The 144,179-nt window shown below is 42.8% G+C and overlaps 3 protein-coding genes, 1 long non-coding RNA gene and 1 pseudogene across 5 annotated transcripts; 3 read left to right on the top strand and 2 right to left on the bottom strand.

Moving 5' to 3' along the window:
* Positions 1-23,786: 23,786 nt before the first annotated feature.
* Positions 23,787-26,841, bottom strand: SAT1 (spermidine/spermine N1-acetyltransferase 1). The gene is made up of 6 exons (XM_055121486.1): positions 26,568-26,841; positions 26,322-26,373; positions 26,126-26,209; positions 24,560-24,664; positions 24,427-24,467; positions 23,787-24,307 (listed from the first exon to the last, which is right to left on the bottom strand). The coding sequence occupies exons 1-6, from the start codon at positions 26,631-26,633 to the stop codon at positions 24,137-24,139; spliced, it is 519 nt and encodes a 172-aa protein (XP_054977461.1). The 5' UTR covers positions 26,634-26,841; the 3' UTR covers positions 23,787-24,136.
* Positions 26,842-26,974: 133 nt separating this feature from the next.
* Positions 26,975-39,254, top strand: LOC129400099 (uncharacterized). Of its 2 annotated transcripts, XR_008627429.1 has the most exons (6): positions 26,975-27,401; positions 28,126-28,316; positions 30,039-33,187; positions 34,270-34,407; positions 35,623-35,817; positions 37,001-39,254. It is a non-coding gene; the product is annotated as an uncharacterized LOC129400099 (long non-coding RNA). The 2 variants fall into 2 exon arrangements; XR_008627428.1 differs by lacking the exon at positions 28,126-28,316 and having other exon boundaries at positions 37,001-39,253.
* A 15,317-nt stretch (positions 39,255-54,571) lies between these two features.
* On the top strand, positions 54,572-93,978 carry LOC101537123 (acyl-coenzyme A thioesterase 9, mitochondrial). The gene is made up of 16 exons (XM_004612279.3): positions 54,572-54,728; positions 56,767-56,864; positions 58,858-58,884; positions 60,169-60,214; positions 62,350-62,520; positions 62,756-62,793; positions 67,071-67,154; positions 67,613-67,716; positions 72,354-72,427; positions 82,651-82,718; positions 89,295-89,406; positions 89,748-89,838; positions 90,163-90,248; positions 90,688-90,775; positions 90,925-91,075; positions 91,562-93,978. The coding sequence occupies exons 1-16, from the start codon at positions 54,709-54,711 to the stop codon at positions 91,648-91,650; spliced, it is 1,347 nt and encodes a 448-aa protein (XP_004612336.2). The 5' UTR covers positions 54,572-54,708; the 3' UTR covers positions 91,651-93,978.
* Positions 69,561-71,723, bottom strand: LOC105943143 (histone H3-like; annotated as a pseudogene).
* A 13,757-nt stretch (positions 93,979-107,735) lies between the features above and the next one.
* On the top strand, positions 107,736-140,004 carry LOC101536861 (acyl-coenzyme A thioesterase 9, mitochondrial). The gene is made up of 17 exons (XM_004612278.2): positions 107,736-107,755; positions 109,827-109,924; positions 111,893-111,938; positions 114,728-114,898; positions 115,492-115,529; positions 120,584-120,667; positions 121,377-121,480; positions 126,962-127,035; positions 132,328-132,395; positions 132,913-133,024; positions 134,355-134,445; positions 134,621-134,706; positions 135,146-135,233; positions 135,861-136,011; positions 137,023-137,089; positions 139,401-139,453; positions 139,895-140,004. Exons 1-17 carry the CDS (start codon positions 107,736-107,738, stop codon positions 140,002-140,004), a joined length of 1,461 nt encoding a protein of 486 aa, XP_004612335.2.
* The last annotated feature ends 4,175 nt before the right edge of the window (positions 140,005-144,179 follow it).

Below are 144,179 nucleotides of genomic sequence, written 5' to 3'. Positions count from 1 at the left end.
AGTAATATCTCCATTGTGATACTCGTTACTGTTTTTGGCATATCAAATACGCCACGGGTAGCTTGCCAGGCTCTGCTCTGTGGGTGGGATACTCTCGGTAGCTTGCCAGGCTCTCTGAGAGGGACGGAGGAATTGAACCCGGGTCGGCCTTGTGCAAGGCGAATGCCCTACCTGCTGCACTATCGCTCCAGCCCATAATATATAATATACACTAATAATATATTTCATATATGATGTTAATAACATAATAATATATGACATTAAGAATACATTAATATATTGTACCATGTACATATCATATTACAATATATAATAAAAGGCTTATATTTTATGTTATACTTATGTATTACATAAATATATGTTATATATTATGAATATATTATATACAATAATTTCCTTATATTTATATGTTATATATAATGAACATCATTTTAAAAAAGAAGTTGTGGTATATATACACAGTGGAATACCATGCAGCTCTAAGAAAGAACAAAGGCATAAGATTTGCAGCACCATGGATGGAACTTGAGGATATCACACTGAGGGAAATCAGTCATAAGGAAAGGGACAGATACAGAATATTCTTTTTCCTATGTGGGACTTAACGATACACAGTAAGATAGTATCGAAGGTCCAAAGGCTAGATAATGGAAGAAATGATCCACACCATTGAGCTGCAGAGATAAGAGAGAAGGGTATTGGGTTCTTGGGGGAGGGAGATGGGTACACTGCTGATGGGTGTGGTATTGAAATTATGTCCACGAGAAACCATTATTAATAGTACTGTAAACAAAATAAAAGCAGTAGAAAGATTTAATTCTTTACAAAATAAAAAGGAGAAAGGAAGTTCTTTCTCTGAGCAGCTGCCCAGCTTTCTAAGCAACCCTGAAGACAGTGGTTCTTGTCATTCACCACACAGTCAAGCCAAACATGCAGAGTGACCAGGGGACAGCCTGTGCTCTCACGATGAGCTACACTCTGATCTATGGGGTGATTTGAAATTTCCTTGTCCAGACTGCACACTCAGACCATTAATATCAGGATCTCTTGGCATTGAACCTAGTCCCTAGTATATGTTTTGTTTCTTTCTGTTTTCATTTTGGTCACACCTGGTAGTTTTCCAGGGCTTAATTCCAGGAGTAGCACCCAGCAGTGGTTGGGGCACCATAAGGTGCTGGAAATCAATAACGTACAAGGCAATCGCTCTAGGCACTGGAGTGATAGTACTGCATGTAGTGTGCTACCCTTGCTTATGGCCAACCTGGGTTCAATCCTTGGCATCCCATATGGTTCCGTGGGCACTACCAGGAGTAATTACTAAGTGCAGAGCCAGGAGTAACCCCTGAGCATCGCCAAGTGTGGCCCCAAAACAAACTAAGCCAAACCAAAACAAAACAAAACAAATGGATGAAATATATATATTCTGGCATCAGAGAAAGGGTACAGGGATTTAAGCACTTGCTTTGCATATGCAGGATCCTGATTCAATCCCTGGCACCAATATATGGTCCTCTGAGATCTGTCAGATATGCAGATGTGATTCTCCCTCTGTATATATATGTCTTATATGTATTCTCTGTATATACAATAAATTGATAAATCTATCCGCAATTAATTTCTCTTAAAAATACTTTTTGCATCTTATGAGTATTTGCCTATAGTATGCCTTGTAATTCTTACATTTGTATGGAACTTTACACTATTTCTTTTTTAATTGTTTATTTTATAAGGTAGTTTACAATATTTGATTACATTTAATATTCAAATACCAATCCCACCATTACACCTTCCCACCACTGTATTTGGGATTTTTTCATCCCAAGCCCCAATCCTTGTCTCAAAGCACAACCAAAATAATATATTTTGTATTGTTTGTTATGAAAAACTGCTGAAAATGCTACAAAAAAGTATCCATAGAGGAAACAGTGTGATGATTGTTCTATTTTGGCAGGGGCCATTAAGACCTTTTTTAGGATATCACTAACATGTTGTTAAAGGTTGAGTGATATAAACTTTACTATATATATCTGAAAATATATACATATGCATACATATTTCCCTCTATGATTGGTTGCCTACTATTTGAACCCCATCAAATGTGGTGTGGTACTCTTGGAGAATGGGCAGGGAGTGTCTTATGATGTGTCAGGTGGCTGCAAATGTGGCCACGCAGTCCAGGAATATGTTCACTCGTGCATTAGGCTCAGCTCAAGTATGTGGGGAGCGGCCTTGAGTGTGGCAGCAGTTGGTTTGTGGAAGTTTTCAACTGCCGGGGCTGGGTCCCTTGGGGCGGGAAGGGCTCTCACCCACCCCTCTCTGGGCCCCCCCATGTGAAACAGCCTGGCGTGGAGTCTGGTGGTATGACTATGGCGGGCGTCACGTTGCTCCCTTATAGGAGAGAAAGCCGTGCTATCTGGATGGTGGCTGCTGATGAGATTTTCTGGCACCTGCAAGAGGTGGCTTATGGGCATGACTTCTGGGTCACCCGAGACAGGGGGAAATGGACAGAGGATCTCTGCTTCCAGTCCCGTTGAACCCAGAGTCCCGAGTCACAAAGTTCCATGAACTTTACATTATTTCAATGAACAACAGGTCTTGGGCTATCCACGTATGAGTTCCCACACAACCATTTATTTGCTTCTTCTGGTTCTACTGAGTACTGAAGGCTTATGACTCATTGGAATGTTTACCCTTTTCATTCTTTTTCACAGCCATCCTCCTAGTTTCCTTCTACCTTTGATGTTAACTGGCTAATACTGTGGTTCATTTCCTATTATTTGAAGCTTTGGAATTAAATAAATACATAAATGAAATCAGAGAAAACGAGAAGCCTCTGTCAGCTGCAGCTATGGTTCTGGACGGCCTCAGCCCAACGACTAGCTTGTCACGCTCTCCCCCATCTCCCACGTGGAGGCCTCTGCGTAAGCAGTTATTTTTGTTGGCCAAAGGCTTTCTCAACAAATGTGTTATCTGTGTGAGTGGTTAGTTTTTTACTATGCTGAATCACACATGTTGTTGCTTGGGAAATGGTTTTGATGGAACTCAAAGGGACTCATTTGGGCCCACTTATTTCACACGTAACACTTTCTCCTGGAATGCCCTTTAGCCCTGAGGCATCTGGATTAATGATATGTTACAAGTTTGCCTGTTGGTGGCAGTGGGTAAAGTGGAGGTGTTCTGGGTAGGATCTTTTGGGGGGCAAGGGTGGGGGGACTTGAGCCACACCCGGCCATACTCAGGGGCTATTCCTGGTGTTTCCAGTTGCTAAACCTTTGGGTGGGGTTTGTGGGGGTGGGGAATTTGAGCTACACCCAGCAGCAATTCTGGGGGCTTCTCCCAGCTCTGTGCTTAGGGGTTTCGCCTGGCAATGCTCGGGTTCTGTGCCAGGGATCAAACCAGGGTTGGTTGCATGCAAGACAAGCTACTAATCCCGTCTGCTATCTCTCTGGCTACTTTATTTGAACATAATTTGGAGCAACAGTTACTTATTTTCTTTGCAATTCATAATTCCAAACACCTAAGGCCTTTTTTCTTATTTATATTTGTTTTTTACAGAGCTGGTGCTTGAACTCAGAACTTTACACATATAAGCCAAGCACCCTACAACTGAGCTACAGCCCTGGCCCTCATAACTCCAAGGTCTTAAACTTTACTATTTAACGTCACAGGTCCGTTGTGTAGATCAAACAAGTGTAGTGTATTTCTTAAGCAGTCATTTGGTGGGATCGGTGGGATCGCTTTTAAAAAAAATCTAGTTTTAGTATACTTTCTGTCAGAAAGGCATTCTATGTCACAAGTCTTGAATGGAGAGGTAGTACAGGGGCTCAGACGCTCACCTTGTTACGAAAGACTTTAGTTTGACCCCAGCAGCACATCTGGTCCCTCGAGCCCTACCAGGAACTGATCCCTGAGCACAAAATCAGGAGTAACCCCTGAGCACTGCTGGCTGTGGCTGCCACACCAAGTCAACAAATTCCACCAGTCTTAGCTGTCACCCTCCCGGAATGCTTGTGCTATACACAATGGGAGACAGAAAAAATAAACCTCATGTGACCTACAGTTTAGGACCTAGGTAGGGAGAAGAGTCCCGGGGTGATAGACTGTGAGAGGATGGTGTCGCTGGGGGGACGCTGAAGTTCAGCATGAGACTGATCCCCACTGGACAAAGAAGTAGGAACCCCAGGAAGGAGGCATGTCTCAAAGGGATGTGCCAAAGCCATTTGCTCAGTCCTTGGAGCTGGCTCCCACGGGCTCCATTTCATTTGCAGCAGGTGCGCTCCCGAGGGCAGGACGAAGGCCACGAGCAGCCCGAGGCTGAAGCCTCCTGTGTGTGAACTCTGGAAACAGCGGGAACCGCAGAGCCCAGGTGCACTCCGCTCCGGGCAACTCTTCCTCACTAATGATCCCATCGGTACACTGGGCCCATGCCAATGGAAGCCAAGTTCTGAAACTGCACGAAAGAGGGGAGGAGGGGGAGTGTCCTGGGCCAGGACTAGAGAACACCACAGGTCACAAGAGGTGGAATTCTGATTTGATTTTATTTATTAGGGTTTAGGAGGTTGGGTGGTTTTCTGTGTTTGTTTTGTTTTTGCTCACACTCTCTGTGTTCAGGGCTTTCTCCTGGCGCTGCGCTCAGGGATGGCTCCTGGCAGGCCCAACGGGACCATGTGGGATGCCAGGGATTGAGTCCGGGTCAGCTGGGTGCAAGGGAAGCGCCCTATCACTGTACACTGCTTCTGCATCGATAGAGTCTAAGAAGTGATAATAGTATTAAACTTTATGGGATTGCTATACAAATTTGCTGCCCCCCACCCCCAACCAAAGTGCCCACAGCTTTCCATCACTATCCCAATGTCTCTTCCAGTCTCGTCTCCTCTCCGCCCACTGTGTGGTAATTAGTTCTGTATGGAATTCTGTTCTTTGTTTCAAATTTCCATGCAGAAAACTAAAAATCTGGGCTGTTTCTTAAAAATCCCAGCAATCACACACGCCAATGGTTGGTCCCTTGCTGCATAATGCTACATGCAGGTCATTGTACTGATTCCCGTAAAGACATTTAAACAAAGAAGGAGCTCACGTCTCTTCCATGTCACTCAGCACATTTTCTCTGTGATTTATCGCAAGGCCTCTCCCATCTTGCTCTTTACCTGCAAATCATGGGATTTTGTTCTGGCGAGTCCTCGCTAGTAGTGCTTGGGGGAGTGGTCACTCCAGGCAATACAAGGCTCAGAATTGTAGGCCCGACAGTGTGGTATTTAGGCCTGATGGTGCTGGGGGCCTTCAGGCCTTCACCAGGGGGTGCTCAGGGCTCATGCAGTGCTGGGGATCGAACTTGGAGCCTCAGGCTTACAGGAATGAGCTCCAGCTCTTTGAGCTGAGTCTCCAGCTCATGGGTTCTATTTTTAAGTGTTTTTTCTTTATTCTTTATCTTCCTTATTCTTTAGAATTTTTAACATGTCCTTTCTTGTACTTTTTTTATAAAACAGAACAGTAGGGGGCTGGAGTGATAGTACAGCGGGCAGGGCGTTTGCCTTGCATGCAACCAACCTGGGTTCGATCCCCAGCATCCCATATGGTTCCCCGAGCACTGCCAGGAGTAATTCCTGAGTGTAGAGCCAGGAGTAACACCTGTGCATCCCCAAAAAGAAAAAAAACAACCATAACAGTAATACCAAGGCCTGGGAGAGCTCAGTGCTCAGTGGTAGAACACATGCTATTTATTAGTACGTCCACCCACAGAAAAGCACTAATCATGAAAACATTTCCTAAATGTTGTTAACATGTTGTATACAAGATGATTTTGGGACATTTTTCCCAAAAAGAGTTTGGCACAAATTGAACAGCATTAGCCAAGGTCAACTTCAGAAATTTATCTATATAAATATTCATATTTAGAGATCTTTAATTTCTAAACAATCCATATTGAAACTTTAGGTAGTCCTGAAACATAGTTGATATGCTATTCCGCAAGTCTGAATTAAACGTGCTTTTAAGTTTTCTTTTTGGTATTCAGCTAAGAAAGGCAAAGATTTATATGAGTTATGGAAATACTGTTAGCAGGAAACGAAACTGCCAATGTTCCACAAAACAGAAAAAGTACCTCATTTGATGAAGAAACCATGCTGACTCACCAGAAGAAAATGGTCTTAAATGTAATCAACCTAACGTTTGTGTGAGTTTTTAAATTAAGCTGCCTTCAGGAGAGCTGGTCAATGGTTGGAAGCTTGCCACAAGAGTGTCTGGGAAGGTGGAGGGGTGAAGGGCAGTTAGGATCGAGAAGGAACCAATATGCAATATGACAATAATAGCTGGAAATGATCACTGCGGACAGGAACTGAGTGTTAAAAGTAAAGGGATATACCTGATAACTTTTAAATATCTGTATTGTAAATCATCAGGCCCAAAGAGGGGTAGGGAGAGAAAAAAAGAGGGGGGAAGGAGAATTGGAAAGAGGGGAGAGAACAGAGACAAGTGCTTGCCATAGAGACAGGTGTGGGTGGTGGGGGTGGGAGGTAAACTGGGGACATTGGTGGTGGGAAATGTACACTGGTGAAGGGATGGGTACCCAAAAGTCCATGGCTTTCATATATACAAACAATGAGAGAAGAAAGTGACATGAAAAAAGCAATCCCGTTCACAATCATGCCTCAGAAAATCAAGTACCTCGGAATCAGCTTAACTAAGATGGTAAAGGACTTGTACAAAGAAAACTACAAAACGCTACTTCACAAAATAAAAGAGGACATGAGGAAATGGAAACATATCCCCTGCTTATGGATTGGGAGATTTAGCATGGTCAAAATGGCAATACCCCGCCAAAGCATTATACAGATTCTATGTGATCCCTATAAGGATCATCATCATCATCATCATCATCATCATCATCATCATCATCATCATCATCCCATTGATCATCGAATTTCTCAAGCGGTCTCAGTAACATCTCCATTTGTCCAAGCCCTGAGATTTTAGGAGCCTCTCTCTACTCGTCCTTCTAATGATGCCATACTGGAGGCTCTTTAGGGTCAGAGGGATGAGACCCAGCTTGTTACTGGTTCTGGCATATTAATACACCATGGGGACCTTGCCAGGCTCTCCCATGTGGGCAGGAAACTCCCAGTTGTTTACTAGGTTCTTCCAAAGGTAGAAGTAGGCTATAAGATAGCACCTTCTCGCCTGCCCTGTTCCGGGAGCTGGCTTTTAAGTCTCTGGATGCTGGCCGTTGACAGGATTACATGGGCCAGGGGCAGTCCCTGGGTGTGACCGCCTAGCTACTGGGAAATGGGAAATCTGGGCGGAGGAGGCCCAGTCTCGATCTGAACAGACTTGGAGGTCTCATTACCGGGTCCCACACACCTGGGTTCCTCTGCTGGCTCCTTCATGCATGAGGCTCATCCGAACGTGTGGAGAGTGGCCTTGAGCATGGCTGTGGCTAGGCTCCGGAGGTCTTCGGAGCTCTGCTCGGGGTGGGGAGGGAAGCTGGAGCCCATCCCCTCCGAGGAGGCCCCGGGGAAGACAGCCAGGTGCGCGGGCAAGAGACTCCCTGCTATCCCTATAAGGATACCCATGACATTCTTCAAAGAAATTGATCAAACACTCCTGAAATTCATATGGAATAACAAACTTCCATGAATAGCTAAAGCAGTTCTGGGGAAAAAGAAGATGGGAGGCGTCACCTTCCCCAACCTCAAACTCTACTACAAAGTGGTTATAATTAAAGCGGCATGGTACTGGAACAAAGACAGAGCCACAGACCAATGGAACAGGGTTGAATATCCTGACACACACCCTCAAATATATGACCATCTAATCTTTGATAAGGGAGCAAGAAATGTGAGGTGTAGCAAGGAAAGACTCTTTAACAAATGGCACTGGCAAAACTGGACAGCTACATGCAAAAAATGGGCTCAGACCTCTACCTAACACCATGCACAAATGTCAGATCAAGATGGGTTAAAGACCACAACATCAGACCAGAATCCATCAGGCACATTGAAGACAAGGTTGGCAAAACTCTCCAGAACATTATATGACTGAAACCCAATCATGACAACCTTGTAACCATGTATATCAAGGTGATTCAATTAAAAAATAATAATAATTAAAAAAACTAAGCTGCCTTAAAAAGCAAATTGTTTTATAAACAAGGCTATGTCATGGTAGAATAGACAACTAAAATGTACTTTAACAATTTCTGACTTTCGGGGCTGGAGAGATGATTTAAGGACTGGAGCATATGGTTTGCATATGGGAATATCAGGATTTGATCCCCAGAACCAGTTGATCCCCAAACAATGCTGGACCTTCCCGCCCCCTCCCTACATCAAGAATTTCTGACTTATGTGCCCATTAGCCAGCATTAAATTCCCAACTATCTAACAGTTTGGAACTGGGTATTTGGAGTTAGAAATTGAAAGAGAAGTCAGTGGAAATTTTTACCAAAATGCCAAGGTCAGGTGATATATCCTACTAATTTTGTTTTGGGCAGTGCATAGGGGTTAATTCTGACTCTGTGCCCAGAAATGAGCCCTGACAGTGCTGCCAGGGACTCGAGGCAGAGTTAGAGCCAACACAGTAACATGCAGGCAAGTGCTTTACCTCCGGTACCGTCTGCACCATACTTTTTCTTTTATGAGAATCATCATTTTTTTTTTTTTGCTTTTTGGGTCACACCTGGCGATGCACAGGGGTTACTCCTGGCTCTGCACTCAGGAATTACCCCTGGCAGTGCTCAGGGGACCATATGGTATGCTGGGATTTGAACCCGGGTCGGCTGCGTGCAAGGCAAGCGCCCTACCCGCTGTGCTATCTCTCCAGCCCCAAGAATCATCATTTTTAAAATATATTTTGACTGTTTATGTTTTGGCTCTAACCCAGTGGGAAAGTTGTACAGTCTCTTTTTTTTTTTTTTTTTTTTGGGTCACACCCGGCGATGCACAGGGGTTGCTCCTGGCTCTGCACTCAGGAATTACTCCTGGCGGTGCTCAGGGGACCATATGGGATGCTGGGAATTGAACCCGGGTCAGCCACGTGCAAGGCAAACGCCCTACCTGCTGTTCTATCTCTCCAGCCCCAAAAGTTGTACAGTCTCAATAGTGTCAACATTTTATTATTATCATTATATATTTTATTTTTCAGTGACACCAGTAGGTATTCAGGGGCTACTCCCAGGTTCGTACTTGAAGCTCACTCCTAGGAGCTCTTGAGGGACCGTGCAGTGTGCCAGGGATCCAACTCAGGCCTCTGGCATGCAAAGCATGCACTTCAACATATTGAGCTCTCTCTCTCCCCCTCTTTCTGTCTCCTTTTTGTCTTTTAAAAATAGCTATTGGTGGATGATTTCCTTTACCTCGTGGTTTTCCAAATTACTTTTAAAACTGTTATCTGGGAATTCTATTTATTTGCTGGTCTTTATTTTTGGTCTCCCACACAGTGCTCAGGAAACTCAGGGGCCCTTCCCAGCCATTCCTGGTCAACTACCAGCAGTTTAATGAAAGGGCTCAAGGATGCGGTGATGCTGGGCCCTCCTAGCTATGCGTAAGGTGCATCCAAGGACATCTCCAGTGTTGTGTAGAGGACCGTGTGCTAGGAATCAAATCTGGGCTGACTGCATTCAATATATGTGCTTTAATCCCTGAACTATCTTTTTAGCCTCTTCTTTGTTGTAATTCTTTGGGGTATTTTTTTTGGGGGGGTGCTCAGGGCTTACCGCTAGTTTTAGGCTCAGGGATCACTTCTGATGGAGTTTACTACCATCATGGTAGCGCAAAGCATTACTGGAAAATGCCATTCGTGGAAAAGCTCAGCTTGCTGGGAGTTGAATGCTCCTTCTATTGTTTCCATTCATCCAGCATGGCCTTAATTCCTCCAGTGGAGCTGGAAGAGCCCCCCTTATCTATTCTATTTGCTTATCTTTATATTTGGTCCCACACACAGTGCTCGGGAAGCTCAGGGGCCCTTCCCAGCCATTCTTGGCCACCTACCAGCAGTTTAATAGATGGTCTTGAGGATGTGGTGCTGCTGGGCCCTCCTAGTGGTAGGGGACCATATGTGGTGCCAGAGATAGAACCTAGGTCAGCAGCATGCAAGGCAAGTGCCCTACCTGTTACTATTGCTCCGGGCCTAACATAATTCTCGCAGTATGTGGCTTATCAGCTTGCTCATCCCTGTCTTTCTGCACTAGAGTGCAATAAAGCTCCTGGACTCTGATACTGCTGTGCTGTGAGTTACCACTGCCAATAAATTCCAGCCAATGAAGTGGACTTGGGTGAGACTTTCTTCAAAATTAAAAACAAAGCCAAGCTGTATGAGGGCACATTGTGTATCTTACCCTCTACCTACCCCTTTCCTCTGTGTAGAAAATGCACACATGGCTTAAAGGTTCTGAAAGCGTCATTTCAGCTGATTTCTGAGGGAGTGGGAGTTAATTAAGTAAAGGGGAATGGAGATCTTCAAAGAAGGAAGGAGGTCAGGCCAAGAAATTACATTTAATAAAGAATGACTGAAGGCCTGGATATCTGATGTATCTCTCTTGGAGTCAGCAAAAGTGAGCTCAATGGATAAGGGGGGCTCCAATAATGCTTTGATTTACCATATAGATGGTAATTTCCCTTTCACTGTATATGGCCTGGAAGATGCTGGCTTCTGTATTTCATATTTCAAATGGATATATTTGCAAAAGTATAGACTCAGCTGTTACAAGAAATACTTTCTAATTTTTGTACATTGTGCACATACTTTGGAGGAAGTAGGTTGGGGCCACACCTGATGATGCTCAAATGCTACTCCTAGCAGATTATGCATTTTTTTGGTTTGGGGATCACACCTAGAGGTGCTTGTGGACTAAACTCAGGTTAGTGCTTGAGAGTCATTCCTGGCAATATTCAGGGGACTGTTATGCACATACTTTAAATTTATTTTAATTGGTTCAAAATCTTAGTGCAGTTCATTTAGCTCATTCATTCAATGAAAGTGCTTACTGCATAACCAAATACAAAGCTAGCCCTCACTAACAAGCCTATGAGCAAAATTAAACTAATTTTGTTTTTGTTTTTATTTTTGTAGTATCAGGCATAGGACCCAGGACCTTACATATATGAGGCATATGTTCTATCACTGAGCCACATCCATGACCCCATATTTTAAAATAATTGTACAAAATATTCTCTCGCTCTCTGTCTACTAGAAAAATGAAGAGCCTAAAACTTACAGTTCTTGTTTGCTTGGGGCTTGTGCTCTAATGGGAACAACACATCTTGAAATAAGAATTTAACAAATGAACAGCATATAAAAAACTGGGAAGGACGCAATGAAGGGGGTGTTTGTGGAATGCATAATTAGAGGTGGATGGTGGTCTGGGAGGGTTTCCCTGAGAAAGTGACATTTAAGTTGAACGCCAAGGAAGAGTAAGAATTAATTAGTCCCACATATGAGAGAGATCATTATCACCTTCCTTCTGACTGACTTCACTTAGCATGATATCCTCTATGTTTCATTCCTGTCATGACAAACTGCATGGTAGCAACAAAGAGCCAAAAGCAACACAACAAAAGAACTGACCTACGAACAGTTTATAGGGGTGGGGGTGAAAGACCGGTGCATTAGGATCCTTGGGTGAGGGAAATGGGTACACGGGTGATGGGTGTTGGTGTTGGAATATGTATATGAGAAACCATCTTTAACAATACTGTAAATCACAGTATTTCAATCAACAAGAAAAAATAAAAAACTAACCAGTTCAAGATAATTCTTAAGCCCAAATGACATACTTAGGGTGCCATGTTCTTCTACTTGACCAATTACTCAGGTTACTTAGAAGCACAACCAATGTTTGATTTCCCCAAGAAAGAGGTGTCTGAGGTCCTATCTTGTAGAGAAGTAAAGGAGCACAAAAAAGAAACCATTGGTTAAAGAGGGTCAGCATTCAGTTGGGAGAAGGGGAGGTGCTGGTGGTGACTAGAACTCCCCACAAAATGATAGCTAAATTTTTTTTTATCAGAGTTGTTGATGATCTGCCTGAAGAGATTGCAAATTACACAAGACATGAAAGTTCTGTAGCACTGTAGCACTGTCGTCCCCTTGTTCATCAATATGCTCGAGCGGGCACCAGTAACATCTTCATTGTGAGACTTGTTGTTATTGTTTTTAGCATATCGAATACTCCACGGGTAGCTTGCGAGGCTCTGCTGTGCGGGCAGGATACTCTCGGTAGCTTGCCGAGCTCTCCAAGAGGGACGGAGGAATCGAACCCAGGTCGGCCGCGTGCAAGGCAAATGCTCTACCTGCTGTGCTCTACAAAATTTGGGACAACCTTCTTTATTTTGATAAGATGGCTAGGTACATAGACAGGTAGATAGACAAATAGACAGCCAGGTAGATATAGGTATGGCAACTTTTTTTCTGATGACAAACTACTTATCCAGGCATTAGAAGTAGAAGTGACATAATACGTGACATATAGTTGCATTAGAGATGGTCAGATTTTCTCTGAAGAATTCCATTCCCTTGGTTACTCTTGCTCTTCCTCAGCTTTCAGCTTAAATGTCACTTTCTCAGGGAAATCCTCCCAGATCACCATCCACCTCCTGTTATGCATTCCACTAACACCCCCTTCACTGCCTCCTTCCCAGTTTTTATATGTTTTTATTTGTTAAATTCTTTTATCATGATTTGCTGCTCCCATTAGATCACAAGTTCCATGAAAACAAGAATCATAAGTTTTAGTCCCTCTATTTTTTTCTAGTAGGCAGAGAGAGAATATTTTGTACAATTGTTTAAAAATATGGGGTTAGGGATGTGGCTTAGTGGTAGAGCATATTGCCTCATATATGTAAGGTCCTGGGTCCTATGCCTGATACCACAAAAATAAAAATTGCATGAATTTTTAACTGGTTAGTTTGAAGGACCAGCAGACACAGAAGAAGCTCTTGAGACAGTAGAATTTACCCTTTTTCGGGGGGTTAAGCAACATTTTCATTTATAAGAGAACTCTCCATTTGGAGGAATGTCTCCCTGTCTGTACCAGGAAGCAGAGGATGACTAAATCTCCAAAGACTCTTAAAATGGAGAAAGCTGGGACTCAAATCTGCAAAAACACCTATACCCTTGCTTACCATGCTTGCCTGGTCATTCCCACAACTGGCTTCACACTAGCTTCTTCTGTCTCTAGCTGGAGATGGAATTGAAGGCGGTGGCTTATACCATTTGAAGAAATGCCTTCACTTTTCTGGCTTTATCCTGTGTACCTAGGAGGTATATGTGTTCTTAAGCTTCTGGTCTTTCCCCTCCCCCTGTCAATCTTTTATCACAGAGTTTTCAGCTAAAAGCCTATAAGGGTAGAAGGAAAATTATTTGTCATCCTCCATACTAGCTTAACTCTCAAGAACACTTTCCTTTGGAGCTGTAGGTTACTGAACGTTTTTTTGGCTTGGTCTCCAGAGGTTTTTACTTTTGAGGTAACACATTCTGCTACAACTTGGGGTGGATGAAGGTTATCCCTTTTTGTTTTAGTCAAACGGAGAAAGGGTCATTATGAAAGGGGAAGCCAGTCTGACCTTCTCACGTCAGGAGCGTTGTCAGGCAGATTCTTACGGGAAAGAATATATGTGGAATTTGAGATTAGAAATGAGTCCTAAAACTCAGTTCCTTGGAAAATTCTCATGTACTCAAGTCACAGGTGTTTTCCAGTTTGAAGGCCTTGAACTAGATGGTTTCTGTGTGCTTACATCAGACTGTCAGGAGGGATGTAGCAAAGGTCACGACAGGGGATTATTCTGAGGGCTCTGGGATTAATGCGCTTGATAAACCGTCCTAAATCTTTTCAAGTTTTCTCAAAACCCACTCCTCTTGGTGGTTCCTTTATCTTTCTTTTGCTTTTTTTTTGGCTTTTTGGGTCACACCTGACTATGCACAGGGATTACTCTTGGCTCTGCACTCAGGAATTATTCCTGGTGGTGCTCAGGGGGCATATGGGATGCTGGGAATCAAACCCTGGTCAGCCACGTGCAAGGCAAACACCCTACCTGCTATGCTATCACTCCAGCCCCTCTTGGTGGTTCCTTTAAGGATAGAGTGACTATTGTCCAGTATTACTGTTGCAGAAAGATCATGTGATACTTTGGTCTTTGTTGGCCCAAATGAAGTAGACTAGAAAGAAATTATTCTGAATTTGTCCCTTAGGAGTTGGAGCGTACGAAATCTATGGGTTTGTTTTAAAAGCAAAGTCTCAGTTTGTGTATTGTAAGACTGTATATGTTTCATTGTAAGAAAGGCATATTTAAAATGGCACTTTTGTTTTTATCACTACTGATGAACATCCACTTTAGACTTTTACTTCCTTTCTCAGTCCAAATGTCACGAAGATATCATTCTTTCCTATAAGTCATTACCAGGAAATAGCTGGGCTTGAAAATGGACACTTTGCTTTTTTTTCCCCCACGAATTGTATTTTGAAGAGAATGAATCCATTTCATGAAATCTAAACTTAGGACAATACACCCGGAAAAATTCTAACACAATAACCTGGGTTGCAAAACTTGTTTAGCCAGTTTCAGCTGGAAGTTAATTAAAACCTGCTTGGAAAGCTTTTAAAACACAGATTGGAATGTGAACCACACGCACCACCAACCTAGATCCTTCCCTCAGGAGCTTGCTGGGATTTCTGTGGGAACTTTTCCCCCAGAATTCCATCTGGTCTGGCCTGAGACCACAGTGCCACCACCTTTCCGTCCCGTCCTGGGGAGGATCAATAAGACACCCTCCCTAGCAGCTCTGACACTTCACCCCAGACTCCTTAATCACTTTCCCTCTTCTGGGAGGTGGGGTGGGGTTAGGGTGGGGAGTACTGCAGGCTGGTAAGAATTTCCCACAGTAGGTTAGTGTTTTAAGCCCATATCTTTGAAGATACACAAGCGTTAAATGGCATTGTTGTGGATAAGACGGTGAGAGCACAGAGGGAGATCAGAGGCCGAACAGGAAGGTTAGGAATGCTAGCTGACAGTGGACTTGCCCGTATGAGAGCACGTTGCTCTGGCTTCACATTCTGGGAATGTTTGCTCTGACTTCTTTCAGAAGTTCCTCAGGATTACCGCTATTATTTCTTTTGTCCAGACTTGTTTAGTGTGATTGTCAGCTAACACCCTGTTGGTGGATAAGCATCTGCGAGATGTGCAGGAAACAAGGCCGGGGTATAATTATAACATAATGCTTTAACAATATTGCACAAGACTGCCTCAGTACTATATGCCAGAGTACATAGCGACCGTCTCTCTGACAGGCCTTTGGATGGTGATGAGTGTTGGATCACGTCCTGGAATCAGGCTCGAAGCCAGAGAAACTGGAAAATGATTTGTTTCTCAAGTCCTTGGAGGGCCGTGTGGAAAATTTAGGAGAGTGAAATTTTTTCTTGTTGAATTATTTTTGTTGTTTCTAGTAACAGAACTCGAATATAATTCAAGGAAGAGAAAGCGAAGTGGGATGGTTCCCGAAGTACTGGCCTGGCCTTGAAAATGGTGTTATGTGGCGAAGGGGCATTTTCTCACAGAGCTGGCTCTGAGCAGTGAGGAGATGGGGAGCATCTAGGTGCGAGGTAGCCCACATCATCATCCCTGGTCCCTCCACAGCTCATCTATTGTTGGGGAGGAAAAAGTCCTCCTCTACCCTTCAGGGTTCTTTTGGCCGTTAAATTGACATAAGACAGATTAACAGTCAAAAACAAAATGGGATCTAGTACATAGGGGCACCTCATAGACCTGAGACATCCAAAGACAGGTAAAATGAGGTCTTAAAGGAGAAGGCAGTTGGGATAGAGAAGGGACTACTATGACAAAGATAGTTGGAAATGATCACTGAGTAAGAACTGCGTGCTGAGAATAGGTAAAGGAACAAACAGGTTAACCTCTCAGTATATATACTTCGAACCATAATGCCCAGAAGGAGGGATGGATAGGGAGAGAGAGAGAAGAAAGAGAGAAAGGGAGGGAGAGAGGGATGGAGGGAGGGAGAGAGAGAGAGAAGGAAAGGAAAGTGCCTGCCATAGAGATAGGCTTGAGGGGGAGGGAAACTAGGGATATTGGTAATGGGAAATGTGCGCTAGTGAAGGGATGGATGTTGGAACACTGTATGACTGAAACTCAGCCATGAACAGCTTTCTAACTCTGTATCTCACAGTGACTCAATAAAAAATTTTAAAAAATAAATCAAGGGGTGGGGGTGAGGGAGAAGAGAACGGGAAATAAAGGGTGAACAGGCATCAGGACTTCAGACATACGCATGATCTGAGTGGAGGGTACAGCCATGTACCCAAAACACAGACTCAACAACACTGAAAACATGAGATCTAAGCTGCAACCACTGAAACTTTGTAATATGCCTGTCAAGTTGATAGGCAGGGATGGGGTAGGGGTTGGAGTGGGGAAGGAATGTGGGAAAACTGGTGGAGGGAAATTGACACCGGTAGTGGAATTGGTGTTGAAATATTATATGCCTAAAATGTAACTATCAATAACTTTGTAAATCAATTCTTTTAATTTTTGAAAATTTTTAGAGGGGATATTGGTGGTGGGGAATGTGCACTGGTAGAGGGATGGGTGTTTGATCATCACTGTGTGCCACGTGTGGAACAAGGCTCTGAGGATATGAACTGGCATCCATTGGAAAGAGAAAAAAAGATGAGAGAAAACTAATCGTTGTGGAGCTCTGGCTACGTCCCACATAGTACATGCGGATTATGTCATTTAATTCTTTTTTTTTTCGTGTGATTGTAACCCAAACATGAAAGTTTGTAACTATCTCATGGTGATTCAATAACATTAAAAAAAAAGAATTAAATGACATAATCCGCATGTAATATGTGGGAGGTAGACAGTGCTTGACAATGATTAGTTTTCCCTCATCTTTTTTTCTCTTTCCAATGGATGCCAATTCATATCCTCGGAGCCTTGTTCCACACGTGGCACACAGTGGACACTTATAAAATGTTCATTAAATAAATGAAATAAACCAGCCCCAGTTTTAGGGGGAAAACAAGTCCATTCTAATGTTAGTTATTTGGAACAGGCATCCACTATTATTACAAATATGAGAAAAATAGGGGCTGGGGAGATAGCTCTGAGGTAGCAGGCATGAATTCTCCCTATGCATGAGACCGTGGATTTGATCCCTGCACACAAAAATAAGGATAAATAAAACAGCAAAATTATAGCACCTGACACCTAGTAGGTGCTCAACAGAGGTTTCCTGTGATACAAAATGATTTTTAGTGTCCGTTTTGCATATCCTGACTCATCATCACCTTTATTCCTCATTGCAACATTAAGCTGTTTTATTTTTAATCCCTTAAGTGAAGTTGATTTTTATTCCACAGATGAAGTACCAAGACCTAACATTTGCTTGGAGTTCCAGCTCTTTCTCCCAGACACAAACTGCCTTTTGACCATGCTTTTATAAACTAGAATCATAATTATTGTGGACAGAGCTGCTTTGGATCCACTTTTGCTGTTGATTTATTCACTGGATGAAAGAAGGCAGTGTAAGGGGGAGAGATAGTACAGGGTTAATGGTACTTGCCTTGCATGCAGCTAGCCCTCCCCCCACCCCATTAAGTCTTCTGCATCGCATACACAGTCAGGGGTGACTCCTCCTGAGCTTCATGAATAGCTCCTGAGCACCACTGGGTATGGACCAAAAACAAACAACTGAAAAAGAGTCTGCCCACAGCTGGTGGAAACTTCTGTGACCTAAGCCTGGAAGCATGGGCCACTGTTCTCTCTCTTTATTTTATGTAGGAGAACTGCTATTTATTCAGCCATTGATTAAGCTGATTGAATTGGGCATGAACTCCACATTAATTTTTAAAAATTTAATTGGATATCCATGAGATAGAACATTACAAAGCTGTTCATAATTGGGTTTCAGTCATACAGTGATCTAGCACCCATCCATCCACCAGTGCACATCTCCCACCACCAGTGTACCTTGTTTCCCCACACCATCCCTCAACCATCCACCCCCTACCCTAGCCTCCCTCTATGTGAGGCACTTTCCTTCTTGCTCTCTCTCTGTCCTTTTCCTTTTACGCATTATCGTTTGCAATACAGGTGATAAGAGGTCATGGTGTTTGTTCAGGGCATTGGGTATTTTTATCGGGACGGTAAGGCTGGAGTAGCTTTTCAACTGGATGTGACTGCCAAGTCTTCCAGAGGTATAGGGAGGTGGGGGGAGGTAGCCCATCCTGGCTCTGAGAAAGCCTGGAGATTTTGGTCACAAAACCCACATGCCAGAATTTTCAACAGATTATATCTTGGTGATGTCCATCCTAAAACGGTGGAGTCAGGCCAAGGGTATCGTGTGTTTGCCCTCTTTAAAGCTGTTCTTTGGATATGGGCACTGGTGAAGGGATGATTTTTTCAGCATTGTATGACTAAGACTTAAGCCTAAATGCATTGTAATTTTCCACATGGTGATTTAATAAAACAAAATTTAAAAAAATAAAGCTGTTCTTTGCTGTACTGTTATTATCTGAGAGACAGCAAGCACCACTTTTCCCCCAGTAAGTGTTGCTGTCTTGGAACTTCTGAAGCTCAGAGTTACCCAGTCAAGGTTGTCAGATTCATAGGAGAAAATGACCGTAGGACGTCTTAAAGGAGAAGAAGCTAATATGGCCCTTGCTGGTGAATTATACTTCAGACTAATTAAGTACAAGAGAGGGGAAGTTTTCTTTAGAAAAGTACTTTTGCAAGCAAATGAAGAAGGAATAATAGAAATTGACTATTACCATTTTGCAATTCTTAACAAATCAGTGGACCAGGGTGTTGAAACGTGTGTATGTTGTGTGTGTGGTTGGAGATTAAAGCCTCAGACCGGCGAGCCAAGTGTTCTACCTGAGCTACATCCCTGTCCCTAGATATTGATATCAATGGCTCGTCTATCACACACAAAAATATAAGATCGGATATTATGTGAATCAATGAAAAATGTCATCTATGAAAATATTCCTGCTGAAAATCAAACTTGAATCTGATCAAGTTAAGGCCCCACTGTAAAGTCTCAGCTCAGATGCCTTTGGCCCTTTCTATGAACCAAACAGAAGGAGTCAGTACTGTATTATGACAATGTCAGTATCCCTCAAGCTTAAGTAACATGTACTCCCTTTATTTATTTAATTTTTATTATTATTTCTTTTTATTGTGGAGGGAGTGGGCCATCCCCAGCCATGCTCAGGTGTTATTTCCGGCTCTGTGCTCAGGAGTGATCTGTGGCAGTACTCAGGGGACCACATGTGATACTGGGGATTTGAATCCCCGTCAGCAGCATATAACTGCACTCCAGTGCTATCTTTCTGGCTGTGAACGATTGAAATTATTCTTAGGGTCTGGAGATATAGCGTGGGAGATAGGGGGCTTGCCTAGTGCGTGGTCAATCTGGGTTTGATCCTCAGCATTCCATATGGTCTCCCCATCCCTGCTGGAATTGATTCCTGAGTGTAGAGCCAGGAGTAACCCCTGAGCATCATTGGGTGTGGCCTCAAAACAAAAACTAATTAAAAATTAAATATATAGGGGCTGGAGTGATAGCACAGCGGGTAGGGCATTTGCCTTGCACGCGGCCAACCCGAGTTCGATTCCCAGCATCCGATAGGGTCCCCTGAGCACCGCCAGGGATAATTCCTGAGTGCAGAGCCAGGAGTGACCCCTGTGCATCACCGGGTGTGACCCAAAAAGCAAAAAAAAAAAAGATAAAGTTACAGTTTTTAGAAAAATATTTTTAGCTCACTACTGATTTACAATTTTGTGAAATTTCAGGAATTTCGCTTTCATCGTTCATATATGTGAGGTGTCATCACCTCCACAATAAATAAGAAATGAAAGATCTCTCTCCTATGTGGGATAGAAAAAAACATAATAAGGGAGCAACGATGGCCAAAGTCATTAGAACTGGAGATATTTTTCTATGAAACTGAGCTGACCTGGGTTGGGGGTGGGGACTGGAGGGTGGCTGGCCTGGAGTGCTCCTTGGCACACTGGCAGAGGGAAGAGGGCACTCTGGGGTGGGTGGTGTTGGAATGATGTATGTTTGCAAAGTACAATTAACAGTATTGTAGATATCAGCACCTGAATAAAAATGGTAAAGCAAAAAAGGAAAAGAGAACTACTGATTTTGATGATCTGGGAAATAATTATCTGCCACTGTCATTGTCGTCCTGTGCTCTGTCATCGATGTGCTCAAGCGGGCACCAGGAACGTCTCCATTGTGAGACTTGTTGTTACTGTTTTTGGCATATTGAATACGTCACGGGGAGCTTGCCAGGCTCTGCTGTGCGGGTGGGAGACTCTCGGTAGCTTGCTGGGCTCTCTGAGAGGGATGGAGGAATCGAACCCGTGTCAGCCGCGTGCAAAGCAAATGCCCTACCCGCTGTGCTGTCCTGATTATTATTTAGTGTGGCCAAAAAATAAATAGCAACTTCAATCATTCTTACAGAGAATATAAAGTTCCCCTGAAATACAGTGATGAATGTTTAGGGGTTTTACAAATTTGGAGTTTGATTCTGGTCCTATCTCCAAAAAGTTTGGAGTTTTGATTCGTGTGGACTTAGCAGCTTAGCTTTTCTGAGCTATAGTTTCTCATTGTAAAAATATGCTAATAGGGAGCCAGAGCAATAGTACAGTGGGCAGAGTTTGCCTTTCATGGGTCCGGCACAGTTTCAATCACTGGTACCCCATATGGTCCCTTGAACACCACCAGGAGCAATCCATGAGTGCAAAGCCAGGAGTAAGCCTAAAATACAACAACAACAAAACAAACTAATAGTAGTATACCCCTATATGGTGTTCATGAGAATTAGATGAGATAACAATATATACAAAGTGCTGAACACGGCTAAAGAGATAAAACGGGAGGGAAGGCACTTGCTTTGCATGCAGTTAATCTTGGTTCCATCTCTGGCACCACATACATTCCCCTGAATACCCTCACGGGTCAACCTGAGCACAGAACCGGGAGTACCCTATGAACAACACTGGTTGTATAGCCCAGCATCCCCAAACAAAATCAAAGTGCTGAGTAAATGGAGAGAACAAGGTTCAGTAAGGGTGTGGGGCTGCTGGTGTGTGCTGTGTGGTAACAGCTGACTGGTTTGAAGCCTAAACTGGCAGCACAAAGAAGAGGAATGAAAATGCAGCATAGAGTTAGCCTAAGGTGTCAGTTCATCCACAGGGGAAAAAATGATGAAGCAGGTATACAAAGATGAAGCCAGTCAAGCAAACAGAATTCTAGGAACAGACATGGCCACCTGTGGGCGGCTGTTCCTGTGTGTGTGTTCCATGGCCACCTGTGAGAGGCTCAGCCTGCCAGTCAGGCAGAAGGTAAAGTTTTGTTGGGCATGGCCTGCTCTGTCAGTTGCTGGAGAACAGCCACTTGGCTCAGGGAGCCATCATAAGTTTCATCCATTCTAGGTCCGGTTGGAGACCCAGTAGGCAGGAGACTCACAGGAAGGGGTAGAGTGGCAATAAAGTAGTAATCACCAGGTCTCAATTGTTTCTGCACAGAAAGGTCCTGCTTGTCCTAGAAAAGGCCACCCCATGGAATCAAAGAAGCTGATGGTCTTCAGCTCTGGTTCGGACACTGCTGGACCAAGACTGTAGCATGAATCGTGTAAAAGATTGGAGACAGGATGTCCTAACCCTACGCTTTAGGGAGAAACCTAGGCATTTTCTATTTTAATAGTATCAAAATGTTTTGATTGTCTTTCAAGGGATGTAATAAACCTAGCAAGAAAATTGTAGTTAATAGGGGCCATCCCAAGCAGTGATGAGAGACCCAGGGGCCACTCTCATGCTTGGCTTGGTGTGTGTGAGGGCCACCAAGGTTATATCCAGTGGCGCTGGGACAGGGGGTGGCTTTTGAGCCAGGCACTGAACCCAGGGCCTGGTAAGGCATTGCTCTACGACTTGAGCTGTCTCCCATATGGGGGGACCTCCCAGATATCTTTACTTAGAAATAACCAGCAGGCGTGAAATACTGTTCTTCACAAATGTGTTAACCGTATGTGATATTTAGTAAACTACTTTTAATGATATCCTTCTAGAGGTGTTGATTACACCAACTTTTTCTTCTAGGTTGATCATTTTCTTCGTATAAGAATGCTTTCCTGCCTGGTGATTTCAGGTTTTACAGATCCGTTTCATAATAGTTTCTACAGAGCTGTCTTTGTAATTGAGTTAAAGATTTAGTGGGCTGATGCTGTGGTGTTTTCAGCTTTCACAAGTTAAATGTAAGGGCTTTCTTTAAAGTGGATAGAAAAACTTCATAAATGCTTTGCTGCTGGTTAACAATAGGTCTTTTGGGGTGAGCTCTGGGAGCAGTAGAAAACAAAGAGTTATATTGTAACTTGCTTGGTTAATCTAATTTATTCAAATATTTAACCAGAGTCAGCATGTAGTTGTTTTCCTCAGGGGCCCACTTTCCAAAACACAGCTTTCAAAATGTCTTCTTTTCCCACAAGGCTCCTGTGTTTAGTTTAACCCCCTTTTTCATTTCTTTTGTAGTTGTTTGTCATTCTAGCTGGACCCCAGTTGAGAATGGACTCTATTAGCCCGTTTTTTTTGGCATGTTCTCTGAACCATCAATAATCCCAAAGCTCTCGTCTATTATGTACAATTCAGTCTCGCACTTGTTCATATGCTTTCTTCTAACGTAAGAAGCCATAACAAGCATTTTGAAACAGAGGAATTCAGGGCAAAATCCTCTTCAAACCAAATTCCAAAGAACCCAGAATTTATTTCCTTTTGAAAAACGTTTAGCTTGAAAATTGGTACACTGGTTCTTAAAAACTATGATTTTCATTTTCTAGGGAATTAGTGGATTTAGGAAATTAGGTTAATGTAATAAGGAAAAAAGCTGTTTAAATATTTTTCTTTCTCATGCCTCTTTGGAGTTTCATTTCCTGTGCAGGAGAAACCTTTAGTTTATGTCTCCCACTCTCCCAGTTTAAGCACCCGTACTGTTGCTTATAGAAGCCCATATGTTAACCCAGACCATCAAGTTCCCTCCGAATGCAGGGATGCTGCTTTCCGGAATTGATACCCAGTCCAACTCCAGCCTATTTACACATTGCCTATAAAGATGTGTGACTTTTTGCTCCTGTCCAATTCGCAAAGTGCTTCACCCTCCTTATCCGAGTACTGTTCTGAGCAGAATAGGCTGTTGTGGACATAGTGTTTATTCCTGAATTTTCAGTGTCCCAGCATACCACATCTTGTACTTGGTAAAAACTGGACGTGGTTATTGTAGGCCTTGATTTATAAGCCTTTGAACATTTGTTCAGGATCTGGGAGATGACTCAAATGCCTCTCGTCAGAGATCCCGGGGGGGGGGTGGGGGAGTCCCAGCACCACACGGTGCCCTGAGCACTGCCTTGCTGGCCCTAGTGGCTCCCCACATGTCTGGATCTGAGCAGTGATGGGCATAATACCATTTGAAGTAGCCCCCCGGGCCCCACTTGAAAGACATCCCCCCAAACTCTATAGATGTAGTATACTGTTTCAGCAGTATAAAGTTATATTTTATATGTGGCTTCATATAAAACCTTGAAAAATTAACTAGCTTTTTTCCAGACTTTGGCAATACTAGTCCAGCACATCAGAGCAACATGAGCAACTTGAAATTGGGTTAAAAAGTGATTTTAAACTTGTGTGTTTAAATTGTGACGTTACTGTTATGTTTCTTGGCCATTTTAATTACGCACTCAACAGAAAGAAAAGCATGTAAGATCAGTAAAATGCTTATACCAATTAAATCAAAGGGTAGTTTATTAAAAAAGAATCAAAACAGAAACTCTAAGTACCAGTGTGTACATTGTACACATTTAAATGACTCACAAGAATGAAGTTTTTTTCATATATATTAAGATCACACCACCTTATTTATCAAAAGATGTTCAAGGAGAAATCTGACTCCAAACTGCATACGAGATTGCCACCTTAACAGATCACATTTCAAACATGCAACAACGCCACTGGTAATAAAGCTTTGGAATGGGTGCTCATTCTATTATTTCACTACAAATAGGATAGAAAGCAAGATAAGCTGAGAATTTATTCTAAAATAGAATGGAAGTTGTCATTGTCTACACCAGCACTCCTCACTCCTCTGTTGCCATTTTTAGCAAGTACTCCTTGTCGATCTTGAAGAGTCTCCATCCCTCTTCACTGGACAGGTCGGAAGCCCCTCTTCGTTTATAGAAGTTGATAGATGACTCATTCCATTCTGCTACCAAGAAGTGCATGCTGCTGCATCGACACTTCATGGCAACCTGTTACAAGGGAGAGAAAGCACACAATGGCTTTTCACCAGCTTTCTAACACCCAATTCTGATTTACTCATCCAAGTCAGCAGCCCTTACAAATTCAGAAACCCTAAACCAAGACATACCTGGCTTAGGTTCTTCAGAATTTCTGATCCTATGCCAAAACCTATAAGAAAAAAACATTTTTTTAAAAAGTCACTTTGGGGACTTCGACTTCTGATTTGTCTTTTGAGATGCCCCACCTGAATTCAAACATACCTCTATAATCGCTCATCACGAAGAAGTCCTCAAGATACAAGAGTTTACCAATCCATGGGTCATAGGTAAAATAGTACATGGCAAAACCAACAATGCTGTGTTCTCCTGCAATAAGAGTATCACATGAGCTCTAGGTAAAAAACAGTCCATAAAAGCTGTAGCTGTAAGATCAGAAGCCTCTCTTAAGTTTTATAAAATGTACATGCATGTATTACACAAATAAGTAGCCACTTAACTGGACCAGCTCCAGATTTTTATGCTACTACAGTCCAGGCCACTGCTGGATCTTACGGTTCTCAGAACAAGTATTTGCAAAAAGCATACATTAGAGCTAGCTGAAGCCAGGCTAAAATTGTGGACCGGCCACTCTACAAATCTACTGGATCTCACATTCAGAAAGTGCAAATGCTTTCATTATTTGTCAGAGCAAAACTGCTATGGTCTTACACTAAGCACACGCATTATTCACATCCTATTGATATACTGGTATGTTGACGGGAATAAGTCAGGTTTACACGGCAGTTCAGAAAAGTAGTATTTGTAGTTTAGAAACTGCTTCCTGAAGGTCAGAACATTAGGCCAAAAGTATATCGTTTAATTTCAGAACTTGCCTTCCAATTTACATATTTTCAATTTGCTCTCCCCAGTTTTTAAGCCAGAAGATATGAAAGTACCCAAAATGGGTATTATGTAACACCCACAAATCTCTAAAAATATATAGCTCATCTCTTCTGGTTTTGGCTCAATTCTAGCTTGGTGAACAAATATCACTTTAAAAAAAAGTACCATCCAAACAACTTCCCCTTTTAGCTCTGTCTTCTGACCAGTCAACGGGAAGAGCAAAAAAGAAAGGAATAAGCATGTGACTCCCTCCTATGGGGTGTCTATAATTCTAAATGGAGGCAAAGGTTTCAAATTAAACTTTATAGCCATTTTCTATTCCTTTGCAAAGAGACGGGAAGCAAATATAGTGAGGTTTCTGATCTACCGTGTTTTAAGTGTGCGATAATAGGACCTTACCTCATTTATCATGATCATCTACTTTATTGTGTAAAGGATCTTTTAGTTACCTCCCCGCCCATCCATGTACACGGAAGGGCCATGTACATGGCGAAGCTAGAGACTGTAACCTGAAGATTGGGACAAATTAAAGAAAAAAATGTGATTTAACAAAATTACAGAAAAAAAAAGTTACGTTAGGGTCAAACAAGAACCTAGTTACGTTAGGGTCAAACAAACAAGAATTTATGAAACGGAATTACAATACGTCACATTAATACCTAACTCTTCCGGGTGTCCACAGCACTCTGCTACTTACTGGTAACCACTCGGTCTTCCGGGTGTGTCCACAGCACTGATACTTAAATAGCTCTTTGAGCCTACCCTAGTAAGTGGGGCACAGGCTTGGGGTGGGGGTTCCCTCCGTAGTTCGAACACTGGCTGCCTAATAGGTCTGGCCAACTCCTCAGTAAGCTGGGCCTGCGTGGTCGGTGGCTCTACAAACACAGCAGGCGCTACCTCTTACTCAACACTTAGCGTCCGGTTTCTAGCAGGGGGGGCAGTTACCTTCCGGAGTCCGGTGCTCTTTGGGCACTTCCGCAACCAGGCAGTGGTAGAAGGGGTGCTCTCCAAATCCATCCTCTAGGAGATCTGCAAGGGGGGGCCGCAAGGACAGAGTTGGCCTCGGGCAAGGGGCCCAGCGGACTCTCTCGCAGTAGACCCCCCCCCCAGCCCTCATCCCCGCCCCCCGCTGCTGCGTTACCTTTTTCGGTTAATATTACTTGCTCTTCCATATATTCATATTTAGCCAGTTCCTGGGGCCAGGTGCATAGAGGGAAAAGGGCGAGAAGAAGAAACCTATCAAGTCCCCCGGGCAGTTTAGGGGGACCGGGGGGCGCGGTGGTTAAGGGTTCCCAGGCCGGGCCGGGTGGGGTCGGGCGCCGGTAACGGGACTGTCCCATCGCCCCACCCCCGCCCGCCGCCCCGGAAGAGCCCGAGCGTCAGCTACCTTGATCAGCCTCAGGATATCGCAGCAGTCGGCGGCGGTGGCCGGACGGATCACGAATTTAGCCATTTTCGTCTTTTGCTTTTCTTCCCTTTGCGCACCAGGCCCCTGTACTTGAACAACAGGAGGAGGTGGTTCCTCATTCGTCTCCCGGGAGCGTCCTTTTCTCAGTCAGGCTGGCACCATGACCCGGCGACCCTCGGTTGTGCGACTGAAACGCTTCAGCTGACTCGAGGACAACTGCGCGATCCCTCCGCCGCTTCCTGGGCTTTTTAGCGCCGCGAAGCCCCGCCCCGGCCCCCGAGGTGGACGCCCCTCGCCCAATGAGCTCGCCGCGCCTCGCCCACTTCCGGGCGCCGCCCTTTTCCGGGCGGCCGTGTGAACCGGGCGCGCGGGGGCGGCGGGGCGGGGCGCGCGGCGCGGCTCTCCCGCGGCGACCTCTGGCGGCCGCGCCGGGCCGTGGGCGCGGGAGCCACGACGTGCTCGGGCCCCCGTCGCCTTCGGAAAAGGCCGAGAGGCGTTGCGGTTGGCGCCGCCGCCTCGAGACCTGGTGGGTTCCTGGCCCGTCAGGGCATGAGACTCGGGCAGCGCCGGCGCCTGACTGACCCTGAGGGCTGGGGGTGTTCGCGCGGGGCTGCCGGACGCGGGCTCCCCGGGGGCCCGGGGTAACGCTCAGCATCTGCCCCGGCGTCTGTGGCAACGCTAGTTTGGCAGCAGCCGGCAGCCGTCGTTGGTCTTTCTCACTCGCTGGAATTTTCCAGAGGCGACTAGATGGGCAGTGAAGTCATCACTGATGACTCGCGGAAGGGCTGCCCGTGTTTGCTCCAATTTCCCGAGGTAGGTGATTGGAATTCCTGGATAACAGCAAATCGCCCTCGCCCCGAACTTTTAGACGTAGCAGCACGTTTCCTTGTGTGCTTTCTTTCCGCCGTTCTTTTGAACATGTGGTTTGTATTTCAGTCATGCTAATGAAACCTTGCTTGTAACATTTGTTTTAAAAAATACGTATAGGGGCTGGAGCGATAGCACAGCGGGAAGGGCGTTTGCCTTGCACGCGGCCGACCCGGGTTCGATCCCCCGCATCCCATATGGTCCCCCAAGCACCGCCAGGAGTAATTCCTGAGTGCAGAGCCAGGAGTAACCCCTGAGCATCCGCTGGGTGTGACCCAAAAAGCAAAAAAAAAAAATACATATAGGGGCTGGAGCAATAGCACAGCGGGTAGGGCATTTGCCTTGCACGTGGCCGACCCAGGTTCGATTCCCAGCATCCCATAGGGTCCCCTGAGCACCGCCAGGAGTAACCCCTGTGCATCACCAGGTGTGACCCCAAAATAAAAAAAAATTAAAAATACATATATAGGCTCTCTCCACCCTGGGAGAAGCCCGTGTTCTCTCTTGAACGCGTTACTCTCTCCCCCCTCACTCTTTCCCCTTGACACCTTCAAAAAGCCCTCCAAATAAAATCTGTTTTACTTCAAAACCAAACCAAACCATATATATAACTCTTCCTCTTTTCTTCTCTCTCTTTTTTTTTTTTTGCTTTTTGGGTCACACCCGACAGTGCTCAGGGGTTCCTCCTGACTCTGCACTCAGGAATTACTCCTGGCGGTGCTTGAGGGACCATATAGGATGCTGGGAATCGAACCCCGGTCGGCTGCATGAGGGGAAACGCCCTCCCCGCTGTACCATCGCTCCGGCCCCTTTCCTCTTTTCTTAAGCCTTCCTTGTGGGAACACTTCGTTTCTGCCTGAGGTAAATGTCCTAATTTCCTTTAGTAAAAGTCGGCTTGTCAGCTTTCTCCAGTTTTTCTTGTTTAATATCTCTCTAAATTATCTGGAAAAAAATGGGGGGGTGCGGGGGGCCACACCCATCGGTGCTCCCGCTTAATCCCGGGGTTGTGATCGGGAATGACCCCCGAGTGGTGCTCTGGGACCGTGTGAGGTAACGGGATGTGCTTGCAAGGCAAGTGCCTGAACCTCTCTATGCTCTCCTCAGCCCTTACAATTAGATATTTTTTTCAAGAGTGATTTTTTAGTCCTTGGGAGATGGCACAAAGCGCGAGAGTGCATGCTTCAGAGACGGAAGCGTTGACTCCCATTCCTGACACCCAGGTTTCCCTAAGCATTGAGCTGGAAGTGCACAGTCCCAGAGTGAATGAATTTTTATAGTTTGTTTTTATGTATCTTGCTGATACCAAGATATTTCCAATGAGCCAATTCCTACAGCAGTCAAAGAAGATTGTTAGGATTAAATCCTGTAACTGTATATTCTTATAAAAATATTTCCTAAATGTGTTTTTTTTTACTAAAAATTTTATTTTATTGAATCACCATGTGGAAAATTACAATGCTTTCAGGCTTAAGTCTCAGTTATACAATGCTGAAACAACCATCCCTTCACCAGTGCCCATATTCCACCACCAAAAAAAAACCCCAAAAACAGTACACCTCCCATCCCCCCTCCCCCCCAACTGATTAATTTCACTTTACTTTCTCTTTACTTTGGTTACATTCAATATTTCAACAAAAACCTCACTATTATAGTTAGGAGTTCCCCACTAGAGTCAGACTTGTTGTGAAGAGAAAGGCGTGGTGACCGCCATGTTATGACGACCACAGATGAGAGTTTGCAATGATCCAATACCTGGAAGAAATCTCCCTGGACATAGTTGCTAAAGTACAGAAATCCAAAACCGCGCGGCCGCGGTATCTCTTCTTCTTCTCTTTTTTTTAAGAGTCCTTATATCTCTTCACAACAAGTCTGACTCTCTAAATGTGTGTTTTTTTTAATGTTTGGTAGTACTTGGGACTTACTCCTGACTCTGCAACCAGGGATCACTTCTGGTCAGCTCAGGGGACCATATGTAGTGCCAGAGAACCTTGGTTAGACAGCACAAGACACTTCCCTACCCACTGTGCTCTCTCTGGCCCCTGAATGTGTATGTGTGTGTGTGTGTGTTCGTGTGTGTGTGTGTGTGTGTGTGTGTGTGTGTGTGTGTGTTTAAAACATGCTCCTATATGAAGCAACTTAGATGAATCTCCTGAATTCTAGAGGCAAAAACTTTGATGAATCTCCTGAGTTCTAGAGGTTTAGTTGTGTCTGTGAAAGCTCAATTTAAGTCATCTGAAAATTTTTTTTATTTGGTTTTGGGATGGTGGGGATGAAACCAGGGCCTCGTGTTCAAGGCCTGAGTTTTACTACTGAGCCTTGTGTGGGTCCCAAATTCTTGAAGGTTTATTTCACTGCTTCAGAGCACTGAAGATTAGAAGTTATTTTCAGCTTACTAATATCTGTCTTCTGGGTTCTATTGTTGAAAGTTTTGCTCCCTCCATTCTCTGTACCTCCCCTCCCTTTTATTTTGAAATGACTATAAATGTACAGTATTGTGTTGCCATTATTGCTCTGGTGACTAAAGCAACGCTCTGGTGTGTTATTATGCTTTCTGAACTTTTTTCTTTTCTTTTTTGTTTTTAGGCCACATCTTGGGGTACTCAGGGATTACTGCTAGTGATGTTTTGGGGACCTTATATGGTGCTGTGCTGGAAATCAAACCAGTGTCATCCATGTGAAAGTACATTCTTACAGTGGGAGTCTCTCTACAGCCACTGGAATTTTCAAAGCTGTTTGGATTCTTCAGTCCTTTTTGAAAACCTGAAAGCAAAATGTTTGAGACTACTTGGCATTTAGTATTGCTTTTCCTTGTTTATAGTTGCTGGAACAATTATTCAACCTTTTGCAGGTAGAAATTTTCTTTTTCAGTCTCCTTTCCCAAACCTTAATGGGGGTCCTGCTTTGGCTGTAGCTGCTCTGCCTGGGTTCTAGGATGTGTCATAAAGCAAGTGTAAGAGCTAGTACAGTGGGTAAGGTATCTGACTTGCACGAGGCTGACCCAGGTTTGCTCTTTAGGTTTGATCCCCTCCCTGAGTGTAAAAAACTAAAGAGCGCCGAGGGGCGCGTGTACTCGCGGGCTCTCCGGGCGGCTCTGTCTCACCGCCCGCATCCGGTGCCCCAGAACCGCAGTGTGTGCCGTCGGTCGAGGGCAGGCGACGGAAGGAAGAAGGAAGAAGGCCAAACTGGTTGCTCGATCCGTTTATTTCATTCTCTCTCTCCGCTTCTCTCCCGCTCTCCTGGATCTCTCCCCGTGGATCTGCCCCGTGGATCTGCCTCGTGGATCTGGCCCCCCAACCCACTCTCACAGCCTAGTTAAATCTCCACAGCATGAGGGGGTTGGGGCATACACTTAGGTGTGGTCACCATCTATAGGGTAAGGTTCCTTTTCCTTAGGGGATGCTTCTCCTAGGACTTAATTCTCTTTCAGCAAGAGGATCCACCCAAGGGTGGAGTCCCATGAATGTGTTTCTCTTCTCCTCAGCCAGCAAACATATAAGAATTCATAATATTAATTATTTTGTATGGACACAATAAGAGATGCATTAAAGCTTATAGAATTGCTCTCCTGGGGCCATCTCAATCTCAGACTACAGTGCTCAGCCAGATCAGTCTTTCCTATCCCTGGCAGGGTCCCAGTCTCATAATTACTATTGGATCATGACAGCATTTGTCTATGATCAAGCTCTTAACTTATAGTTAAGAATTAGGCACTTTGGCCAAGCCCATCTCGATGCCAGGGTAGCACATAACTCACCGCTTGCCCTGGATCCTTCCTGTCCCACGTCGGGGACCCTACTTTGGGGTGCTAGGAACTGAGGGCAACTGAGGCTTAAGTGGAGAAAGCAGAGGCCCGGGAGGGAATATTCGAGGCCAATTAATTCCCAAGTTATAAAAACATAATATTGTCTTCTTGTGTCTATACAAAACAGTCATAGCTTTAAAGTAAATTATTCAAAAGGCACAAGAAGAGGAGAAAGGCAATATTAACTTATATAATATAAATTCAGTATCCTAGGAAGGTCTGACCTTGCAAATTAGCAGAGTCAGATTAAGGGAAAGCCGAGGATTAACTCTTTTGGGGAAGAGAGCATGGAGAAGTGATTATAGCTAAACAAAGGGATGGGAGAGATTCGGGAACACCTTGATGGGTGTGACTGGGGTAAGCCTAAACTCTGGGTAAAACCGGGACAAGCTACTTGTGGCAAGGAGGGAAAGGGCAAAGTAATGTCATCCTACACCTGAGCACCACCAGGAGTGATCCCTAAGCATAGAGCTGAGAGTAATCCCTGAACACTGTGGCTCAAACATATGAGAGAGACAGTAGTCTATAGAATGAGAGGTTAGACTTTTCACCAAATACCTGCACCCTAACGTTCAACAGATGATTTTAATGCCTTTACTAATAATGTCCTCTGTGTAGAAGAGGAAGCAAAAGTAGATTCTCTGTTGCCCTTTCCATCCTCGGGCATAGGGAATATCATGCACAATGAGTCACCATGGGAGTTTATACGCTACCATTCTCAAAGATATTTTAAAATAGCTTCCACTCTCTCCTGCCTAATGTACTGCAAGGTAATGTCTTTCTGACAACATGATACACGTAGGTTTCTCCTTCTAACATGTGGAAGAAAGCTTGTTAAAAATTTACAAGCAGGGCCTCTCCGCAGCTGCACAAGCGTGAATCCAGACCCAGCAAAACCTCTTTCGGCGTGGGCAACTCCTCGCAGAATGTCTCCAGCCTGAGAACTAAGCCTCGGCCCCGTGCCCGCCCAGGAGGGGAAAGGTATTTCTCTCTCTCTCTCGCCTCTTTCTCTCCGGGGATGAAGGGCGCGGTGGCCGCCATGTTAAGACGACCACAGATGGGATTTACGACAAAAACTGCAGCCAAAGGACACGAGGGTGCTCTTGGGAAGGTGGGAGGCACCGGCCCCTCCCACCGCTGAGATGTGATCCCGGGGGCCGCACGCATGTGCGGCCTCTCCGCAGCTGCACAAGCGTGAATCCAGACCCCGCAAAACCTCTTTCGGCGTGGGCAACTCCTCGCAGAATGTCTCCAGCCTGAGAACTAAGCCTCGGCCCCGTGCCCGCCCAGGAGGGGAAAGGTATTTCTCTCTCTCGCCTCTTTCTCTCCGGGGATGAAGGGCGCGGTGGCCGCCATGTTAAGACGATCACAGATGGGATTTACGACAAAAACTGCAGCCAAAGGACACGAGGGTGCTCTTGGGAAGGTGGGAGGCACCGGCCCCTCCCACCGCCGAGATGTGATCCCGGGGGCCGCACACATGTGCGGCCTCTCCGCAGCTGTACAAGCATGAATCCAGACCCAGCAAAACCTCTTTCGGTGTGAGCAACTCCTCGCAGAATGTCTCCAGCCTGAGAACTAAGCCTCGGCCCTGTGCCCGCCCAGGAGGGGAAAGGTATTTCTCTCTCTGGCCTCTTTCTCTCCGGGGATGAAGGGCGCGGTGGCCGCCATGTTAAGACGATCACAGATGGGATTTACGACAAAAACTGCAGCCAAAGGACACGAGGGTGCTCTTGGGAAGGTGGGAGGCACCGGCCCCTCCCACCGCCGAGATGTGATCCCGGGGGCCGCACACATGTGCGGCCTCTCCGCAGCTGTACAAGCATGAATCCAGACCCCGCAAAACCTCTTTCGGTGTGAGCAACTCCTCGCAGAATGTCTCCAGCCTGAGAACTAAGCCTCGGCCCTGTGCCCGCCCAGGAGGGGAAAGGTATTTCTCTCGCCTCTTTCTCTCCGGGGATGAAGGGCGCGGTGGCCGCCATATTAAGACGACCACAGATTGGGTTTTCAAGCCTGCAATTATCTAATATCTGGAAGAAATCTCCCTGGACTTCTGGTTAAAGTACAGAAATTTAAAACCGCGCGGCCGCTACTGCGGCCGCGCGACCTTATTTGTCTTCACAGTAGGTCTGAATCTAGTGGGGTACTCCTAACAACAATAGTGAGATTTGTGTTGAAATATTGAATGTAACCAAAGTAAACAGAATGTAAAATGAAACTTATCAGTTACAAGGTAGGGGGTTGCGGGGCGGGATGGAAGGTGTACTGTGTGGGTTTTTTTTTTTTTTTGGTGGTGGTATATGGGCACTGGTGAAGGGATGGTTGTTTCAGCATTGTATAACTGAGACCTAAGCCCGAAAGCATTGTAATCTTCCACACGGTGATTTAATAAAATAAAATAGAATTAAAAAATAAAAATAAATTAAAAAAAAAGAAAAAAAATACAAGCACTAAGCATCACTAAGCATCAAGGATAACTATATATTTTTAAATTTTTATTAGAGAATCATTGTGATGTACAGTTACAAACTTATGAACTTTTGTGTTTGCATTTCACTCATACTGTGATTGTTTACCCATCCCTCCACCAGTGCCCATTCTCCTCCACCAATGATCCCAGTATCCCTCTCACCACCCCCCACCCCATCCCCCACCACCCTACCCTGCCTCTGTGGTAGGGCATTCCCTTTTGTTCTCTCTCCTTTTGGGTGTTTTAGTTTGCGATAGAGTTATTGAGTGGCCTTCATGTTCGGTCTATAGTCTACTTTTAGTTTGCATCTTCCAACCCGAATGGGTCCTCCCAACATCCTCTTTTTGGTGTTCCCTTCTCTATCTAACTACCTTTTCCCCCAGCATGAGGCCAGTTTCCAAGCTGTGGAGCAGACCTCCTGAAGGGATAACTATATTGTTGAAGCAAAGACACCATTTTCAATTTGGATTGTTTAGTTTTTAAGAATAAATTGTTTTTTCATAAAAAGTCATTGTAATTTTTCACTGTTATTGTTTTTACAGTTTGTTTTCATGTCCTTGTGCTTCAGAGGGATCTGAAAGACAGATTGCTAAAGCAGGATCATTGTGAATTGTGTTTGTGCACATGTAGAAGCTTGAAATCCTAAGAAATTTGAATTTTCTTCATGGCATCAATCCAAGGTAGACGTTTTTCATTGTTTAATTGAATGCAGTGTATGACATGAATTACATCCTTTTGATACTGAAATTTCTTATATTGTAATTTTCATATACAGATTCATAAAAGGGGACAAATTTCCTGACATTTTAAAAACTTTGGATTAATGAGTCAACAATTCAGCAAGTATTAATATATTAAGTCTTATGCTTGGAACTTGGGAGTTACTTATAATTCTTTAGGGTAACTGAATTTTGAAGTCATCCCTCAGGGCATACAATTTACTTTTAGAGATGTGTATGCAGTTTACTAAAACAATTTAATTTGTGAGAAAAAGAACTATTACTGAGGAGGTCTGAGTAGGGGGTGGGTAGGACTGTAGGCGTTTAATATTTATGGTTTCATTTGATCTTTGAAATTATCTTGTGAAATAGGTCATTTTGACTCCATCTTTACAACTGAGAAAATGGGATCTCAGAAGGGTTACGGAATTATAAAACCCAGGAAGTGGTAGAGCTAGAAAAGAAGGAGCTCAGTTTATATCAGTGCATGTCCTTAGGAAGAGGTCACAGTTTACCTTTTCGGGGAAGGTAGTTCAATATAAGGGTCTGAGGATGCAGGGCCGATGGGACTCTGTGGTGCTGTGTGAACCCCCACGACCACCCCTGTATTGTCAGGGTCCTCCCAGACCACATCAAGGTGCTGTGGGTGGGGCAGTGCAAGTGATGGTACAATTCGAATGTGGTTCCGATTTACCTGAACCTTTTACTGCTGAGCTATCTTCCTTCCCCTTCTATTCTTTTTCTTTTTTAAAAAATGAATAGATGTTTGTCAGCCATGTTTGCATTATCAAACAAGTATGTACGCAAAAGGGTAAACAGAACACAGACAGAACTGGCTTTTACCCAGCCATAGTAACAAAGGTAAGATTCAGAAAGGTGTAGATCTGATTCTTATCACATGGTTTCATCTTGGTTTATGGTATTCTGGGAAATATGTTATGACTTAATTACAAGACTGAATGGGCCACATCCAGTCCTGTTGTTTTAGGGTCAGAGAGGAAAGCAGTGGAGCGACTGCTGGGTTTTTCAGAGTCATTTGTCAGGCTGAGAATCAGTATGTCTCTGAAGAATATATTGTGCCTTTCTGATTTTGAAGCTAGGATGAAAAGCAGCCTGTGGGCATGCTTCCAGTACCAACCCATTTCCCTTGATCAGAATTTCCACATTGTCCCGCAGAGTCCAGCTTGCGCACATGAAGTAAGACCTTGAATTCTTTTTCGAACTTGGTAATGAAGAATCGACTTGGACAAATTGCTGTTCTAGTAGATGCTCCTCTATGCAAACCACCGACATCTTCAAAAAGTGCTTTACCTTGAACTCGTAGATCAAGCGATGCGTTTCTGCACTGCTTTACCTTGCACCATAGGTCAGGTGAGGCATTTCTACACGTGTAGAAGGGAACCAATTCTGGAATGTTGACACTTTCCATGGACTCCTGACTGTGGAATGTGAATATCTTTTTGAATTAATGTTTTGTGCAACTTCAGGTAAATACCTAGGAGTGGGATCATTGGGTCATATTGAAGTTCTATTTTAAATTATTTGAGATGTCTCTATTTTTGTTTCCCATGAAGCTGAACCAAAAGACAGTCTAAGTGACAGTGAATGAGGGTTCCTTGTTCACTACATCTATCCCTTATGATTTCTGGATTTTTTTCATATAGGCCATTCATACTGGTGAGAAGTGATATCCAATAATTGGTTTGATTTGCATTTTTCTGAAAAGCAGTGTTGATGAGCATTTTTTATGCCTATTTGCCATCTGATGTCTTCTTTGAGGAAGTTTCTGTTCAGTATCTCACCCCATTTTGGGGGAGCCTGGCCTCTCCACATTTTTTGATGGGAAGACCTGGAGAACTTTTTTGTTATTGTTTTAGGGGGCACAACTAGCAGTGCCTAGGGCTCTGTACTCAGGCATTGCTTCTGGTGTAGGTTGGGGTGCGATACGTGGTGCTGGGAATTGAAATTGGGTTGACTGTGTGCAAGACAAGTGAGTGCCCTACCTTTGGAAACCTCTTTCTGTCTGGTCAAGACCTGGAGATCTTAAGGCTTTATTTTATGCCCTTCTTAGTGCATTGTTGCTGTCATATGAAGAAAGGACCCATATGCTAAGCCAGGGTTTAGACCAGAGGTGTCCACATGTCAAGTAAACTCCTTACTCACTGCATTATCTCCCCAACCCCCAAAATGATAAATAATGCTTTGATGGAAATTTTTCCACTCAAGTTTTGTCCCACATTTCAGATTGCTTTTTAGATAGATTCCTAGAAGTGGTACTAGCTACTATGTGAGCAGAGATGTAATTTTGTTAACCTGGATCCAGATAAATACCTTTAACTTAGGTTCTTGCTGCATAAAAATATAAATTTAAGATGATTCTCCAGATGTGTACCCGCTAGCATGACTTATTTAGATTTTGATATACCTGATAATCTCTACATTGTCTACAAGTGTTTTATAAGTGGTAATGATTACAATGGATTAGAAGTTGGGTTTTCAGGGATGCAAAAAATGGACAGTAAAAATGACATATGCACTTGTATGTTTCTTGCAGCACTATTCACAATAGCCAGAATCTGGAAACAATCTGAGTGCCCGAGAACAGACGGCTGGTAAAAGAAACCTTGGTACATCTACACAATGGAATACTACGCAGCTGTTAGAAAAGATGAAGTCATGAAAATTTCTTATAAGTGTATGGACATGAGAGTATCATGCTAAGTGAAATGAGTCAGAAAGAGAGGGCCAGACATCGAATGACTGCTCTTGTTTGTGGAATATAAATAACATGAAACTAACACCCAAGGACAGTAGAGACAAGGGCCAGGAGGATCACTCTGTGGTTTGCAAGCCTGGTTCATGTGTTGGGGAAGAAGGCAGTTGGGATGGAGAAGGGACCACTAAGTCAATGATGGTTGGAGGGATCACTCAGGATGAGAGATGTGTGCTGAAAGTAGACTAATGACCAAACATGATGGCTTCTCAGTATCTGTTGCAAGCCTTGACGCCCGAAAGTAGAGAGAGTAATAAGGAAGGTGCCTGCCACAGAGGCAGGGGTGGAATGGGGTGAGGATATCAGGAGGGATACTGGGGACATTGGTGGTGGAAAATGTGCACTGGTGGAGAGATGGGTGCTCGATCACGTATGACTGAAACTCAATCCTAAAAGCTTTGTGCCTGTATCTCACAGTGATTCAATTTAAAAAAAGTTGGGTTTTTCCTCAAAGGGTGCTTTTCTTACTTCATTTGTATCATAGCCTATGAGGATGATCAATAAAAATAGTTTAACCCAAGGAACCACCTTGCTTTTGGTCAAGATATTCAGGTTTTTTCCTTTTGATAAATTATGTTATAGAAGATGGATAACTGGTTCACCTTTAGGGGTAAACCACCAAAAGCATAAGATATAATGTGTGAGAGAGAGGAATAGTGCCTGCCATAGAGATAGGCTTAAAAATTAGCACTCTTGTAAATCATGGCATCTGAATACACATGTTTTGAGGCTGGAGCGATAGCACAGCGGGTAGGGCGTTTGCCTTGCATGGGGCCGACCCAAGTTCGATTCCTCCATCCCTCTCGGAGAGCCCGGCAAGCTACCGAGAGTATCCCGCCCACACGGCAGAGCCTGGCAAGCTACCCATGGCGTATTAAATATGACAAAAAGAGTAACAGTAAGTCTCACAATGGAGACATTACTGGTGCCTGCTTGAGCAAATTGATAAACAACGGGATGACAGTGCTACAGTGCAGTGCTACACGTTTTTAATGAAAAAGGTCTATTCATGTTGTAGCCTATGACAAAATTTTCATATTTAGGACTGAATAATATTCTATGTTTATACCATATTTCTCTCTTCTTCTATACATTGATTTTAAAAAAGGTTGCTTTTACCTTTTGGATATTCTGAATAATAGTGCAATGAAGGTTGGCTTGCAAATATATCTTCAATATTCCTATTTCAGTTCTTTTTGGCATATATCCAGAAGTGGGATTACTAGATCACATGTTATATTTTTAATCTTTGAGATATCTATACTATTTTATATAGTGTCTACACCATTTTAAATTCTCACCAACAGTGCACAGAATTTCCTTCCACTACATATATACCAGAACTTAATATTTTCTGTTTTTTAAAAAATAATGGCCTAATACATGTGAGGCAGTATCTTATTTTGATTTTCTTTTGCAACTTTCTCATAATTAATGGTGTTGAACACATTTTTGTTTGCTCTTTTTGACATTTATATGCCTTCTTAAAAAAATGTATATTAAAGTCCTTCACTCACTTTAAAATCAGGTTATTTGACTTTTGTTTTTGTTGAACTTTTCTTTCTATATTCTAAAAATCGACCCCTTATCAGATATCTTATTTGAAAACATTTTCTTTCATTCAGTAGACTGTTTTTTCACTCTTTTCATTGTTTCCTTTGATATGCATACGTTTTAAAGCTTGACACAGTTCCATAATACTTTAAAATTTGATGATGTTTTGCTCTGGTTTCCAGTCAATATAGAGTCTTACCTTTACCATAGTCTGTTGGTTAGAATCAAGTTACAGGTTAGTCAAAGGGAGGGGATCACACAAAGGAATGTCAGAAGGAGGCAAGGCAAGAGGCCACCTTAGAGGCAATCTGCTTTTAAAAGGAAGTAAATGCCTGCTTCTTATTTAGTATCCAACAAGCCCTTTTTAAGATCAAACATTGTATTTGGGTCATGGTGAAATAAATTCATTATGGTTCTTGCTCTCTGTGAACAGAGTTCAATATGGTTGGAAGGGCACTATGGTTGAAAAGGCTCATGGTTGGAAGGGCTCTATCCTTCTGGGAAAAGTACAAGAACAATTAGAATTGCGGTGCGGTCAACGTGTCCTCCCTCTACCAATCATCTCTCTCCTCCCTTTCAGAAGCTGTGTCCAAAGGAAAGACTAATGCCCACTATTCAGCTCAGGGATCAAAGCTATAGCTTCTCATAAATACTTAGGAAATCTGAAGAGCGCAATCAGGCATCTTTTGACGTGCTAAAGTATCAGCTCTTTGATACTGAGTATAGAGATTACTCAATAAGATCATAGGGAATAATTGCCTGTTAGTGCACAAAGTATTGGACACCCCCTCTTTTCCCTGTGGCCCCTGGGTACATACAATAGATGTTAAAGTTCAGAATCCAGCCTACCAATCTTCATATGGTTCATAAACTGGTAATTAAATGTTAACAGTGATCCAGGAAAATAGAGGATACTTCAAAGAAGGAAATTCAAGGGGGCACACGCCACCCAAGCAGCCTCTTTTTGACCTGAGGAGCAAGAAACAGAACCATGTTCTGGCCCTTCTGTGCATAGGTGGTGTGCATATTCTGTGGGAGACAACAGAAGTTATTACTTGAGGACTCATTCTGGAGGTAGAGGCTATGAAAGTGAGTCATTCTTGGGGGAAGATGATGGAGGTATGAGAAGAGTACATGAAGATCAAAAGAAGGCCCAGGAACAAAAGATTTTAAGGTCTTCCTAAAAGATTAATTATAGGAGGGTGCTACAGCAGCAGAAGAAAGGAGATATGCACTCTGGTGTTTTTTCGTGCCCGCTGTGAGTAATCTGCCGTGCTTGGCATTTTACAGATAGAATTTCATTTAGTCTTCATTACCATGTACCATTACTTATTTTTTACTTGTGTCTTGTTTTTGCATAGATTATATTAAAAATGATAATTTTGTTATACTAAAAAAGAATAAGGAGGTAATTATACATTTTTTATTTGAGAGCTTTACGAAAAACTGTGAATAAAATTAGCCATTTAAATAAATCTGGCGGGAATGAAAAAATGAAAATAATCTGGAAGATGACTCTCTTCCCCCAAGACTCTGCCAAAAGTACCCTATCACCTCTATGGTTAAGATTTCTGTTATAGAATGCAGAGAATGTTAGTCATATTCTGGTCTAAACTCCTCTGGTCTAAACCAAGCCCAGAAGGGTCAAAGTTCTTTGTTGAAGTCACACGGTTAGGAAATATCAGAGTTAGAATTATGGCTGAGGGCTACTGATTTAAATTAGCTGCATGCAAAGTACGTGCATCTCTCTGGCTGAAAAGCTTAAATGATACTACTCTGTGATTATGGCCCTCATATATCTTCTAGCAAAAAAGGTAAATGTAAAAGCAGACAGTATATCAAGTACTGTACCGTGGCTAACTTTGGCTTTGGACTAAAACTGTAAATACTTGAAATATTACAAGATCACTAGGGATCTTTAGTCTTGACAGCTCCATTTTCCCCAACTTCTTTTTTTTTTCAAAATTTTTATTAAATCACCATGTGGAAAGTTACAAAGTTCGCAGGTTTATATGTCAGTTATACAATATTCAAACACCCATCCCTTCACCAGTGCCCATATTCCACCACCAGAAACCCCAGTATACCCCCCGCCCCCACCCCCTACCCCCTACTGTATAACTAATGAATTTCACTTCATTTTTTCTTTACCTTGATTACATTCCATAACTCAACACAAAACTCACTATAGTTGTTAGAGTTTCCAAGCAAGAGAGACAGACCTACTACATTTGATAATTAGTTTTTCATTGCTGGAAATGAAGAGATATGTAGCCCCACTGCTACAAGTACATAACTCTCTCTCTCTCTCTCTCTCTTTTTTTTCCCCTTTTTCCTTTTCCCTTTTTTTTTTCCTTTTTCCCCCTCATCCTCCTTCCAGCGCCTCATAGTATGGTGTACGCCACGCGCGTCGGCCAGCATGGGGCTTTTGCTTAGTTCACAATCCAGAGAGCTGGCTGCTACATTAAAAACATTCAATATTTCAATAAAAACTTACTGTTATTATTTGGAGTTTCCCCCCCAAGTCAGACCTGTTCAAAAGGAACTGTTTCACATTGCTGGCAATTATAAATGTTAAGTCGCGCGGACGCAGCAGCGTCCGCGCGGTTTTGGATTTCTGTATAAAGCCCAGGGAAAATTCTGCCAGATGCTGGAACCCCAATTCCTAAAGCTGTCTCTGGTTCCCGCTCTTTGCACATCCACCGGCTCTGCAGAGACATGGGCACCCGGGCCGAAAACCCGGCCGGCCGGAGTGGAGCCCCGGCCCTGGCGGGGGCTTCTCCCCAACTTCTTAACGTGCCTTCTTCTTTTACCTTACACGCCTGCCCATTGCTTCAAGAACAGAGCTGATAAGTAGAAGGCTGGTGTCAGGTGTTCCCTATTGCCTGAAAAGAGTAGATGGTCAACTTGTTCTAAGGTTTGTCAGTCTGAGTTTTCAGGAACATGCCTCTACCTAGACCCCTGATAGGGAATTCCAGAAGTCACAGGACTTTCTTCTTGTGGAAAATGGCTCTCAGAAAATCTACCCAACGAAACTGAGTCACCACAGTGCCATTAGTCTTTCTGAGGTAAGTATTGCCTCCTTACATTGCAAATGGTCAATAGTTCCTCATTTCTGTTCTTCCCTAAAAGTCGTAGAAAACATACTTCATCATCTGACACCTAGAGTGTGTATTACTATCCAGGCAAGTGACTTAAGAGAGCATTAATATGTTGGTGTAAGTAAAAGGGAGTTGATTCTACATGAGCTCTTTGGAAGGCGGAGCTTATTACATTTGTGTAGGAGAAAAATGAGAAATTTGGAGGGTCAGGCACACAAAAATGCAAATCTCATAGTTACCAACTACGTTATTTTGGACATTGTTCTTAAATCTTGTACTTACCTATAAAATGATGTTAATTATAATAATTTCCTCCCCCTGTGGCTGTTAAAAATGAAGTTGTTGGTATGAGGTTCTTTGTAGAGTGCTTTCAATAGAGTAGGTATGTCCTAATCATTTATTCCTTTCTGGTCACCTGGGAATACAAGCTATATAATATATTTTGAATTAGGAAGAATAATTGATTGGTTTAATGAGGAGGAGAGAAATTGTCCTCTAAAATGTTTTTATTGAAGCAGGAGGCACAAGCGATGGTGCTCAGAAGTTATTTCTTCCAGGTTCTGTGCTCAGGAATGGCTCCTGACGATGCTTGGGGGACCATATGCGATGCCAGGGATTGAACTGGGGTTGGCTGCAGGCAAAGAAAACATCTTACTCCCTGTACTATCACTCTGGCCCTTAAACCTGTTTTTATGCTACCCTCATATAGTATCATTTTCTTATTCATTGAACTTTGTCGTGTTACTTTGATCTTTCTCATGAATAATAAATATAAATAATTCATTTCATATTTACCAGTGAATACAATCTCCTACAACAATCATTGAATCAGATCGTCATAAGACCTAAGTAATCAGCATTATAATTATTATTGCACTGTACATAGAACATTTTATCTGCCTAACCAGATAGCGCAAGGACAAGATCCAATACAGAACCATCACACAGGATAAATTATTTACAACCCAGTCACACATTAGAAGTGGACTTCATCTGTGACCTGATTAACATTTAACTATAAATCACAGCTAAATATTCTTTAAAGTGCCTGCCATAGAGGCAGGATGGGGGAGCAAGCAGAAGGGAAAATTGGGGACAATGGTAGAGGGAAGACGCTGGTGAAGAGATTAGTGTTGGAATATTGTACTCATAAAACGAAATCATGAATAACTTTGGAACTTTGTAATTTATGGTGATTCAATTAAAAATTAAAATATTTTAAAAGAAACACTTTAAAGGAGCACTGTAGCACTGTAGTCCCGTTGTTCATCGATTTGCTCGAGTGGGCACCAGTAACGTCTCCATTGTGAGACTTGTTACTGTTTTTGGCATACTGAATATGCCACGGGTAGCTTGCCAGGCTCTGCCATGGGGGTGAGATACTCTCGGTAGCTTACCGGGCTCTCCGAAAGGGACGGAGGAATTGAACCTGAATTGGCTGTGTGCAAGGCAAATGCCCTACCTGCTATGCTATGTCTTCAGACCACTTTAATGGAGAAGATTAAAATAGGAAAGCTGTTGAAAATGTCATGTTAATTCATACAACTTTTGTTTCTTCTACTTTTAACAGGTATTTTATAGTCACGACAAAGAAAAGTTACAGTTATACTGTTTACAAAAGCAGACAGAACAATTTTCCAAACTTTCTCTTTGTACTTAGTCTCTGAATATACACTTAAAAACAAAAATCATATAAAGACCTATAGGTAGTGATTAGTCACTTTTAATTTACTTTCAGCAATGTATACCAGTGAAATACAACTTATAATTCTGTAATTTTCAGCTTTCAGAGTGGTGCACATACATTAAAAATTATGCACCAAAAGAATGAAGCATACATGAAACAATGCATAGGTAAGTAGAAAAGATTTTTAAAATGTCTTTAAAAGATAGCTGTTTAAAATTGATCATAATAATGTATTATGGGATTTATAAAGTGAAGATAGTAGTGCCTGCTGTACTATTGCTTCAGATCAACTCCAACTCTTTAAGTTATTTAAAGAGCCTGACTTCTGATGTTGACTTTTGACCTTACTGAATCATCATGTTAGTATTATTCTAAGAGGCCAGTAGAAGTGATTTGCTTTGATGCAGTCAATAAGAGCTCTGTAGGCTCAGTACCAGCTTACATTCTTTTTTTTTTCTTTTTGGGTCACACCCGGCGATGCACAGGGGTTACTCCTGGCTGTGCACTCAGGAATCACTCCTTGCGGTGCTCAGGGGACCATATGGGATGCCGGGATGGCCGCGTGCAAGGCAAATGCCCTACCCGCTGTGCTTATCGCTCCAGCACCCCCAGCTTACATTCTTAACATTTTGATTTTCATGCTTGTTTTATGTCAGTGATGGATAGGACCACATGACAAGGACATTATATACATATAAGGATTCAGTCAATAAGGGAGACACATTCAGATTTACCTGAAAGTATCCAATGAGATAGTAATACATTATGAATCTATTTTTACCAAAATACAGTAGGTAAAAGCATAGACAGTTTACTTTTTTACTCACTTTGCATACAAAAAGACTCTTAATTTAGAAAAAATAATATCAGAAAGGAGATTTCTTTTTTATTAGTGAATCACCATGAGTTCCAGTTACAAACTTATGAACTTTCATGTTTCCATTTTGTTTATATCCCTCCACCAGTGCCCAGTCCCCTCCACCAATGTCCCCAGTATCCCTCCCACTCCATCCTTCCCACCCCACCCCATCTCTGTGGCAGGGCATTCCCTTTTGTTCTCTCTCTCCTTTTGGGTGTTGTGGTTTGCAACAGAGGCACTGCGTGGCCATCGTGTTTGGTCTATAATTCTATTTTCAGTGCGCATTTCCCATCCCGTGCGGGTCCTCAAATCACACTTTACCTGGTGTTCCCCTCTCTATGCGAGCTGCCCAGAAAGGAGATTTCTAAAGTTACAAATTTTCATTGTTAGGAAACTATTTGATAATACCCACTAATAAACCATGTATCACTATTTTATAATTTACTAAAATAAAAGTAACTGTAAGGGGCTGGAGCAATAGCACAGCAGGGAGGGCGTTTGCCTTGCACGTGGTCAACCTGGGTTTGATCCCCAGCACCGCAAGGAGTAATTCCTGAGTGCAGAGCCAGGAGTAACCCCTGAGCATCGCTGGGTGTGACCCAAAAAGCAAAAAAAAAGTGACTGTAAAATACATTTTTCTACGTGGCCAAACAAGCCAGAAGGGAGAATAGTCTGAAGCCTGGGAAATGCCGACTGTGTACATCAAATGGGGAACTTCAGGATTATGGTTTGAAGCCCTAAGCTTCTAGGTGATGTCTCCTTTTCCAGTTTGTTTGCCCTGACTCTGCAAAATCCACCAATTCCAGCAGTGATGGCTGTTGTACATAGCCCATATCCTGTGCTTACTTACCCTGATCTACCGCATTATCATTTAGGGGGCAGGGGAGGGTGGGGCGAACGAAGTGTGGAGTGTAAGACTATGCCCTCTGGTGGAGAAGGACACAACTCACTGCATTTCTGGGATTTGAGAACTGTTCGTTAGTTATAGCTTGCTAGGCATCTTGACATTTGAGAGAGTTACTAAATGTCTTTAATTACTGATTTGTTTCTAATATAAAATGAGAGCAATGGGAATACCTATCTCTTATGGTCGTGAGGATCAAAAAAGATAGGAGAGCAGTAAGTGCTGAATAAACAATGCTTTCCTTGTTACTAATCTTTTCCTTGTTCATCAAATATGTATATTTATATCCATATACACATTTAAATTGGGGTCTTCACCCAGCATTGTTCGAGGGTCTGAGGGCCACTCACAGTGATGGTAGTGCAGGCCTGATGCTCAGTGCTTGATCCCACTGGAGCTTAGTGACCACCAGGACTACATGTAGCAGTGATTGGGGACCAAGTGGTGCTGGAAATTGAACACACAGTCTTGCACATGGTAGGCATGTGCTCTACATATTGAGCTATATTCCCGGTCCCAACAAATATTTATTATGTATTTTCACATTAAGCATTTTTAGATAAGTCCTTAGGATAGTTATTAATACTGATATTTACTCATTTGGTCTCTCCATATTATTTTATAATTACAGTATATGAGGCTCCCTGGTAGGTATAGAAGTTAAAACCATAAATAAGACAGAACCTTCAAGATTCTGGATAAGCTTTTCTAGTTCTACCAGCTCTTTTATGATTTTTCTGAATTTCCTCAATGAAATCTTCTCATACACTTCTTACATGTCTGGTTCTGGGGTGACTATGGTGTGGAAGCAAGGTAGCAAAATGTCAAAAACCGTTTCTTCCCTTAGGCAGTGGCAGATAAGCCACTATTGATGGATGGACTTTTCTTTCTTTCTTTTCCATAAGATGAATACAATGTACAATGGAGAAAGTTTTGTTGAAGTGCTGGGGTGAATTTTTTTTGCTAGTAAGAGAAAATAATGCAAACAACAAAGCAACATAACCAAAATGTTTATATAGCCTCCACATGAGACATCAGAATAAAGCAGGAACTTGTCTTTTCTCAGCCCATTAGGGAAAACCTAGCCTTTTGCTTTATTTCCCCTTTTGAATTTTCAGATGGCTGCATCAGTCATCTGATGGCTGCATTCAGTTCCATCTGGAAGGGGCAAGATAAGAGGTAGGGAAGGACTGAGGACTTCCTAGGGCTTGAAACCCTTTAAGTTAGTAGGAAAAGGAGGAAAAGAAAGAAAAAAAGAAGCAGTTTTAGGGGCTGGAGCGATAGTACAGCAGGTAGCACATTTATCATGCACGTGGCTGACCCAGGTTCAATCCCTGGCATCCCATATGGTTCCCCACCACTACCAGGAGTAATTCCTGAGTGCAGAGCCAGGCGTAACCCCTGAGCATGAGCAATGCTTTCTGTAACCCAAAAGAAAGAAAGAGCACTTTTTATGGTCCTCCTTCAGAGCTACCAAAAATAAAAACAAAACCAGGCTTTCTTCCATGTTCTCTTGTGCATGATAATGCTATAAGGACTTGTTGGTTCTTTTCTTACAGAATCTCTCTTTTGTTTCATACTTTCATAAAACGTGCTTCAGGAGTAGAGGTAGAGAAGGAAGTAAAAACAACCCTTTGTGGAGAAAGAAGTTACTTTTAATTAAAAAAAATTCAAAGCAGTTAGGGTAATGTGTGGATTAAATTGACTAAATTTAGCATGCTGTGGGTTGACGTTTATGAAAGATTACATTGTTATCTCATTCAATAGGTAGTCTAGTCATATTTTTTCAGTGTGAAGAACTCACACTTTAAATGGAAAGGATAGACTTTGGATATGATCTGTAATGTGCATCTTTTTGGTTTTATGTTGTGTCCTTATCAAAGTCTTTCTTATTTTAATTATATTTGGTTTGGGGGTCCCATTTGGAGATGCTCAGGGTCTACTCCTGCCTTTGAACCCAGGAATTAAACTCCCAGCAGTGAAGGGGGACCATATGGCGTTCTGGAGATTGAACCCGGGCCAGCTGGATAGAAGGCAAAGCCCTACCTACTGTACTATCACTCCAGCCCTCAAAGTCTTTTTGAGGCTCTATTAAAATGCTTAAAAAACCAGTGTTCTTCAACTACTGATTATAAGTCCATTCAGTTCATAGGTGTAGAAAGGTTGAAAACCACTGGTCTATCACCTTGGTTATAACTGCTGGACCATTATACATTGCAGATGCTGGTTCACAGAAAAGTTGAAGAACACTGCTTTTTAATTAAAAAATTAATTAGCCAGGTGTGTGATAGTATGAGACAAAAAGATAAAGAATTATTCTTTTCTTTTTGGTTGTTGTGGTTCTAGTATACAGGGATCACACACTTTTGTGCCAGGGATTGCATTTGTGGTGCTGAGGATCAAACCCAGGGATGGAGGACATGCTGAGTATCAAATTTGTGGTGATATTTATGCAAGGAGGTACTAAATCCTGGAGTCCCTAGTATTTACTCTTTGGCAAATTTTCATATTATATTTACAAAATGTTTAATTATGAAACTGGAAAATTTTAGTTTGAATAATTTGGTCCTTTTTTCTCTAAGGGAAGAATTCTCAAATATCACCTCCTCTTTGGGTTTTCTATGCCACTATCATTTTCCATCAAGATTCTTCCAATAGGGTTGAGGAGGTAGCTCCAAAGGGCTAGTACACATAATTTACAAACCTAGGCTCCATCCCTAGCACCACATGGTCCCCTGAGCACCACCAGAGCAACCCCTAAATACCAAGCTAGAATCCCCAGCACTGAAAGGTGTGCCCCCGAAACAAACACTGACAAAAGAAAGATTTTAACATTTCCTCCCCACAGAATGCATTATTTTCCTCTTCCTCTGAGATCTTGTGATATTGGGTCGTTGGGGCAATTTTAGCACTATGCATTTGGTTACATTTCTGCTTTTGTTGCCCTGTCTGGACAGTGAGATCCTGGAGACCAGGAACTTTCCATCTTTGATTTTATAGCATCACATCTGGAAGACCACACCCAAAAGGCATATATGGGCACAATAAAAGAATTAAGGTACTATATTGGCTCTATTAAAATGTTTAAAGAATTGACTCAGATGTGGCTAAAGTGATAGAGCCCATGCCATGTATCCGTGAGGTTCTGAGTTTGATCCCAAGCTCTATATGGCAACCTGAGCACTGTTGAGTACAGCCCTGTGAGCCTCTGAGCACTGCCAGGAGTAATCCCCGAGCATAGCTGGGTGTGCCTTCCCAAAGAAAACGAAAGAATGTCACTATGGAAAACAGGTTCAGGAAAATGTTCTTTTACTGGCTTCAAAGAAGTTGGACGGGGCCTCAAGCCAAGCACTGTAGGTGGCTTATAGAAGCCAGAAAGAGTTTCTTACAGCCACCAGGAAAGAACAAGCACTGGCAACACCTTCCGGACAGACTTTTGCTCTACAGCACTGTCAGGTAATATGCTTGTGATGTTTTCAGCCAGCAACAGGATGGGAATTTGCTATGAAGCAATAGGAAAACTAACAAGTACATGAGGTAAAATCTGTCCAAAAATCTGTCCAAATCACATTGCCTAGCAAAAATTCCCCCTTGCTGTATTAGGGGTATCACTATATCACTGTCACTGTCATCCCATTGATCAATGATTTGCTCGAGTGGGTGCCAGCAACGTCTCCATTTGTCCTAGCCCTGAGATTTTAGCAGTCTCTCTTTACACGTTCTTTACACGTTCTTCCCAGCAGTGCTGCATTGGAAACTCTTTCAGGGTAATCGAGATGAGACCCATCATTGTTACTGTATTTGGCATATCGAAAATGCCACGGAGAGCATGACAGGCTCTGCTGTATGGGCAGGATGCTCTCTGTACCTTGCTAGGTTTTCTGAGAGGGAGATGTAGGCTATAAGAGGTTGTGTGGCTGCAAGTTTGGCCGCGCTTCCGGGAGCATTTTTTTTATTATTTTATTTTTATTTATTTATTTATTTATTTATTTATTTTTGCTTTTTGGGTCACACCTGGTGATGCACAGGGGTTACTCCTGGCTCTGCACTCAGGAATTACCCCTGGCCGTGCTCAGGGGACCATATGGGATGCTGGGATTTGAACCCGGGTCGGCCGAGTGCAAGGCAAATGCCCTACCCGCTGTGCTATCTCTCCAGCCCCCGGGAGCATTTTTTTAAAAAAAGTTTTTATTAGAGAATCACTGTGATGTATAGTTACAAACTTATGAACTTTTTTTTTCTGAAGTAAATAGATTTTATTTAGAGGTTTCTGAGGGAAGGAGGAAGAGATAAGTGGGAGAGAGAATAGTAAGAATAATGCGCTTAAGAGAGAACGCGGGCTTCTCCAAGGGTGGAGGAAGCCCCTACACATAACCGAGCTTTAGATACAAAAGTATGAAAGCATGAAAGTACACATCAAAAGAGGGGAGATGCGGGCGACACATGTGCTCGGCCACGCGGGCGCAAGCAGCACATGGGCTCAGGCAGCATATGAGTCACAAACTTATAAACTTTTGTGTTTGCATTTTACTCATACAGTGATCGTTTACCCATCCCTCCACCAGTGCTCATTCAACTCCACCAATGATCCCAGTATCCCTCTCACCACCCCACCCTATCCCCCACCACCCCACCTCTGTGGCAGGGCATTTCCCTTTGTTCTCTCTCCTTTTGGGTGTTGTAGTTTGCAATAGAGGTATTGAGTGGCCATCATGTTCGGTCTACAGTCTACTTTCAGCTCCCATCTTCCAACCCGAATGGGTCCTCCCGACATCCTCTACTTGGTGTTCCCTTTTCTATCTGAGCTGCCTTTCCCCCTAGCATGTGAGGCCAGTTTCCAAGCTGTGGGGCAGACCTCCTAATCCTTATCTCTACAGCTCTTGAGTGTTAGTCTCTCACTATGTTATTTTATATTCCACAGATGAGTGCAATCTTTCTATGTCTGTCCCTCTCTTTCTGACTCATTTCACTTAACATGATACATTCCATGTAGATCCACTTATATACAAATTTCATGACTTCATCTTTTCTAACAGCTGCATAGTATTCCATTGTGTAGATTACCAAAGTTTCTTTAACCAGTCATCTGTTTTTGGGCACTCTGTTTTTTTCCAGATTTTGGCTATTGTAAACAGTGCTGCAATGAACATAGAAATGCAGATGTCATTTCTACTATACCTTTTTGCCTCTCCAGGATATATTCCCAGGAGTGGTATTGCTGGCTCAAATGGGAGTTCAATTTCTAATTTTTTGAGAATCGTCCATATTGTTTTCCAAAAGGGCTGAACCAACAGCATTCCCACCAGCAGTGAAGGAGAGTCCCTTTCTCCCCACATCTGCGCTAACAGTGGTTGCTTTTGTTCTTTTGGATGTGGGCCAGTCTCTGTAGTGTGAAATGACATCTCATTTTTGTTTTAATCTGCATCTCCCTGATGATTAGTGACGTAGAGCATTTTCTCATGTGTATTTTAGCCATTCGAATTTCTTCTTTGAGAAAATTTCTGTTCATTTACATCCCCCATTTTTTGATGGGGTTAGGAGTTTTCTTCTTGTAGAGTTCAACCAGTGCCTTGTATATCCTTGATATCAACCCCTTATCAGATGTGTATTGGGTGAATATCCTTTCCCATTCTGTAGACTGTCTTTGTATTTTGGTCACTGTTTCTTTTGAGGTGCAGAAGCTTCGTAGTTTAAGGTAGTCCCATTTGTTTATCTCTGTTTTCAGTTGCTTGGCCAGTGGTGTGTCATCTTTGAAAATACCTTTAGCTTCAATGTCGTGGAGGGTTTTGCCAACCTTGTTTTCTATGTACCTTATGGATTCTGGTCTGATGTTGAGATCTTTAATCCAGGAGCATTGTTTTATAGGCAGTTTGTGAGTGTGGCTGCCAAGCTACTGGAAAATGGGGGGTCTGGGTAGAGAAGGCCCAGTCCTGATCTGAGCAGGCCTGGAGATCTCAGCCCCGGGACCTGCACACCTGGTGATTCCTTCATGCATGAGACTCGTCCAAACGTGTAGAGAGGGGCCTTGAGCATGGCTGTGGCTGGGTTTCAGAGGTCTTTGGCTGCCAGGGGCCCCGGTGAAGACAGCCAGGCACGGGGGCAAGAGACTCTGCTGTATTAGGGTTACTTTGAATATTCTTCCATTGGTGTCAAGGTTGCTAAATCATTCTCATTTGTTTCACATCCCTCTGTCCTTTAGGATGCTTGCTTATCTTGACTCACAACCATTGCCTTATTCATCCCTGCATTCTTAGTCTCCCAAGTGTCACCAAATTGTGAGTGTGAGGGAAGTGGTGAGGGAAGAAGTGGCGTGGGGGCAGTGGGGAGGAAATGCAAGGGTGACACCAGCATTAGGGAGGGGAAGACTAAGAACTGGTGGGGACTGGACCGGCTGATTTCAGTTCTCTGCAGTGTGACTGGGTGTGGGATACAGAGCATCTATGGGCATGGTGGACCACAAACATTGTAGTCTCTGGGGGGCTCTTGGTGATGGAACGATTCCACAGAAATGGAGCCTCCTTGTGCATCATCACCAGTGAACACCTTGCTAATTCCCTCTCTCCCACTCTCTCACTTGCCACTCATGTGTTTCTTGGCCCTTCAAGTCACGGGGTGGAGGTTTAGGGAAAGGAGCAGCTGTGACCACTTTGTATGGGTGATACAGTTTCTCTAGCTTCCCAGCCTGTGTGTGTGTGTGTGTGTATGGGTGTGTATGCATATGAGTGTTCCGTAGGGAAATTTTACAAAAACTGTCAGAGCTACGGTAAGGGAGTTAAAGAAGCTGAACAACACTTAGGGAGTGAATTGTGAATAATAGTAAGTGCCTGGATCAAAGAAGAAAAGGCTATTTTGAAGAGACATTGTAAAATGGGCCAGAGATAGTGCAGTAGGTAGGGTTCTTGCTTTACATGTGGTTGATGCTGGTTAGATCTCTGGCACTCTGTAAGGTCCCTCAGGCCCTGCCAAGGGTGATGTCTGAGTGCAGTCAGGAGCAAGCCCTAAACACAGCTGTGTGTGTCCCTTCCCACAAAGTGTAAAATAAGGATCTTTCCTCACTCAGGGCTTAACTTCTGTATTTCTTTAGAGGAAGACAAGCAGATGCCATAGGTCATGTTCTATGCTCTAATAAGTTACCTCTACAAAACAAAGCAGTTGGACAACCCCATAGATAACACATGCAAAAATAAAACAGCGAGCGGGGAGAGGGGCCGGTTTCATTCCCCATCACTTGAGGCCCCGCGTGTCATGTCGGGGGGAGGGGTGGGATGGGGGGCCATACTGGGGTTCTTGGTGGTGGAGTGTGTGCACTGGTGAGGGGATGGGTGTTTGATCATTGTATGACCGAGACTTAGACTGGAAAGCTTTGTAACTGCTCTCATGGTGATTCAATTAAAAAAAAAAAACAGCGAAAGAAAATCAGTGTTTCTGGAGATCAAGTCAATTAGTACTAATGACACCACCTGTTTTTATTTGACTCCATTTTCAAGAAGCACAAAATACAATTTACACCTAAAAGCGTGTTTTGTCAATTTAAATAGCCAGGATGACTTTAGGGTCTACAAAATATACAGATCTCCACCGTAAATTTCAGTGAAATTGAAGCATAGATTTACCAAGATAATTACACATCTCATACCTATGTCCGGTCAATGGCAATGCATCATGGTGCAGTTGTAATTGTACGGGAAGATACTGTTGGTTTCAGTAGACCGAAGAATGTCAGGGTTGACTTGTACTGTGGTCTCACTGAAGGGGATCTTCACAGAGGCTTTATTTCCCATAGGGAATGATATTAAAAATGTGGAAAGTGGATTTGGGTCAGCAAGAGCATAGAGGAAAATAAGAATCACAGCTTGGAATGAATAAAGAGAACCTGAATTTGTCAGAGAAAATGGATTAGTGGGAGAAAAGCTGAATATGACCAGATGAAGAAGGTTAGGAGACTTGTATTAAATTTTGCTATTTAATATGGTCCTCTGAGCTCCATCAGGAGTGATCCCTGAGCGCAGCCAAAATAAAAAAATTAATTAAAAAGAAAAAAAGGGACCGTTTTCACTTGTAGTTTACGAAGTGATTTAAAAGGCAGCTTAATTTACATCGACAAATATTTACAATCATAAGGTATCAGAAAAAGAAAACTATACCCTAACCCTAGAAAATTCCTATGCTCAATGACAAAGCAAGACTTGTATATTCTGGAGACCTTCCTTCACGACTTTATTTCTTCTTGAGATTATTTTTTATCACGTTGTTAACTGCCTTGCTAACTTCTTATTTATGCTTATAAGGTGGGCACCCTAAGGGTAGGAATTTTGCCACTTGAAGGATCCCCAGCATAAAAAGTAAAGTCTGGAGCACTACAAACAGATGAGAAGTGTAAAATGAGATCAATTCTTTGGGAAAAGAAAAATTTGTTGGATAAAATAAAAATGAGATCATAAAGCAAAATTCTCTTTACAGTGGTACTGACTCTGGGCTGGCCAAGGTCTCCAACTCAAGGCTAGGGGACAGGCCTCGAATGAAAGAGGGACGTTGTATGTACTGTTTAGGTCGGTGATTCTCAACCTTTGTTCACTGACTTTTTTTTTTTCGTTTTGGGTCACACCTGACGATGCACCGGGGTTACTCCTGGCTCTGCACTCAGGAATTACTCTTGGCGGTGCTCAGGGAACCATATGGGATGCTGGGAATCAAACCCGGGTTCGGCTGGGTGCAAGGTAACAGCTCTACCCGCTGTGCTAGGGCTCCAGCCCCGGGTTATTGACATCTTTAAGGGAAGCCGCACCCCAGTAAATCAGACTTCCCCGAGGGCGGGGCCTAGGCGCGGCCGTTTGGAAAGCTGCCCGGAGGAGTCTGACCTTCAGCAAAGGGCAAGAACCAGAGTCCAGCTGCCGAGGCCTGGGGGCCAAGGTCGCACGGACTGCGGCGTAGTGCGATGAGGGAAGAAACCTCTGCGGACTCCGCTGCACCCCACGGCCGGTGCCATGTGCCGCACATGCTTAATAAGAGCGGGGGTGGGCCGGTCCCACAGGCAGCTAACCGCCCGGTTCAGCTCCTGGGGGCCGACCCACGGAGATTGACAGCAGGTACGGGCCAATGAGATGAGACGGGCTGCGGCCGGAGGGGGGGGGCGTGCGACGTGGTCGTGCCTCCGTGAGAAAGCCCCGCCCCTGCAGGTTAGGCCCGCCCCTGGCGGAGAGGCCCCGCCTCCGGCGGAGAGGCCCCGCCCCCGGCCGTCAGGGTAGGGAGGGAACGTGGGTGCGGCCGCCGGGAGTGAGCTCGGACGCCGGGTTCCCGCTAGGGCCGGGGCTCATCTGCCTTCAGTCAGCCGCTGAGCGGGGCCCAGGACTTGGTGCTCGCAAAGCTGCTCGCGGACTGAGCACGATGAGGCGGACTGTGCTGCGGTACGTAGAGGGGGCCCGGGGGGCGCGGGCGCGCTCAGAGGGGCTGCCCTCCTCGGGTCCCCGCTGCTAGCTGGCCGCGACGGAAGGAAGGGTCCGGGGAGGCGGGACTAAGAGTTGGGGCTGCAGGAAAGAGTGGGGCGCAAGGGGGATTCGGGCCCCAGGCCTAGGCTGGGGCCCCGCGCGCCTATGTTAGAGCCTGCGGGCACAATTCTGTGTTCACTACGAAGCCGCGCTGTAAGCGAGGAGGCTGGGTGTTCCCCGGAATTCCTTTCTGTTTGCTCACCAGAACTGAGCCTGCAAACCGTTTTTGGGGTTGTCCATTAGTCAGCGTGTATTTCAAGTTACCCCTATTATTTTACCAGACCTTTGCCCTCATTTGAGGAGCGTTTTTAGGGTTAAGCGCTTGACCCACTTGGACTGACTTGAGAGTGTTGTAACGTGGGCACAGACTCCCCGCCACCTTTTGGGCTCTCAGGACTGCGTGACTCTTAAGGCCTCTGGTGCTCAGTGGAACTTCAGCTCTAGGGAGCAACAGGCTCTGTTGGGGAGGTGGGGCCCTGGTGGCCGAGAGGGGCCGCGTGCGCGGGAAGGATGCCTTTCCTTCCCATCCTCGGGGGCACCCGGGTCAGGCCTCGCGTCCACCCCAGTGTGTGCAGGTTGGGGCAGCGCCCCCCATTCACTGGAACTTTTCTGCGCTCCCATGTTGTCTCTGCCCGCCTGGCTTCCAAGGGCGTTCACCCCTGTTCCAGTTTCTGCAGTTCTGCCGCTGCAGGAGCTCCTGCACTCTCTCCTTTTCTCTCTCTCTCCCTGGTGTAGTCTCGGTGATGATGCCATTGATCCTGTTATTTCTCTGTGGGCTGCCTCTGGGCCAGGGGTGCTTGATGCAGATGCTGCTGTCAGCTGTAAAGCGTTCTCTCTCTGCCTGCATCTCTCTAGCCTTAACAATATGTAGAAACTTTGTTCCACGGTTTGAAGTCAGCTTTAAAGTCAGTTTGCAGCTCCTCTGCCTTTGCACTCAAGTTGGTCCTTTGGAGTATGGAGCCTCAAGCCGGTTCATCAGTAGCTGGTGAGAGAAAGAGTTCGTAGGTGAATAATCAGACTACTGGAGGACTCTGCTTTATCTGACTGGCGGGCGATCTTAATAGCATTTTGTTGTCCAATTCCCAAGAGCCAACTGACTTATTCTCTAAATAAAGGCATGAATGGCATTGTCTGTTCTTTTTCTGGAAACCCACCCTCAACTTGGGACCCAGAACAGAGCCAGGGCCATTGGGTGACTTCTGACCTGTCTGGTGACTTTGACTTGCTTGGCTCCTTTCCTTGGAAAGGTGCGTTGATAGCGACTGAGGACCTGCCTGAGTTTCCCAATGGTCTCTTGATTCTTCAGAATTTCCCTTGAGTCTGGAAATGGCTAATCTGTCTTTAAATTTATTAATTCATACTTGGTTTTAACTTATTTTCGGTCATTTTTATTGGGGAGTGGTGTCACGCCCAGTGATGCTCGTGGCTCACTCTTGGTTCTGTGCTCAGGGATCCCTCCTAGTGGTACTTGGAATAAAACCAGGGTTGGCCGCATGTAAGGCAAGTGCCTTATCCCCGTACCATCTCTCCAGCCCTGGCTTTTAGCTTAATTTTTAGCTTAATTTTAAGTAAATATGGTGTAATAATAAATAGCATATTACATGTCCCTAATTAATTTGCTCAGTTGTTTACCCAGTTGATTCTGGGATTCTGATGCTAATAAAACAGATCAAGAGTAAATTCATTAAACCCAGTTGTTATATTTTATTTTTTTGCCATTAACTACCTACCAGGCTTGCTTTCTGCTCTCCAAATATGCAGATTCTAGATGGAGAGGTGATTTATGAAATGACTTCATATCCAGATACAATACTTGAGAAACAGGTGCAGCATCCTACAAGACATTGTATTCCAAGGGCCTGGCATAGCCATGTACTCTGGACGGAGGCACAGGTCTTTGGGCTTGCCAGGTAAGCCATGGAACCTCACTCTAAGTGTGTTTTGTCTTGTTTTGTAGGTTTTGTAACTCCAGCAAGGGGCTTCTCACTCCTGGCAGAGGACTGACTCAAGGATCTCTGAATCTGGAGAAACAGAGATTCATCTACACTCATAATGGCAAGCTTGAGTGTTTTACTCTTTAGGCCCTATTTTGTTTGTGGGGATGTGGAGATGGATAGTTTAGGGCAAATGGGTCATGCTAATGATACATGTTTTATACATTTAGTTAAGTATGTATTTTGAGAACTTCCTGAACAGTGCTTAGGATGCCTGGGGTGCCCACTGGCGGTTCTCTGCCAACTGGGCTGGTGGTTCAGTGTAAGGCCTGAGGATGTGGTGCTGCTTGGGTCCTGCAGTGCCAGGATTACTTGGGCCACCCTGGTGGTGCTGACCTCTAGGGTGGGCGCAGTAAGGGACCATGTGCATGTCGTCCAGAAATTGAACAAAGTTTGCCCCATGGTAGGCATATGCTTTTTCACTTTTTCAAATTCCATTTCCTGTATGTGTAAGTAATGAAGGGGAAGGTAAAAGTTGGGTCTTTCCATTGCATGAATTAAGTGTTCCCAGTCTATAGTTTTGTTAGAGAGTCCCTGTGTATCTTTGGTCATTTGAAGGTAATTTCCATTACTATATGTCTAAAATATGGATGCCTTCATTTATTCATGTTAATTAAAATTATGTCTTTTAAAGGTCCAAGTAAATGTATATATGTATATATATTATTTAAAATTCTACTCTTGGGGCCAGAGCAATAGTACAGCGGGTAGGGCATTTACCTTGCTTGTAGATGACCTGGGTTAGATTCCCGGCCCCACTTATGGTTCCCGCACCCCAAGCCTGCCAGGCATGATGTCTGAGCATAGAGACAGGAATAAGCCCTGAGCACTGCTGGGCGTGTCCCCAACACAGAAAGAACAAAACATTCTACTCTAGAGCAGCCTTTTTCAAAAGGGAACATATGGCCCTGTTTGGGCCCACACATGAAAATCATATATATGGGGAGGGGGGTCACAATACAAATTTAGGGAATTAAAAGGTGGGACAGAGGAGCTATAGGAAGGAAACAAGTTTGCAAGGGTCCAGGGTCAGAAAAAAGGTTGAAAAATGCTGGTGTAAAACTACAGTACCTCAATTTAAAAACATTGAAAAGAATGGATCATTCGTATAAAGAAATAAAACCAAAACCTCTTGAGGACTTTGACCTACATCTGAGGGCTAGGAACTTGACTCAGAGGTACATCAGATGCCTGACATGCTTGAGGCCCTGTGTCAGTACCCAGCACATGAAAAAGACCAATGTATTTTTCCTATTGGACTCAAAGTATAGTTTAGAACTGTGGTCTTTAACCTCACCACAGATGGGTGCCAGTCTGCAGGTGTATTAAGTTGAAGAATGATTCTTTTTTTTTTTTTGCTTTTTGAGTCACACCCGGCGATGCACAGGGGTTACTCCTGGCTCTGCACTCAGGAATCACCCCTGGCGGTGCTCAGGGGACCATATGGGATGTTGGGATTCGAACCCGGGTCGGCCGCGTGCAAGGCAAACGCCCTACCCGCTGTGCTATTCCTCCAGCCCCAAGAATGATTCCTGAGAGCACTAGCCTCGTGTGTGGAGGCCTTAGTTCAGTCTCCAGTACTACAAGCAAAATCGTATTCTCCTTTTGGATTTTAATCCCTACTCCTCTTACACTCACTAAACTAGTAATCATTTTATGTTAGTGAGCATCAGTAGTCTGTAATACTGTTTGGGAAACTTCCTTTGCATTTTCTTATTAAAGGAACTCAGGAAGAACAAAATCAGAAATAAGATTATTTTACTGGTAGTTTTTTGCAATTTTATTATTATAAATTACTATTTTTGTATATACAGAATATTTGATGAAATAATCAACCTTTTGCCATAGAAAGTTAAAATGCATGTTAATCTAATCATATTTGCTTTTGATGGGTTGTTAAAGGACCATGAGCTGCTACAGTTAATTTTCTAAAACTGGAATATGTATTTTTAAATGCTAAAATACCCCTAGGAAGTTAGCGGATTACATGGATTTATGTAGATTTTTAAAACCACTACTGTTTATCTAATTCATTTTCTCTTTATCCAATATAGGATGTACAACTATACACGTGAATAATGGTAATTATTATCCACTTTTTAGCCACATAAGAATATATTTGCACTAATTAATTCTTGTACCTTTGGGCAGTGGGCATGAACCAAAATTAAATTACATTTCTTTGCCTTTCCTTGATGTAAGTCTCTTGTTCATTTTTCTGGTTTAAGCTTTTGTAACAGTTCAAAGAGTATAAATAGAAGTTCACTAATGTGTGACTCAGAGATTAGTTATTAGTCCCTGAGCTAAGTCATTTGATTTATCACTTCTCATAAGAGTATATGTGGCGGTTAGGGATGTGACTCAGTGGCTGAGCACACACCTTGCATTAAAATTTAACCTTTGGCCTGGTGTTAAAAATTAAAGACAAGTCTTAAGTAGGGATTCTGTTCATGGTATTTCCATCATGAAGTCCAGGGGATGGCTGCTTGGCATAAAGAAATTTGTCTTACAAAAATGATCCCAGGTAAGCTTGATCCCCGGTGTCAGCCATATGTGACAAATATAATCCTAGCACTTTTGCTGTTTGGGCCCCTTCCTGCAGCTACAACAATATTCAGGCTCACCACTATCGTGTGTGTGTGTGTGTGTGTGTGTGTGCTTTCTCGCATGTGCATGTGTGTATGTACATTGCAACTAAAGGTACAGCCCTCGGTGAGCATCGAAATAAAAAGATGAGTGAGCATCATGGACATCGTGTGACTCCCAGCAAGTACATATGTGAGCTCTACAACCGATGCGTGGCAAGTACTACAACCAGAATATTCCAAAAAATCACAACAAAAGGAGTGTGACACTGCCCCAGCGCCAGCAAGCATGTGTGCAAGCATTGCAGCTAAAGTGTGCAACCCCCAGTGAGCACATAGTTGAGTGTACAAGCATGGTGACTGGTGTGTGAGCTCACTGCCGGATGCTTGTGTGCTTCCTCCATCAATGCGGTTACTGCAGCCACAAAGGAAAGGGAAATGGGGTTAAACTTGATATCTCCGTCATGAAGGAATCCCCTCATCTGCAGTTACTAATACAGCCCCATTCAATGAATTATTAGTTATCCTTTTGTTTATGTAAACACCAATGATGGACATGTGCCTTCTTTTCTGTACTGGGCAATAGTTAAGGTTGTGCTTTCAGGAATCAGGGGCCTGATAGTTTTCCTGAGCTGTTTGTGTGCCATTAACTGTAAAATCATGAGGCTTTAAGGCTTTTGAGTGCATGAATTGCTTTCATAGTTCTTGTGCTGTTTGCATAATCCGGTTCTCATATTTTTTGTCTCATGAAATAACCTTTTTGTTTCTTTTTTTTTTCAGTTCGTGCTAAATTGCGGGAGATAGTAGGAGTGTCCACTAACTATCAGTATGCACTCTTTGATTCATTCATTTTTCCATCCCTAAAGTACTAGACTGTATTTAGGTCAGTCATGTTGTAGGGATGTGAGGGGCTGTTTATGAATGGGTTGATGTTTTTTAATTTGAAGAAAATCATAGTACAAGTTTATCAGTTCATGTATTGAACTGATATATATATATATATATATGCATATATATATCATGCTATAAAATGACATGGTTAGCATGTAATTTAGATTTTTCAGAGTGCACCCTGATAGATTACCCCACTGACTCTCAGTGAAACCTAAGGTATGCTAATGTCTTATATTTCTATACTCTTTTTACGTCTGATGAAACTGACACTTAGGGAGATTGAGCAATTAAGTATTAGAGCTTGAGACTTGAACCCAAGACCCTGGATTTCTGTTTCATTCAGGCTACTCCCTTTCTTGCTTGTCACTACATAATTAATCTGGTCTCCCATAGAGTTTTTCTTTTTTTAGTATTTCCCTGATTTGAAATAGGATAATTAATATCCCTCTTAGTGTGAAAATTTTGAAGTTACACTGAGAAAAAAAACCAAAACTTGGAGGGATTAATAGCTATAATAGTAATATATGTTGAAAAAAATAGTATAATGCCTTTTTTTAGTTTTTGGGTCACATCTGGTGGTGCTCAGGGGCTTCTTTCAGCTCTGTGGCCAGATGTTACTCCTGGTGCTTAGGGAACCGTGCATTGCTGGGAATCTTATCCAGGCCTCCTAAATGGAAGGCATGAGCTCCAGCCTGCTGGGCTATCTTTCCAGCCCCCTAAAGATTTTTTAACTCTTTATATGAAGAATTTGCAGCATACATATAATGGGATCAAGTGAGCATAATATATACCTTTAATTCACATGGTTTTATATTGATTATATCTCAAAAATGAAATTCAAAACTTTAATTTACTGAGAAGAAGAAAGAATGAATATCTATGCGTTAGATGTTAAATGTAATGCTTTATGAGGGGGACATAGCCATAGTACTTAGGGCTTACTCTTGATTCTGTGCTCAGGGATCACTCCTGGTGGTGCTCAGGGGACCTTGAACCCAGATCAGCTGCATGTAAGGCAAGCATCCTGACTTGCTCTACCATCTCTCTTGACTGATATTTCTTTTTTTTTTTTTTTTGCTTTTTTGGTCACACCCAGCAATGGTCAGGGTTTGCTCCTGGCTGTGAACTCAAGAATCACTCCTGGTGGTGCTCGGGGGCCATATGTGATGCTGGGGGATCGAACCTGGGTCAGCCGCGTACAAGGCAAACGCCCTACCCGCTGTACTATCACTCCTGCCCCCTTGACTGATACTTCTTAACATCTTGCCTGAGTTGCCAATAAAAGTATATGGGAAGGACTAGGGATGTGGCTCAGTTGTAGAGCACTTTCCTCGCATCTATGAAGTCCTTGGGTTTGATCCCCAGCACTGCCCTCCCCCTACAAAAACATATGTGCCCGCTAAACTACTTCTAATTAAACAATAGGTATCTTGATATCTTGCTATCATGGCCAGGGAGATAGCTCAAAGGGCTGGAGCATGTGCCCTGCCATGTGTAGGCCCCAGATTCGATTCCCTGCACCGCATGGTCCCCCAAGTACTACTGAAGGGGCCTGATTGCCTCCAGCACTGTGCATTTGACTGGCAGCTGGCTGAGTATTGCTGGGAGTGGACCTCATACACCCTGAGCACTGCTTGGTTAACCTCCTGAAAAAAAGTCAAGATGCATTAAAAGGTTGTGCATTGCGGGGCTGAGATATACAACAGCCGGTAAGGTGCTTGCCTTACATGCAGCCAACCAGGTTTGATATATGGTCCCTTGGCCCTGACAGGAGTCATCCTTGAGCATGGAACTGGGAGTAAGCCCCGAGTACCACTGGATGTGATCTCCAAAACAACAACAAAAGAATTAAGATTGCATAATGCATTGGTAGTTAGGATTCTTTAGTTTCCCCTGATCTAGAATACCAAGGTCATGTCTGTCTCCTTTTAAGGCAGGGAAGGGACAGAAGATGAAGTAGGTGCATACCCCTTTCCTCCGATAGAGGTGTCTTACTGACTTGTGCTGCTCAAGTTTCAGGATAGCACTGCTCCTGTGTTTCACGAAGCTTGCCTGCTTTCTTCTCAGAGACCATGTGAGAGCAATGGAGGAAAGAAAATTACTCCGTAGTTTTTTGGCTGAGTCGCAGGAACAACTGCCACCTAGGAGGATGAAAGACAGTTACATCGAAGTTCTCCTGCCTTTGGGCACTCAGCCTGACTTGCGGGAGAAATATCTGACTGTTAAAAACACCGTGAGGTAATCCAGCATCAGTTTTACTTACTTCATTTATTCTTTTCCTTGTTATGACCTATGATATAGTTCACATACCATAATGTTCTCCTAATTAAAAGTCCACTTCCATGGTTTTTAGTCTATTCGGAGAGTTATGCAACTAGCAACACCAGAATGTTTTCATCACTTCAGTGTGTGTCATTTATTTTTTAGTGGAGGTCATGATTTTCATTTAATCATAGTTCTCTTTACTTCACAGATTTGGCAGAATTCTCGAGGACCTTGACAGCTTAGGAGGTATTGGCATTATTTTAATATTTCAAACTAGGTAATTATGGCTATTGATTGAATTCTGTGGCCAGAAAGGGCCTTTATTATTTTTATTTTCTAGGCCCATAGCTGGTGGTGCTAGAGGTTCTGGGCTCCATGCAGCAATGCTGGGAAAGGGAGCACGCAGTACTGCAGATTGATCTCAGGGCATTGCTCTTGCATTAGAACTACTTCTCTGCTCCAAGAGCCTTTGTTTTGTTTTGGAGCCATACCTGGTGGTGCTTATTTCTGGCTCTGTATTAGAAAGGGCAGAAAAAGATGGGTGTCTGCTTCTTGTTACATTTTTTTCCTGAAAATGTAGATTCTAATAGAAAGGAGTTACAATCTAATTCATACTTTCATTTATTATTACTGTTCAAAATTGACTGAGGCATTGTGATTTACATTATTGTTGATGATGGTTTTCTGTGTACAATATTCCAACAACATAGTCATCACCAGTGTACCTATTGCTGACTAGTACTTCTTAAAGTCTAGAAGGAAAGTTGCAAATACAAGAAAATAACCATTTTTATCATATTTTAGGGAAGACTGAATAATGATAGATTGTGTTGTTGAAATGATGCTTTTCACCCTCAGTATTTTCATAGAGATCTCTTATAAGTAAGGGCATTCTACGAAATATCGATACAATCCTCAAAATGAGGGAAATAATACTGGTGTGTTGAAGTGCTAATCCTCAGACCATGTTGAACCGTTGCCAGTGTTCTTTCCAAGCAGAAGGATGGAGTTCTGGTCACATGGTGTGATGTTTTCCTATCAGGAATTTTCCTCATTCTTTCCTTTTATATCTTGACACCATTTAACATTCTAGACTGGATTTGACTTTTTTGTTGAATTCCTTCACCTTGGGTATGTTTGTTGCTTCTCTGTGAATAGATTCAGGACATGTGTCTTTGTCAGGACAGCCACAGAAGGGATACTGTGTTCTTACTGCATGCTGGCAAGTGGCTTGTAAATTTAGTTGTTAAATTGCTGTGATATTCACTGTGATATTGTGACATTTAGGAGAAGGCAGTGCCTGCAGTATTTCTTCACTATAAAGTTACTCTTTCTCATTTGCAATACTTCAGGGAAGGTATTTTGAAACCTAGTGAAATATTCCATTTTTCATCAGATTTTTGTTTATTAATTTTATTTTTCTGGTAGCATGTATGAAATCCAGATCATACATGTGAGGTATTTGCTCTAGCACTGAATTATATTGCCTGCTTAATTATTTTCAATCGGTGTGCACTCAGGGATTCTGTTTGCTCCATGGTGTTATAATATGTTACTACCATTTATTTTGATGCTCTTATTCTCCCAGAACTATCACAGATATTTTAGTTAGCTTCTGTTTAGTTTTTTTTTTATGTTTTCCTATAGTTATTGTTGTTGTTGTTCCACCTGTGATTTTTTTTTTTTTGCTTTTTGGGTCACACTGAGCAATGCTCAGGGGTTACTCCTGGCTCTGCACTCAGGAATCACTCCTGGCAGTGCTCAGGGGACCATATGGGATTCTGGGAATTGAACCCGGGTCGGCCGCATGCAAGGCAAATGCCCTACCCGCTGTGATATTGTTCCAGCCCTCTAACTATAATTTTTGCCACCCTTACTCTCCTGTCCTGAGACTCTTTAAAGAGCCCTGGTTCTTTTGTTTTGTATTGTTTTATGTTGTTTTGTTTTTTGGTGTGTGGAGGTTCCTCCAAACTGTGCTGGGGAGTCTAGGGGCCTGTCAGGCAATACTCGCCCAGCAGGGTCGGACAGTTGAATTCTCCAGCCTGGCAATAAGATGCCTCTTCACCCAGTGGAGTTGGAGATGCTCTTGTTTCATCAGAGCCACGCCTGGAGTTCTACTCCATAGCGGCCTCATCTGTACTCACCCTCCTCATTGGACTCATGCTGCATCACGCTTCCTGGTATTATCCTGTCTTTCTGCGTGTCCTCTTCTCCCTACCTAGCTCTCTAGCTTGCTCCTACCTGATGATCTTTGAACGGAACTGTTGGGAAAGGGTTCAAAATGCTCTCTAAACACATTGTTTGGGCCCATACCCTTCAACTTTCCCTCCAGATTAAATAAACATGGTTAAAGTAGAATGATCTTTAAAGAAAATTATATATCAAGAAACAATGCAAAGGCATAGGTGGCCAGTGAAGAAAAATCCTGAGATTCTGCAAACAACAGGGACTGCCAAATTGAGAGGGGTGTGGTAAGCAGGGTGGGATGGATGAGAAGGGGCCAAGGGGCAGTGGTGGCGGGATATTGGCCGTTTGGTGTGGGTGTGCTTCGGTGACATTTATGCCTAGACTATTGATAATAATGCTGTTAGGACTCGTGTTGCCTCAGTACAGTTGTTAAAAAGATTGCATGCTTACACACACTCACTAGACGTTGGTTTGCTTAGGTGTCCCTTAATTACAAGCTCCTTGCCACTGCTCCATTACCCCCCCCACCAATACTTCTGTGACTTGGTTCTGTTCTTTCTGCTTCTTCAAGAGTTTGTCTTACCATCTATGCCTTCTCTTTCATTTCTCAACTCTTCTCTCAACTTGTTTCCCTTCAACTTATAGTCATGGCTGTTTTTTCTTAAACTCAGCTGTGGGTAAAATCACATTGTCTTTTATTCTCAAACTGTTTTTCTCTCTCACTTCCAATCTGCAATTCTGGAAAGAACTGGACAAACTGATTTGCTTTCATTGTCCCTGGACCTGGCCTGGCACTTTCCTGCTATGTCCTGGCTTCTCCTTTATGCCGCTGAAAAGGCACTTGCCAAGCTCCCCACCGGCTTCCTCACCACCAGACTTAAGGGTGCTTCTCAGCGAAACGCTGACCTCAGGGGGCCTAACCCTTTGCAGCTGGTGGTTTTGTAGTGCACACCCTTGGCCTTGGGCACCATTTCCTCCTGCCTCTCTGACTGCTCCTTTTGGTCTTATTTGTAAATTGCTCTTTCTTCTTCATCCCAAACAGCTCAGTTCACCCTTGGGTTTCTGCCCCTTGGGTTGTTAGTAGTCCTTGCATCTACTCCCACTGTATCAGTTGCCATCAGTCTCTGTCTTACTTAGGAAGTTTATTAGGAAACTACTAGTTCCTCATGTGCGATTCTGACCTGAAGGCCAGTTTTTGTCATGCTAGTGGACATCTTCATTTGCACAATGTGCCATGGTGAAAAAAAATCCCATCTTTTAGTCACCGAAGTGTTCTCTTTTTCAGTGAATGGGGCAACACTTAATTCATGGCAGCTAGAACCTGAGTTTATTCTGATCCTGTTAAATCTACCCTTGGGTCTCCATATCGACTCATATTGCCATCAGTCAGACTGATATGACCCCTGTGTACCAGATAGGCTTTGAATGGATCGTATTGCTCTTATCTTTTTCCAACTGCAGTCTGTCCTTCAGCAGGTGTGTGAATAGAGGATCTATTTTCATTCAGCAGATATTTTGTGTGCATTTCCCTGTCCTGAGTGCAGATGGTACAGATAAAACAGGACTGTGGGGGAAGCAGTGAGGCCACTAAACACAGAAGTACAACGACTTAAGTAAGTCCATGTAACAAAAAATGAGAGCTAGGGCCAAAGTGATAGTACTGTAGGTAGGCTGCTTGCCTTCCATGGAACTGAGCCTTTGCACCCCATATGGTCCTCTGAGCACTGCCACGAGTGACTCGTGAGCACAGAGCCAGGAATGATCCCTGAGCAATAATGAGTGTGACCCCAAAACCAAAACCAACAAAAACAAAGAACTATATTTTGCACATAGAAAGTCTGAAAATATGGAAGTGGGAGCTGAGGTTTTTGGGGAAAGGAGGCCTAACTTTGAATACAGTAATTTCTCCATGATTAGGATTAGGAGAGTGAGGTTAGGAGAGTGAGGTAGGAAACAGCTAGCTGATTTTTTTCTTGTGATTTGCTTCTCTTTTCTGAAGAGGTTTGAGGCAATCACAAGTGGATGGGGGTCTTTTTCTGATTTAGGCACTGAGTCTCTGTGGAGTCGTGACAAGCCCCTTAGGGACCCGAGCTTGTGGGTTTGGTTTTCTGTTCAAGTCTGAAATAGTGGATAGTGATAAAAAGAATGATGTAAAATGACTTCCATGTGTAGAAATCAGTTTTCCTAGGATAAATAATGATTGAAATGCATTACAGGTAGAATTGGATTTTCAAAACAGGAGTTACAACTTTCTATGGTTTTTAGGGAATACATTTTCAGTATAAGAAACATTTTAGGAAATAAAAATAATATTTATTTCTTCTGTTTTCCTATAGTTCTTGTTTGCTACACGCATACCAAAATTGAAGCAGCGAAGATGTCTCCTTTATCAATAGTTACAGCCCTGGTGGACAAAATTGGTAAGCAATGTCATTATTTATTTTCCAATGTTGGGAATCTAATCCAGGGTTACAAACAAGAAGCAAAGTACTTTAAAGCTAAGCTACATCACTACCTTCAGTCAATATTATTTTTTATGCATGTTTTAAATTCTTAATATTTGCAATTTATAATTGAAATTAGAAAAAAATATTTTTCTTATGGTAATTTTTGTGTATATATGAATGTATAACATATTTGATACTCTTTACCAAAAATTATAATATTCATTGTGTGAGTTTGCATATTTTCATATTTATATTTTCTTTGTCTTGACTGCCTTTCTTCAAGATATAGGTGCATTTCTTTTGTATGGCAAAGTACATTTTTCAAGACAGTTATATATGGAGTGTGCCATAAATGTAAATAAGGTTGTGCACTTTGAGCGCAGAATGATTTTGGGATTGTTTAGATGCAGTTTCATTTTTTGTTCTGGCAGATATGCGTAAGAAAAGCTTAAGCCCAGAACAGGACATCAAGCTTACTGGCCATGTTAGTTGGGTCGGTAAGACATCCATGGAAGTGAAGATGCGGATGTTTCAGGTGAGTATATGCCACCGTCACCATTTGTCAGGTATATACCCAGCTTGTTCACAGTGAAGGAGCAATATAATTACCTGCCTACTGTAGACAGCATATAGCCCTCTGCTTGTAGAAGTGCCATGGAAAAATTCATGTGGGGCCAGGAAGTTGGCTCACTGGTTTAAAGGGAGTGCCAGATAAATGTGGTGCCGCCCAAAGGCTCTGGGGCCATCCTGACAGCTCTGCTCTTTGGAATTTCTGGTGGAAAAGGGCCTGGAGCTGAATCAATCACTTCAGCAGCCCTCAGGTAACTGCACGGTCATGAGTTCAATCCTGGTGTCGCTGCATGAGCCCAGAAAATCCCGTGTGTGACCCAAATGTGTGCACCAAAATGAAACCCATCTCATCGATATGAGATTATTGATAAACTCCTTCAGGGCAACTCCTTTATTTGGTGTTTATGTTTTGAATATATATATATATTCACTGTCATCCCATTGCTCATCGATTTGCTCGAGTGGGCACCAGTAACGTCTCCATTGTGAGACTTGTTAGTGTTTTTGGCATATTGAATACTGGATATTGAATATTGAATATTGAGTTCAATATTCAATATATATATCTCCATACTAAGGTACTTGTCTCTGGTTTTGCCTAAGAGACTTTCACAAAAAGGTGAACTATGTTAGGTATGAATGGGATAGGGGATTGGTCACTTACGGTTCCTTTGGGCTACTGGTGGTTAGAACTGCACGGTGGTCGCTGGAACAGCAGCCCTGAGCTGTCCATGGTTTGATGACAAGAAGTCCAAGATCAAGGTCTTGCAGGACCCCATGCCTTGGAAGCCATGGAGAAGATTCTTCCATTCTAGCTCCTGGTGATCTTCTGGCCGCCCTTGGCATTCCTTGACTTGATGTTGGAGCACTTCAGTCTCTCCCAATGTTGTCACTTGAGTCTCTCCCTGTGTTTTCACATGGCTTCCTCCCTCATGTGACCGTGTCTTTGTGTTGCTTCTTCTTTTCTTAGGAGGACACCAGTCACGCTGACTTCAGGTCTCCCCACACTCTCGTAGAACCACCTGCCCCCTGGTCATGCCTGCAGTGACACTCTTTCCAAGTACTTATGTTTGCAGATCACAAGGCTTAGGACTTCAACAAATTTTGGGGGGACACATTCGACTCCTAACATTCACTTAGATGTCTCACAGCAATTCAGAACAGCGGCTCTAATGAAAAAACTTAGAATGGCCATTATTTTTTAAATGATGAAATTTGACAAGAAAAATAGCTCAGGGAAATCATAGCACAAAGATGAAATAATTCTGAGTCTGTTCCAAATTTTATTGGGAAATGTGTTTTAGAATGACCTACGTTAGGTTTTTCAGTAAATAATTATTCAGAGACTGTTTTGTTATAAAATTATGAAGCTTTTTACCTTCTGGCAAAAGTCTACAGCAGCAGTCTATAAGAGGGGAACAATTATAGGATAGCAACTTCAGTTATTATCTTTGGACTCCCATGTTGCTTGTAACTGAAAGTAAAACTTGTTTTCGTTGTGGTGGGGGCCACACCTGGCATTGCTTGGTGGCTCAGAAGCCATCTTTGTGCTTTTGGTCAACCAGGGCCATTGTCAAAATGCATGAGGATCCATGTCACCCCACCATCCTCGGGGCACCATGTGGTGGTAGGGATTAGACTCGGACCTTGCAGATGTAATGCAGTTGCACTGTAGTTGCACCACATCCTCAGTCACAGTAATGTACTGTAGCACTGCAGCACTGTCATCCCATTAATCATCGATTTACTCGAGTGGGCACCAGTAGCATCTCCATTTGTCCAAGCCCTGAGATTTTAGCATCGTAAACTTTATGCCCTCTCTCTGTGGATATGGCATGCCAGCTGGATGTCCTTGGGCATAATGGTGACGCGCTTGGCATGGATGGTGCAAAAGTTGGTATTCTTGAAGAGCCCCACCAGGTAGGCCTCCCACGGCCCCTGCAGTGCCCTGACGGCTGAGCTCTGGGAGCGCAGGTCGGTTTTGAAGGCCTGCGTGATCTTGGGTGCACCAGCTGCTGGAATGGTAGCTTGTGGATAAGCAGCTTGGTGGACTTCTGGTAGTGGTGGATCTCACACAGCACCATGGTGTCGAGCTGGTAGCCATACGGCTTCTTCACGCCACCCATGGCTGGTGCATTCTTGCGGGCCGCCTTTGTGGCCAGCTGCTTGCGGGGCACCTTCCCACTCATTGACTTGGGCGCCGTCTGCTTAGTACCAGGTTCTTCCCAAATCAGCTGGAGACTCCTTCAGGCTTAGGGAAATGAGACCCATTTTTGCTACTGTTGTTGCCAGGCACAGTCACAGTAATACTTTTCAAAAATGCTGTTTTGGGTCATGCTTCTGTGATTTGTCCACATTCTTTTTGGATCTACACAGTTGATTCCTAGCCTGTCACATTTAGAATTGCATGGTCCTGATATTGGACTTGCTTTCTTGGGATTCTTGTCAATTTAAATATTGGGCATATAGGTTAAAACCCAGGAACCAATATGGGGAGAAAGGAATGAAATCCAGTGCCAGACAAGTATAAACGTTTAATGTTTTAATTGTACATTTCTCATTGGCCACGTTGATAATGGCTTTTGTCTGAAGTGATCTCTCTCATTCCTGAATGGAAGGTTGTCAGTCCTCCTGCTTTCCCTTTGCCCTAGTCCCTTGTGTTCTGCCTCTCTGTATCCACATTCCATCTATGCTTCCAGGTTCTTTCTTGAGTTCTTCCCCTTCCTCCCAGCTCATGGTACCTGTTGCTTCCCCAGAGCTCCTTCCTCAACAGTCTTTCTCTGACCCTCTCTCCCAGCACCTGGGCTGCAAGGAGCAGCATACAAACCCGTCTTTTCTCTTCCAGGGAGTCTCTGCTCTTCAACAGCTGCATCCGGGTGTGAGTCACCTAGACCTGCTTCCTGGCATCCGTTCATTAATGTTCTCTTAGCCGTTTTTTACCGAGCACGCATTGTTCTGTACTAGCTATATGGTAGTGAGCAAAACTCAGGACGTCCTATACTTTTGGATTTGCATCTAACTGTGTTAATTTCTTACCTGACTTATTTGCTCACTGACACTCAATTAATTTTGTATGCTAATGGGAAAATTGTCTTGGTTCTATAGATGGTCACAGTGTCATGGGTAGAAGTCGCATAAATAAATAATTACAGGCCTAAGGAGACAGCTCCCAGGATTAGTGTGCATGTGTTATATGCACAAGGTCCTGAATTTGATTCTCAGCACTGCATGACTCCCCCTGACTGAGCATCAACAGGTGTGGTCCTGGGTGCTCCCAGTATTTCTGGGCCCAAATAGCACTGTGTTGCTATGAACCATCTGGCCTGCACAGCAGGACTGGCTATCATTGACAGTGGCCCTAGCCATTCTTCTCCCCAGCTCTGTTTGGTAGGTCCCACCAAATGTTTGTAATAGAGTATACTTTATCATAATAGAGTATATGGGAGTATACTGAGCACCATGCTGCATTTTTCCTCAGGGGCATTGTTGGCATTATGGTTAGAGTACAGGTATGTGAAGAGTTTTTGATAAACAGCTGAAGAGGAATCTGGCGTATACTGTTGCAGGCTTCAGATACAGCTCCAGGGGGATTTGTCAGGATGCTGGGAAAAAGCCAAAGGGGAAGGTTCTAAGAGCCTGAGCAGCCAGTAGGAACAAGAACTCAGGGGGAGGTTTGTTGAAGGGGGACCCTAATACATGCTCAGGTTGTGATAGCACTATCCTACCAGGACTGGCCTGTAGTGTTTAAAGAAAGAGCTTAGAATCTCAAAGCCTGTGCATGGTAAATATTGATATTGATCTTAATTACAGAATTTGTCTTCCTGTTACTTTTCTGGGGTGGTCATGTGCTCAGCAGGGAAAACTCAAACAAGTGCTGGTAGTTGGCACACTAAAGCTTCTTGCAGTTGCCAATGGCTGTGTGAGCAGAAGTAGATCATCCTGGTCTTCCTACCTGCCGGTCTTTGTGAACATGCTCAGAGTTCTCAAACAACCAGATTTGATCATTCTGCAGGGCAGTAAGTGGTTATGAGGCAGAGACCATGGAGATGATACAGAGTTGGTGTTCATGCCTTGCAAGGCCAGTGAACACCACCAGGTATGATCCTCATGAACCCCAGAACTGTGAGGCATGAGCAACACCATGTTGTTGGGGCCTATCTCCTGTCAGGCTCCTGATCTTGAGAACTGGGGCATGTACCCCTTTCAAATATGATGATAATGTAGAAATCCCTTGTGACCCTCCCCGCCATTTGTACATAGCTCCAAAGATGATCGTGTGTGCCCTTGCCAGCTCTTCTCACATGCGCTCTCTTTGCGAGTCTCCTCTGCTCTATCACAGGCTGTTATTCCACAGTTTTGTTCTGTGCCTGGATAAGCATAGGAATCTCAGCATATGGTGCTTTGGGGTGTGGCTCTTGTAAAGTGCATTCTTAGCATGCATGAGGCCCTGGATTAGATTTTCTATACCACAGGAATAAAATAATGAACTTTTCTTTTTCTAATATTAACCTTTTTCAAAGCATGCACAATAGCTTTGGTTAATTTTATAGTAGGTTTTTAGTGAACGATCTTTTAACATGTGCACTTTCTTTTTCCTTTTAGTTTCATGACAAAGAATTTTTGCCTGTTTTGGAAGCAACATTTGTAATGGTGGCTCGTGATTCTGACAACAAAGGGTAATTGCTATTTTAGATGAATTATTTTGGGTGGTGGAACCTTTCCATCCATGCTCAGGAGCCCAAGGGTGATTTGGTGCTATTTGACCTTGTTGTACCATAGCTAATGTTTAGGTGTTGGACCCATTGGTGCTGGGCCTGGGAGGTTCATGTCAGTGGTGCTATCGGTGGGAGGATATAACAACTTCCAGGAATAAAACTCAGGGTCTTATTCAAGAAGACATATGCTTCATACCCTTGAGATATCTGCTTGGTCCTCTTATAATTCTTTTTTAGAGGAATAAAAATTCTTTCTGACCTTTATTAATTCAGATAGTAATTATAATTCAGATAATTATTTTTATGATTTTCCCACTTCATTTAAACACTGTGGTTTACAAAATTGTTCATGATTATTTGTTATAGGCATTCAATATTCCAACAACAACAACAACAATCCTATCACCACTGTCACCTTCCTTCTACCATTGCTTCCATTTTCCCACCCACCTGTTAAGTCTGCCCCCACAGCAGGCCCACAAAAATTTATTTTGTAATGCTTATTTCCACTAAATGGCTAATGGAATGATCAAAAACTAACTTCAGTGAAAGAAAATTTGTGAAAACTGTTGTATCTCACCATGGGGATATTAAGTCCCTTCCTGAGGGTTTACTAAGCTGTTGTTGTTGCAAGTTAATCCTTCTGTGTTAATGTTTTTGTTCGTTGAGCTTAGTTGGCATCTACCTTACATTCCCACCCATTCCGATGTGCTCCTACTGGAATGTTAGTATTGTAGAATTTGGAGATGTCCAGAAAATCCAGAATATTTAACTGGATAGTGAGCTTACATGGTGGTGGGGGGGGGCATGGGCGTGACTGCTTCTGTAAGTACAGGGAGGTGTGAAGAGGTCGCCCACCCAGCTCCAAGAAGGCCTGGATTTTTCAGCCCAGACAACCACGTTATACCTGAAATTTTCGGCAGTTTGGCATCTCTGTGGAGCTCAGTCATGAGGCAGTGGAGTACGGCCATAGGCATGGCGGCAGCTGTTGGGGTGTGAGTGTGGCTGCCGGCGTTTCGGCAGGGCAGGAACTCCCCTTCTGGAGACTGCTCTGGAGGTCTCAGCTGGGACTCATGTATTCAAAAAACTTTCTTGGCTTGTTGATCTCTTTTGAGATTTAATAATGAGTGTCAGGAATAGGGACAGTTGATGAGCTTATGTGACAGTGGTGGTGAGATGTGGGTGTGGCTCTCAGACAATAATTTAAGCTTGAACACTCCAGTGCTACTTGCAGACATCTTATCTTTTTATCCTTCTTTTTTATTTCAATGAATCACCGTGAGATACAATTACAGACTTACAAACTTGTGTGATTACATTTCAGTCATACAATGATTGAGTACCCATCCCTCCGCCAGTGCCCATTCTCCACGACCAATGTTCCCAGTATCTCTCCCACCACCCCCACCCCTTTACACCCCCTGCCTCTGTGGCAAGCACATTCCCTCTTACTCTCTCTCTCCCTTTGGGTGTTATGTTTTGCAAAAGCCACTTGTTTAAAACATTTGAATTAATACACCACAGTTTGCAAAGTTGTTCATAGTAGAGTTTCAGAGATGCAGTGTTCCAACACCAATCCCACCACCAGCATTAATTTACCTCCCCTGATGTTCCCAGGCTCCCTCCCACCCCTATCTTGGCTCCTTGACAGGCATATTTTAAGTTTGGTTGCTATAGTTTGGGTTTCATACTTTCAGTGTTGTTGACTCTCTGATTAGGTATATACATATACTATACCTCTACACCAATGATGCTCAAGCCCCCTTACCGTTGCCCCTTTATTTAAAAAATTCAAAGATATGGGCTGGGAATATATCTCAGCAATAGTTCATCTACCTTGATGTGTGTGGCCCTGGTACTGCCTCCAAAATAAATAAAACCATACATGAATCCGAAAAGGATTGTTATAAATTTCCGTATTTACATTACCCAGACTTTATGGTTTAGCATATTTTCAATATTTGTTTCGTGTGGCTTTTATATTTACATTTATAATCACTTAAAATTAACTCCAAATATGATGTATCACTTGTAGATATGGTCAGAAAGTCAGTTCCTTTTTTGTTTTTAACAGGAAGTAAAGTTTCCTAAGGTCCTGAGATATCTATGTTTCATGTCCATGTCCACAAACTGGTAGAGCCTTATACTTAGCTCAGATACTCATTTCTTTGGGCTGGAGCAATAGCACAGCAGTTGGACGTTCTCCTTTCATGCGGCCGACTCGAGTTCGATTCCTCTGCCCCTCTTGAAAAGCCTGGCAAGCTACCGAGAGTATCAAGCCCGCGCAGCAGAGCCTGGCAAGCTACCCGTGCATATTGGATATGCCAAAAACAGTAACAATAAGTCTCTCAATGAGAGACGTTACTGGTGCCCACTCAAACAAATCGATGAGCAATGGGATGACAGTGACAGTGACTTATTTCTTTAAAATTAGTGCATTTTATTGAAGAATTATAGTACCACTGTCATGCACAACAAAATAATAGAGTCCATAATATATTCATATACTCAGTTTATATGAGTTTTGCACAAAAATATTTTCATGTGTGATATTAAGGATTGAACTCATTTGACACATGCAAGGAATTGCTGAGCTATATCCTTAGCTTCCAGATATCTTTTAAATTCAAGTCAGAATCCCAACAAGGTCCCTATATCACATTACGTTTCTATGTCTCTTAAGTTTGGATATATTTGTTGTATCTCATCAACCTTGTTGAGATACAATTCATAGGCTATATGCACTGTAGCACTGTCGTCCCATTGTTCATCGATTTTTTCGAGCAGGCACCAGTAACATCTCACATCTCCATTGTGAGACTTGTTGTTACTGTTTTTGGCATATCAAATACGCCATGGGTAGCTTGCCAGGCTCTTTCATGGGGGCAAGATACTCTCAGTAGCTTGTCGGGCTCTCTGAGAGGGACAGAGGAATCGAACCTGGGTCAGCTACGTGCAAGGCAAACACCCCACCTGCTGTGCTATTGCTCCATTCTCACTCATTAAAAGTGTATCATTGATTAGCCTTTATTTAATTTTTAATTAAATCACCATGAGAAAAGTTACACAGCTTTCAGGTTTAAGTCTCTGTCATACAATGATCAAACACCCATCCCTTCACCAGTGCATATGTTCCACCACCAAAACCCCAGTATACCTCCTGTCCCCTCCCCCGTCTGTGTGACTGATGATTTTCACTTTACTCTCTCTTTACTTTGATTACATTCAATATTTCAACAGAAAACTCACTATTATTATTTGGAATTTCCCCCTTACAATCAGACCTGCTAAGAAGGCATCATTTGATAATATGTTTTCCATTGCTGAGGATAAAGAGCATATGAGGTCACAGTTTTGGATTTCTGGTATTTTAGTAATTAAGTCCAGAGAAATTTCTGCCAGAAGTCATGTCACTGCAAGCTCATACCTCTGTTTAGTGGGCTTTAAAAGATGGCGGTTGCCACGCCATCGCCACTGCCGAAAAGAAAGGCCAAGAGAGAAAAACCTTTCCTCTCCAGGGGCAGAACGGACCCATAGCTTAGTTCACAGTCTAGAGGCATTTCTGCAAGAAGCCGCTGGGTTCCGAAATTAGTTGGTGGGCCTCCAGGATCATGGACGTTCAGGAGCAGAGGAGCCGTTCGTGTCTGATTAGCCTTTAATGTATGTACAGGGTAATGTGGTCTCTTAAGTCACATTTGGTACAGAATTGTTGTGTACACACTGCCTCCTTCATTCCCTTGACCTGCTGAAATACCATATAGGCTATTCTCTGTAGTGTCCTATTTTCTAGATTTGCCTCCGTGTTTCCTCACAATGTTGTTTTGGGGCCATACCCAGCAGTGCTCAGGACTCCTGGCTCTGCACTCCGGGATCATTCCTGGTGGGGCTTGAGGGTCCATTTGAGACATCAGGTATCACACCCAGGTCAGCCATGTGCAAGAAAAGTGCCCGCTACCTGCTGTATATCACTCCATCCCCCTCATGATGGTTTTGTGGGATGATTCTTTGACCATATAAATTTCTGAAGCTGCAAACTTGATTAGATTCAAGTTCAACCTATTAGGCAAGAATATATATGGGTAATGCTATGTATGTGTCTCATATTATAATCAATGTTACATGCTATTAGGGAGTATAGGTTGTCTCCCAGAATGATGCATGAGTTTTAGTGACCATGTAACCTTCCCATTGTTTAGTTCCATTTTTCCTCTCAGGATCAGCAATAATTTACAGGGCATGGTCGGGTCCAGAGAGTTTATATAGTACACTTGAGAATAGTTTCCCATCATCATTCTCTAGCACTTGTTATGTCAATGCTGACAATTGCTTAATTATTGTAATTGGGGAGTGCAAAATGATTCCTAAATTGTGTTATTCCAAACAGACAGACAAACAGAATTCTGCCATCCATCACATTTATTTGCAGTTGTTTTTTGTTTGTTTGCTTTTGGACAAATACTCAGCTGTGCTCAGGGTTTACTCCTGTCTCTGTACACAGGTGTTACTTCTAGCTTGGTGCAGGGGACCATATGAGATGTCAGGGATTGAAGGCAGTTTGCCATGTGCACAGCAAGGACCCTAAATGCTGTTCTATCTCTCTGGCCTCTATTTAAAGTTTTGTAAAGAAGCACTTCTTTTTCCTAAGTAGGGCCATTAAATTTGTTAAATATAAGTTAGAATCTAGGGCCAGGAAGATAGAATGGAGATTAGGATGTATACTTTGCAAGCACCTGACTCTGGTAAATTCCCAAACAAACACTTCCGGGCTATTCCAAGCTCCACAAAGCCTGAGAAGTACTGTATCCTCAGCCCTAACCTTAACTGTGCAGTCCAGTTGGCCAAGAATCACCAGTTGCCCTGAGCACCACTTGGGAGGCCCTCAAGATACCCCCTCAATCCTGCCAATGTAAGTCAGGATCGGTGTTTGATTTTTGCCTTTTACTTAGACATTTTGAGTGATGAATTTATTAATTAGTTAATTAATTGGTTTTTCTGTTTCACTTTTTAAAAAAAGGCTGTGAACTTGTAGAATGTAATATGGGAAGTGCACCTAGTGTATGTAGCCATTGTTCTTCTGTGTGCTTCAAGTTTGCCATGTTTGGTCCAAGGTGCTTTAAGGTGGCTCCTGTGATAAGCTCTTTTGACATTTCTTCTGTCTTTGCTGCAACAAGATATCTAGGCCTCCTCCTATAGGTTTCCTGCTCAAGGCCTGGAATCAGCCATTTCCCCAAGGAATCATTTTAGTGGTGTTTAGAGATATTTAGTAGAGACCCAAATCTGGGTATTACACTTGTATATTGTACCTCATCATAAATTCCAGGCCTTTCCATGAACAGAACTAGGATGTATGCTAAAGAAACCTACACCCTCCCTATGAGTTTGTATCTTGAACTCCCAGTCAGATTTGAAGCGGGCTGACTTTACATCTTTTAACTTTATGTTTTATCATTTTCCTCCTAGTTTAAAATCTTAGTCCTTAATTGAAGTCACACACAAGACTTTCAAACTGAAAGGAACAAGTTGTGTGTGGGTGTTGGGGGAGACCGGTACAGCTTTGCTGTTGGTCCAGACAGAGTCTCGGGCCTATGGGAAGCCTGCTTTGTATTAGAAACTCGAGGCAGGCAGCCGACAGTGAGGTCTCTTGTGCTGCATGGAAGGTGACGTGAACAATTCAGCTAAGATTAGAGAACCCTTTGGTAATTCTGATCTAAGGGAAGAATCTACCAATCTGCTCCATCTCCAGCAGCCCTCACTCATCTGCTGCCCTTAGCAGCTGGCCTGGGACTCTGTGCCTGGTACTATGGGCATTACTTAAAGTTTCTTCCCCAGCTGACACATTTTGGTTTTCCAAGTTACTATTTCTTTTCTAATGTAGGAGTACTGCTATTTATTTAGCCATTAATTAAGCTGATTGAATTGGGCATGAGCTCCATATTACTTTAAAAAAATTAATTGAATATCCATGAGATAGACACAGCTATGAACACAGCTGTTATGAACATAGCTGTTCATAATTGGGTTTCAGTTATACAATGATCCAGCACCCATCTGTCCACTAGTGTACATTTCTCATCACCAATATCCCTTTTTCCCTACCACCATTCCCCAACATCCCCCCCTCACCCACAGCCTCCCTCTAAGGGAGGCACTTTCCTTCTTGCTCTCTCTCTCTCCTTTTCCTTTTGTGCATTATGTTTCACAATACAGATGTTAAGAGGTCATGTTGTTTTTTCAGGGCATTCGGTATTTTTGTCGCAATGGTAAGGCTGGAGTAACTTTTCAATTGGGTGGCAGCTTTGGGGTGTGGATGTGACTGCCAAGGCTTCCAGAAGTACAGGGAGGTGGGGGGGGAGGTAGCTTTTCCCAACCCCAAGAAAGCTTGGAGATTTAAGTCACAAAATACCAGAATTTTCGGCAGATAATGTCCATCCTGAGATGGTGGAGTCAGGCCTGGGGCATGACAGTGATTTCGGATTATGTGAGCAAGCAGTTGCCATGGTCGCTGTTTGGGTGGGCACAAGCCAAGTTGCCCACCTCCGATTTACCCTGGTCTGTTCAGCCTTGTGCGGGTCCAAGATTAACTGCAGCTTTTGATCTCGTTTGAGAATTATTTATGGGTCTCTGAAGCAAGGCCAGTAGTAGGGCTTACATGGTGGCACTGGAGTTGGTTCATGGGGGTGACTGCTAGTGCTTCCAGGAGTATTGGGAAGTGGGGTGAGGTAACACATCCCAATTCCGAGAATGTCTGGAGAATTCATTCAGAAAACCCGTGTACCCGAATTTTCAGCAGATTATTTCTTTGTGATGTCTGTCCTGAGACAGTGGAGTCAGGCCAGGGATATGGCGGCAATTTTGGATTGTGGAAGCAAGTGACTTCTGGGGGCTCTGCTTGGGCAGGCATCAGGCCAACACATCACCCTCTGATATAACCTGCTCTGTTCAGCCATGCACATGTCCAAGATTAACTGCAGCTTTTGATCTCTTTTGAGATTTATTTATGGTTCTCTGAAATAAGGCCGATAAATGAGCTTATATAGCTGAGCTGGAGGTAGTTTTTGGACATAGCTTCCACATACGTAACTTTTGGCTATTTAATTGCTTGATAAACTTGGCCCCAAGTTGTTGGGGTCCAGCCAAAGGCACTGCAGCAATTTTGGGGTATCAGGAAAACTGAAGGCACCATCAGGCTGCTGATGCACTCGCTCTGCAGGTACAGGTTGACCTGCTGGTAGTACCATACCCCCACCAAGCTACTATTTATAGTCCATGTTTCCAGTGTTGTTTCTTCACAACTTAGGATTCTGCCACAATGATCCTTTTTCCTTTTTCCTTTTTCCTTTTGAAAAAATTGTTGCCTGCAGAAAGTGGAAAGACTAATTTACTAAACTCTTATTTCCCTTCAGCTAAATTGAATGGTCAACATTGAACACATTTGCCTTACTCTCTTACCTTCTGTCAGTACACATGTATACACATTTCAGTCATCAATAGTTCACCAAGTAGCTTCCTCAGAATAAGATTATTCTCCTGCATTGTGTATTCAATAAATAAGGTGGTGTGGGTTCTCTCCTGACACATGTATTCAGTGGTCTGGGACTGCTTCCCTCATTGCTGATGGCTGATGGCAATAGGTGGACAAAGGAGGAAACGTGGGCCAGGCTGTTTGGTGATCAGTTGCAGTTTATTCCAATCTCGTCTCCCTCTGCCTCCTCCCAGTCTCACCAACTTTCGTATTTCTTCTCCTCGTGCCTACTCCTATAGCCTGAGTTATAGCCCAAAATCATGAGGTATTGGGGTAGCAGTTGCATGTAGGTATAGTTATATGATCAACATATGTAAAGTCTTTACCTCAAGGGACGCTTTTAAACCAAATTCTCATCCAGCAAGGGGATCTGCCTAAGGGCGAAATACCATCTAGGGTGCATTTCTCCTTTCCTTAGTCTGATAACCATTTAAACATTCATCTTAATTCTACTTCTTAATAATATTAGTTATTTTGTGTGGACACAGTAAGAGATACATTAAACTTACAGAGTGGCTCTTCTGGGGACATCTCGCTACAGATCCCAGACTACAGTCCTCAGGCCAGATTAGTCCTTCTAATTCTAGCAGGGTCCTTAACCAGTTGTTTCTCTTCGGGTGAGGACAGAATTTGTCCATGACTGTGCTCTTAACTTATAGTTAAGTATTATGGCACTTGGCCTGTCTCATTGTGATGCCAGGGTAGCTTACAGCTTGCCCTGGGTCCATCAAGTTACTTCATTAGGACCCTGCTTTTGGGCTCTAGGAACTAAGGTCAACTGAGTCTAAGTCAAGTAAATATGACAGATGTCCAGGAGTAAATGTTATTCAGAGTCAATTAAACTCTAAGTTGCAAAAGCATAGCATTAACTGTCTTTCTGTGTCTATACAAAAAGAACATTGCTCTGAAATAAACTATGCAAAGGACATAGGGAAGGAGAAAAGCAGTATTTCACTTACAAATATGAAATTCAGAGTCCTTAGAAGAATCTCACCTTACAAGTCACAGAGTCTGATTTGGGGATATTGGTGATTCACAGATAGGGGAAGCAGAGCACAGAGGAGAGGTTAAAGATAAACACAGAGTAATGGGAGCACCTTGGGAGCATTGTGATGGGTGTAACCCGATAAACCTAAACTCCTTGTGACAGGGACAGAGGAGAAAGTATGAACCAATGTTACCCTACAGTGAATAACCTTAGTATCTTTGTTAAAGAAATTTAATTATCATCATCATCATCATCATCATCATCATCATCATCATCATCATCATCATCATCCCGTTGATCGTCAAATTTCTCGAGCGGTCTCAGTAATGTCTCCATTCGTCCTATCCCTGAGATTTTAGAAACCTCTCTCTACTCAGCCTTCCCAATGATGCCCCATTTGAGGCTCTTTCAGGGTCAGGGGAACGAGACCCAGCTTGTTACTGGCTTTGGCATATGAATACATGATAGGAAGGTTGCGAGGCTCTCCCATGTGGGCAGGAAACTCTCAGTAGCTTGGCAGTTTCTCCCAGAGGGAGAAGTAGTTTATAAGATATTGCTTCTGGGAGCTTGCTTTTAAGTCTCTGGATGTTGGCCATTGATGGGATTACACACACCTGGGTTCCTCTGCCGCTACCTTCCTGCATGAGGCTTGTCTGAACGTGTGGAGAGGGGTCTTGAGCATGGCTGTGGCTAGGTTCCAGAGGTCTCCGGCCGCCGGGAGCTCTGTTCAGGGTGGGGAGGGAAGCTGGAGCCCATCCCCTCCGAGGGACCCCAGGGAAGACAGCCAGGTGCGCGGGCAAGAGACTCTCTGAAATTTAACAGTGATCCAATTTTATTTTCTAATATTTGAACTTGGCTGATTGATTTTTAGATTGCTTTTAGAGCTGCTTCTCTCAAACCAGGATCTGAGTAAGAATTATGCTTTGGTTTACATGCTCCTCTCAAATAGTTCCCTTGGAGGGGATGTGAGTCAGCCATAGAGCACATGCCTCTCATGCCAGAGGCTGTTGGATTGATCCCCACACTATTACAAAAACAGAAAAGGCTTAAAGACAGTTCACACTGCTGCTGCCCATGTCTTACTCCCAGGAATCCCAGTTTTAATCCCCTGTACCACAAGGTCCCCTGAACACTGATGTTAGTGACCTCTACTGCCCCTCACCCAAACAAAACAAGGAAAAATGGGAAAACTGTAGCTCTAAGTACTGATGTTGGTTTGTTTTGTGTTATATCTGGCAGCCCGTGGGGGCTACTCACAGCTTATTGCTATAGGGGATCACTAATCGGTGCTCAGGATTGAACCTGAGTCTCCTGCTGGCAGAGCATGTGCTACAGCCCTTGGAGCTATCTTCCTTGCCCTTTACAGACATTTCTGAAGCATATTTTCAGGTTGTCTTTCAGGATGTGTTACAACATATTTTTGATGTTTCCTCATAGTTTTAAAATCAGATGAAGCCTTATGGTAGTTGGCATTCTGCTTTTGAAAATATGAAACTTTTAGTGTTTTGGTAATTCTATAACCAGAACCTCTCCTAGTTGTTCTGGAGTTCTTTAGCGAAGCAATCAGCAAGTGATAGCCAAAACAAATAGCAAAGACTTTAAAATGTAGGTAATTGTTTATTTCCAGTTGTATTAGATAATGGCACTAGTCATACTGTATTTTTTTCTCCTTAGGCCAGCATTTATAAATCCACTAATTCTTGAAAGCCCAGAGGAAGAAGAGCTCTTTAGACAAGGAGAACGTATGTAATTTTTTGATGATTTTTAATTTATTAATTGAACGTTTATTTTTTTATTTCCAGTTTGTATGTTTTCAGTGACCTATCATTTGTTTTCAATATTATGGAATTTCAGGGCTTAGCTTCACACCTCTCTATGTGTCACTATTCCCACCATCAAATTACCAGTGCCAAAAAATCTCTGCTCATTTCACCATTCTTCACTCATTCCCTCTGGTAACCACCATAGCTTTCACTGAATCTAAGTGTTAGTTTTGTTGACTTGCCAGTGTATTTGCTTTAGTAATTTATATTCTACATATCAGTGATACTATTGGATTATTGTCTTTCATTGCTTTTTCACTTAGCATAATTAGCTTGTCTATTTCATTCCCAAAGTACCCTTTTATCTTTTTTTAAAAATTTTGTTGAATCACCGTGAGATAGTTACAAGCTTTCATGTTTGGGTTACAATCACACAATGATCAAACACCCATCTCTCCACCAGTGCACATTCCCCACCACCAATATCCCTGGTATACCCGCCCTTTCCTACCCTCCCCCTGCCTCCATGGCAGACAGTATTCCCCATACTCTCTCTCTACTTTTGGGTATTATGGCTTGCAACACAGACACTGAGAGGTCATCATGTTTAGTCTGTTATCTACTTTCAGCATACTCTCCCATCTGAACTGGTTCCTCCACCATCATTTTCTTAGTGATCCCTTCTCTATTCCATCTGCCTTCTCCCCTCCACTCATGAAGCAGCCTTCCAGCTATGGGGCAATCCTCCTGGCCCTTGTATCTACTGTCCTTGGGTGTCAGTCTCATGTGATGTTATTCTATACTCCACAAATGAGTGCAGTCTTTCTATGTCTGTCCCTCTCTTTCTGACTCATTTCACTTAACATGATACTCTCCATGTCTGTGCATTTATAAGCAAATTTCATGACTTCATGTCTCTTAACAGCTGCATAGTATTCCATTGTGTAGATGTACCAAAGTTTCTTTAACTAGTCATCTGTTTTAGGGCACTTGGGTTGTTTCCAGATTTTGGCTATCTTGAACAGTGCTGCAATGAACATATAGGTACAGATGTAATTTCGACTGTGTTTTTTTGCATCCTCAGGATATATTCCAGAAATGGTATGGTGGGGTCATATGGTAGCTCAATTTCTAGTTTTTGAAGGACTGTCCATATTGTTTTCCAGAAAGGCTGGATTCCAGAAAGTTAGCATTCCCACCAACAGTGAAAGAGTGTCCCTTTTTCCCCACATCCACATTCTTTTGAATGTGTGCCAGTCTCTGTGGTGTGAGATGTTATCCCATTGTTGTTTTGATTTGCATCTACCTGATAACCTTTTATCTTTTTAATAGTATGGTACTCCATTGTGTGTGTATGTGTGTGTGTATGTATCACAGCTTATTTCATTTTTCTGTGGTTTGACATTTAGGTTGATTATATGTTTTAGTTACTGTGAATATATTGCTACTATGAACTATAGGGTACAGATATCCATTTTAATCAGTCTTTAGATCCTTCAGATATATGTATGAGTTTTATGACTGAATCATATGGTATTTCCATTTTTACTCTTTTTAGTTTCTCCATATTACTTTACACAGGGGTGCTAGTAGTTTACATTTCCAGTAACAGTGTACCATGGTCCCCTTATCTGCATACCCTTGCCAGCATTTGATTCTACTCTTTCTTAGGTTGGCCATTATCACCAGAGTGAGGTGTATCTTATTGTTGTTTTGTTTTGCACATATTTATATGTGTCTGTGTGCGGCCATCAATTTATTTTCTTTTGACAAGTACTTTGCTGATTTTTGATTGGCTTATTTTTATTCTTGTGGATCTATTGGATATTCTTTTCAGAAAGATGACATGCAAACATTTTCTCCCAATTGCTAGATTGTCTTTTTGGTTTTGTGGTAGGTTTTTTGCCATGTAAAAACTTAAAATTTTTTATAGTCCATTTGTTTATTCCTGGTTTTATTTCCTTTGCATTTGGAGGTAAGTCTCCAAATACATCTCTGATGTTGATGTCTTAGAGTATACCACCTAAATTTCTATTTATGTATTCTATGGTCTGATATATGTCTTTAATCCATTTAAAATGAATTTTACTGGTTCAGTCCCCAGTATTGCATATGGTTCCCCAAGCACTTCAGCAGTTTTGAGCAAGAGCCAGGATTTCCCCTGAGTACCACTGGGTGTGACCCCAAACCATCCCCCCACCAAAGAAGATGTGTCTGTTTTCTCTCCATCAGGGCTTTTTGAACTTTTTCTACTTGCAGCCCCCTTTTGCCTGAAAGTTTTTTGTGTAGACCTCGGTATATAAAATAGGCATACAAATCAAACACATAGTAGTAATAAATGTCTTTTTTTATGCTTATGTTTTAGTCATACAATGATCGAGTACCCATTCCTCCACCAGTGCCCGTTCTCCACCACCAATGTTCCCAATATCTCTCCCCCCACCCCTGCCTCTGTGGCAGGCGCATTCCCTTTTATTCTCTATCTCTCCTTTAGGGTGTTGTAGTTGGCCATCATCTTTGGTTTGTAGTCTACTTTCAGCATGCATCTCCCATCCCGAGTGGGACCTCCAAGCACCCTTTACTTGGTGGTCCCTTCTCTACCTGAACTGCCTTTTCCCCCAGCATATGAGGCCAGCTTCTAAGCTGTGGAGCAATCCTCCTGGTCCTTATCTCTACTATCCTTGGGTGTTAGTCTACCATTCTGTTACTTTATATTCCACAAATGAGTGCAGTCCTTCTATGTCTGTCCCTCTCTTTCTGACTCATTTCACTTACCATGATACTCTCCAGGTTGATCCACTTATATGCAAATTTCATGACTTCATGTATCCTAACAGCTGCATAGTATTCCATTGTATAGATGTATCAAAGTTTCTTTAACCAGTCATCTGTTTTCAGGCATTCGGGTTTTTTCCAGATCCTGGCTATTGTAAATAGTGCTGCAATGAACGTACAACTGCAGATGTCATTTCTACTATACTTTTTTGCATCTCTGGGATATATTCCCAGAAGTAGTATTGCTGGGTCAAATGGGAGCTCAATTTCTAATTTTTTGAGAAATGTCTATACTGTTTTCCAAAAGGGCTCAACCAGTCGGCATTCCCACCAACAGTGAATGAGAGTCCCTTTCTCCCTACATCCTTGCCAACACCAGTTGATTTTGTTCTTTTGGATGTGGGCCCGTCTCTGGTGTGAGATATCTCATGGTTGTTTTGATCTGCATCTCCCTGATGATTAATTATGAAGAGCATTTTTTCATGTGCCTTATGGCCAAACAGAGATAAACAAATGGGATTGTCTTAAACTAAGAAGCTTCTGTACCTCAAAAGAAACAGTGACCAGAATACAAAGAAAATTTACAGAATGGGAAAGGATATTCACCCAGTACCCATCTGGTAAGGGGTTGATATCAAGGATATACAAGGCACTGGTTGAACTCTACAAGAAGAAAACAATCAACCCCATCAGAAAATGGGGCTGTGAAATGAACAGAAAATTTCTAATAATAAAACTTGAGTGTGTTTTTAAACAATTTGTCTTTCAGTCCGAACCTTTAGTTACACATTTGGGATAATGACCTTAAGACGCTTGTCCAGGGCTAGAGAGAATTCGGGGATAAGGCACTTGAATTGCATGTGGGCTGACCATGATTCGATCCCTGGCACCACATATTGTCCCCCAAGCATTGCCAAGAGTGATCCCCAAGGAGCACTTAGCCAGGAGTAAGCCCTGTGTACAGCTAGGTGACCCCAAAACAAAACAAAAAAACAGTCCAGTTCACTTGTATTTAATCATAGTAGTCTCTGATAATATTTTATATTTGTATAGTATCAGTTGTAACTTCACCGCTTCTATTTCTGAATTCATATTTTTTTTTGTTTGTTCGGTTTGGGTGCTGGGGATTGAATTGAGGGTCTCACACATGCAAGGCAAGTGCTTTACTCCTGGGGTGTATGGCCATCTGATTCTTTCATCAGAGTCCTTTTTTCTTTCCCTTTTTATGACACTAGTGATGGGTATATTTATTTTATCGATGCTTTTAAGGAACTAGCATTTAGTTTCATTTTTTTTGTAATATAATTGTTTGGGTTTCTGTTTGATTTGTATCTGCTTAGATGTTTTTGAGCCCACTCCCTGCAGTGCTCAGGGAGTTGCCTGGGATTGCTTCTGGCATTGCCTGAGGGACCTTATGGTGCCAGGGAGCAAATCTGGACTTCTGCTGGGCAAAGCATTGCAGTAGCTCTTTGAGTTATGTCCCTGACCTGCTATGATTTCTTTTTCTTACCTCTACAATTTTTGTCATTTTCTTCTGCTCACTTTGGTTCTGTTTATTCCTCTGTTTTTAGTTCCATCTGGTGCAAAGTGAGATTTTTCTGTTGGGACTTGTCTTAGTTTACTGATGTTGGACTGTGGTATAGCAATGAACTTCCCTCTAAATACTCCATTTGCTGAGAGCAGAGGAGATAACTGGTCTCTCTTTATTATTCTTGGGGTACTAATTTATTTCTTTTGATTATTATTTTGTTCAGCCAAGAGTAATTCAGAAGCATGTTTTTCAGTTTCATATGGGTGGGACTGTTTTAGTTTTGTTCCCGATTTCGTTCTCATACTATTGTGATTGGAAAATATCCTTGATAATTTTAGTGGTCACAGATTTGTTGAGACGGTTGATCTATTTTTGAGAATGTTCCATGTGTACTTGAGAAATTTTTTTTTCATTTATTTTTGGATGAAAGTTTATATATATCTATTAGGCCCATATCTTTGATTCCTTCATTTAATGCCATTAATTCCTGAATAAATTATTTATTTGCCTGAATTACCACATATTGTTGTAAGTGTATGTCAATACCCCTACAATTACTGTATTGCTGTCAGTGACGTTTGTTAATAATTGTTTAGACAGTTTGTTGCCTCTGCATTGTGTGCATATAGATTGAGGACCATTATATTTTTCTGCTGCATCAACCCCTTGATCAATATATATCTATGTTTTTAGTTGAAAGTATATTTTGTCACATATGAAAATCGTTCCTTTCCTTTTCTCTCACCGTAGGCTTGGAAGTCCTTGCTCCAGTCTTTTACTCTGAGTGTATGTTTGTCTTTGTATATGATATGAGACCATTGTATGATTAGTATAGATGGCTCCTGATTTTAATTTTTTTTGAAGTAAACAGATTTTGAGGGAAGGAGGAAGGGATAAGTGAGAGAGAGAAGAGTAAGAGTAATGTGCTCAAGAGAGCACGCGGGCTTCTCCAAGGGTGGAGAGAGCTCTACACACATCCTAGCACTAGACATGAAAGTACCTATCTCAAGAGGGGAGATGCAGGTGACACATGTTCTCAGGCAGCATATGTGCTGATTTTAATTTTTTTATGTATTCAGCTATCCTGTTTTTTTTTGATTGGTGAGTTTGGACCTTTAGGGTCATTATTTGATACATGTTGTTTACTAACTGATCTGCTTTTTGTTTTCAAGTTGTTTGATGTCCATTATTTTATTCCAGTTTGTTTCTATTTTTCACTTGGATGTATTTTCCTGTTGATTTTCTCCATATAGTCATTTTTTCTTTTAATGTCTCTACTCCACATTTTTGTTTTGTGATGATCATGTAGAATGTAACATACTTTATTGAAGTATTTCTTAGTGCTGGTAAGGGCTCATTGTCATTGGAATATACATGTCCTCATATTTTCTTCTTCCCCTTTTACTTATTTTCTCATGTCAGTATTATTTTTGTTACTTTTTATCACATTGATTGAATGTCCTTATCTGATGATTCTTCTTTTCAAGTAAAGTAACTTTTTTCCTGCCCCATCCACTCTCCTTCACTCCTTCCCTTCCTTTGTCTTTGGAACATACCCGGCAGTACTTAGGGTTTCCTCTTGGTTCTGTTCTCAGGAATCATTATTTCTGGTGGGCTCAGGGCAGTATATGAGGCTCCCAGCATTGAACCCAGGTCAGCCGTATGCAAGGCAAACACCCGACCTTGAATTTTCAGCATTTCTTATAGAACACACCAGGTAGAGGTAAATTCCATTCACTTTTGATACAACTTAAGAAGCAATTGAGATGAAATTTTAAAAGCACACTAATTTTACTAGAGGCAATTATTTAAAAGATGTATTAGTTCCTCATAAATCAAGTATCTTAATTCAACCAAGAATTTATTAAAATTGAAAATATTTTGTTTCATATTTTGAAAATTTTATTGCTCAGATAATGCATATTAAGTAATTTGTTTTCTCATTTTTAATTAAGTAGGAACTGCATCTTACTGAATGAGCTGCTTGTTTGGCTTCTAGATCAGGAGATCTAGAGATCTCACTTGAGGCTGTATAATTTCCATCTGGAAGCAAAGAATCACTGGACATTTTAGGTAGACTCCACATCCTCGTGTGGGATAGCTTGCGATGGGAAATCTATACCTTCCAGGAAGTTTTAGAAATCTTGAAATATTGCCTCTCTAGGGACCAAGACACCGCGGTCAGGAAACTCCTGCCCACGGTGCTGTAGTAAGACCTCGTGATTATAGTTGCTTCTTCCATGTTGCAGTGAACAAGGGGAAAAGGATTGCCTTTTCCTCTGCATCGTTACTGAAAATGGCTCCCAGTGCAGAGGAGAGGACAACTGTCCACGAGCTGTTTCTTAGCACACTGGATCCGAAGTAAGTGAGGGCGCTGAGATTCCAGACTGGGGAAGCATTTAAAACCTAGTGATTGCAAGAGTGCATTTGCCTGAATATATTGCAAATTGCTTGAAAATATTGCACATTTTAGCATGAGAACTTCTTTTTATTTGTGTTTTGGACTACACCTGGCAGTGCACAGGGCATACTCCTGGCTGTATGCTCTGGGATCATTCCTAGTGGTGTGCAGGGGACCATCAGAGGTGCTGGGGATTGTACCCAGGTTGGCAGTGAGCAAGGGACACACCAACCCACTATACTATTTTTCCATCCCCTGAAAACTATTAATTTAACATGGTTTATAAAAACTCTACTTATAGGACCATCAGTTTTCAAAGTCGAGTTTTGCCCCCTAATGCAGTATGGATGGAGAACTCAAAACTGAAGAGCCTGGAAATCTGCCACCCTCAGGTACGGTACTTTTGTGAATAATCTTTCAAACAAGGCTAGTTTCATCAAAGATTTGACCCCTGTTGAAATTGGCCTGTCTTGTGTGGCATTATGGCTTCCTTTGTTCTATATGGGAGAAATTCTGTAAATTTCTATTTAATAGGAATTATTTTCTGTTCCCCTGACCCTGAAAGAGCCTCCAATGCAGCATCGTTGGGATGGCCGAGAAGAGAGAGGCTTCTAAAATCTCAGGGATAGGACTTATGTAGAGGTTACTGAGAACGCTCAAGCCACTCGATGATCATCGGGATTTCGTGATCGTGATCGTGATTTTCTGTTCAATAGGAGCGGAACATTTTCAATCGTATCTTTGGTGGTTTTCTTATGAGGAAAGCTTATGAACTTGGATGGGCTACTGCATGTAAATTCTGGTGAGTTAGACTTAAGGTAGTCTGAGAAGCAGTTTCTATTATCACATTGAATTGAAACATTTTGCATCAATCTAGACATTAGGAAAAAATGCCATTTTAAAATAAATAAGATTCTTATACCAGCTGGACTTGAACTTCATTTTAGAAACTTCTTACCCCGCCTTTGTAAGTTAGTACCTTAAAGACTATTGCTCTGACCTTGTAAGTTAGTCCATTAAAGACCTACTAGGAAAACCAAGTGAGGATATACAGAATGAAAAAGATACAGTGAAGTTGGCACTGACTGGTCAGAGTGACTTCTCATACCATTTCCTGCTGGTATGGCTATTTCTCCTATATTTAGATTTATTCTTAGGTCACTTGAGTTTGACTTTTGTCAGTTTTTATCAGAACTAGAGATGATGTGAATTTTTCAACTCCATTTTGTGTTTCCCACTAGTGGTTCCCAGCCATTTGTAGTAGCTGTGGATGATATCATGTTTCAGAAGCCTGTTGAAGTTGGATCATTGTTGTTTCTTTCTTCCCAGGTATGTGTGTGATGAGAGAAGAGACTCAACTTTGTTTTTATCATTTGAGCCAGGAGAGATGTTTTCATGTTAGAGAGCCACCCTTTCTCTTATGTATGCCTTCCTCTTCCTAATGTGATTGATTAACTATTGTGTCCGTGATCTCTTAGGTTTGTTTTACTCAAGGCAATTACATTCAAGTCAGAGTTCACAGTGAAGTGGCCTCTCTTCATGATCAAGCACATACAACCACCAATGTTTTTCATTTCACATACATGTCAGACAAAGAGGTGCCCTTGGTTTTCCCCAAAACATATGGAGGTAAGCAGCAATAACTCCTGATCCCTAATGAAGGAAAGAATTCTACAGAAAGTGTGTCTCCGTTTGAGTTGTTGGGGGCAATTCTCTGATACCTTTGATTGATACACTGCAATAGCATATTTAGGCGATTTTGCTTTTGACATCCGTCAACTCTGTAGGAAAAAATGCCGGTGACCCTCATTGCAGCTCTTGCTGCACTGTCTACCTGGCCATTGTCTGAGACGGGTGCCAGCTGCAAGCAGCTATTGGTAGTCCACTAGCTATTGCTAGTCCATTGGTAGTTAAAGATTGGTCTTCCAGAGGGAGGGGCGGGACTGGATATTTGCTTAGCTGGCACCTTGCACACCCCTGGCCCAGCCATGCACACATACTCCTAGCTTTACATGCTCATTGCTACCCCAGTGTTACCCAGTAGCCTTGTTTATACAGATGATGATATTTCTAAGGTCTGAGAGTTTCTCCGTGGTTTTCTCTCTTCTGTTTCAGAGTCCATGTTGTATTTAGATGGGCGGCGCCATTTCAGCTCCATGACTTTGCCTGTGAATATAAGAGAGGTTTCTGCTATGGAGCAATAAGAAAACCCTCATCTGTTGAAGACCAGTGCTCCACAGTCATGATGTGGAGTACTCCATACTCATGATGAAGGCCTGATGAAATGTATTTTCTTTAGGATTTATTCTTATCCTTGATAGAGAAGAATGAATGCAGCTTTTTGGAAATCAGAAACCAGGATGAGTGGCTTGGTAGAGCTACTAAATAGTAAATACTCCCCAAGAAGCTTTTATTGTAAACATGCCATTGTGCATATTGTCTGCTAAATTTATAAATCATTGGATACATTATTTTTCATGCACAAGTTACATCTTGGGACTCTTGGTGTATAGCATTTAAGCCAAGGTATTGAGGACATTTCTGTGTGTGTGTTTGTGTTAATGGAAATAAACTCCAGGATCTCACACACGTGAGTTATGCTCTGCTGCTGAGCTACATATATTACTATCCCCTGAACAGCATTTTAAGCCTGATTATTGCTGAAATTCCCCTTTTATTCTGAAAATCCCATTGCCACATTTTATTTGTATGTATTTTTGGTATGCTTGTATTTCAAATTTTTGTTGTTAGCAGATGTTAGATGATACATTGGGATGAACAGATTGAGCAAAAAATAATGGCATCAAAAGAGTCATACCAAGAAGGGTCCAGAGCATTAGATGAAGAATCCCAAGATGACTTGTTTGTTCATTATTTTCTAAAAACATTTTTACTGAAGTGACATTGTATGTGTTCATTAAACATAGCCAGACAGGGGCCAGAGCAATAGCACAGTGGGTAGGGCATTTGCCTTGCACGCGACCGACCCAGGTTCAATCCCCAACATCCCATATGGTCCCCCAAGCACCGCCAGGAGTAATTCCTGAGTGCAAAGCCAGGAGTAACCCCTGAACATCGCTGGGTGTGACCCAAAAAGCAAAAAAAAAAGAAAAAACAACATTGACCAGACAGCTCTTCAGCACATTCCACTAGGGTCCTGGCAAGACATATCTGATGCAAACACAAAGCAATACAAGTAACAGTTGCCTCTGCCTATAGACCATTTACTATGTGCTATGCAGGCACTACCCCAATCTAACTAACTCATTTAATTCTTCCACCGGTGGTATGAGGTTGATCTGTAACCATCTCTTGAGTTAGATCACTCAGGAAACTGAAGCATGGAGAGCTTATGTCCCTTGCTCGAGGTCCCAGAGTAAGTGGTATTGGGATTCAGAATCAGACAGTGTGGGTCTTGAAGTCCCTTTTATGTGTTTGTTTTGGTGGTCCATACCTGGTGGTGGTCTGAGACCTGTTCTTAGTTCTATGCTCACGAGTGCCCCTGGCATTGCTCAGATCATATGTGGTACCAGGGATTGAAACAGGGTCAGCTGCAAGGCCTCATGCAAGGCAAGTTTTTTAATTCCCCATACTCTCTCTCTCCTCCCTCCCTCCCTTCCTCCCCCTGACACCTCATACTCTTGTCAGTACACTGTGCTGCTTCTGGGAATATAGAATATACCCAATACCTGCATCAGCGAGGACCCCAAAGAAATGTATTCCTGTGAGTCTGTAGCCACGATGCAGTTCCTTCCTTGTCGGGCCTGGAAATTGATCGATTGCAGAGGGGACAAAACCTAGGCCATACAGAAGGAAAATGCCACTTCAGGCAAGGTAGCTCAGTCATTTCAGAACCTTCTAGGTTTCTTTTCAATAGTTCATCTCAGTTGAGAATATATTGAAACTCCGTCAACATTGACAGGACCTATGACACAAAACTGTATTGAAACTGCAGTCAACATCGACATGACAGGTGTCTGGCACAAATAATCATGGGAACAAAGGCAATGCCTGTAGTTGTGCAATTCTAGTTGGAAATCCAGCCCCTACTGTACTGTAGTGGCTTGCTGACTTGTGTCTTAATGCTCTGGCACTATTTGAAGCCTCATTTTTCCTTTTGCAGTCTTTAGCACATCTTCATTAAACCCAATGGGGTTCCCCTGATAGCTGGTGAAAGGTAATGATCCTAGGAAGTTGTGGAGCTGCATTAAGCGGAATTTGGTTATGATACCCACAACACGCTATTTGTTGCATAGATTATAAATTTTACATTTCACCAGTTCTTTTGTACCTGAAGGTCTTTCTAGAACTTGCCTCAACATATATAAGCATGTGCTGTATCACTTGAGCTACATTTCTGGTACCAAAAATTACATTTGTTGACTGTTAACTGTCTTTGTCTGAATTATACTGATTAAACTTAGGAATTTGCTTACAGTTCTCTTAGTTCAGTAACTCGTTTGATTCATTTTCAATATCGCAATCTTAACACCAAATCTGTTATAGAATAAAGATTTTTGCATTGTGTGAAATGGAGGTCCAGTCTTTTTATTATAGTTTATTTGCTCATTTATTCATTCATAGGTATCAGGGAACCCAGCCTGTCATAGATTGAAAGCATATGTTCTTTCACTGAGCTACATTCCCAAGTCAGAGCTGGAGGTTTTTACACAGGAAACTAAGAAGATAAGATGGCATGAATTTGAAGGAGGTATATAACAGGTTCTATTGTTCTGTCCCTCATCATGAAGGAATTGAAAACTTTCATTGAATACCAGTAAATTCTGCTACTAAGAGTACATCATAGAATTTCCAGTATGTTTAGAATGGATCCTATTTTCTAATGAGTAGTCTGCTAGACACCCCAATTTCACTGTAGGCATGTATTATCAACACTTTATTTTTGCCCTTGGTAGCCATCAATGGGAAACAAAAATGGTACTTTTATCGTTGGTTTATTCAGAGGAGTTCTATTTCTCTAGTGTGCTTTATACTGTGTTGTGTTTGCAAATGTGATACTGTTGTTCTGTTTCTTACAGAACCTGATTATGCTTTATACATCGGCTTTGCAACTTATATTCTCTTGATATCATTTTTTTCCTTACCTTTTGTGTGAGTTGCAAGCTTGATTCCTGAAGAACTGAAGTTTTTTCCCTCTGAAGAACACTCCAGGAGTTCACTATTTAATTTTGTTTTGTATGAGTTTGTATAGAGAGCAGAAACTTTTGTTTATTATTTATTCATTATTTTTTAATTAAGTTTTACTTGTATTAGTTTTCAATACAATGAAATTTTTGTTTCACTGTTGTGTAGTGATTAGACCAGTGTCTAAAGATCCTTTCACCATCATCCCATGGAACTCTTTTCTTTCTTAAGATAATGTCTGATTCTGTGGATGGCTGTGCTCCCTGGGGAGGTTCTTCTACTGGATATGGTACTAAACTCTGTGGGAATTCATCCCTCTAGCAAAAAACTCCAAAGTTGAGATATCCCCTTAGGCAAAATAGCTTAGATATTAGTATGCAAAAAGTTTGCAAACATGTACCCAGGAAAGAATAGAATGGCAGGAAAGAATAAAATAGATGACAACTGTCTGCTGGCTGCAAATCTGTGTGCTGGGCAAGCATAGAATAAAACTGTTTCGTGCCTTCTTGATTTAGGGGACAACATTGGCAAACATTGAATAGAAACCGTCGCTACATTTGCTTTATTTTTATCTCTATTTTAAGGGTGGACTGGAGTGATAGCACAGCAGGTAGGACGTTTGCCTTGCACGCGACCGTCCCGGGTTTGATTCCTCTGTCCCTCTCTGAGAGCCCGGCAAGCTACCGAGAGTATCCCACCCGCACGGCAGAGCCTGGCAAGCTACCAGTGGCAGATTTGATATGCCCAAAGCAGTAACAAGTCTCACAATGGAGACGTTATTGGTGCCTGCTTGAGCAAATCGATGAACAGCAGGACGACAGTGCTACAGTGCTATTTTAAGAGTGCACTCTGATGGGCTGTGTGGAATACTCCACCCTCTGTTTTTCATGTACCTATTGTATGATGATGTGCTAAATGTCTCTGTAAACTAAAGCAATGGCTTTTGTACTGGGAGCCCAGGTCGGGGAGCCATATGGTATTGAATAAATGGCCGGCCGTGAGACCACTGATGGCTGCCCAGGGGACTCTAAAGCTTGGGCAGTCCTTGTCTATGTGCGCTTGCTTGTGTGTGTTTATCTCACTATCTCTGATCAGCCTCAGTGGCTGAGGCTGCAGGACTGGCTTGGCAGGATTCCTGACAGACTGGACCCACTCAGGGAGCTGAAAACAGTTTGGAGGTTCACTGGGAGTCTGTCTGGAGCTAGAATCTCTGGCACTTAAGCTGGGGTGGTTGCTGGCCAGGCTACTCTAACAAGCTGGTTAGAATTTGTAAATGGAGGCTTTTAAGTGGTGCTCTGTGGAAACCAAGTTTTCAGGTCCTAATGTCCATCATCCTTCTACTTTTCCAAGTCATTTTTCAGAGAGGGAATGATAAGTGGTGTCATGGAAGTTGTCAAAGGTGAGCACTGGAGACTGGAGCACTAATACAACGGGTAGGGCGTTTGCTTTGCAGGTTGACCTGGGTTCAATCCCCAGCATCCCATATTGTCCCCAGAGCACCATCAGGAGTAATTCCTGAGTGCACAGCCAGGAGCAACCCCTGAGCATCACCGCTGTGACCCAAAAAGTTAAAAAAAAAAAAGGTGAGCATTGTGGAGAGACTGCTGGGGAGCTGGGGCTGTCTCCATGATAGTGCGTGTGTCTTGTGGGCACAAAGCCAGGTTATCACAACAACAAAGAGAAAGGAAAGAGAACTTATTTTTAAAAGTAGCACTGTAGGGGCTGGAGAAATAGCACGGCAGGTAGGGCGTTTGCCTTGCATGCGACCGACCCGGGTTCGATTCCCAGCATCCCATATGGTCCCCTGAGCACTGCCAGGAGTAATTCCTGAGTGCAGAGCCAGGAGTAACCCCTGTGCATCGCCGGGTGTCACTGAAAAAGAAAAAAAAAGTAGCACTGTAGCACTGTCCTCCCATTGTTCATCGATTTGCTCAAGCAGGCACCAATAACGTCTCCATTGTGAGACTTGTTACTGTTTTTGGCATATCAAATATGCCACGGGGAGCTTGCCAGGCTCTGCTGTGCAGACGGGATACTCTCAGTAGCTTGCCAGGCTCTCCGACAGGGGCGGAGGAATAGAACCTGGGTCGGCCACATGCAAGGCAAACGCCCTACCTGCTGTGCTATTACTCTAGTCCTGGCAGAGCCTGGCAATTTTTAAAAGTATTGGGTTAAAATCCCTATTGAATTAAACAAATATTCAATAAAGTCCCTTGAAAGTTTGGTTCTCAGGTAATGGGGTAATTGTGTATGAAAATTATAGATGATGATGATGATGATATTTTTTGGAGGACCACACCTGGCTGTGGCTGGAGCTTGTCCTGGCTTGGTGATTGGGCATTGCTCTTAGTGGTGCTCAGGGGACCTTGTGGTGCCAGGCATAGAACCTAGGCCTTCTGCTTTCAAAATTGTGCCCCGTCTGTTGCTCTTTCTATCTCTGAGACATATTTTAATAGTAACACAGAATTACCTATTTATTACCCGAAATCCCTTTTATTAATCACATTAAATTTTTGTTGTTGTTGTTACTCGTTCAGAAACTGCAAACTTGGTTGCAGTGTACCAGAGGTTGTACTCTTGGTTACAGTATGTATGCACAGGGCTTGTACTTTTGACACTGAAAATATCACTCTGCCGTATAGGGTGGGTCAAGACTTATTTGAGGACTCCCACTTGCAAGGCAGGTGCTTTACCACTTAGCTTCATCCCTGGACCCCTTCGTTAAATGTTATTAAAGTGTCCTGCTTATCCCACAGTAGTATTATGAATGAACAATCTGCTGCCTGAACTAGGGCTCACTTTCTTTGGACCAGGTCAACTTGACTGTCACTGTCATCCCGCTGCTCATCAATTTGTTCGAGTGGGCACCAGTAATGTCTCTCATTGTGAGACTTATTGTTACTGTTTTTGGCATATCCAATACACATGGGTAGCTTGCCAGGCTCTGCCATGCGGGTGGGATACTCTCGGTAGCTTGCCGGGCTCTCCGAGAGGGGCGGAGGAATTGAACATGGGTCAGCAGTGTGAAAGGCGAATGCCGTACTGCTGTGCATAGGTTTTCTTTCATATTTTCCTTTTATAGCTGGAAACTGTTGTCAATGGTGATCAAATCTGTTCTGAAGTGAGTTTGATCTAAAATTCTTTTTTTGGGCAGGGGGGCACACCCAGTGATGCTCAGGGCTTACTTGGACCTTTGTACTCAGGGATCACTCTGGGTGGGGCTTGAGGCACCATATGTGGTGCTGGGGATTGTACACAGGTCTTCCTCATTCAAGACAATAATCCTACCCACTGTACTACTGCTCCAGTTCCCAATCTGAAAAAATTAACTTCCTCTATAATACATTGTATACTAACATACAACCAGTTGGAAAAAAACCTTTTTTTAAAACTTTAGTTGTGGGGGGCTGGAGTGATAGCACAGTGTGTAGGGCGTTTGCCTTGCATGCTGCCAACCCGGGTTCAATTCCCAGCATCCCATATGGGGTCCCCCAAGCACCACCAGGAGTAATTCCTGAGTGCATGAGCCAGGAGTAACCATTGTGCAATGCCAGTTGTGACCAAAAAAGCAAAAAATAAAATTAGTTGTGCTATTTAAAATTCTATAGCATTGGGGGCTAGACTGATAGCATAGCAGGTAGAGCATTTGCCTTGCACACAGCCGACCCAGATTCGATACCCAGCATCCCATATGGTCCCTTAAGCACCGCCAGGAGTAATTCCTGAGTGCAGAGCCAGGAGTAACCCCTGTGCATCGCTGGGTGTGACCCAAAAAGCAAAAAAAAAATTCTATAACATTGCCAGTGATAAGGTTTCATGTATACAACATTCCAATACCACATCCCTCACCAGTGTATGTTTCCTTCCACCACTGTCGCAAGGTCCTCTTCACTGCCCTCTTCCCCAGCACCGCCTACCCTCACACATATCTCACCGCCATGGTAAGCCCAGTTTTGTAGACCAGTTCTTAGATTCTGTTGCTTTTGATCTTTTATTATTTCCCTACAATGTTGTTTTATATTCCATATGTGAGAGATCACTTTGTGTCTTTCTCTCTCCATCTGTCTGATGATTCCCTTCAGTTCTATCCATGTAGCAACAAATTGCATGATTTTGTCTTTCCTTGTTGTTAAAGGCAGAGGGAGTGAGGCACATTTGGCAAAGTTTAAGTCAGGAATTCTTATAGTTGCTCAGCGACTGTTCTCTCTCTTTGAAGAGAAGAGCAGCAACCCAGAGTATCTTCCTGAGCCTTTTATGGACCCTGTTTACCTCCTGTTCCCACACTAGGCAAGCAAGCAAGCTGGATACAGAAGCCAAAGATAAGCAATTAGCAAAGCTATCTATTGATTATAAAATAGAACTATTAGAAGGACAATGTGAACAATTCATCAATTAACATAGAAACCCTCCAAAATAAGAAATCAAAGATAATACAGTTGAACAATAGTTAAAAAAATCAAAACAATGTCGTTAAACCACTGATTGATTGATGCATGGACTAAAAAAATAAGCAATAGTCTATCTCTTTATTGATCCACCATGTCGTTGTGTGACTTGTTTTTCTGCCATGTGAGCACATGTCCTGCCTATCTTCCAGGCAAGCACATATCCAGCACCTATCTGTCAAAGGGGCTCATGTTCCACTAAGGTCAAAGACAGTTTGCCTCTTTCTCAAGGGACCGGGACCAGTTGGTCTTCCACACTTATAACTGAGTAGTATTCCATTGTGTATACATTCCACAGTTAGGTTATCATGAATCATGTTGCAATGAATATTGGAGTGCAAATGTCTTTCTTATTTGAGTTTTGGGGCCTTTTGGGGGAGATGCCCAGGAATGGAATTGCTGGGTCATATTAAAGCACAAATCTTATTTTTTTGAGGCGTTTACATATTGTTTTCCCAAAAAGTTGAAACAGTCAACATACCCACCAGCAGTAGATGAGGGTTTCTTTCCCCCACCCCTATCCATGCCACACAGGTTGTTTTCACTCCTTTTGATGTATGCTAGTCTCACTGGTGCTGAAGTGATATCTCATTATGATTTGCATTTCTCTGATAACAAATGATGTACTGCATTGTTTCATATAGTTATTGGCCATTTGTATATCTTCTTTGAGGAAATATTTTTTCATCTCTTTTTTGTCATTAAATGTATTAATATGGTGGATCATGTTTTTATGTTTAATAAATTTCTGAAATTGAATTAAAAATTAGGGGTCAGATAATACAGTGTTTTGGGCACTTGCCTTACACACTGCCAACCTGGGTTTGATCCCCAGCACTACATATGGTTCCCTGAGCCTGTCAGAGTGAACCTTGAAGGGAGAGCCAGGAGTAAGACCTGACCTCCACTGGGTATGGCTCCCAAACAAAAAGAAATTAATTTAAAGGGACTAGAACAATGGTTCAGCTGGTAGAGTGTTTGCCTTAAATGTGACCCACCTGGGTTTGATCCCTGGCATCTCGAATTTGTCCCCCAAGCATCTCCAGGAGTAACCCCTGAGCATCACTGGGTTTGGCCCCAAAACAAAACCAAAAAAAATTAATTTAAAAACTCATTGCTTAAAGGTTGGATTCAACATTTGAACAGTAAGAACAAACATAGACTCTAAGTCAAAAAAATTGGAAGACAATATTTCAAGCAAAAAAACCTCGAAAACACAGAAAGGCTATTTTGGCCATACTTAAGACAACAACTTATAAGACAACATAGACTTTGGGCTTAAAATAGTTGTAAGAGACAGAGAGGGTCCTTTACTAATTATCAAGGGATAAAACAACAACAACAACAATAAATAAACTAAAAAAACTTACTGCTTCTTGCAAAGAAATTTTAAATTCTTTTTATAAAAAACATAGGAGTCATTATTTACATTGCTGTTGATAATAGCATTTTAGTCATACAATGTTTAAGCTTCAAACCCACCACCAGTGTCCTGTCCATCCACCAATATTCCTAGGTTCATTTTCACTCATCTATGTAATCCAGTGCCAAGGGTTTGCCCAAACTTTCTCCTCCATTGTCTTGCTACTCTATACACGATACATAAGTGAGAACATCTGGTATTTATCCTTCTCCAGCTGTTGCTTTGCTTAACTTGACACCCTCCATCCATCCAAGTTGCAGCAAAATGCTATAAATGCTTTTTTAAAAGTTTGACTCAATACTAGATAACTAGTTCTTTGATTCTGTTTATTTTGGCCTTCTGTTATTCTCCTATTCTGCTGCTTTACTTTCCACACATGAGAGAGATTATTGTTCTTGCTTTTTAAAGTCCAGAGGTAAAGAAAAGAAATCTCCAACTTTTTGGTGTTACTTAAGAATGGTCAAGGCTGATATCTTTTGGTAGCTGTTATGTGCAGGTATTATTTGAAAATAAAGTGGGGGGCTGAAGTGCTAGCACAGCGGGTAGGGCATTTGCCTTGCACGTGGCTGACCCGGTTTCGATTCCCAGCATCCCATATGTAATGCCTGGTGTAGAGCCAGGAGTAATCCCTGTGCATTACTGGGCGTAACTCAAAAAGCAAAAAATTAAAATAAATAAATAAAGTGGGTAGAAGAGAAGAAAGGGACTTCCCATGATAATCAGCCAGTTTCAACGCCTTTGACTCTCCATTTATCACAGCTGTTCTTGGTCTGGAACAAAGGAGATCTATGCTGTTTTAATTTTGAGTGGGATGGAAGAAGATCATCTTTAGAATAAGATCAAGGCTTCTTTGAACCTCGTGAACAGTCTGATGAAGCATATAGATTTCTTAGAATAGAGGTGTTGAAAGCACAACAGAATTGCAAGGAAGCAATGATGCAATGCTTTGAATCAATGAAATATCTTCATTGCAAATATTAAAAACCAAATTGCTGCTATAGTAATACATGTGTTCTCTTAAGAGTGCTTTAAAACTGCAATATCTAGCAGCTATCTAGTAACTCCCCAAGATAATGATGACTGGGATATTTCAGGATTCCTGTAACAAGTGTAGTGTGGTATGAAGAGGAAGATAAATACAGAACACTGATACCAGGTTTCAGTGCGGCCCATCTGGAAATTCTGCCTAGCAGACTGTTGGAGTCTTGGTAGCCACTGCTTGCTTTCCCTGAGAAGGGAATGAGCAGGGGAAAACCTGGGCGTGTGGGAGTCCCATGCCCTGGCAGCTGACCCTGTTAAGGGCGGGGGTGGGGGGGAGGTGGCGGGCAAAGTGAAGGCTGCACCTGATCTGCCTCCGCCGGGCCAGGAGCCATATTCTCATTCCTGAGAGAGTTCAAGAAACTGCCCGCATGCGCAGCTGCAAAGCAGAATAACAGATAACATAGATCGCTCAACTCGGAACCCTTGGCTTTCCCATGGAGTGTTCACTACATACTATAAAAGAAAATGAACTTTTAAATTTTATTTTAATTTTTGTTTTTTGCTTCTTGGGTCACACCCAGCGATGCACAGGGGTTACTCCTGGCTTTGCACTCAGGAATTACTCCTGGCGGTGCTCAGGGGACCATATGGGATGCTGGGATTCGAACCCGGGTTGGCCGCGTGCAAGGCAAACACCCTCCCCGCTGTGCTATCGCTCCAGCCCCAAGAAAATGAACTTTGGAATAAAGTTGCTTTATGTTTCATACAGTCCTCCCTACCCTGGCTTTAGCTCTCATTCCCTCTCTCCGGCCAAAGTTCAAGTTGGCTGTGCGGGACGCAGCACCAGATGAAGCATGTAATGAGAGACTTTAAATGATATTACACCTCTAATTGGAAGAAGAGACAATTATATGGTTCCAATCACTTTATCACTGCATCACTGTCATCCCGTTGTTTATCAATTTGCTCGAGTGGGCACCAGTAACGTCTTCATTGTGAGACTTGTTGTTACTGTTTTTGGCATATCGACTATGCCACGGGTAGCTTGCCAGGCTCTGCGGTGCAGACGAGATACTCTTGGTAGCTTGCCAGGCTCTCTGAGAGGGATGGAGGAATCGAACCCGGGTCGGCCGCATGCAAGGCAAATGCCCTACCCGCTGTGCTATTGCTCCATTGTAATAGCAATTATAATTATTATTTAGGTGAGTACTATTATTATTATTAATTGATGTGTTTTTAGTAGGGGCCACTCCTGGTATAGCTTGTGGGGTCATTTGGTGTTGTGGTTTAGCTCACACATGCTACACTCATGCTCTACTACTTATTTTCCTGACCAGGAAGAACTCACGAGTCTGGGAACTAAGGGGTGGAGTAGAGTGCTCCCCATTGCCAGTACCCACAGGGACCTGTTGGATATTAACCCTAAGTGTTTTAGGCTACATCAGTGAATTGCCCCTTTGCCTTCTTTCAATAAAGCTTACAGTGCTCTTGTGAGCATCTTTAGTCCCCTGAGTTTATCTTTAACCTTTCCTTTGTGTTTTACACTCCATTGTCTCCATTCCCCAAGTCAATCTTGGTTATTTATAAGCCAAAAATTTCTGGTAATTCTGGATTTTGTATTTGTAGTGAATTACTTGCTTTTCTATTTCCCCTATAGCATTTTCATATGTTACTATAGAGCAATGTTCTTTGCTTAAATACAGACAAGACCATTAATGCTGTGCTCCTCGTATTTGGGAGTTGATTAACTCTAAAATATATCTACTCTCCATCATAATTACTTGACTCAGGCTTCAGTTGCTGTGTTTCCTAACTCTCTAAAAGGGAGGTCCCGCCATGGGACTGGGATGGACCCGGGGTGAGTGACAAAGCTACCCCGCCATTGAATTGGGACATTCTAGAAAGCATAAATGCATGATCTTGATGCAAGCTGTTATGACTTAAGAGACAGAACACCCATGAAGAAGGACAAGCTGAACTGGTCTGAGGACTTAGTCTGAGATTTATGGTAAAGCCTTGCTTGCTCTCAGAGCCCTGAGAAATAAGATCTGGGATCTTTATCTCTTACTGTGTTTATCCAAATGACTGCAAGTATTGGTAAGAAGTAGAATTAATTGTTTGACTATTTGACTTAATTGTTTGATATATATGACTAGAAGGAAAGAGAAAAGCAAAATAGATATCCCTGGGAGACAGAGTGTCTTCTTGAGTTTATCTCCCCCTGAGAATTGCCTCAGCTGGAATGTTTTACCTCTGTAAATCACACGGACACGCAGTCCTATACATCTGACCCCTTAACCTGTTCTATAAGTGTGCTAGCATCTCTGCATTAAATGGGCCATTTTCATCATCATGCTGTGGTCCCCCATCTCTCTGTCTCTCTGCTGGGGAGGCTTGGGGAGGATTGGAGGTGGCTTTTGGCTACCGAATACACATGTGTCGCAGCAGCACCCGTATGCTGCTTTGTGAACTCACAGTGACCCACCAGTGCTACATGCTGCCAGAGTCTGAAACTCTGAATTCTGCCAGGACACGATTCTGCACCACAAACCTCACACACTTGCTCCTGAACACAGCAGGGATTCCTTTGAATTACAAGTATGGCTGCTTCCAGGGTTTGGGGGTCCTGTGGCCAAGGTGCCACCATCTTTCAGAGGGAACTGCGCTCAGAAGGCATAAGGCAGCCTGGCTCTTGCTGCTAAGTGCACAGGGAGGAATGTATGGAATAGGTGAATACATATGTGTATATCGTTTCCATGTTTGAACTATCAAATTTCTTTTGGCATTTGTGATAGACATAAAAGGGTCTCTCAAAGCTGTGTAGTAAGCTTTTGGTAATCTAAGTTAGGTGGGAAAAAGGAATGAAGACTGCAGATGGAACTAACGTCACTCATCAGCTTGCTTTAAGATAGGGCGACTATCCTAAATTGTATTGGTGGGCCCAGTGTAGTGACAGGTGTGAATTCACAAAGTGTGGGGGTGCGCAATGCTGCATTTGGTGGTCAAGAGCTGCCTACTATCCTCCCCAGGTCTCCCCAACAGAGAGACAAAGAGACGGTGATCACAGACTGATAGTGAAATGACCCGTTTAATGCAGAGCTTCTAGCATACTTATAGAACATCTGAAGGGCTCAGAAGTGTAGGACTGCACATAGGTGTGACTTATCATTTACAGAGGTAAAACATTTCAATAGAGTCAACTCCCTGGGGGAGATTAACTCAAGGAGACACTCTGTCTCCCAGGAACATCTATATTGCTTTCCTCTCTCCTTTAAGTTGTACAAATCAAATGATTAAGTTTACTTCTTATTAATACTTGCAGTTATTTGGATAAACATAGTAAGATATAGAGATTCCAAAACTTAGTTCTTTGGGCTCTGAGAGCAAGCAAGGCTTTTACCGTAAATCCCAGATTAAGTCCTTAGACAAATTCAGCTGGTCCTTCCTCATGATGGTCCTGTCTCTTGTCATAACAGCTTGCATCAAGCTGATTTATGCTTTCTAAAATGTCCCATGCCAGGGTAGCTTTGCCACACACCCTGGGTCCATCCCAGTCCCATGGTGGGACCTTCCATTTGGGGTGTTAGAAACTACAGTAGCCAAAGCCTGAATCAAGTAAATATGATGGATTCCCGGAGTAGATATATTTCAGAGTCAATCAACTCCCAAATATTAGGAGCTTAGCAGTAATGGTTTTTCTGTGTTTAAGCAAATAACATTACTCGATAGTAAAATATACGAAGGCTAGAGGGGAAATAGAAAAGCAGGTAATTCATTACAAATACACAGTCCAGAATTACCAGAAAGTTTTGACTCATAAGTAAGATTGACTTATTATAAGAGGTAAAACACAAAGGAAAAATAAAAAATAAACTCAAGAGCATTAGGAATGCTCACAACGGTAAGCTTCTTTGGGAGGAAGAAAAGGGTCAATTCACTGATAAAACCTACAACACTTAGGGTTAATATCCAACAACAGGTATCACTAGCAATGAGTGATAGGTGTGACTATGAGAGAGTGACCGCCCCAGAGAAATACTCTTTTACTGACTTTGAATGGGTTGGAAGGGCCCCAAGCCTAGCAGTGCAGGTAGCAGGTAGAGGCTGTGCAGGACTGTCAGATAGTGAGTTTGTGATGTCTCAAGCCAGCAATTTGGTGGAAATTTGTTACAAAGCAAAAGGAAACTAATAAGTGCATGAGGAAAAATCTGTCCAAATAATGTTGCCTGGCAACAATCCCCCCTCCCTGTATTAAGGGTACTTTGCATACTCTGTTAGCATCAACGTTCTGTCCTTTAGGATGTTTGCTTCTCCTAGCCCAAGATTATGCCTTATTCATACCTGCGTGGTTTCCCAAATGTCACCAAATCTGTGTGTGAGCCTGAGGTGGTGACGGAGGATGTTGGAATCTTGTGGGGAGGAGATGCAAGGGTGACACCCGTCATAGAGAAGCGAAGACTACGAACCGGTATGGACTGAACCAGCTGATTTCAGTCCTCTGCAGTGTGGCTGGGTCGGGGATGCAAAGCGTCTGCGGACATGGTAGCAGTGGCACAGGCAGCGTGGACTCCGTGGGGCTCTTAGTGATGGGACGATTCCACAGAAATAGGGCCTCCTTGTGCGTCATCAGCAGCCAACCCCTTGTTAACTGCCTTCCTCCCGTTCTCTCATTTGCTACACAAGTCCTAGGCTGCAAGCCTGCAGAGTTCGATGAGAAATAGAGCAGCTGCGACCACTTTGTTTCCCTAGTTTCCCAGCGTAGACCTTGAGCCTTTATTAGTCATCTCAGCAGCTGGGGGACTTGACTTCAGGCATGAAATCTCACACCCTAATGTCATTACTATGTGTGTGCATGTGAGCTAGTACTTACAGATTTCCACCTCTGTCTCAGGGATTTATGTTTCCTTAGGGAAGTTTTACAAAAAACTTTCAGGGCCAGCTTGAGAGAGTTAAAGAAGTCGAGCAACACCTGGGGTGTGAATGCTAGGTAATAAGTAAGCGCTGGAATCAAGGGAGAAGTGGCCATTTTGGAAAAAAACAATTTAAGAATAAAGGGGACCAGAGTGATCTTATGGCAGGCAGAGCATTTGCAATGTGCAAGACGAATCTCAGGTTTATTCCCTAGTATCGCTCCTGTGCCCTGCCAGGAGTGATCCTTGAGCACAGAGCCAGGAGTAAGCCCTGAGGACAGCCATAGAGCCACAAGAGAGTAAATTAAAGATCTTTCTTCCCCTTGGGTTTGACTTCTGTGCCTAAATAGAGAAGATCAAAAAGAAGCTATAGGTAGTGCTCTCCGCATTGTTCCAATAAGTTACCTACAAACCAAAGCAGTCCAAACAGTCCCATAAATAGCACACGTAAAGATAAGCCAGAATAAGAAAATAGGTGTCTCACAAAACCAAGTCGGCTAGTACTACTGGCATCACCTGTGTTTGTTGGCCTCATTTCAAAGTAGCACAAGACACAAATTTGAACTTGAAAACATATTTTGTCCAAATTGCCAGCATGATTTTAGGGCACATACACGCACAAGTTTGTACTGTAAAGTGTTAGTCTATAACTGTGGTATTCACTCTGAGCTGGCTGATATCCCCAACTCTCAAAGGCCTCGAATGAAAGAGGGACGTTTTATGTACTTTTAAGGACAGTGATTCTCAACCTCTGTTTATTGACATCTTTAAGGGCTCCCGCAGACGAAGCCGCACCCCAGTAAATCAAACTTCCCTGAGGGCGGGCGTTTGGAAAGCTGCCCGGAGGACTCTGACCTTCAGCTACGGGCAAGAACCAGAGTCCAGCTGCCGAGGCCCGGGGCCAAGGTCGCGCGGACTGCGGCGTAGTGCGATGAGGGAAGAAACCTCTGCGGACTCGGCTGCACCCAGGGCTGGTGCCGTGTGCCGCACATGCTTAATAAGAGCTGCGGTGGGCAGGTCCCCCCAGTCAGCGGACCGCCCGGCTCAGCTGCTCACGGAGATTGACAGCAGCTACCGGCCAATGAGATGAGACGGTCTGCGGGGGGGCGGGGTGGTGGTGGCGTGGCCACGCCTCCGCGAGCGAGCCCCGCCTTCGCGAGAGCCCCGCCTCCGCAAGCGAGCCCCGCCTCCTGCCAGCTAGGCCCGCCCCCGGCGGTGAGGCCCCGCCCCCGGCCGTCCCGGCGTTGTGAGTAGGGGAGCGCGGGTGTTGCGCGTGAAGTCGGCCATGGGCGTTCGTTCTCTTTGCGGATTCTGTTACCATGGTCCCCTAAGTTCGCCTCACCGCGTGGCCTCGCTCCTGGGCATCTGCGCGGTGGCCTAGCACCATGAGGCGGGCCGCCCTGGGGTAGGTTTCCCGGGGCTGGAAGGGTTTTGTCGAGCCGTCGGGGCTACTCACTGGCGGGGAGGCGGGGCTGAGTGGCGTCTCGGAGGAACGGTAACGCCCCTTCCATCCCGGTGGGACCCGGGCTCCTGGGGCCTCCTAGCAAGGACTTGGATGTTCAGAGCCTAGTGGTACTAAGGAAGGTTTTAACGAACCTCCTGACCCTAATCAGAAAACTTGTGTTTAAGAGTTTCCCGTTATTTTACCAGACCTTTGCCCTCGTTTGAGGAGCGTTTTTAGGGTTAAGCGCTTGCCCCACTTGGACAATGACTTGAGAGTGTTGTAACGTGGGCACAGACTCCCCTCCACCTTTTAGGCTCTCAAGACTGCGTGACTTTTTTTTTTCCTTTTTGGGTCACACCCAGCGATGCTCAGGGGTTACTCCTGGCTTTGCACTCAGGAATTGCTCCTGGCAGTGCTTGGGGGACCATATGATGGATGCCGGGGATCGAACCCGGGTCGGCCGCGTGCAAGGCAAACGCCCTACCCGCTGTGCTATTGATCCAGCCGCTGGTGCTCAGTGGAACTGTAGCTCTAGGGAGCAACAGGCTCTGTTGGGGAGGTGGGGCCCTGGTGGCCGAGAGGGGCCGCGTGCGCGGGAAGGATGCCTTTCCTTCCCATCCTCAGGGGCACCCGGGTCAGGCCTCATGCCCACTGCAGTGTGTGCAGGTGCGGGCAGCGCCCCCCATTCACTGGAAGTTTTCTGCGCTCCCATGTTGTCTCTGCACGCCTGGCTCCCAGGGCGTTCACCCCTGTTCCAGTTTCTGCAGTTCTGCCGCTGCAGGAGCTCCTGCACTCTCCCCTTCTCTCTCTCTCTCCCTGGTGTAGTCTCGGTGATGATGCCATTGATCCTGTTATTTCTCTGTGGCTGCCTCTGGGCCAGGGGTGCTTGATGCAGATGCTGCTGTCAGCTGTAAAGCGTTCTCTCTCTGCCTGCATCTCTCTAGCCTTAATACGTAGAAACTTTGTTCCACGGTTTGAAGTCAGCTTTAAAGTTTGCACCTCCTCTGCCTTTGCACTCAAGTTCTATACACACGTGGTCCTTTGGAGTATGGAGCCTCAAGCCGGTTCCATCAGTAGCTGGTGAGAGAAAGAGTTCGTAGGTGAATAATCAGACTACTGGAGGACTCTGCTTTATATGACTGGCGGGCGATCTTAATACCATTTTGTTGTCCAATTCCCAAGAGCCAACTGACTTATTCTCTAAATAAAGGCATGAATGGCATTGTCTGTTCTTTTTCTGGAAACCCACCCTCAACTTGGGACCCAGAACAGAGCCAGGGCCGTTGGGTGACTTCTGACCTGTCTGGTGACTTTGACTTGCTTGACTCCTTTCCTTGGAAAGGTGCGTTGATAGCGACCAAGGACCTGCCTGAGTTTCCCAATGGTCTCTTGATTCTTCAGAATTCCCTTTGAGTCTGGAAAAGGTTAAATTTATCTTTAAATTTACTGATTCATACTTGGTTTTAAGTTATTTTTGGTCGTTTTTGTTGGGGAGTGGTGTCACGCCCAGTGATGCTCGTGGCTCACTCTTGGTTCTGTGCTCAGGGATCCCTCCTAGGGACCATGTGGGGTGCTGAGGGATCGACCCAGGGTTGGCCACATGGAAGGCAAGTGCCTTACCTTGTACTATCTCTCCAGCCCTGGCTTTTAGCTTAATTTTAAGCAAATATGATGAGATAATAAAGAACTTAATGCAGGTTCCTAATTGATTTGCTCAAGTGTTTGCTCAGTTGATTCTGAAGCTAATAAAGCAGAAAGAGCAAGGATAAACTCAATAAACCTGGTTGGCATCTTTTATTTGCCACCAGGTCTGCTCTCTGCTTTCCAGATATGTTAACTCTAGTTGGAGAGGTGATTTATGAAATAACTTCATATACAAATATATAAATACTTGAGAAACAAGTGCAGAGTCCTACAAGACATTGTATTCTCAGGACATGGCATAGACATGTACTCTGGAAGGAGGCACATGTCTTTGGACTTGCCTGAGAAGAAACCATGTCACTTACTTGAAGAGTATTTTTTCTTATAGGCTTTGTAACTTGAGCAAGAGGCTGCTAACTCTCAACAGGGGTCTGATCCAAGGACCTGGGATTCCAGGAAAAGGGAGACTCATCTACATTCATGAAGGCAAGCTTGTGTGGTTAGCTTTTAGGCCCATATGGTGAAAAACCCAGATTTACATTAAGGGCGAGCTCTTTCAGTTAAGTAATTAACACTTTGATTGGTGTTGAAATATTGAATGTAATCAATGAATGTGAACAACCCTATGAAAATAAATTTTTTTTAAAAAGTAATTTACACTTTGGAGGTAATGACGGGTAAGGCATGGAAAAAGATATGGTCTTTGTAGTTCATCACTGTTTTAGATCCTGTTTATCCATGTTTAGGTGAAGTTAATGTCAGTTACTAATTGATATGTAAAATATAAATGCCAGTTTCTTCATTATTACTAAAACTGTGACTTATTTCAAGGCAAAAATAAATATATGTATATTCTGTTAAAAATCTCTCTTTTGTGGTCTTCAGTACCCACACTTCTTATACTCAAAACTTATGCTCATTATCGTTTGGTGTCAGTGAGCATTAGTGATTTGTGTAGTCTTCCAAGTACCTTCTGCCCATTATCTTTTTTTAAAAAGGAACTCAGGAGAAAAAAATATCAGAAATAAGACTAATTTACTAATAGGGTTTTTTTTTTTTGCAGTTTTCTGTGATTGTAATTAGAGCTCTCACAAAATTCATGGTATATATCCTATTGTTTGATAGCAGAATCAACCATTTATTCTAAAGTGCATGTTAACCTAACCGTGTTTGCTCTTGATTAGTTATCAAAAGACCAAGGATTTCCATGGTTAATTTCCTAAAACTGGAGTATGAATTTTCAAATACTCAAAACACACTAGAGCTCAACAGATTATTTACATTTGGTAGATTTTTTTGATTTAGCACTGCTCATCCAATTAATTTTCCTTCATCCTTATAGCATGTGCACCTGTATGTGTGAAACATGGTAATTAGTATCTGATTTTCTTAACACTTAAACATTTCCCCGCTAATTAGTTCAAGCACCTTTGCCGTTGGCATGAATTAAAAATCAAATTGTGTCTTTGCTTTTCTTTGATTTAAAAATCTTTGCTTTATCATTTCTTTTTTTATTTTTTGGTGGTTTTGTTTGTGTTTTTGGGGCCACACGCCATGGTGCTCAGAGGTTACTCTTGTCTCTGTTCTCAGGCGTCACTCCTGACTGGTTTCAAGGGATTAATTATATGGGATGATGGGGCTCAAACTCGGGTCAGCCGCATTCAAAGCAAGCACCCTACCCACTGTACTATCGTTTCAGCTCTGCTTTATCATTTTATTCTGGCTTAATTTTCCCCCAAATTGGAAAAAAATATAACTAGAAGCCAATTATAATGACTCAAAGTTAGATATTTGGACATTAGCATTAATTCCCACTCCCCATCTCTTTTGGTGCTTGGATTTAAACCCAGGGCTCACACATAGAAGGCACGTGCTTTACTATTGAGCCATATCTTGGCCTCTGGTCTGAGTAATTTGATCCACCACTTCTCACGAGACAGATTGCGATGAGCCCTTGGAGATTATCGAGAGGGCTGGTTGCATGTGCCTTGCATGCAGGAGGCCTGGATTCTATTCTCAGCCCCACATGGTTTCTTGAGCACCACTTGCAGTGACCCTTGAGCACCGCAGGGTATGGTCAAAAAACCCCAAAAAATAAAATATAAAAGGATAGGTGGGGATTCTTTTCCTTATCTCTCCATTATCAAGGAATTCATCTTCTACTACTGGTACAGCCCCAGTCTATGTAATTAGAGCTGACTCTTTTTGTTTTGACTGTTTAATTGCAATGATTTGTGGATATTACATTCTATACTTAGAACACAATAGTTTCATGCTTTTTGGAAGCAGATGCAGCGGCCTGACCCTTTTCCTGCATTGTTTGTGTGGCATTAAATGAAAAATCTTGGGGCTTTAAAGCTTTTGAGTGCATGAATCACTTTTTATAGTTCCTGAGCTTTTTGCCATAATCAGCTTCTCATATTTCATGCAATAACATCTTTGTTTGTTTTTTAGTTCAAGAGAAGTTGCGTGAGATATTAGGAGTGTCCCTGATCTGGCGGTATGTATTCTTTGATTCATTCTTTTTTAAAATTTCTAAAGTGGTAAGTTACCTTTAGGTCAGTCATGTTGGAGAGATGGGGGATTCTGTTTGTGGATAGGTTTATATTTTAACTTGAAGATTGACAGCACAGTAACTCAACTGTAACTCACAGTAACTCAATTTTATATATCATCATAAAATAGCATGATTAGCATGTAATTTAGATTTTTCAGAGTGCATCCTCACTGACTCTCAGCAAAACTTGGGTATGCTAATGGCTTATGTTCTATACTTTTTTGCATATGATTAAACTGACACTCAGGGAGCTTGAACTGTAAGTATTAAGTTTGAAACTTGAACCCAAAACTCTGTGTTTCCGTTTCATGCAGTCTGCCTCCTTCTTCTTGTTCCTGCATAATTCACCTGGTCTCCCTCTGAGTCCCCCTCTTTTAGCATTTCCCTGTTGTAAAATAGGATAATAATGTCCCTCTTGGTGTAGACAATTTTGAAGTTCAAATGAGATAAATCATAAGGCTCTGAGTAATCAATAGACATTTAAAAAAATCTATTGTGGGTTTATAGTATAGTGACTTTGAAACTGTTTATATAAAGAATTTCAACAAAATGCAACTTACAGCAACATGGATGGATATCATTAGAGGATATCATGCTGAGTGAAGTCAGGTAGAACGAAAGGGATGGAGAATGATCTCTCACGTGTGGGACTTAGATGCATAGTAAGGCAAAAATAGAGTGCCACAAGCAGTCCAACGGTAGGACTGATCCACAGACTTGAGTTGCGGGGGTGGGTGTGGGTGTTGAAAGGGAAGGGTGTTAGGGTTCTTGTGGGAGGGAGATGGGTACACTGGTGATGGATGTGGTGTTGGTATTATGTGCATGAGAAGTCATCATTAACAGTATTGTAAATCACAAAATATTTTAAAATACAAATTTCAGTATATAAATCAACATGGTGTATACCTTATGCCTATACGTTACATATCAATTTTTTAAATTTATTTTATTGAATCACCATGTGGAAAATTACAATGCTTTCAGGCTTAAGTCTTAGTCATACAATGCTGAAACAAACAACCATCCTTTCACCAGTGCCCATATCCCACCACCGAAAAAAAAAAAACACAGTATGCCTCCCATCCTGCCCACCCCCGCGCCCCCCTTTATAACTGATAAATTTCACTTTACTTTCTATTTACTTTGGTTACATTCAATATTTCAACACAATCCTCACCATTATTGTTAGGAGCACCCCACTAGAGTCAGATCTGTTGTGAAGGGAAATGAGGTCACAACAGGCTACCGCGGCCGCGCGGTTTTGGATTTCTGTACTTTAACAACTAAGTCCAGGGAGATTTCTTCCGGATATTCGATCATTGCAAGCTTGTAAATGCCATCTGTGGTCGTCATAATATGGCGTCCCCACGCCCTTCATCCCCAGGAAGGGACAAGCTAGAGAGAGAAATACCTTTCCCCTCCTGGGCGGGCATGGGGTCGCGGCTTGGTTCTCAGGCTGGAGACATTCTGCAAGTAGCTGCCCATGTTGAATTTTGTTCATCTCACATATCAATTTTATTTCAATACAAATATATTTGAGGGGCCAGAGCGATAGTAGAGCAGGCAGGGCACTTGCTTTGCATGCAGTCCCTGGCACGCCATATGGTCTTCTAAGCTCCATCAATAGTGATTCCTGAGTGCAGAGCCAGGAGGAAGCCCTGAGCATTGCTGGGTATGGCCCCCAAACAAAAACAAACATTCTCTCTATAAATATATTTGGAAACATTTCAGGCATGGGGAAGATGGTTTCCTTTTTTCTTCTCATAATCTTGACTTTAAAGATTTTATACCATTTATCTTATCTAATTTTCCACATTATGGCTTTACCTGGGACCATTTAACTTCTTTCTGTTGCCTTCTTGTTGTTAGCTAAACCTTCCTAGCAATACTTCATAAACAAAGCTTAGAAAGAATTATGAATTAAGGAAACTCAGAATTTCAGTTCCCTATTCCTTTGTCTCTCGCTTCTATCTTAATTTCCGCTGTCTTTTCTCTCTCCTTTTTGTGTTTTCTTCTTCTTTGTTCTGCCCTCCATAATTCTTTTTGATATATGCTTCTTTCTCTTCTCTTCTTTCTTGAAATTGGCGGCAGAAAAAAAAGAGTGATCCAGGAAGGGAAGGAAGGGGTAGGGGAAAGAGAATGGGCGGGGAAGAGAGGAAGAGAGAGACACGCAAGCATGAGGTGAGAGTCCCTGGGCTAGCTGGGACACACGAGATATGTGGAGCTCAGTGAGTGTGCCAGTGTGTAGCCTGTCTAGAGACTCTCATGCTCATCTCTGTATTTTAAATTCATTTTCAGATATTCTATCTTTGAATATTTTTATCCTCTTTGGGAAACCTTAGTCAGCAGTACTTGGGGGTTGGTGACTCTCTCCTCGGTATTCAGGATACCAGGTGGTGCTGGGATTGAACCTGCCAAACCCGGATGTCCTACATGCAAAGCACGTGCTCAGCTCTTTGCGCCATCTCTCATGCCCCTGGACACAGTTTTTGAGGAGGGTCAATATAGGATTCATTTGGTATTTCCATATAATTTTTTCAGTGTAGTTTTAAATTTACAAGCCTAAGTTTGTGCCAGTCCTCAGTTTTCCTAGGTGCCATGTGGGAAGGGGTGAGTGAAGAGATGAGGTAGGTACAGACCTTCTCTTTCCTCTGATAGAGGTGTCTTACTGACTCGAGTTTCAGGATAGCACTGCTCCTGTGTTTCACGAAGCTTGCCTGCTTTCTTCTCAGAGACCATGTGAGAGCAATGGAGGAAAGAAAATTACTCCGTAGATTTTTGGCTGAGTCACAGGATCAACTACCACCTAGGAGGATGAAAGACAGTTACATCGAAGTTCTCCTGCCTTTGGGCACTCAGCCGGAACTGCGAGAGAAATATCTGACGTTTAAAAATACTGTGAGGTAATCCAGCACTGTTTTTGTTTTCTGTTTGTTGTTGCTGTTGTTGTTATTTTGGAGCTTTCATTTATTTTAATTTTAATTTTCCAACGGAACCACAGTGAGATACACACAAAGTTGATCATGATTGGATTTCACTGGTGGTAGGAGATACACACTGGTGAAGGGCCGAGTGTTGAAACATGATATGATCAAGATCCTGTCTGCTATTGTGGGGCCACACAAGGGAAGTGTGTTCGGGAATGGTGGTTCTTGCGCCCGTCGTGTTTGGCAGCCACTAGGGCCTCACTTGAGGCGACAGGGGCAGACATCGAGGTAACAGAAAGTAATAGAGGGTGACACAATGCACTTTGCCACTTGAGCCACATCCTTGGGCCCTGGTTTTTAATTTTTGGTTATGACTTTATTATAGTTTATTAAATAATTCAGACACAGTACAAGCCCCGAGTTTAAAGTGCAATTCTGTGGGTTCTGAATATGCAGGGATTTGTGCAGCAATCACCATAATACACATCAGACCTTTTCTTCTCCATGAAATTTTATTTATTTTTAAAGGGAGATGATTCCATTTAATCACAGTTTTCTTTATTTCACAGATTTGGCAGGATTCTTGAGGATCTTGATAACATGGGAGGTACTGGTATTGTTTTACTGTCTCTAAATTGGTACAGCTATCCATTGAGTTCTGTGGCTGGATGTTTTTAATTTTTATTCTTTTATTTAGAAGATTATTCCAAATTTCTTTATTCTTGCATCTTCACAGCTGATGATATATTAAAAGAGCAGGACAAAAGGGTGTCCATGACTGCGTTGTAAATACTTCTTAGAATGTACATCCCTGGGGGCAGAAGCAGTAGCACAGAGGGTAGCACATTTGCTTTGCACACAGCCAACCCAGGTTCGATTCCTAACATTCCCATATGGTCCCCTGAGCATCACCAGGAGTAATTCCTGAGTACAGATCCAGGAGTAACCCCTATGCATCATCAGGTGTTACCCAGAAAAGCAAAAAATAAAAAGAAAGAAAAGAATGTAGACCTCTCTGAGTTGTAATTTGATGGATTTTTGGAAACATTTTGTTTGGTTGTGGAGCACACCTAACAGTGCTCAGAGGCCTTGCCTGGTACATTACTTGGGGGTTGCTCCTGGAAGTGTTCAGGCACCATGCAGTGCTAGGGATGGGACTTGCGATCCCACATGCAAAGCATGTGAATAATCTCTTTAAGCAATTCTGCAGCTTTTTTGTAAGAAAAAAATTTATTTTTAAGTTTTAAGAGGCTGGAGAGATTGTGTAGGGGTCAAAGCACATGCTCTGTGTGTGGCCAAAAGTTTGATTCCCAGCATCACACATTCCACCATGCACCGCCATGAGTCATAGAAGCACTTGAAGCCCCAAGCACTGCTGGGTGGCCTGGGTAATCCCCAGCATCGCACAGCCTGAGCGTCGAACTATTGGCCAGCAGAATTCCTGGGAGGGATCCCGGCCCCCTGATAAATGCTTGGGAGTGTTCCAACAAGATTTTAAATTACAGAAAAGTGTTAAACTAAATTCAGAAGTTCTTCCCTGATAATGAGAGTGTTGGTGAAATGGTGCACGTCACCCCCAAATATTTTCATGTAGATGATCTACAAATAAGGACATTCTGTATAGCCTCAATGCAACCCTCCAAATGAGGGAAATAACACTGGTGTGTTGAAGTGCTAATCCTCAGACCATGTTCAACTGTTGCCAGTGTTCTTTCCTAGCAGAGGGATGGAGTTCTGGTCACATGGTGTGACGTTTTCCTGTCAGGAATATTCCTTAGTCTTTCCTTGGCTTTTAGATCTTGGCACTTTGAACATTATTTGCTGGGTTTGATTTTTTTGTGGAATTTCTTCACTTTAGGTAGTTTGTTGCTTCTCCATGATTAGATTTAGGACATGCGTCTTTGTCAGGACAGCCACAGAAGGGATACTGCATTCTTACTGCATGTTGGCAAGTGGCTTGTAAGTGTAGTTTTTTTCAGTTACTGTGTTGCTTACACTGATTACCCTCAGGAGAAGGCAGTGTCTTCCATGCTTCTTCAACATAAAGACACCCTGTTCTCTTTTACAGTACATAGCTCCTAGGGAGGTACTTAGAGTCCCAGGTATTTAGAGACCTGGTAAACATCCCATCCTTTGCCAGATTTTCTATTTATTTTTCCTTCATTTTATGTTTGTGGGATCATGACATTTTAGCACTGCCTGCCAGATGTATTTTCAATCAGCATGCACTCAGGGATTCCTGCTTCATTGATGGAGTATGTTCTTTTCATCTGTTTTGATCAGCCCAAACTCCAAAGTGCTCTGGTTCCTTTTACTTTTTGGTAAGGTGGGGCTCAAAAATGAGAACTAGAGTGCCTCGGGGCCACTCCAGGTGACACTTGGCCAACTGGGCCAGACAGCTGAGTACTCTGGCTGGCAATGCGGTGCTGCTGGAGTCCAGGGCAGCTGGACATGCTCTGCTTCCACAAGAGCCATGCCTGCCCATGCCAGCGGGCGTGCAGTGCTGGGCATTAATTTGGAATCCCAGCTTTTTGAGCTGTCTTCCCAGCCCTGAATCTTTTTTTCTTGATTGTTTGTCTTGAGGTTTGGGGCCACACTTGGAGGTATGTGGTAGCTGCTGCTGGCTCTGTGCTCAGGGGTCACTCCCAGCAGTGCTTAGGGTACAAATGTGGTGCCAGGGATTGAACCTATATCTCCCAGGTACAAAGCATTTGCTCAGCCCTTTCATTGAACTATCTTGAGCTCTCTCTCCGGGCAGCCCTGGTTCTTTATAAAATGAACAAAGGTATTTACAAACCCAGATGGGGGTGCTAGGACGAGATGTTGCTGCCAGGGCATCGGGGCTCTTGCTCCCTGTCAGAATGCATGTGCATTTGCTTACAACTGTGTGCATGTTTATTGGACTGTGAAGCCATTGGTTCACACTGATCATTCCAGCTCCAGTTTATCACCACGGAGTTTAGTCTTACTCTGTCACTGCTGAAATTAGTGATTCCCTTTTCCAGTTACCTTCATGATCCTTAATTTCTTACTTGGTCAGTTCCGATTTTGTGCAACCATTTTTCTTTCTTTTTAAAAAATATTCTTTATTTTTTATTGAATTACTGTGAGATAGACCCTTACAAAGCTTTTCATACTTAGGTTTCAGGCATACAGTGTTTCAGCACCCATCCCTCCACCAGTGTACATTTCCCAGCACCAGTGTCCCCAGCTTCCCTCCCATTGCCCCCACCCCGCAGCCTGCCTTGAAAGCAGGCCCTTCTCTTTCTCTCTCCCTTCTCTTTCTCTCAAAAGCATTTTTGTGTCACTGTAACCATCAACACATTATGGGCACTGCTCCACATCACTGGGGTTCTACACCATAGCGGGCTCATATGCCTTTACCCTCCTCACTGGACTCACGCTGCATCATGCTCCCTGGTATTGTCCTGTCTTTCTGCGCGTCCTCTTCCCCCTACCTAGCTCTCTAGCTTGCTCCTACCTGATGAGCTTTGAACGGAACTGTGGGGAAAGGGGTTCAAGATGCTCTCTGAACCCATTGTTTGGGCCCATACCCTTCAACTTTCCCTCCAGATTAAATAACATGGTTAAAGTAGGATGGTTTTTAAAGAAAGTTATATATCGAGAAACAATGCAAAGGCATAGGTGGCCAGTGAAGAAAAATCCTGAGATTCTGCAAACAACAGGGATCACCAAATTGAGAGGGGTGTGGTAAGCAGGGTGGGATGGATGAGAAGGGACCAAGGGGCAGTGGTGGCGGGATATTGGCCATTTGGTGTGGGTGTGCTTCAGTGACATTTATGCCTAGACTATTGATAATAATGCTGTTAGGACTCGTGTTGCCTCAGTACAGTTCTTAAAAAGATTGCATGCTTACACACACTCACTAGACGTTGGTTTGCTTAGGTGTTCCTTAATTACAAGCTCCTTGCCACTGCTCCATTTCCCCCCCAATACCTCTGTTAATAGTCAGTCCCTTTATTGTGACTTGGTTCTGTTCTTTCTGCTTCTTCAAGGAGTTTGTCTTACCAACTATGCCTTCTCTTTCATTTCTCAACTCTTCTCCCAACTTGTTTCCCTTTAATTTATATTCATGGCTCTTTTTTCTTTAACTCGGCTGTAGGTAAAATCCCATTGCCCTTTATTTTCCTCAAACTGTTTTTCTCTCTCACTTCCAATCTGCAATTCTGGAAAGAACTGGACAAACTGATTTGCTTTCATTGTCCCTGGACCTGACCTGGCACTTCCCTGCTATGTTCTGGCGTCTCCTTTATGCCGCTGAAAAGGCACTTGCCAAGCTCCCCACCGGGGCTTCCTCACCACCCGACTTAAGGGTGCTTCTCAGCGAAACGCTGACCTCAGGGGGCCTAACCCTTTGCAGCTGGTGGTTTTGTAGTGCACACCCTTGGCCTTGGGCACCATTTCCTCCTGCCTCTCTGACTGCTCCTTTTAGTCTCATTTGTAAATTGCTCTTTCTTCTTCATCCCAAACAGCTCAGTTCACCCTTGGGTTTCTGCCTCTTGGGTTGTTATCTGTACATTCTCTCTAAGTCCTTGCATCTACTCCCAGTGTATCAGTTGCCATCAGTCTCTGGCTTACTTAGGAAGTTTATGGCTTACTTAGGAAATTACTAGTTCCTCATGTGTGATTCTGACCTGAAGGCCAGTTTTTGTCATGGCTAGTGGACATCTTCATTTGCACAATGTGCCATGGTGAAAAAAATCCCATCTTTTAGTCACTGAAGTGTTCTCTTTTTCAGTGAATGGGGCAACACTTAACTCATGGCAGCTAGAACCTGAGTTTATTTTGATCCTGTTAAATCTTCCGATGGGTCTCCATATTCACTAATATTGCCATCAGTCAGACTGATATGACCCCTGTGGCCTTGGATGGATTGTATTGCTCTTACCTTGTTCCAACTGCAGTCTGTCCTTCAGCAGGTGTGTGAATAGAGGATCTATTGTCATTCAGCAGATATTTTGTGAGCATCCCCCTGTCCTGAGTGCCTGATGGTACTGATATAACAGGAGTGAGGGGGAAAGCAGTGAGACCTCTAAACACAGAAGTACAAGGACCTAAATAAGCTGATGTTGGTGAATCAATAAAAGAATTAAAAAAAATAAGCTGATGTTATTACCCTCCCCCCCAAAAAAAAAAACAAAGTATTCTTGGCACATAGTAAGTCTGTGAAAATTTGGAAGTGGGAGCTGAGGTTTTTGGGGAAAGGAGACCTAATTTTGAACACAATAATTTCTCCATGATTAGGAGAGAGTAAGGTAGGAAACAGCTAACTGATTTGTTTCCTGTGATTTGCTTCTCTTTTCTGAAAAGGTTTGAGTCTATCAGAGGTGGAGGGGGGTCTTTTTCTGATTTAGGCACTGAGTCTCTGTGGAGTCGTGACAAGCCCCTTAGGGACCCGAGCTTGTGGGTTTGGTTTTCCATTCAAGTCTGAAATAGTGGATATTGATATAAAGAACGATTTTAAATGATATCCATGTATAGAAGTCTGCTTTCCTAGGCTAAATAATGATGGAAACTCACTGTGGGAAGAATTGGATTTTCAAAACAGGAGTTTTAACTTTCTGTGATTTTCAGGGAATATGTTTTCAATGTAAAGAAATAATTTTGCTTTTCCATTGTTTATCTTCTATTTCCCTCCAGTTCTTATTTGTTACATGCACAACAAAACGGATTCAACTCAGGTGTCTCCTTTCTCAATAGTTACAGCCCTTGTGGACAAGATTGGTAAGACATAATTCTCTATGCATAATTAAAATTCTCTGTATTTCTAATGTATTGCTGATATTGGAGGATATATTATTTTTATGTCAAAATTTTAAATTATACCTGTAAAAATATCTCTGATGCTTTTCAAAGTTGTTTTCTGTATATTATGGTAGGAGTTTTGCATTGTTCTTAATTTATTTCTCTGGAGATAAATTTTTTATGATGTATACTAATTATTTGAACAATACAAGATGAGAGAGAAGGAAGGATGACAAAAACATAAAAAATTTTTTTCAAAGAAAAAGATAAAACCATAAAAGAATTTTTTTTCAAAGAAAAGCATGGGCCCATACCACGTATGTGTTCTGAATTCCCTCTAGTTATATTTTTGGGGCCACATCAAGTTGTTCTTCTGGCTCTGTGCTCTCTCCTAGGCATACAAGAAGTCCAGATAGTGTGCCCGGAATTCCACCAAGGTCATTCCTATGCAAGATAATTACCACAATCCATGTAGTAACTCTTTTTTCCCCTCTTCATTTCAGTCTTTAAAATTGTTTACATTGACTATCTTTTCCAAATAAACATGTAAATTTTGCTTAAATGGCAAAAATACTTTTTTCTTTGAAGACAAATATCCAGTTTGCCAACATTTCAAATGAAATTGTCCCCTTAAAGTATGGAATATTTGTGGTATGGTTTGTACGTAATTTAAAAACTTTTCTTACAGATATGCATAAGGCGCGCTTAAATCCAGAGCAGGACATCAAGCTTACTGGCCATGTTAGCTGGGTCGGTAAGACATCCATGGAAGTGAAGATGCATATGTTTCAGGTGAATATATGCCACAGTGACTACTTGTCTAGTATACATCCACCTTGTTTGCAATGAAGGAACAACTTAGTTACTTGCCTATGGTAGGCGTATAGCCTTCTTCTTATAGAGGAAAAATGGAAAATTCATGTGGGGTAACTGCAATGACTTGGTGGTTTAAAAGGTGAAAAAGTAAACTGGTTAAATGGATTGCCAGTTGGAGCTGGAGCGATAGCACAGCAGGTAGGATGTTTGCCTTGCATGTGGCTGACCTGGGTTTGATCCCTGGCATCCCATATGATCCCCTGGTCACCAGCAGGAGTAATTCCTGAGAGCAGAGTCAAGAATAACCCCTAAGCATTATAGGGTGTGGCCCCAAAACAAAACAAAAAAAAAGTGATTGCTAGACAAGTGTGGGGCCGCAAGTTCAAAACCCTGGTGCCTCCCAAAGGCTCTGGGGCCATCCTGACAGCTCTTCTCTTTGGAATTTTTGGTGGACACGGGCCTGGAGCTGAATCAGTCCCTTCAGCAGCCCTCGGGTAACTGTTCAGTCATGAGTTCAATCCTGGTGTCGTTACATGAGCCCAGAAGACCCTGTGTGCAACCCAAACGTGTGCACTAAAACAAAGTCCATCTCATCTATGTTAGATTATCAATGAATTCTTTCAGGGAAACTCCTTTATTTGGTGTTTCTTTTCCTTTTTAGGTCACACCCGGCAATGCACAGGGGTTACTTCTGGCTCATGCAGTCAGGAATTACTCCTGGTGGTGGCCGGGGGACCATATGGGATGCTGGGAATTGAACCCGGGTCGGCTGTGTGCAAGACAAACGCCCTACCTTTATATCTATATATATAGATATCTATATATCTATATATAGATATCTATATATCTTCATACTCAAGTGCTTGTATCTGGTTTTGCATAAGAGACTTTCACGAAAGGGTGAAGTATATTAGCTATGAATGGGATAGGGGATTGTCACTTATGGTTCCACTGGGCTGCTGCAAGTAAGAACTGCACCTTGGTTGTTGGAACAACAGCCCTGAGCTATCCATGGTTTGATGACAAGAAGTCCAAGGTCTTGCAGGACCCCGGGCCTCAGAAGCCATGGAGAAGATTCTTCCTTGTTTCGTTCTAGCTTCTGTTGGTTTTCTGTCTGCCCTTGGCATTCCTTGACGTGATGCTGGAGCACTTCAGTCTCTCCCTGTTTTGTCTGTTGAGTCTCATGGTCTCATGTGACCATGTCTTTGTGTTGCTTCTCCTTTTCTTAGAAAGACACCAGTCACACTGACTTCAAGGCTCCCCACACTCTTGTTAAACTGCCTGCCCTTTGGTCATGCCTGCAGTGACCCTCCTTCCAAATACTCATGTTTGCAGGCCACAAGGCTTAGGACGTCAAGAAGTTTTGGGGGGGAACACATAAAACCCTTAGCATTCACTTAGAAGTCTCACAGCAATTCAGAATAGCAGCTCTAATGAGCAAAATTTAGAATGGTCATTAGTTTTTAAAAATGACAAAACTTGACAAGAAAAAATAGCTCAGTGAAATCATAGCACAAAAATAAAATAATTCTGAGTATGTCCAAGATTATATTGGGAAGTGTGATTGAGAGTGACCTATTCAGTTTTGCTAGGTTTTTCAGGCAACAAATGCATTGCCTTAATAAATTGTTTTGTTATAGAGTTATGAAGCTTTACACCTTGTGGCTAATTTCCAAGGTAACAAACATCAGTATAGGATCAACCCTTCTATTACAGTTATTTTTTAAATAATATTTTTAAGTCTGATGCACTATGCAACTGGGATTATCTTTTGATGCCTGTGTTGCTTGCAACTGAAAGTAAAACTTGTTGTGGAGCCAGAGGTAGCATTATTTGGGGATACTCATTGTGATTTTGGACCACCAGAGCCATTGTAGAAATGCTTGGGGGTCGGGTTCTCAACCAGCTGTGCTCAGGGCACCATGTGGTGCTAGGGATTGGACGTAGGATTGCTCTATAGTTGGGCAACATCCGCAATCACAATAATACTTATAAAAACACTGTTTGGGGGATACCTCTGTTATCTGTCTACATTCTTTTTATCTACACAGTTGATTCCTACTCTGATCATTGCCCCATTTAGAATTGCATATTCTTGGCATTGGACATGCTTACTGGGGAATTTCATCCATGTAAATATTGGACATATAGGTTGAAAACCAGAAACGAATGTGGGGAGAAACCAACGAAATTCATTGCAGACAATTATCAACTTTTTATAAAATGTACTCTTTTCCTTGGCCATTTTGGTAATGACTTATGATCGGAGTGATCCTTTCTATTGCTGAATGGAAGGTTGTCACTCCTCCTTTTTCCTTTTCTCTAATCCCTTGTGTTTTGACTCTCCCTATCCACATTGCACCTGTGCTTCTAGGTTCTTTTGTTAAATTTATATTTAGTTGTATTTTTAGAAAGTTGTTCACAATAATTTATTACATTCAATATTCCAACACCAATCCCACTACCATTACGCCTTGTCATCACCATTATTTTTTATTATTTATTTATTTATTTAAAGTTTTATTGAATTACCGTGAGATAGTTACAAGCTTTCAAGTTTGGGTTACAATCTCACAATGATCAAACACCTATCCCTCCACCAGTGCACATTCCCCACCACCAATATCCCCGGTATACCCCCCTTTCCCACTCTCCCCCTGCCTCCATGGCAGACAATATTCCCCATACTCTGTCTCTACTTTTGGGCATTATGGCTTGCAACACAGACACTTAGAGGTCATCATGTTTGGTCCATTATCCACTTTTGGCATTCATCTCCTATCCCGTTCAATTCTTCCAGCCATCATTTTCTTAGTGATCCTTTCTCTATTCCATCTGCCTTCTCTCTTTCGCTCATGAAGCAGTCTTCCAGGTATGGGGCAATCCTCCTGGCCATTGTATCTGCTGTCCTTGGGGCCATTACCATTATTTCAAATTTTCCCACTACCACCCACACCTGCCCCAAAAGCAGGCCCTAAATTATTTATTTTGATTGTTATGACTAATCTGCTAAAAATGATCCCAAAAAGTTTCCTTAGAGGAAAGTGTGTAAAGATTGTTGTATCTCACCCTGGAACCATTAAACCCTTGTATAAGAGATTACTAACATTGGGGCTGGAGTGATAGCACAGCAGGTAGGGTGTTTGCCTTGCACGCGGCCAAACTGGGTTCGATTCCCAGCATCCTATATAGTCCCCCAGCACCACCAGGAGTAATTCCTGAGTGTAGAGCCAGGAGTAACCCCTGTGCATAGCTGGGTGTGACCAGAAAAGCAAAAAAAAAAAGAGAGAGATTACTAATATGTTGTTACAGGTTGAACCTTGCATGCAAATATTTTTTTTGATTGAGATTGGTTGCCTTCTACTTCACACCCCATCCAAATGTGGTGTGCTACTCCTGGTACATCACTGGCGTAAAGTATGAGATGTCGCTCCAGGAATTCTAAAATTTTAAATAGGGTGATACAACTCAGGATAAATTTTTCAGTGGATGGTGACTTTGGGGTCCAGAGACACATCTCTATAGCTTGTTGATGTCTTCTGGGATTTATTTGTGAGTCTCTGGATCATGATTGTTAATGAGCTTATATGGTGCCAGGGGCAGTTTGTGGGCATAACTGCCATGCTCCAGGAAGACCAGGGGACTGGGGGGAGGTCACCCATTCCTGACTCCTTGGGAGCCTCGAGATTTTGGTCACAAAACCCACATCACTGTCACTATCACTATCATCCTGTTCATCCTCAATTTGCTTCAGCGGGCCCAGTAACATCTCCATTCATTCTAGCCCTGACATTTTAGCAGCCTCTCTTTACTCGTCCTTCCCAACAGTGCTGCATTAGAGGCTCTTTCAGGGTCAGGAGAATGAGACCCATCATTGTTACTGTATTTGGACTATGAATACACCACAGGGAGCTTGCCAGGCTCTCCCGTGGGGGCAGGAAAACTCTCAGGAGCTTGCCAGGTTTTCCAAGAGGAAGAACTAGGCTATAAGATGTCACGCTTCCAGGAGCTTGGTTTTATAGTCTCTGGATGTTGGCCGTTGGTTCAATTTCACGGCACCGGGGGCAGTTTGTGGGTGTGACCACCTAACTATTGGAAAAGGGGGGATCTGGGTGGAAGAGTCCCAGGCTTGGAGATCTCAGCCCCGGGTCCTGCACACCTGGGTTCCTCTGCTGGTTCCTTCATGCGTGAGGCTTGTCCGAATGTATGGAGAGGGGCCTTGAGCATGGCTGTGGCTGGATTCTGGAGGTCTTCGGCTGCCGGGGCTCTGCTTCGGGTGGGGAGGGAAACTCAACCCACCCCCTCCGAGGGGCCCCGGTGAAGAGTTTTTCAACAGATTCACTCATGCGTGCGGCTGGTCCCAAGCCTGTGGAGTCTGGCCGTGAGCATGGTGGCGGTTGGATTCTGGAGGTTTTCAAGCTGCTTGGGGCTCTGTTGGGTCAGATGGTGGGCTTCACCCTCCCCCCTCCAGGGTGCCCTGGGTGAGACTCAGCCTGGTTTGGAGGCATCTCTTCCAGGTTCTTTCTTGCCTGAGTTCTTCCCCCTTCCTCCCAGCTCATGGTACCTGCTCCTTCCCCCGAGCTCCTTCCTTAGCAGCCTTTCTCTGATCCTTTCTCCCAGCACATGCTAATCTCTGCCCCAAAGCACAGCATGAAAACCTATACATTCTTTCCAGGGATTCTGTGCTCTTCAGCAGGATTTTTTGAGGAGTCACCAAGACATGTTTTCTAGCATCTTCTCAGTAATATTCTCTTAGCCACTTTTTACCGAGCATGGAACCTATTCTGTACTAGCTATATGGCAGTGGGCAAAACTCAGGAAGTCTTATCCTCTTGGAGTTTGCATCTAACTGTGATAATTATGTGCCTGCCTCATTCATTCACTGACACTCATTAATTTTGTATGAAAATGGAAAAAATTGTCTTGGTGCTATAGGCGGTTGTAGTGTCATGGGTGCTCACAGAGAAAACACAAACAAGTGCTGGTAGTTGGCACACTAAAGCTTTGTACAAATGCCAGTGGCTGTGTGAGCAGCAGGAGTTCACTTTAACTGCCTGAACCTTTGTAAACATGGGCAGGGTTGCAGATAGTTTGAACACTCCGAAGAGCATGCAAATGGCATGTTGCCGGAGGTCCTTTTGTTGTCACTTCCTTGTATACCATTCATGTTCGACTCTGAATACTATGGTTTGTGCTCATGACAGCACTTTTCACAGGTGCTCTATTGTGTGTCTTCCCTACTGGGTCTCAGACTTCTAGAAAATGCTGCAGTTCCCAGGGTGCGTTTCTGTGCCTGAATTAGGTTTGGGAGCCTAGTGACTGAGGGTTTAAAATGTACTTCTCTTCTAAAATTTTAGACTGTCTCAAACTAGGCATGGTATCCATCAGTTAAGTTGGTAGTAGGCAAAAGCAGTGAATGTTTTTAAACATGTATATTTTCTTTTCCTTTGTTCCTAGTATCATGACAATGCATTTTTTCCTGTACTGGATGCAACATTTGTAATGGTGGCTCGTGATGCTGAAAATAAAGGGTAATTGCTTTTTTTCCTAATGATTATTAAATATTTCAAAGATGCATGAAATTAAAGAGAAGGCTGTAATTAATTCCCATATGTCTGTCACCTAGACACAACAGTTTTAGCAGTTTTGCTGCATTTGCTTCATCTGGTTTTCATAGTACATTTATATTTGGAATACATTATTGCAGAGGCCAGGTCAATAGATCACGAGTTTGAGCAAATGTTTTCCATAGATGAGTCCTGGGTGTGATCTCTAGTACTTAATAAATAATCTTGCATGACCACTGGGGGTAAACCCAGAGCATAGAGCTCGGAGTTGCTGCCCACGCTCCGCAGGGTGTAGGTGAAAAAAAAATTAGAATTTAAATGTAATCATAGACAATGACATTGCACCTCTCGGGATGGTAATGTAGTCATCTGTCTTTTAAAAAGTATATTTTCTTGAATTACTATATTACCATTATCCCACATGACAATATGTTATACTACTCATTTTTTACAACATTGGCACAAAAACTTTTGTGCATGTGGTGTTAGAGTTTGGCACATGCGAGGCAAAGCTAGATCCTTCCTTACATTTTGAATGATTAGTCCAAGTCAGAACCCAAACAAGGTCCCTGAATTACATTAGACTTTTATATCTCAAGTTTGGATGTGTTTGTTAACAGCTTTGTTGAAATACAGTTCACAGACTCTATGAGTCACCCTTTGAAAGTGTGTCAGTTACTGGCTTTTAGTTTATTTACACAGTAATATGGTCTCTTAAGTCACTGTTTCAAAAATATAGTCACCCTGAATTACAAAGTTATTCATAATTTGGTTTCACACATATAAAGTTTCAACACCAAACCCTTCATTGGTGTCCACTTCCTTCTACCAGTTTTACCCTGCCCTCCCTGACCTCCTTTTCCCTACTACCTACTGGCCTGCCTCTATGAAAGGCACCTTTTAAAAATATAGCTTTTGGCACTGTGGTTTACAGTATTGTTCTAATAGGGTTTTATATATCACTCTTTGCTACCTTTTAGCTCCTACTTCTCTTCCCGTTGAGCACTGCCCTCCCTGGCCTGTTCCCCCAACACCCCCACCAAGTAGCATACTGAAGACCAGTTCTCATGTTCTTTGTTTCAAGTTGATCCAAATTATATCCCCACTGCTTCCTTCCTTCATTTCCTTGACCCATTGAAAGACCAGATAGATGGTTCCCTACAGTGTCCTACTTTCTAGGCCTCCTTGTTACCTAGCAGTGATATTTTTAACACAATTCTCTGGCCATATAATTTTCTGAAGCTGAAGTTTGAGCTGCAACCCTGATTACATTCAAGTTCAAACTTTTAGACAAGAGTACACATGATGATACTATGTATGTGTCTCGTATTGTATTCAGTGTTACATGATATTGGGGGGTATAAATGTTTCCCAGAATGATGTTTGGATTCGAGTGACCACATCAGTGTCCTTTTGTTAAGTGCCATTTACCCTCTCAGAATCAATGATAGTCTGTGGTGCATGGTTTGGTTCAGAGAATGACACTTTGAGAACAGCTAGTGTCTCCCAGTCTTTCTCCAGTACTTGTCATTTCAATCCTGATAATTGTTCTTTTTGGGGAATATAAAAATTTTTCCCAAATTATGTCATTTAAAACAGACAAAATCCTGACATCCCATCCATGTTAATTTGCAGCTCTGTAAAGAAACACTTCCCCTTGTCAGCTAGACCCATTTTATTTGTTAAAGTCAGAATCAGGGGCCAGAGTGTTAGTATAGTGGGCAGGGCACTTGCCTTGGGCTCGGTTGACCTGAATTCCACCCCTGGCACCATGTATTGTCCTCCAAGCACCTCCAGAAAGAACCCCTGAGTTCAGAGGCAGGAGTAAGCCCTGGGCACTGCTGAGCATGACCCCCAAACAACAACAACAACGACAAACGTATGTCAGAATCAGGGACCAGGGGGTAGTACAGATTAGGGTGCATGCAAGCACCCGGATCTGGTGAATCCCCAGACGCTTCCAGGATGCTCAAACCCTGCAGAGCCTGAATACCACTGTATCCTCAGCCCTAACATTAACTGTGCAGTCCAGTTGGCCAAGATTCAACAGGGGTGGCCACCAGTTGTCCTGAGCACCGCTTGGGATGCCCTCATAGTGCCCCTTCAGTCCTGCCAATGTAAGTCAGCATCGATGTTTGATTTTTGCCCTTTACTTAGACATTTTAGGTGATGAGTTTATTAATTAGTGATGGGATGGTTTTTCTGTTTCTTTCGCTTTTTAAAAAAAGCTGTGAACTTGTGAATTGTAATATGGGAAGTGCACCTAGTGTATGTAGCCATTATTCTTCTGCATGCTTCAAGTTTGCCATCTTTGGTCCAAGGTGCTGCTTTAAGCCGGCTCCTGTGATAAGCTCTTTTGACATTTCTTCTCTCTCCGCTGCAGCAAGATATCTGGGGCCCCTCATATAGGGTTCCAGCTTAGGCCTGGAATCAACCATTTCCCCAAGAGATCATTGTAGTGGTGTTTAGAGATATTTAGTAGAGACCCAAATCTGAGTATTGCAACTGTACATTGTTCCTTGTCATAAATTCTTGGCGTTCCATGAACAGAACTAGGATGTATGCTAAGGAAACCGACAACCTCCCATGAGTTTGTATCTTGAGCTCCCAGTCAGATTTGAAGCGGGCTGACTTTACATCCTTTAATTTTATGTTTTATCATTTTCTTCTTAGTTTGAAATCTTGGTCCTTAATCGAAGTCACACACAGGACTTTCAAACTGAAAGGAACAAGTTGTGTGTGGGTGTGGGGGGAGACCGGTACAGCTTTGCTGTTGGTCCAGGCAGAGTCTCGGGCCTATGGGAAGCCTGCTTTGTATTAGAAACTTAGGCAGGCAGCCGGCAGCGAGGTCTCTTGTGCTGCATGGAAGGTGACGTGAACAATTCAGCTAAGACTAGAGAACCCTTTGGTAATTCTGATCTAAGGGAAGAATCCACCCATCTGCTCCGTCTCCAGCAGCCCTCACTCATCTACTGCCCTTAGCAGCTGGCCTGGGACTCTGTGCCTGGTACTATGGGCATTACTTAAAGTTTCTTCCCCAGCTGACACATTTTGGTTTTCCAAGCTACTATTTTCTATTCCGTGTTTTCAGTGCTGTTTCTTCATAACTTAGGATTCTGCCACAATGATCCATTTTACTTTTTCCTTTTGAAAAATTGTTGCCTGCAGAAAGTGGGAAGACTAATTTACTAAACAGTCATACACCCTTCAGCCAATTTGAGTAGTCGACATTTGCCTTACTCTCTCATCTTTCATCAATACACATGTATGCACATTTCTGTCATCAGTGGTTAACTAAGTAGCTCCTCAGAATAAGGTAGTTCTCCTGAACAACCTTGGTGTCTTTGATAAATTGAAGAAATTCAATAGCGAATCATTTACATTTTGTAACATATCTCAACATAGGCTATCTGCCATATTAGATTGCCTATAGAGCATCTTTCCTGGATCCAGTGTCTAAGCAAGGATTACAAATTGACAGTCATGTTCCTTTCAAATAGTTCCCCTGGTAAGGATGTGTTCTGGCCATAGGGCACATGCCTCTAATGCCAAAGGTGGAGGATTGTCTCCTGCCATGACACTATAAAAACTAAAGAAACGGTGTCAGGTGATGCTCAAATGTCTGGAGACCTGCTTTGATGGATGAGTCCCAGTTTTATTCCCTGACACTACATGATCCCCTGAGCATAGTTGCAGGACTCGTGCATAAAAAAAAGTTATTATTTTGTGGCTTTAAGCGAACTTTTTCATTGTTGTTCTCCATCTGGCTGTGCTGTGGGCTGCTCCCAGATCACTGTTGTTGGGGACAGTTCTCAGGGTGCTCAGATTCAAACTGGGTCTTCTGTATGCAAGCATGCTCTACAGTCCTTTGAGGCATCTCCCTGGCCTAAAATGCTTGACTTTTTTTTTAAAGCATCCAGTCAGATTGTATTTTAGACTGTTCTACGACCTATTTTGAATGTTTCCTCATGAAGAGAACTCGTGTGAAATATTTGGGAAACTGGCTGTTTGTGTGAACTTTTTAGTGTCTATATATCTATTTATCTATCTAACTTTATAGTGTAGTTTATTGTTGGATAACATTGGTTTGTCCTTGCTTCTCCTGCAGGGAGCTGAGGTTTATTGAGTTGCACCCATCACAATGTTCCCAAGGCAGACCCAATTCCATCAAGCACTCCTAATCCTATATAGCTTTTCTCTTTTCTTTATGTCCTTTGCATGGTTTAGCAAAAAGGTTTGTATAGACACAGGAAGACAGTTAATGCTATGCTTTTATAACATGGGAGTTAATTGACTCCGAATAATGTTTACTCGTCCATCCATCATATTTACTTGACTTAAGCCTCAGTTGACCTTGGTTCCTAATACCCCCAAATGGAGGTCCGAGTGAGGAACTTGGATGGACCGAGGGCAAGCTGTGAGCTACCCTGGCATTGAAAAGGTACAGGCTAAGAGCCATAGAGGTATAATAAGTTAAGAACACGGTCATGGAGTAAACTCTGTCATGACCCAAAATAAAGTAACTGAATAAGGACTCTGCTGGGGTTAGGAAAGACCGACCTGCCTGAGGACTGTATTCTGGGACACATTGTGAGATGTCCCCAGGAAGAGCCACCCTCTAAGCTTAATATATCTTGTTGTTTTCATACAAAATGACTAGAAATATTAGTAAGAAGTAAATTTAATATGATTGTTTAAATGGAAAGGATTGTTTAAATGCTAAGGAAAGGAGAAAGAAATACATCCTTAAATGGAATCTGGACCTTAAGTGAATCTCCTAGTAATCTAGACTGCTGAACTGTTAGGTGAGATTTTGTCCCTGAGTTAATTTCCTAGAAGAACTTCCCCTGAAGGAAGGGCTTTACATCTGTTTATTGTTATGGTAATGTTCAACCACACACCTATGTATATCCCTACCCTTCATGATTTCTATATAACTAGCAACTAATGCTGTGAGAGAAAAACATAAATGGTTCACTAATTACCAACCAGCATGTGGCCCCATTTGTTTGTTCATTGGCCGCTGTCAGCCAGCTGGGCCACTGAATGCACCCACATTTGAACTCAGTTTATAGCCAGAATTTCTCTGAATTGCTTCAAAGATTTTGGGTGGAACACTTAGTAAGAGTTACCCAAAATGAAAAGCAAAGATTATAAACTGGTAATTAGTTGTTCATCATTAATTTTATTAGTTAATATCATTAGATAATCTGTTAAATAATTTGATATTAACTTCTTTTCTTTTCTTCCTTTTAGGCCGGCATTTGTACATCCACTCATCATTCAAACTCCAGAGGAAGAAGAGCTCTTTCGACAAGGCGAATGTATATTAATTTATTTATAATGAAATCCAATTTTAAAAGCAGAATTAATTGTAACTCAGGAGGTTTTTAAAGTTATGTATGGAATTCTCCTCAGCTTTTAGTGTCTTACTCATGATGAGATTTGTTGAAATTGAAAACAGGTTTTGTTACATATTCTAATGTTGTATTGCTCAGATAATACTTATTTTTAAGTAATTTTTCTCATTTGTAATTAAGTGGGAACTGCATCTTACTGAATGAGCTACTGGTTTGGTCTCTAGATCAAGATAATAAAGATCTGGAGATCTCACTTGAGACTGTGTAATTTTCATCTGGAAGCTAAGAATCACTGGACATTTTAGGTAGACTCCATATCCTCGTGTGGGATAGCTTGCGGTGGGAATATATACCTTCCAGGAAGTTTTAGAAATCTTGAAATACTGCATCTTTAGGGATCCAAGACACCCCAGTCAGGAAAGTCCTGACCCTGGTGCTGTAGTAAGTTCTCATGATTATAGTTGCTTCTTCCGTTTTGCAGTGAACAAGGGGAAAAGGATTGCCTTTACCTCTGCATCATTACTGAAAATGGCTCCCAGTGCAGAGGAGAGGATAACTGTGCATGAGCTGTTTCTTAGCACACTGAATCCGAAGTAAGTGAGGGTGGTGATATTCTAGACTGGGGAAGTGTGTAAAACCTAGCGATTGCAAGAGCATTTTTGCCTGAATGTATTGTGAACTGTTAAAAATATTGCACATTTTGGGGCTGGAGCGATAGGACAGCAGGTAGGGTGTTTGCCTTGCAAGTGGCTGACCCGGGTTTGAATCCCAGCATCCCATATGGTCACCTGAGCACCGCCAGGAGTAATTCCTGAGTGTAGAACCAGGAGTAACCCCTGTGCATCCCTGGGTGTGACCCAAAAAAAGCAAAAAAAAAATCGCACATTTTATTTATCTATTTATTTATTTATTTTTTAAATTGAATCACCATGAGAACAGTTGCAAAGCTTTCTAGTCTAAGTCTTGGTCATACAATGATCAAACACCCATCCCCTCAACAGTGCACACCCTCCACCACCAAGAACCCCAGTATATCCCCACCCCACCCCTCTCCCCACCTATGTGGCAGATGATTTCTACCTTACTCTCTCTCCGCTTTGATCACATTCAATATTTCAACAAAAGATCCACCATTATTATTTGGAATTTTCCCCCACATTCAGACTTGCCGAAAAGGCATCATTAGATAATTTGTTTTCTATTGCTGATATGAAGAGCATTTTGGATTTCTGATATTTTAGTAATAAGACTGGAGGGATTTCTGCCAAATGCCACTGGGTTCCGAGATTGGTTTGTGTGCCTCTGGGATCATGGCCTTAAAGGAGCCAGGAGCCGTTCATGGGCGGCAACTTGGGGCCTCATTGGGGCAGGGAGAGGGGCCGTTTCCACCTCCCATCCTATGAGGCCCCTCGTGTCACATCACTGCAGTCTCATACCTGGCTGTCCAATAGGCTCTGAAAAGGTGGCAGCTACTGCGCCACCGGGGAGAAAAGGCAGAAGGGGTAAACACCTTTCCCCACCCAGGATTGCACGGCGCCATAGTTTAATGCTCAGTCTGGATGCATTTCTGCCAGAAGCCGCTGGGTTCCGAGGTTGGTCTGTGTTCCTCTGGGATCATGGCCCTTCAGGAGGCAGGAGCTGTTCGTGGGTGGCAATAGGGCGGGGAGAGGAATAGTGCACATTTTAGCATGAAAATTTATTTTTTTTTGCTTGTGTTTGGGGCCACACCTGGCAGTGCTCAGGGCATAGTCCTGGCTGTATGCTCTGGGGTCAGTCCCAGTGGTGTCCAGGGGACCATCTGAAGTACTGGGGATCGAACCCAGATTGGCAATGAGCAAGGGACACACCCTATCTGGTGTACTATCCTCTCTATTGCCTGAAAACTATTAATTTAACATGGTTTACAAAAATCTACACTTGCAGGACCATCAATTTTCAAAGTCGAGTTTTGCCCCCTAATGCAGTATGGATGGAGGACTCAAAACTGAAGAGCCTGGAAATCTGTCACCCTCAGGTACGGTACTTTCGTGAACAAGCTATTAAACAAGGCTAGCTTGCATTTGTGATAGTCATCAAAGATTCGACCCCTGTTGAATTTGACCTGTCCTGTGTGGCATTACTACTTTCTTTGTTCTATATGGGAGGCTTCCTAATTTCTATTTAGTAGGAATTATTTTCTTGTTCAATAGGAGCGGAACATTTTCAATCGTATCTTTGGTGGTTTTCTTATGAGGAAAGCGTATGAACTCGGATGGGCTACTGCATGTCAATTCTGGTGAGTTAGACTTAAGGTAGTCTGAGAAGCAGTTTTTTATTATCACATTGAATTGTAACATTTTACATCAATCTGGACATTAGGAAAAATGCCATTTAAAAAGGAATAAGATTCTTATACCAGCTGGACTTGAACTTCATTTTAGAAACCTCTTACCCTGCCTTTGTAAGTTATTACCTTAAAGACTGTTGCTCTGACCTTGTAAGTTAGTCCATTAAAGAACTACTGGGAAAACCAAGTGAGGATATACAGAATGAAAAAGATACAGTGAAGTTGGCACTGACTGGTCAGAGTGACTTCTCATACCATTTCCTGCTGGTATGGCTATTTCCCCTATATTTAGGTTTATTCTTGGGTCACATGAATTTGACTTTTGTCAGTTTTTATCAGAACTAGAGATGATGTGAATTTTTCAACTCCATTTTGTGTTTCCCACTAGTGGTTCTCAGCCATTTATAGTAGCTGTGGATGATATCATGTTTCAGAAGCCTGTTGAAGTTGGATCATTGTTGTTTCTTTCGTCTCAGGTAGGTGTGTGATGAGAGATGGGATTAAATTTTTTAATCATTTGGGACAGGAGCAATGTTTACATGTTTGAAAACCTATTTCTCTCTCTCTCCTTCTCTCTCTCTTTCTCTCTCTCTATGTGTTTGTGTATCTCTTTCTCTTCCTCTTTTTTTGTGTTTGGGTCACACCTGGCAATGCTCAGGGGTTACTCCTGGCTTTGTATTCAGAAATCACTACTGGTACTGCTCACGAGACCATATGAGATCCTGGGAATTGAACCTGGGTGGGTTGAGTGCAAGAAAGCTTTTTTGTTGTTTTTTTGTTTTTTTTTTTTTGGGTCACACCCGGCAATGCACAGGAGTTACTCCTGGTGCATGCACTCAGGAATTACTACTGGCGGTGCTCAGGGGACCATATGGGATGCTGGGGATTGAACCCGGGTTAGCTGCGTGCAAGGCAAATGCCCTACCCACTGTGCTGTTGCTCCAGCCCCAAGACAAGCTTCCTGCTCACTGTTCTGTCTCTCCGACCAAACCATCCTTTCTCTTATATATGTTTCATTCTTCCTAATGTGATTGATTAACTACCCTATGTATGTGCTTCCTTCTTAATGTGATTGATTAACTACCCTGTCCGTGATCTCTTAGGTTTGCTTTACTCAAGGCAATTACATTCAAGTCAGAATTCACAGTGAAGTGGCTTCTTATGACAATCAAGAACATATGACCACCAATATTTTTCATTTCACATACATGTCAGAGAAAGAGGTGCCCTTGGTCTTTCCCAGAACGTATGGAGGTAAGTTGCAGTGACACCCGATCCCCAATGAAGGGAAGAATTCTAAAGAAAGTTTGTCCCAGAAACTGCTTGCAGAAACTCTACTAGTCTATCAACTAAGCCAGAGCCCCACGCCTGCCGATGACGGGAAATAACCATCCTTTTCGTTTTTTTTTTCCCTTGTCAGGCAGCGTGGCGATTACCAAACAGGCGTGAACTCGGTGGCGCGGGGCAAGGGGGAAAAAGAAAAGTTATGTAACAAACAGCGGGACTTAATATCTCTATATTCTTAGCAGTGGAGAACTATCAAATGCCTCCTTGGCAATAGGACTGCTTTCCTTTCTTGGGGGAAACCCCAACAATGGTAGTGAGTTGTGTGTTGAAACATGGAATGTAATCGAGATAAGGCATAAACGAAGTGGAACTTATCATGTACAAGGGTGGGGACTGGGGAGGTGGGAGGGGGTGGCAGGTATACTGGGGGGGTTGGTGATGGGAGATGGGCACTGGTGAAGGGAAGGGTGTTTGAGAATTGTATAACCGACATAATCCTGAGAACTATGTAACCCTCCACATGGTGATTCAATAAAATTATTAAAAAAAAAAATAAAGAAAGTTTGTCTCCCTTTGAGTTGTTGTGGAAATTCCCGATACCTGTCAGTACAATAGTATGTTTAGGAGATTATTGCTTTTGACATTTTTCAGCTCTGTAGGAAATGATGCCTTCAGCCCTCAGGCAGCTGCTGCACTATCCACCTGGCCGTTGTCTGAGGTGGGTGCCAGCTACGGGCAGCCATTGCAGCCAGTGCTAATCCACTGGAAACTGAGATTAGTATTCCAGAGCGAGGCATGGGACTCAGGGTTTGCTCCCCTGGACACTTTGCACACCCCTGGCCCAGCCGTGCACACATACTCCCAGCTTTGCATGCTCATTGCTGCCCCGGTGTTACTCAATAGTCTTCTGCTTGTCAGGGTGATGTTTTTTTCCTAAGGCCTGAGAGTTTCTCCATGGTTTTCTCTCTTCTTTTTCAGAGTCCATGTTGTATGTGGATGGGCAGCGCCATTTCAACTCCATGACTCGGCTTGTGAACTTAGAAAAGTTCACAACTTAAGAGAACTCTTTCCCTTGAAGACCAGCGCTCCACAGTAATATGATGTTAATGAGAATCAAATGAAGTGTATTCTCTTTAGGGTTTATTGCTTTCCTAAATAGAGAAGAATGAATGCAGCTTTTAGAAAACCACATTAAGAGAGTAACTGAATGGAGCAGAGGGATTAAGAGTTAACTGAGTAATAAATTCTTTCATGAAATATAATTGTGATATCACTATGTTGCGCCCAGTCTGCTAAAGAATTTAGGTTAAATTCTATGTTTTTCAGGATTATACACATGATATTCTCACACAAATTAAGACTCATTGTAGAACGTTTGCTGCCAGGGTTTTAGGATGACAGTTGTGTGTGTGTGTGTGTTTTCGTCTGTATGAGCAGCGTACTGAGAATCAAACTCTGTGCTCACACCTGCCCATCATGCACACTTGAGATACACATACAAGTAGCCTTAGAAATCATAAAATTCCTTTAAATTATAGTACAGATAACATTGTTGCTTTCCTGTTTATGGTTTTTGATATACACAGTTACTATAACTTCAAAACCAAAGTGACCAAGACACCTTTTAAGGGTGTTTTGCAAGCGTGACTTTTTTTTTTTTCAATTTTTTTTTGTTTTTGCTTTTTGGGTCACACCTGGCGATGCACAGGGGTTACTCCTGGCTCTGCACTCAGGAATTACCCCTGGCCGTGCTCAGGGGACCATATGGGATGCTGGGATTTGAACCCGGGTTGGCCGCGTGCAAGGCAAATGCCCTACCCGCTGTGCTATCTCTCCAGCCCCTTTTTTTCAATTTGAAAAAATTTTTATTTTATTGAATCACCGTGAAAAAAGTTACAAAGCTTTCAGGTTTAAGTCTCAGTCATATAATGATCAAACCCCCATCCCTTCAGCAGTGCACATGTTCCACCACCAAGAACCCCGATACACGTCCCCCCGAGTGGCAAAAGATCTTCACTTTACTCTCTCTATACTTTGAGTACATTCAATATTTCAACAGAGAACTCACTATTATTATTTATAATTTTGCCCAACAATCAAACCTGCTGAAAAGTTATCATTTGATAATTTGTTTTCCATTGCTGAGAGTGAAGAATATATGAGCTTGCGTGTCCGCAGTAGCGGCCTCTCGGTTTTGTATTTCTGGTATTTTAGTAATTAAGTCCAGAGAGATTTCTGCCAGTAGTCACCGAAAGACAAGGCCAAGAGAGTAAAACCTTTCCCCTCCCCGGGAGGCCTGGGGGTTTTAGCTCAGTTCACAGTCTAGATGCATTTCTGTAAGAAGCTGCTGGGTGCCAAAAGTGATTAGTAGCCCTCCAGGATCATAGTCTTTAAGGAGCAGAGGAGCTGTTTCGTGTGTGGGGCCACTCCGGTTCTTGTCTGGGTGGGCTTAGTGTCAATTTTTTTTGTTTTTGTTTTAAAATTTTTTTATTGAATCGCAAGCGTGACTTTTTAAAAATGCTTGGCCGCACTAGCAGTGTTCAGGGATTATTCCTACCTTGGCACTCAAGGAACACTCCAGATGGGGCTTGGGACACCATATATGTTGCCAGGTATTGAACTTAGGTTGGCCACATGCAAGACAAGCACTCTACACACTGTACTATTGCTATATCCTGTTTGCTTTTTTAAATGAAATTCTCCTGTTATCTAAAAATCTTATCTACCAGTCACTTTTTTTGTTTATACTATTTTTGTCTCCCTCTTTTCATGTGTTTTATTTTGTTACTGTCATTGATAGGTTTGGGTGAAGGAGTTAAACAAAAAATATGGCATCATAAGAGTCATAGCAAGAAGGGTTCAGAGCTTTAGATCGGAAGATCCCAGGATTATCTGTTTGTTCATTCTTCTCTAAAAACATTTTTACTAAAGTGTCATTGTATGTTTCATTGTACATTGACCAGACAGCTTGTCAGCATACTCCACTAGGGGCCTTACAAGATATATCTGATGCAAACACAAAACAGTATAAATAGCAGCTACTTATGTCTATAGTCCATGTACTATGTGCTATGTAGCACTGCCCCAATCTCATTACATGTGCTAACTCATTTACTTCTTCCGCCAGTGGTATGAGGTTGGTCTGTAACCACCTCTTGACTTAGATTCTTCAGGAAACTGAAGCATGGAGAGCTTAAGTTCCCACAGTAAGTCATGGTGGGATTCAGACCCAGGCAGTGTGGGTCTTGCAGCCTCCTTTCTCTTTGTGTGCTTGTTTCTGTAATCCACACCCGGTGGTGGACTGGGACACTGTTTTTGGCTCTATGGTCAGAAGTGCCCCTGGCAGTGCTCGGGAGATCATATATGGTACAGAGATTTCAACAGGGTCAGCTGCAAGGCCTCATGCAAGGTAAGTTTTTAAAACCTCTATTATTTCTCTCTTTCTTTCCTCCCTTCTTCCTTCCTTCCCTCACTCCCCCTGACACCTCATATTCTTGTCACTACACTGTGCTGCTTCTGGGAATATAGTCAAGTAGTTCATACCCAGTTCCTGCATCAGCGAGGACCCCAAAGAAAGGTATTCCTGTGAGTCTGTAGCCATGACGCAGTTCCTTCCTTGTCGGGCCTGGAAGTTGATCGACTGCAGAGGGGACAAAACCCAGGCCATACAGAAGGAAAATGCCACTTCAGGCAAGGTGCTGCCAGGGAGGACGCAGTCTTTCTCTGTGGGGTCTAGCTCAGTCGTTTCAGAACGTTCTAGGTTTCTTTTCAACAATTAATCTCAGTTGAGAGTGTATTGAAACTCAATCAACATTGACACCTGTGGCACAAAACTGTACTGAAAGTGCAGTCAACATCGACATGAGAGACAAACAGGTGTATGGCACAAATAATCATGAGAACAAAGCCAACGCCTGGTGTGCAATTCCAGTTGGAAATCCAGCCCTTACTGCACTGTAGTGGCTTGCTGGTTACTAACTTTGTCTCTTTATGCTGTGTTGCCATTCGGAGCCTCACCTGGCCCCTTGCTACAATATTTTGCATTTATCTTTCCTAAAGATAAGAAAGTGTGGTTTCCCAGTATCTAATGGAAGGGACGATCCTGGGAAGTTGTGGACCTGCATTCAGTGGAGTTTGGTTAAAAATAAAATTTGTCAACTGCGTTTGTCTGAATTGTACTGAGATTAAGCTTTATAAATTTAGTTATTGCTCTTTTAGTTCTGGAGTGATAGCACAGTGGGTAGGGTGTTGGCTTTGCATGTAGCCGACCCTGGGTTCGATTCCTCTATCCTTCTCTGAGAGCCTGGCAAGCTACCAAGAGTATCTCGCCCGCGTGGCAGAGCCTGGTAAGCTACCTATGGTATATTCGATATGCCAAAAACAGTAACAACAAGTCTCACAATGGAGATGTTACTGGTGCCTGCTCGAACAAATTGATGAACAGCGGGATGGCAGTGCTATACAGTGCTTTTAGTTCAATAACTTGTTTAATTTTCAATATTGGAATCAACACAATCTATTCTAAAGGTTTTGCATTGTAATAAATGGAAGCTTGGTATTTATTATTATTGTTCATTTTCTCATTTCTTTATAGGTGTTAGAAAACCCAGCCTGTGAGATTGAAGGCATCCATTCTACTACTGAACTACTTTTTCAAGTTGGAACTGGAAACTTTTACAAGGGATACTGAGAAGGTGAGATGACACGAATCTGAAGGAGATATATAGCACATTATAGATATTTAATATTCTGTTCCTCATCATTTTAAAAAATGTATTATTGAATCACCGTGAGGTAGTTACAAGCTTTCATGTTTGGGTTCCAATTTCACAATGAAATTGAAAACTTTTATATAATACCAGTACTGCTAAGCGTATATCATGAAATTTTCCTGTATGGCCTGAATGTTTTTTTTTTTCTGATGAGAAATCCATCCTAGATACCCCAGTTTTATTACAAGCATGTATTACCAAGTCTTTAGTTTTGCCCTTGGTAGCCATTCAACGAGAAACATGAAAAATGGTGCCTTTATATTGGTTTGTTTAGTGGAGCTCATTTTCTCCATGTGATTTATTCTGAATTGTTGTGTACATATGTGATGCTATGGATCTTTTTCATTTCTCTTTTATTTTTATTGATTGAGATTTTGTGATGTACAATACTATTAATGATGATTTCCTGTACACATTAATCTAACACCACACCCACCACCATTGTACTTCCCTCTCTCCCACCCTCCCTTACTCAAGGTTCCCAACACTGCTTCTTTTCAGTCCCTCCCCCACAGACTCAGTTTTGTGTATCAGTTCTCCTGTGGTGTTGCCTTTGGCTTTCTGTTGCTACTTTGCTGTGTATCTTTAGGTCCAACATACAAGAGAGATAATTCTGAATCTGTTCCTTTCCTTCTTACTGACTTCATTCAGCATAAATATCCTCTAGTTTCATACATGTCACAGAAAATTGGATGATTTTGGTTTCTTTTTTTTGTGAATGGTGTGATTTCGTCTTTTTATGTTTTTTTTCTGCATATGGCTATCCAGTTTTTCCAACACCATTTGTTGAATAGATTTTCTTCGGTCAACTTAATATACTTAACTTCCTAGTTGTTATTTTTCTTTTGGGGTAACACCCTGCAATTCTCAGGGGTTAGTCCTGGATCAGCACTATGAAATTACTCCTGATGGGTCTTAGGGGACCATCTGGGGTTCTGGGAATTGTACCCAGGTCTGCAGTGTGTAAACCAAGGACCTCACCTGCTGTATTATCTCTCTGGCTCCTACTTAGCTCCTTTGTCATAGATTAACTGTCCAGAAATCTGGGGATTTCAGTCAGGAATCACAATTCTGTTCCATTGGTCAAAAAGTCTATCTTTAGTCTGGTACCATGCAATTTTGATTTTTATAGCTTTGTAGTATATTTCAATGTTGGGAAATGAAATGCCTCCCATTTTCTTTTCTTCATTATTAGGACTGCTTTGGTTGTTTTTGGACTTTCATGGTTCCATATAAAGTTTTGTAGAGTTTGTTCCAATTCTTTGAAAAAAGTCATTGGCATTTTGAAATAACGCATATTGCATTGAATTTACAATACTTTGGGTAGGATGGTTATGCTGTTCAATGCTGATTCTTCCAATCCATTAACAGGGAATATTTTTCCATTTTCTGGTATCATCTTCTATTTTTCTTAGATGTGATTTATAGGTTTCACTGTGTAAGTCTGTCACCTCCCTTGTTAAGTTGATTCCTAGGTATTTGAAGTTTGGGAACACTAGTTTGAAAGCAATTGGCTTTTAAATTTCATTTCCTTGTAGTTAACTATTTGCATTTGGGAATGCTCAGAATTTTTGTGTATTTACTTTGTAACCTACTGTACTGTATTGGCTTACTATTTATAAAAAGTTTTTGGTGGAGAGCCAGAGCTATCCCTGTACAGTGGATAGGGCACTTAGCTTGCACACGGCCAACCTAGTGTGATCCCTGACAACACATATGATCACCCAAGCCTTTCCAGGAATGACCTTGAGCTCGGAGTCAGGAGTAGGCCTCAGGCACCATTGGGTGTGCCCCCAAAACCAAGTGTTGCTGTGGTGAGAACTTCTGAAAATGAGTAGTGGTGGTGGCAGTGGACAATCTTGCCTTGTGTCTGATCTCAGGGGAAAGGCTTTCAGTGTTTCACCTTTCAGCATGATATTGGCTGTGGGTTTGTTGTGGATGGCTATTACTATCTTGAGGTATGTCCCTTCTATTCTTATGTTTGGATTTTTAAAAATAGTGAATGGGTATTGGATTTTATCAGAAGCCTTCTTGGTGGCTGGAGCAATAGCACAGCAGGGAGGGCTTTTGCCTTGTATGTAGTCAACCTGGGTTCAATTCCCGGCATCCTATATTGGTTCCCCCAAGCATTGCCAGGAATAATTCCTGAGTGCAGAGCCAGGAGTAACTCCTGAGCACTGCTGGGTGTGACCCAAAAAGCCAAAAGAAGGAAGAGGAGAAGGAGGAGGAGGAAAAAGAAGCAGCAGCAGCCACCATCTTGGAGTCCATTTATATGACTATATGATTTTTCTTTTTCTTTTTGTTGGAAATGTGCATTTCATTAATTGATTTACATATATATTAAATCATCTTTGTATCCTTGGAATGAACCTCATTATCTTTTCATTAACATTTTATTCTTTTATTTATTTATTTATTTATTTAATTGAATCACCATGTGGAAAGTTACAAAGCTTTCAGGCTTAAGTCTCAGTTACACAATGCTCAAACACCCATCCCTTCACCAGTGTCACCAGTGCGCATATTCCATCACCAATAACCATAGTAAACCTCCCCGCCACCAACCCCCCCACCCCTCATCCCCCCACCCCACCTGTGTAGCTGATAAATTTTGCTTTACTTTCTCTTTACTTTGATTACATTCAATATTTCAACAAAAAACTCACTATTATTGTTTGGAGATTCCCCCCCCCCCCCAAAGCCAGACCTCCTGGAAAGGGAAGCATTTGATAATTTGTTTTCCATTGCTGAGAATGAAGAGATGTGAGGTCATGTGGCCACAATAGCGGCTGCAAGGTTTTGGATTTCAGTATTTTAGTATTTTAGTAACTAAGTCCAGAGAAATTTCTGCCAGAAGTTGCATCATTGCTAGCTCGTACCTCTCTGCTACATTATATGAAGTCATGAAATTTGCATATAAGTGGATCAACATGGAAACTATCATGTTGAGTGAAATGAGTCAGAAATAAATAGACAAACATAGAAAGATTGCACTCATTAACATTTTTTAATTGAACCACCATGCGATAGAGCATTGCAAAGACCATTACATTTCATGATTAGCTTTTAGTCATACAGTGTTTCAATACCCATCTCTCCACCAGTGTACATTTACCAGCACCAATGTCCCCAGTTTTCCTCCCATCCCCACACCTCCTCCCCATCAAGCCTACCTCTATGGCAGGCACTTTTCTTCTTTCTCTTTCTTTCTCTCTCCCACCCTCTTTTTCCCTCTCTGTCCCTCCCTCACTCTTCTCTCTCTCTCCTTTTGGGAATTGTTGAGCCCCATGATCTTACTCTTTTTTATGCAAATTGAGGATTTGGTTTGCTAGGAGTTTGTTTATGGTCTTTGCATAGATATTC

The sequence above is a fragment of the Sorex araneus genome, chromosome X (genome assembly GCF_027595985.1).
Source record: "Sorex araneus isolate mSorAra2 chromosome X, mSorAra2.pri, whole genome shotgun sequence".
NCBI classification, from domain to species: Eukaryota; Metazoa; Chordata; class Mammalia; order Eulipotyphla; family Soricidae; genus Sorex; species Sorex araneus.
The sequence above is the reverse complement of the archived record's forward strand: the minus strand, read 5'-3'. Positions and strand labels throughout refer to the sequence as shown.

Excerpts from the sequence above, each read along its gene's own strand:
- LOC101537123 (XM_004612279.3), top strand. The coding sequence starts at position 54,709 with ATGAGGCGGACTGTGCTGCG. Across the intron at positions 72,428-82,650 it reads CGTGATTCTGACAACAAAGG|GCCAGCATTTATAAATCCAC; the intron begins GTAATTGCTATT and ends TTTTCTCCTTAG. Across the intron at positions 89,839-90,162 it reads TGGAAATCTGCCACCCTCAG|GAGCGGAACATTTTCAATCG; the intron begins GTACGGTACTTT and ends TCTGTTCAATAG.
- SAT1 (XM_055121486.1), bottom strand. The coding sequence starts at position 26,633 with ATGGCTAAATTCGTGATCCGTCCGGCCACCGCCGCCGACTGCTGCGAT. Across the intron at positions 24,468-24,559 it reads CGTGATGAGCGATTATAGAG|GTTTTGGCATAGGATCAGAA; the intron begins GTATGTTTGAAT and ends TTTTTCTTATAG. Across the intron at positions 24,308-24,426 it reads TTCTGAAGAACCTAAGCCAG|GTTGCCATGAAGTGTCGATG; the intron begins GTATGTCTTGGT and ends CCCTTGTAACAG.
- LOC101536861 (XM_004612278.2), top strand. The coding sequence starts at position 107,736 with ATGAGGCGGGCCGCCCTGGG. Across the intron at positions 133,025-134,354 it reads CTTAGCACACTGAATCCGAA|GACCATCAATTTTCAAAGTC; the intron begins GTAAGTGAGGGT and ends CTACACTTGCAG. Across the intron at positions 137,090-139,400 it reads CGGCTTGTGAACTTAGAAAA|ATCATATATGGTACAGAGAT; the intron begins GTTCACAACTTA and ends AGTGCTCGGGAG.